We start from the raw sequence: 117,212 nt of genomic DNA, 5'->3' as shown, positions 1-117,212 counted from the left end.
TGACCCTCCATCACCAACTAATTAATCTTTCCCTTAAGAGTGTGTGTGTGTGTGTGTATAGTGTGTGTATAGATGCTCCATTGGAAATTAATGCAGCTCTAATGTGGCAAGAAAATGACCCTCCATCACCAACTAATTAATCTTTCCCTTAAGAGTGTGTGTGTGTGTATAGTGTGTGTATAGAGTAGAGAGAGAGAGAGATAGAGAGAGAGAGAGAGAGAGGAAGGCAGAAAAGTCTTGAAAGAAGGCATTGGATTTCTGTCAGGCGTGCCCTAAAAGCCATTTTCTTAGGAGCTTTTCATGCATTGCATATATATGTATGTAGAATTAAAGATTTTATGCTCCTTAATTAGCCTCCACAAATCTGATATATATGTACATTCATGTGATGGACACTACTCGTGAAAATGATGAGTGTGTTGATATCGAAAATGAAGCATGAAGATATAGATGTGGATCATGTTCCATTACTCTCTTGCTAATCCTCACTTTGATTTTTGATTAATTAGTGGTGGGATACCCACTAGGTACCTTCTTTGAATCTTCTTGATTTATGCACACCACATGCATTTAGAAAATTTCATACTGTAACAGAAACATACAAGTGACTAACGAAAGCATATATATATATATATACACACAGAGAGAGAGAGACGGATATGTAGTTTTAGTCTCCTTAACTTTCGTCCTTCTTAGGGCGGAACGGGCTTTTAATTTGGTCGCATTCATATAATTTGCTTAATTCACCCACCAAAAACCCTAGAAAAACCCTAAAAACATATTATATGCCTTTCTAGCTTGTAGATAGGTAGAGCACTTGGTACTTTTCTTGACTTATTTGTTACAACTTACAAGTCTATGAACAAGTGGTGGGACAAAAGCCAGTTACAATTGCACATGGGAGGATCACAATTGATGGATTTCAATTTTTCTTGACTAACTGAACTAAAAAGTGAGTACGAATTGAAATTGAGAAATACCATATTGTGGACACCGAAAATGGCATCACAACATTTTCTTCTTCTTGTGGAAACATTTCAACCTACCTAGGCCTACTTAACTAATTACAACTATATATATGTATGTATATAATTAATTACAACTATATGTGTATATATATAGCTAGGTTAATGAAATTTAAATCTCATTTATCATTGGTCCTCAAGATAATTATAATTGTATATGTATACGTATAGTAAAGGATAAATATGCAAAATGCAACTTTTTTTTTGACTTAATAATGTAGTGCCTTCCACTTTATTCCACTGAATATCGAGTATCTAAGTTGGTGATTATTTATTTAACGTGTAAATAATTACTTCATTTGAAAGTACTTTATTCCACTGAATATCGAGTATCTAAGTTGGTGATTATTTATTTAACGTGTAAATAATTACTTCATTTAAAAGTACTTGGAATGGTTAAAGACTAGGGTTATTTATTATCTCTGATACTACTTATGTACTTTTCTGTATTATATTCAAGAAAATAATCATAAAAAATACTCGATCTGTTTTAAGTTTATTGTTCCCGTTTTCTTTTTTGGACGTGCCTAAAAGCAAGATTCTGCTTGTATAGAGTTTAGAATTTTCTTAAAAATATATTATTAGTAACAAGAACTTTATTTTAGTTGTGGGTGATTATTTATTGGAAGGTATAGTTGCAGTAATAATAAACTCATTTTATGTTAAAAGAAAGAAGCAAAAGTTAGAAATGTTGACAATATACATAATGAGGAATGGAAAGAAACGGCAGTAGTCCTTAACGGCTAGTAAGTCTATGCATGTGCAGGCAAAAGTCGGAGCGAGGGACAGAAAGGACATTTGATTGGAGTGGAATGTAAAATGAATAGGGAACATGCATCATAACAAACAATTATTCTCGTGTTTCTCAAACAATAATTGAAGTGAAAATATGTTTACTATATATATTTATTTGACACTATAATTAATATAGAATACAATCTTATTATATTAACTAATTGAAATATTTTCTTATTAATATATATTTTCCACTAAAAATATAAAGAAACAAATACATATTTTTCATTGAAAATGAAAACATAAACAGACCGACTTTTTTCACCATTCATAGACCAATGTTTTTTTTTAATGAATAACCTAAAATTGCAATTTTTCCTCATTTTAAAAAGAATACATGACTACAAAATGGATTTGTCAGCAACAAGTATCTAATTTAATTTTTCAGAATTCATATTGGGAACTTTTAAATATTTTAGTTTGTAGATAATTAATAGAAGAAAAGGAATTAACAGTATGAACACACAAATAAAAGATGTAAAACCCAAAAATTGGGCTACCTATACACACCAGAAAGATACTTTAATTTAATGGATACTTTGCAACAAAGACAAGTGTTAGGCAGAGTAAAAACTCTTTAATTTGCATAGTGAAAAAGTTGTGGTTTACACTTAACATCTCTCTTTTTAGTTTTTCTTTTTTAATTATTTTGAGGTGGTAATTAAATAATAATTATATCAACATCTCAATAAATTGAACAATACATCAATTTCAATCAATACATCTACACAAATAAGAACTACACATTTTCTAAAATAAAGCATTAGCATTCCACTCGTTTTCAAATATAATAAAACGATATATAAATGCTTTAAATTTGGAGGGTTTATTGTTATTGTAAAACAAAAAAATTAAGCGTATAATTAATAGTTATGTTAATTGTCAAACAGATGGATCAAATGGTGAGACATAATAGTACATTTGCCAACTTCCCATGTCGACGTAATTGACAATACAATCAATATGAGAACTCCAAAAGTATAAAAATGAGAGGAACATTAATGATCTTGCAACTTGCATATTACAATTTCTTGTAAAAAAAAATGAAGTTTTGTCTGATGAGAATCTTATTAGCATATCCAAGTAAAGGTGCATAGTGAAAGCAATTGGTTCTTATCTTCAACTTGCAAATTAGGGGAAAAAATAGATGTGAAGTAAGTGGGGGTCAGGAAAACTTTTGTTCGGATTAAATTTGATCAAATCAAACTAATCACAAAACAGGTGTGCCTGCTATTGGTCACTTTTCCTGAACTATTCATCAATACACAATAAATATATTGCATTTGCTATATAATTAATTCAAATTTAACAGAATTAGGTTTGGGCTAGTGTTTTCGTAGAAGTTAGAAGAAATAATAAGTGATCATGGACGAGACAAGCTAACAAAATTACTATTTATTTTATAACACTTGTAGCAAGCAATGAGGCTAACTACCTACCTCTTTGGGGAGTAATACTGGTAAGTGATCCCTACACTGTTATTGCATAACGTGTAATTGCACGTAATTTTTTTATTTTTTGAAAATTTACATCCAGTACATTTGAAATTTATTTTCGTGCAATAAATAAATTTTTTTATTAGTCAAAATTCACCCCATTTGTTAATACCAGCAAAATTATTTCTAGTTGACTTATTACTGACTTATTACAAGTCAAATAAATATATTTTGATCAAATTATCTTTATACATTTTCACACATTAATACATGTGAAGACCGCTGCGTAATTAGCCCTGCTAATAATGTTTGGTGGGATTGATGCTGTCTTATTTATTGGTGTAGCAGGTGAATCTGGTAATTGATCTTGTTTCTTTTCCAAATATGAGTGGTGCTTCTTCACATGACATCTTTAGATCAAATAATACTTCACTCTTTAATCGCTGCCAAATTTCTTGGCTCCTATCAACCTCAGTCTAGACAAAAATGGATAGAGAGGGTGAACTATAATATATGTGTATATATATTAATTTCTTGCACAACAAATCTATTATTACGGTACATTGCTTACGTTGTCGATAAATAATTTGAAACCATATAAGATCATACAATCTTGGTTTTATATTTATACCATCACCAACTCCTTACGTTTTGAACTTGCAAAAAGCATAAGTTGTTGCAATATTTACATTTTTTTGTTCTTTAGATTTGCTATCTGCCAATTTTTCCGGATCTCTAACATGATATCGCAAAGAAAACGAGATCAAATACGAATCAAACTACGGAAAATAATAAGAAGTGGCTCTATGATATTGTGGTTGTACCTTTCTAATATAATAAAATGTATCTCTTGCAAGTACAGAAATCTTCTTACCATCACTACATGGATATCATACGTACACCCAACCTAACCACAATATACAAGCAATAATACAACATCGTACTATAACACAAGACATGTCATAAGATGCGTTATACTCATTCTACATTGTTGGTTCATTTGCATTGTTAAGCAAAAAAAAGAAAGAAAGAATGAAATTTAATGTTGATAAATGTAGCAAATTCCCAAGTTTCGACTACGACCCTATGGTTTAAAACTATTATAAGGTTGATCATGATACATACATCAGTATTTATGTATCTATATATACGTGGAAGCAATACATATATACATTGAATATATACTTGTGATGCGACGCGCGGAACTTCAAGTACATGTCTGTCTTAGCACAGGCCTATCTTCAAGTACATTGCGTTTTGAATATCAGCTTACACATGTGGGAAGTAAGTCTAGCACATCAGCAGCACACATGCTGAGGTATTTTATTACATATGTAGCTTTATGAGACCATGCATAGTATTGGACAGTATGGTATAGGGTGAATCATGTGTAGTACCCAAGTATGTACAACCTACGTATTTATGTAATGGAAGAGTAGTGTAGTTGCTGACAGGCTAAGGTGGCAATAATTCTAGGAAGTGATGTAGCATGAAGCCTTGTGATGCTGGGATCAAAGACTCCAACGACAGGAGGAACTGATAGGTAACTTTTTCAGTGTCTCCTACAATGTCAGACAGTCTTCTAACACATCCACTACTTTCCCATTTTATTTTGTGCCAATGCCACCCTGTTCAAATACCCCAGGCCCCTACATAAACACACTGCCATCTAAACCCAATAAAGAAAAATGAAAAACAAAAAGAATTCCTTGTCCCGACAACACGTAAATGTGAAACAGAGACATCCCTGTCAAGATAATGTAAATCTCGTGGTTTCTGTGTCGTTGTCCAAGAAACCATGGTGAGTGTTGTGATGACTTCTTGAGAGAGACCTGTGACGGGAGAGAGATCTAGAAACGTAAGATAATATCATCGTCCCATAGTAAGTAAATGTTAGTTTTGATGTCTCCTGTCATAGTTTGGTGCCGAACTTCCATATCTTGGGAATAACTATAAGATCAGTCTTTATGTGCATGGTCATGGACCCTGAAAAATATCGTCCACCGACAAGAATCAAGTACCGATCAAATGGAATCAATGTCATAATTCAAGCAGGACGACAGTGTACAAGTTCGCTTCCAAGAGAGAAGCAAATAAGCAAACACGAAATTATGCAGTCGGACGTAGTATGTGTCGTCCAGTATTTCTGTCTATCATCAAGATGCAAAGAATCGAGATGCTGGAGAAATATGCAGTTCCCGTTTCAGTTAAAGTAGAATGACAACACAAATCACGGGTCCAAATTATATATGACGCGAACGGGAGTTTGATGCAAATTGATCAGTAAAATGTTGATAAAAAATGCTCTCCAACACAATCTACAGAATCTTTTCTGCCTTTTAAGTTACTTTTCAAGAAAAGGCAACAGAAAGAACAAATATTAGGCAGGTTAGGTTGGCCAAACTTACATTGGCAAAAGAAGCTAAGGCCCAAAGAGGAAACTGACTTTCTGCTTCACATATGACTCTGTAACAAAGTGGCATCCAGTAGGGGCCGCCCGAAGTTTCCACTCTCCTACAGAAACTAAAATGCTTTTCCATAGAATCTGACTGCGCATGTGCACACGATTTCCATTTTTCTTTCTTTCCCCCCTTTTCTTCTTTGTTCTTCTTGTTTGGGGGGTGGGGGGTCATCAACTGCAATACAGAAGGTGACATACAGTAATATATGGACAAAATTTCGACAACTCTGATTAAATCCCAAGGAGTCTCTCCTTACAGAATAGCTATCTCACAGAAGTAAATACAGCGGGAATTAACCGGTCATTGACAGATCATTAGCAATTTACAAGGGTGAAGGAAGAAATCAACATAAATCATAGTCCACCACCAGACAAATAGTGCATGCATTACAACATACAGAGTCATCTTGCACAAATAATGAAGTCATAAATTTCCCGAAATGTGAAAAATCTGGTGACTGGTCCAGGTGTACTAATATATTTGCCGAGAATAGCCCAAGAAAAAGTAATGTAATCAATAAGACAGTGACCAAAAATGAAAAGTTTTGTTGTGACCGTGGGAAGAAGAAAGATGAGTAAATCTTCTTTTCCTTGTATAAATATCTCCACTCAGAAACTAAAGGGTGGCCTAAGAAGAATCCTCAAACACCTATTGCAAACAAAGCACCATCATGTGCAGTTTCAAGCATCTCTTGACGGCCTATAATCCATCCTTCCCTTTAAATTCTCTTCCACATCATGCACTTCAGCCTATTCTCCACCACTCCATTTAGTAGATTCACAGAGAAAAAGAAGCCCACATAAAAAGAAAAACCTTTCGACATTGCCCTTTCAAATCTCGGAAAGTTGTAAGAAATGTTCTATGCAGAATCTCATAGCTTCTTCAAACCAAGAACCATAGCTCTGCTTGTATTAGTTCTCTTACTTAGTTCTATGATCGACAGAAAGCAACTTTCTTCTAACCACCCTTTTGTCACCCCTCACACCATTCAATCAATTGTTCACTCATCCATAGCCAATATGACATTTGATGGGCACTTATGTTTTAACGACGTTCAATATGCAGCAAAGGACTTCGGCAACAGATACCATCTAATGCCATCGGCAGTTTTACACCCAAAATCAGTTTCTGATATTTCATCCATCATAAAATATATTTTTGATTTGGGTCTAAGTTCAGAGCTTACAGTTGCTGCCAGAGGCCATGGGCACTCCCTAGAAGGCCAAGCACAGGCATACCAAGGTGTTGTTATCAGTATGGAATCACTTCGAGTGCCAAAAATGAGCTTCCACACTGGAAGAGACCCCTATGTTGATGTGTCAGCTGGAGAACTTTGGATAAATATTCTGCATGAGAGTCTTAAAAAGGGACTGGCGCCAAAATCATGGACTGATTATCTTCATCTCACAGTTGGGGGCACTTTATCAAATGCAGGAATCAGCGGGCAAGCTTTCCAACATGGACCCCAGATCAACAACGTCTACCAACTAGAAGTTGTCACAGGTTAGTTATGGCCACACATGCATATCAAATGTTCTTTTAGATGATAGGTAGTGCCTGAGGAGATCATTAGATAGGAAGGCAAAGATAATTTGGACTGTTTGGTATGCTGCTTAGGATTCAGAATTGTGGATTGAAATACCGATCCTTACTTATTCAAGAATAAGTATTTGTCAAGAAATGGAGTTCTACAATGAGTTGCGTCAGAACGGAATTATTTTAGCAACTGCAGCCTGCTATATTGGCAAGAATAGTTTCCCAACAATTGAATTCCTTACAAGAATCAGAAGGCAGAATGGACTAATCTTAATTATTCCGTGCAGGCAGAGGAGAAGTGGCAACTTGTTCAGAGGAGCAGAACACTGATCTCTTTCATGCTGTGCTTGGAGGACTAGGACAGTTTGGTATCATCACGCAGGCTAGAATTGCGCTACAACCTGCCCCTAAAATGGTGACTACATTTACAATAAATTACCTGGACATAAGAATTTCTGCACAGGAATCATCTCCTAATCTTTGTCTTTATACAGGTTAAATGGATAAGAGCACTTTATTCAGACTTCTCCATATTCACTAAAGACCAGGAGCTTCTAATATCTTCTAAAAATGCATTTGATTATGTAGAAGGGTTTGTCATTATAAATAGAACTGGTTTGCTAAACAATTGGAGATCATCTTTCAATCCCAAAGACCCAGTTCAAGCAAACCAGTTCACTTCTGATGGTAAGATTCTGTTTTGCCTTGAAGTTGCGAAGTACTATAATCCCGAAGAGTCGGAGTGTATTGATCAGGTAAGATTTTTTAATCCATTGTTTACTTCAAATACTCAAAATTTATTAGAAGGTACTTATTCTTCACCTCCTATACTTGGCATGCAGGAGATTGAAACCCTGTTATCAGCATTGAATTACATCAGGTCCACTCTCTTCCAGTCAGAAGTTTCTTATGTGGATTTTCTGGACAGAGTACATGTCTCTGAAATAAAACTCCGGGAGAAGGGTTTGTGGGAGGTGCCACACCCATGGTTAAATCTTCTTATTCCAAGAAGCAGCATACATGAGTTTGCCCAAGAAGTTTTTGGAAATATTCTGAAAGATACCAGCAATGGTCCTGTCCTGATCTATCCAGTCAACAAGTCGAGGTATTAGCTCTCAGATGAATCAATCGCTAAACATGGTTTGACTATTCTGATTCAGTATCCAATTCCAACTCATTCTTGTGTCACAGGTGGATAAACTCAACATCCTTGATTACACCTCAGGAGGATGTTTTTTACCTGGTCGCCTTCCTATCTTCAGCGGTACCATCTTCCACCGGAAAAGATGGCCTGGAACATATTTTAACACAAAACAAGAAAATTCTACACTTTTGTGGAAGGCCCCATCTCGGTATCAAACAGTATTTGCCCCATTATAGCACTCCTGAAGAGTGGAAAGCTCATTTTGGTACTCACTGGGAAGTTTTCTACAGGAGAAAGTTGGCTTATGACCCACTGGCAATCCTAACTCCCGGACAAAGAATATTCCGGAGGGAAAAAGCCTTTGGGCTATAGTTTCCAAGAAGTTGAAAATTACTTAATATTAGGGCTCTAAGAAGACAGAAGAAGCCACTTAAATGTATATACTGCTAGAAATTTTGTACTACCTGTTTCAGATGCAGATCGACATGCGCTTGCCTACTTTAAGAATCTTACCATTGAAAGTATGGAGAATAATGTATTTTAATTGCTACATCAACTTCTAATCTCAGATATAAAGAGAAAATTATGCTTTTAGGGCTTTTAAAATCTTACTATCAGAAGTACAGAGAATCCTTGAAAACTTAAGTCTTACATTCACATCGACAATACAGTACCAAAGACATCAGATATCAACATCAAGCTAATGCCGGAAATGCAGCAAGTCACTTGTTGCATTTACAAGTGCGCACAAAACTTGATGGCATAGAATGATTATTTGGGAGTAACTATGTCCAAAGGAAATCATTCAAAACTCTAGTACAGTAGTCACAAATACAACCATGAGGAACAGGACTTCAAATCTTAGGGAGAGAAATACCAGAAGAAACCAAGTCACTTTTGTAACCGCAATCACTCACTTTGCTTCACTATTCCAGCCAAGGCCAGGCCGATTGATTTCTTCGTCTAAACCTTCATATTCTCGAGCATCACGAAGATAGGCCTCAAAATCAGTAAAATCACTAGCAACTGGAAGGAAACTACTTATATTATCTGTAGCCCCAAAGCCTCCAGCCCGTATCATTTCATCCGAAGTAACAGAAGTTTCCATATTTACTGCTTCAAAGGCATCATGCTCCTCAGCATTGTCAATGTCTTTAACATGAACTTTGCCAACTTCCTGAATGTCTTTTGAAGGATCAGATTTTCCTCCAGCAATTTTATCTACTGCATCTTCATATCCCTGAACTCTTCGAAGGTGGTCCTCAAAATCTGTGAAATCACTTGCAACTGGGAGGAAACTACTGATGCTGTCAGAAGTTCCAAACCCTCCAGCCTGCATAACATCGTCGGCAGTAACAGAAGCTTCCATATTTACTTCTCCAGAAGCATCCCTAGGTGCAGAAGCCTCATGCTTTCTGAACATGTCAATGTTTTGGATGCCTGGAGAAGGATGAAGTTGTTCTTGTAGGTTTTCAGTCATGGCCACCTCTGAAACATCATCACGCCCATGATTTGAGGTGATGCCACTCTTATCTGTATTGGAGGATTAAATAATGAAGAGAACTGCAAGATGAAATCCATCACAAAAGACAACGAGATACCTTGCGCATCTTCATTCAAGCCAAACTCCATGAGTGATTGCTCTCTTTTGCATTTGCTGATAGCAACCCCTTTCTCAATCTACAATGAAAAGGCTATCAAAGCTAAACTCAGAACTAGGTAATTATGACAGCCAAAAATATGAGGTTGTATTAGCAATATACTCTTTAATCCCTTAAGCTATAATGTTTTCAGTTCAAGACTCAGGTCGTTTTTCAAAATTGCATCTCAATAGTATGAACCAACAGAAGTTGGCAGTTCTTCAATCATAAATAACTCAGGCTAAAAATGCATCGCCCAATTCCATTGCTGAAGCACACCCATCCTTGAGACCCCAGTATAATATTTTCTTTGTCCACAGTTTACCATTAAGCTTATACAATCAGATTTACACTTAGCAACAGAACTCTTTAATGATGAGCAATGATTTATCATCAGGAGCACCACTCAGAGCAAACAAGCAAGCACAAACACACTATAACTAGCATACTTAGGGATAAGAAGTCATTGTACAAACAGAAGTAGAAAATGCAAATAACATCAACTACATTCCCCTTGAATATGTCTTGCATCCCAACCGTCGAGGTGATAGTACTGCTCCTGCAATCTCTCTCGTGCAGTAAAAAACTAACTCAACTGGCTATTTATCCAAACACGGATTTTAAACTCTCTTTCTTTATTGGAAGCCCCATCCAATTTCAAACTAAATTCCCTTGAAAGAACTCTACCTCAAAAACCAACCATCAAAGTGGCAGGCCCAAGACCATATAAACCACACCTCAACCTCAACCTCAACCTCAACCTCATCACATCAATATGAATCCAGGTCCCATATCTCGCATTTAGAATCATAACACAAACCACGCAGTGTCAACACCACTCCACTCCCCACCCCCTACACATAACTCAAAACTAACAAAAGATATTCCATTAAAACAATCTTCTGGCCCAGGAAAACACACTCCATTCACATCAAGAATCACAAAAATAAGCAAATTAAAGAAAATGACAACTTCTCCAACGATAAAAACCAACGGCGGAAAAAGTACACACTGCAAAGACACATAAATTAGCTACCATAACCAGTAAATATTACCTTTTCGAATGAAAAAGAAAGCTACCCCACTTCCCAGTAAAGCCGCAGACTTCTTGATAACTCAGTAAAATTCTCGATACCAAGCTCCCGAGAGTTGTCTGGTCTATGAATTCTTTAGAGACAACTGCTAGCGTGTTAGACACGTGGCTCGCGTTTGTGCGATGCCACCGACGTTTGATTTTCAAGTTATGATCAATTCTTGATTTCTTTGTTGTCTCATAAAAGAGTACTGACTGCTAAGATATTTGGAGTGGTCTATTTGGGGCCTGTTTGGTTTCTATTTAAAATTTTTAATGTTTGCATGAGAATAAACTTTATTGGCAAATTATATTTTTGGTCCCTGCAAACAGCCACTTCTTCATTTTTCGGTCCTTAATATTTACGTGTCATAATTTTGAAATATTTATAAATTTGGTCATACCATAAATTAGGGAATAAATTTGTAAAAAATTATAAATATTAAAAATAAAAATCATGACACGTGAATATTAGGAATCAAAAGTGAATAAGTGGCTATATAAGAACAAAAAATGTAACTTATCCTTACGACAATACATTTCCTTTGTTATTTTTCATTAATATTATTTATAAATATTTTCAAGATAAATCATTATTTGATAATTAATTATATAAAAACTATTATACAAGAAATTATTGTGACCTTGAGAAAAAAATAAATTTTTAATTTAATTTTTAAAAAATTATGATATAAAATTTAAACTCTTGAATCTAAATTTAAATTTTTGCAATCAACTTTTAATATCTCGAATAAAAACAAACAAATATCATAAAAATGCATAAAATTATTTATGACCTATAATTTTAATTAGAGCAATATGAGTATATATAAGGACCAAAAATATACTTTTACTCGGAACAAGATTTATGATTCCACATGAATAAATATAACAAGAAGGGATAATTACACTTCTTTATATTGAGATTTGTTGTAATTACACGTAGACTTCATGTGGTTTGAAAAATTACATTTTACATTCATGAGATTTGTTTTCATCTAACAAATAAGTCATTTCGTTGATCAAAATTCACTGAATTTGTTGATATTAAAATAAAAAATGATATTTACTTATGATTGCTTATTATTGATTCGTTATGAGTCAAACAATTTTTCTCAGACTAAAAATACCCTTATAAAAGTGAAAATATACCTCCTCACATGCATTAATGCTTCAAAATGTATGAGGGTAATTTGATTATCAAAATATTTATTTGAACTGCAATAAGTCAATTGAGGGTATGTGTAGATTTTTTTCGACTTTTTTTGTTAATATCATCAAATTCGGTGAATTTGATTAATGAATAGATTTATTTGTTAGATAAAAATAAACCTCAGGATGCCAAATATAATATTTTAAATTAAAAAAATTTATATATAATTATATCAAATTTTAGAAAAGGGGAGTCTAATTATCACTAAAAAGAATTATGAAGGGAGATTAGCAACTTTTCATAGGATGATCGCTCTTGCACAGGTTCTGGTAATAACCAAACAGAGCGCTAACAGGTAATAGCAACGTTCGAATCAATCAATTCAAATATAAACCCCCAAAACCTAAACCCTTTCCCACGCCCCAAAAACTGGAAGGCTGAAAGCCAGGAAATACACGAATTCCAAGCTCAGAGCCTTTTGGCTTTCTTCCCTTCCGTTTCGAGCTAAGTAATCCGAAACCCTTTCTGGTTCTTATGTTTATTTGCCCTAACTGAGAACCCTAATTTCACGAATTCACGTCCTGTCGGAATCTGGGATACAGAATGTCGCCTCCGGTGACTGCTCCACACCCCGCTTTTGAAATCCCTAATCACGATTGCCATTCCACGCAGAATGGGAAGTTTTGCGGAAGTTTTAATTTTTCTGCAGGTTCAACTGATGCGGCTGGATTTGATTACTTGAAATTCGGTGCAGGAAAATCAAATCTTTCAAGTCGGTCCAGGCCGAGGCTAACGAAGATAAGGAGGAAGCAGATGGTGGCTTCTCAAGATGGGAAGTCCATCAAAACTGATTTGGGATTAAATGGGTTAACTGATGCTAGTGAGATTAAGTTAGATGGTAGATTGGGGAATCTGTTTGCGGGTAATAATGAACATTCAGGGTCAAATGGGAGTGCAACGAGTAGAGATTTAAATGGAAATATGGAGCACCTTGGAAATGGATTAAGTTTTGGTGTTGGTACGAATGATTCTTTATCTAGTATGGGCTTGGGAAATGGAAAATCCTTGTTTGGTTATAGCATGAATAGCTCGACAAGTAATTTGCAGTCCAAAGAGGGTGATTTTTGGTTTGCTTCTGATGGATGCCGCTCTAATTTGGATGCACAGAAGGAAGCTGGGAGTTTCGTGTTTGGAGCTTGTAAGGCCTCTACAACAAATTCTGGTCCAAATAAGAGTGGGTTGCCAATGGATGCAAACTTTGGTAGTGGGCAGTTTGCCTTTGGTGTTAATGACAGCAGTGAGTTTGGGTCGAATTCAAATTTGAGGGTGGAAGAGTCCAGAGAGAATTTGTGGCCACCAAAACTTCATGAATACCAGAAATCAGATAATGTTAAATTTGTTTTTGGTTCAGACAAGTATGAATCTGCTTCAAGTGTGAAGTTAGACCAAAAAGATTCGAATCAATCTGGTTTGCATTTTCATGAGTTTGACAAAATTAATGGTAAAAATTTTGTATTTGGTGCTAGTAAGAATGCATCTGCTGCAATTAATACTGATCAACATAAACAAGGCTGTGACAAAAATATGGGCAAGAGTGAATCCGGTAGAGATGTTGGAAACACAGTACCTGATATGAGGGGTAAAGTTAAATTGGACACTTCTGGAGATTTTGAGAAGGGCTTTCATCCTTGCTTCCAGTTCCCATGTAATTGGAGTGATAGCAATAGCCAAAACTTTGTGTTTGGTCCAAATAATAGTCATTTTAAGTTAGGTGTAGATATGGCAAATAACCCCACAGGTAACATCAGGGATATGCCTCGTTTTACAAACAGCAGTAAAGCAAGTGCAGATATTCAGATTCAGTTTCAGAATGCTTGTCTCAATGGTGCTTTTGTTTTTGGTGGATTGAAAGGCAAGGGGGGTTTAAATTCTGGCGGAAGGGCTAATCTTGCTAATGATATGAATCAATTGAACAAAGCGAAGGCTAAAGATTGCAATGATTTTGGACAGGATAACCGTGATACTGGCTCTGATATTAACACTAAATTTCAAAATAGTAGTATTTCAGGTGCCTCTTTTGAGAAAGACCGGGCATTTAGTTTGTCAGATGAGATGAGGAGATTGAACATCCATGGTTCTGAAGTAGATGCAGACAAGACTGCAAATTTATCTAGTAACTTTTCGGTGGATACTAAGAATGTCTTTGTGTTTGGAAGAGACCAGAAATCTAGTTTTATAAAGGAGAATTCTCCAATAAAGATGAGTGAAAAGACTCCAGATCTGAGTCATTTGTCACACAGTTACTCTGAATCAAACATAACCTCTTCATCTTTCTTCTCATCTGTTGGAATAGGCATCCAGCTACAGGATGGTTTCTGTGAGGTACCATCTACGACTAAAGATGAGAAAGGTAGCATCGGCTTTACAGGCAAACTGGCTGGATTAGTCTCATCAGATGCAGGTTATACCACACCAAATGTGACATTTGCCTTTCCAAATTACAACTTATTTCCTGGTGTAGACAAAAAATTGGATAATGCAACTATTAAATCACTGGGGAGCAAAAGATCAAAGAAGAGAAATGGAAAGTTAAGACAGAAAACCATGGTCCAAAAGTTGTTTTGCCAGGATAGTCCCTCTAAAGAAGGCAGTTCCCAGCTGAATCAGAACTCTCCTGGTTGTGGTTCACCCATGGATTTTTCACCTTATCAAGATACTACTGCTGATGCACCAGATGCAGACAATGGAACTGGTTTAAAAGCAGAATTTGCTGCAAATGAGAATGATATTCCGGAGCACTGTGAAAAGGCTCATGATGATAAGAGCCATTCAAATTTATCCCCATTAACTGGACAAGATGGCCTGTCAGCAGTAAGACGTCAATACAAGAAAAAGTACAAGTTGAAAAGTGGTCCCAATCACAGCGTTCGAGACAATAATAATTCTGACAAAGAAAATGCTAAGCTAGACCCAAAAGGAGCTGCCACTCATGAAGTCTGCGAGCATTGGCGAATAAGGTGCACTTCATGAATTCTCCCCATCACCACCCCCACCCCCAACCCCGTTGGGTAGACTAACTTTTACTTCTGATGGGTGGTGCGATCTATTTTTGGATTGTTTTTTTTCCCTCTTTGGTTCTGATGCAGTTTATGATATCCTTCTCATGCACAAGCATTTATTATGATTACTTGCACAATTTTAATTTTGTACAGGGGAAATCAGGCTTATCATGCTGGGAAACTTTCTAAAGCTGAGGAATTTTATTCTATGGGCATCAGTTCTTTCCCACATGTCAGTACTGTGGGATACACCATGAAACCACTTTTACTCTGCTACAGCAACCGTGCTGCAACACGAATGTCACTTGGGAGGATGAGGGAAGCGATAGGAGATTGTACAAAAGCTGCTGAACTAGACCCAAACTTTCTGAAAGTTGCATTAAGGGCTGGAAAGTAAGTACTTTGCCCGTGTTCTCTTTCAACATTATCCCAAAATTATGCAACAAGTATGAAAGCATTACTTGTTGTTTGCTTTAGTGCTCTGTGATGTTATTTGTAATAACAGTCTACTGGATCTACTTTGAAGTCTCTGAAATTTAATAATTTTGCAGTTGTTATCTGGTGTTGGGAGAAGTTGAAGATGCGATTGAATGTTACACTAAATGCTTGAGTTTGGGGATTGGTGTCTGCTTAGATAGGAGAGTTACAATTGAAGCTGCTGATGGCGTGCAAAAGGCAAAGGTGAGATATTATTATCATTTGTTGTTCTTAGCTGTCCCTGTTTTTGTTACTAAATGTATTGTATGATATGACATTCACATGTTATTTGACGATCCGGAATCTTGTTTGTCTGCTAGTAACTTCTATCTATTCCATTGGATGCATTTGTTTATAAGCTAGAAGAATGTCAAGGGCATGTTTTGGTGTATTAAGACTTAACCTCAAGACTTGGTTTATGAAAACATTCATGGATACCTTTTTTAGCCTCGAAACCTCTCTATTCGTATTTCTCTCACCTGAGATGAATTTGAACTTGAAAGAGGTTTTGCTCAATATATTTCTTCCAAGTGAGTTGCTGCTGGTGAAACTAATTGGAACATGATGTCTTTATCCTTATCTTTATTGTCTTGTTGTAACCGTTTAAATCTTTATAGTAGTTTTAAGTATGTGCGGATCTTAGTCCTTCATTTCTTGTTCCATCCTTCGCTTATCTGAACTGCGTATTCTTTTTCTCATCTTTGACTTAGACATCCTATTGTAAATTCTTTTCTATACATAAGTAATTCGTTTTATGCTTTTGTAGTTGTTAGCAGTATATTTCTTTACATGTGATTGACTCCTGCAAGGAAAACCCACATTTGTCCTTTTAAAGTGTGCGACTTAATGTTTACGGATCGACATCAGGCTCCTGGTCATGAGATTTGCAGGTCAATGGAGCTGAATTTCGGTGATCAGATGTCTTCATTGTCGGTTCAAATTGTTAACAGAGTGTTCAATGAATCATGTTACCCCTTAAGTCTGTTTAAGTGTTGAACCAAAAATTTCCTCAATTAAGTTGATGTACCAAGTATTGGGTACTTCTTCTGGACATGTAGCCTTTCCTTGAATATTGTTGTTCTGCTGGTTTCTCTCTACGTGTGTTTGTGCCTGTGATTTTCTTAAAATCTGATCGTTAATTTTGTGGTTGACAGAGAGTTGCTGAGTACATGCATCAGGCTGCCGAACTCTTGCAAGAAGGAACTGAGGATGCTGCAACTGGTGCTCTAGCAAACATTGCAGAGGCATTGTCAATCAGTCGTTACTCAGAGAGATTACTCGAGATGAAAGGACAGGCTCTATGCATTGTATGTGCTAATTAGAGTCTCACCTATTTCACTTTGAATTTGTTGAGTTTGTCATATAACAATCTAATTTCAAAGTAATGAGCTAATGATTTGGTTATATATTGATACAGTTGCGGAGGTATGATGAAGTGATTCAACTTTGTGACCAAACTCTTGATATAGCCAAAAAGAACTTTGGTACTGATAATTTGGATGATTCAAGCTGCAAAAGTTCTCATGTAAAGTTGTGGAGGTGGAGACTGCAGACCAAGTCCCACTATCATATGGGAAAGCTTGACTTGGCTCTTGATTTGATTGAGAAACAAGAAAAATTGCCTATCAGCTCCAAGTAAACCTCATTGGCCATCAAACCAGAGATTATCCTGTTTTTAAATATATCTGAAATGTTAATCACATAGTTTATGATGTTAGGTTCGGAGATGTGACAGAGGAAACCACAATTTCATTAGCTGCCACCATACGTGAACTTTTATTCTTGAAGGTATGTTGATTTTAAGTTTATGTATGAGAAAATTATGATTCATTAATTGTTCCTGTTTCTAATTTAGATTTCTGTATGAATATAGATTCTGATGTCATAGCTATTTAGTTGTACATACAGCCAATAATTTATTTATAGCAAAATACTAGCCTTTTCCTTTCTTAATAATTACAGAAATCAGGAAATGAAGCCTTCAATTCTGGAAGATATACAGAAGCTATAGAGAATTATACAGCTGCTATATCAAAAAGTTTTGAGTCACGGCCTTTTATGGCTATCTGCTTCTGCAACCGTGCTGCTGCATACCAGTCAGTCAGCCAAATTATTGATGCCATTGCAGATTGTAGTCTGGCCATTGCTCTGGATGAAAATTACCAAAAGGTATGCAACAAAATTAATAAAAAAAAGTTATATTACAGATGTTTTATTGCTGATAAAAGGATATTTTAACTTATACTACTCCGGTTTCATTTGCTTGCAGCAATTTGTTAATTCATAGAGCATATAATATTGCTATTTTGTTACCAGGCATTTTTTAATCTTGCAGAAACATCCTTGTGGTATATCCTGTGAGCTGTCCCTTCTTTTCTTTGCATGAAAGTTGTACTCTAGTCTGGTCAAATATAATTATTGATGGCTTAGGTGAAGAAATATGACTATTATGGTTTGAAAGTAAGGTTATATTAACATGGATTGTTCAAGAACAGAGATTATTGATCAAACTTGCCCTTGGTATGGATCGTTTATACACATAACCTGTTGAACCATTGAGTTTTATTAAGTTTTGCCTTAGCAGCTAAATGGTACACTGAATAAGATGTGTCATTTCGCTACATTCTAACATGGTTCATTGAACTGGATCCTTGGGTTTGGAGGTTACTTAAAATATAGAATCTCTTTGGCATGGCCATGGATCACTATACTTGTAAAATGGTTAAGGGCTATGATATTGACTCTGCACACTGCTTTCGGCAGACAAAAATAATTTTTTGTTGGTGCCAAAAATTACCTCAGTGAAATAGCAACTATCTGCATTAGCATGTTTAGCTTTCCATTTCTGTCTCAGTGATGCTGGGTTTCTTTCAAAGATTTTAATATCTTGGGAACTTCAGATAAACTAGAAGCTAGGTGTAGTATTTATTGTACCTCAAGATGGGGAGAACAATATGGACTTTTTCTAAAAGAAAAGCAGCCTTTATAAGCAAGACGAAGTTCTTTCTGAGTTCATTAAAGAAAAGAAGTATAAAAACTACTTAACTGCTTGTATCTTAAGTAATGGGTTCTCATCTTTTCCTGAAACTATGAGCCAAATATTCTAAATAACCACTTCTCATTACCCCCACTTTGCTTTTGTGGATGTCCAGATATTGACAACAAGCTTTACCATTATGGTAATTCATTTGTTGACAAAGTTCTTATCCCTTCTGTTGTATTTATATGTAGGCAATCTCCAGAAGAGCTACTTTACATGAGATGATTAGAGATTATAAACAAGCAGTTTATGATCTTCAGAGAATGATTTCTCTTCTTGAAAGCCAATCACAAACCAATGGTCAAGAATATAACTCCCAGAGTAGATCAGGTGGAGGCAGTGTGAGGGATTTAAGAAAAGCTCGTCGTCGTCTTTCCTTAATTGAAGAGAAGGCTAAAAAGGAAACCCCTCTGGATCTTTACCTCATTTTGTAAGTCCAATCACATATTTGTTTTTAGCACCCGATATCTTTCCAAGATGAAAATTAAGTGCTTGTAAAGCTGACATGTAGGGTGTGGCTGAGAAAGTGTAAGAGTAAGAACTTGCATTAATCTTAACTTTTGACTGGCAGGGGAGTCAAAGCATCTGATGCTGAATCTGAGATTAAGAAGGCATATCGAAAGGCAGCTCTGAGGCATCATCCAGACAAGGTTCTAATAAGGCTTTCCTCAGTTACATTGTCAAATTCTATTGGAAATTCATGTTTTGGATTGTGATACACTTACTTTATGCTGTTGTAGGCTGGTCAGGTCTTGGTAAGGAGTGATATTGGAGATGATGGAGCATTGTGGAAGGAAGTTGGTGAGAAAATCCACAAGGATGCTGACAGGTTATTCAAAATAATTGGCGAGGCATATGCTGTGCTTTCTGATCCCTCCAAGGTATATTCAGGGCATCAGAAGTATAAATGAGCACTACATTCAGTACTAATTTTGTTTTTTCTTCTTTTGCTTACTTCCCTCTCCTAAATGGAAAAAAAATCACCTTAGTTGCATGATATATGGCAATTCTTGAGCTGGGGTTTGGTTGTGCAGGCTAACTAGAAATCCCGCTGATTTGAATAGCTGAAAAGAAGTTAACTACCTGTTTTCTCTCCTTTCTTTTACGGGTGTGAGTGTGTGCTTTTGTGACAAAGGTTTACTATGCCTTTATCATTGGGATATTTTGGTTTCTGTGAAAGTTAAAATTGTGCTCTTGATATGCCCATCAATGGCGCAAAAATACCCAGGATCTGGGAGAGTGGGTTATGATCTCTTACATATGTGCTTTGGTCTGCTTGCAGCGGTCAAAGTATGATACCGAAGAGGAGATGAGGAATATTTTCAGGGACAGCAACAGAAACAGTAATTCTGGACATCCGTCTACTTCTTACAGTTCTCCATATGAAAGAGGAAGTTGGTCCGGAAGACAAGCAGGTTTTAGCACTCCATTTGAAAGAAACAGTAGTAGACGGTACTGGAATGACTCAAGATCTTACAGTAACTTTCACTCACGATGGTAGAAGGCAACTAAAGTTGTCGACAACGAGTTGATACTAGGAAGATGTTTAGGTTGTTCATGCCGGAGGGCAGCCTATCTAGATACAATGAGCAGGAAAGATGGTGCTTCACTGGAAAAATCAAGACACGCAGGAAGTAAGTTTTCTGTATGAAGATATTTGTTTTCTGCTAAAAGGACTTTCCCGATGAGGTTTGGTGCACGGATTAAGGCTGGGCCTAGTGAAGCGCTTGAAAGCCGCTGAAATTTTGTTCTTTTTCTTTTTATTTTTGAACTTGGAGTGTATGATGTAATTGATAATTTTGGTATAGGAAATTGTTTATGTAGATAGATACAAATTTTGGGATAGGTTGTCATCATTCTTTTTGTACAAATAAAGGTCGAATTTTAGCAGCGTCCGTCACGAAATAAGATTTCACTTTGTTGAGTTTTGCTTGTCCAACAAAGAATGGAGAGGAACATCTTGAGAATGAAACATCATACTTATTTTTTATTAAGTCGAGGTTTGTCGCGTGATGGTTTGTATTGATTTGGGTAATATACTACAGTTGCAGCATAGAGTACTACTTCACCTGCCGGTTTACAATGATAAATTATGATTTCTAATGAGATAGAATGATCAATCAGAGGGTGCAAATGTATTATCCAGATCCAGTGGTCAACATACTTCGGAGTTACAATCACAATCATTTAGGTGATTACGTAGTTCCATTGGGTAAATTATATTTTTGATTTTTCAATCTTTTTAAGATGTAATAACTTTGGTCCAATTGTCAAAATTAGAGTTAAAACCAAAGAAGTCGGCGGAGTGAAGACAGAGGGGTCAGCAGAGAAAACAGCAGAGTGAAGATAGAGGGGACGGCAGAGAAAAGAAAAGAGATGGAAAGAACTCAATGATGACTGAGCGCTGAGGATGGAAAATGATTGTTGTGGAGTGGATGGTGGTGCGCCGGCGGAAAAGGGGAGAAGAGAGGGGATCACGGACAAGAAAAAGTCGAGAAGTCATTGACAATAGGCTCTGACATAGAAGTAGTGGGTCGACAAGAACTCGAGAAGTCGTTGACAATGGGCTCTCATATAGTAGTAGTGGGTCTGCACGATACGATCAGACAATGGTGGATTTGGAAGAGCGAGTTGATTGTCCTGTTGAGTGAATAACATGGCCAGGCCGAGCTCTCCACCACAACCGGATTCTCCAAATTTTGTGTTATTTTAAAAGATTATGGACCACGACTGTGCCTCAAAATACATAGGGATTGAAATCAATTTTTGCCTCAAGTATAGGACCAACAATGTAATTTACCCTATTTCCACTTTACATAAATTATTGTGATTGTCCGGAACTAGAAATTCTATGACCTCCGGACAATTACCCAGGAAACATGTATTATCATAGTATTTTACAATCTGCACATAGTTCTCATATTGAGACCACCAACTGATCTAATACTCTATATTCACGTCCCTCCTTAATACCATATCATCAAATTATCATCAAAGAATCTAAGGACTGTTCCCTTTGCATAAAACAATATATTATCAGACCTCAACTGCATATCGAAATTTAATCCAAAATTTGCAAGAATAAAACTGCATCATCAGTGTCAAAAAACAAGCAGCAATATAGCTACATTCCCTATCGAGCAGCCTGCGCTTGGGCGTGTTCTAGAAGCTGGTTCACTAATTTATAAGTGCGACCAGAAAGTGATTTAGTATGGTCAATGAGCTGCTCGTACCTGAGGAGGAGAAATAATTCCTCAGTTAAAAGAAGCATAGACAAACATGCATACAGATAAATGGATAGTTATTTATTTGAATATGACGTATATCACCAAAACTTACACATTAGTTTGATTGGGTTCCATAACAATGGTTCCCATCTTTGAGTCGATCTTAGCTTCAAGCTTTGAGGTCCTTATAAGAGTCACTATCCATCTTTCCGCCTCCTCATAATTCAAATTCAGTTTCTCAGCAAGCACTCTGTCGAATATACACCAAATGGTACAATGTAAATTATATTTCTCAAATGGAAGTGGGACAAACATTCACATATAGGTTTTTATATAAATAGAAGATTATGCAAGTTCTGAAACAAAATTTTTAGAGGATGAAGTTAATGCCTGTAACTCGGATGACAGGCTAAATGCTTCTTATAGAAACAGATGGTAATGAAGGAAAGAGTTGGAAAGGGAGTTAGGGACGGGTGCCTGCATATTTAGCAGGGAGGATGGGAACTCCACCGTGCAGAAAAGGAGAGCAAAACTATTTGGATGACATTAAATAATTGAAGAAACAATCTCAGCTACATACCCCATGTCAATGCGCTGATGAATGCGACAGTAGGTCTCAAAGATGAAAAGGCGAGCATTTTCAAGGAATTCATCTCTTAAAGGTACAGTTGAAAAGTTTCCTTCCTCCACCCTTTTGCCAAGAAATGGATCATTCAGTATAACCTGCATCAAGATAATAAGTTTCACAAAATCAATACACGAGGAACTTAAAGAATGAATCACCTCTGGAACTCCATCTCTTAGAGGTTTAAAACCCAAAGATCAGTCGTATTAACATTCCGTGGCAGTTATAAAACAGCTGCTTGGGCAAACAAACCTTAGAAACCCCTAAGCAAGCCTATATTCTAATGGATATGAAGTATCACTATCTTCATGCCCAAAGATGTGGTATTCCAGATTAGATAGAGGCAAAAGATCTCAAAATGAAATGGCTTCATATGATTCTTAGCCAGGTAGAAAAATATATCTAAACACAAAATCAATCACTGCAGAATTCGGATTTAAATATTTTAGACATCTTAAGATGGCTTTCAGAAAATTCCAACAGCAAGCACTGCAGAATCATACAGGGCTTATTCTCATTTAATGTCGCTGTATATGCAGATATAATTAGAACTAGTGGAACAATCCACTTGAGATTTTGGTATCTGCATTAATACTGAAGAGCCTACACAGAGAAAGCCGAAGAACAAATGTGCAAGACAAAAGTAGTTACATATTCCGAAAACTCATGCAAATTAGGTTATACTTCCGAGAAACTGTATGGAGTAATGGCTTTTAGAGGCAATCCAGATAAGATCCCTACTACGATGCTATATTCAGTAACTTCACGAAAGCAGGAACAGAGCATATCCACTTATAGTATAATTACCGAAGAAATCTCAATAATGTTTAGACAAGATATGCACACAGCACAGTAAAACACAGAGTAGATTATCTCAATGCTGAGGTCCTGGAGAAACACGAGTGAGGACCATCTGGAGTCAGGAAGCTTACTTCTTCACACTCTCTCATCTTTTTCTGAGCCATATCAAAGTCATAGTTGACATATATACATGCCAAAAACTCTGTAATGGGATCTTCATTAGAGTACCGCTCTTGCTGAATCACCTTTATAAATTCCTTAAACTGAGGTCTCCTCCTTTTGTTGACAATGAATGCAGTTGCCAGGTATCGCAAAAGATGGGGAGCATTTGTTTGGATTGCATTCAGATACCTGTATAGATCTCACAGTTTAAGATATGCTAAAAGACACCTTATTCCGCACACTTTGGGGGGTTGGGAGGGGCTCAAACACCATTTCAGTAACTATTCACAAAACTATCATTTGACATAGAAAGTTGAAAAGACGAGACAGAGGAACTAGAAAATCAAGGACTTTATGCCAGAAAGTGATCATACTAAAGAGACAAAATTTACTTGAGGCGAAGCAAAATAATTATTTGCTTCTATGGACCAAATTAATGAAGAAACAGGTAAAAGAATAAATTGATTCCAGACTCATACTTGTCCTGATTAAACAAGTCAATGATCTGTGTTCTTCCATTTTCATGGTTAAAGAAGATGAATAGACTCCAGTGCATTAGCCATATCCTACTCTGGACTTGGTTCAACGGAGAAGAGAAACTCTGCAAGGTATACATCATCGTAAGCTTATCTCACTGCTTTGAACAAGGGAAGAATATAAAGCACTAAATCCCATGTGTGCTTCAAGCAAACCTTAGAGTCAATGATTTCCTTCAAGCGGTTAAGCTCCTCCAATGCAATCTCCCAATTTTGCATCAATATCTCTGCAGCCAGTTTTCCCCATAATGCACTCAAACTCCTGTCACTGTTGGTGCACAAGGCCCTATACTGGTACAAATAATCAGCAGCACCGGAGTAGTTCCCACATTCAAACTGGAATTTGGCATACTGATATAGTGCTTCTATCTGCTGGGGACCAATCTGGACAACATAACTTGAATTTAATCAGTCAACCCTATTTGATAAATGAGATCTCAATCTGGACAACAACATAACATGAGTTAATCCGTTAGACAATCTGACAAGCAAGATCTGGACATAAGCCTTTCACAGCCTATTTAGTTGATTACTTAAACAACCACCTAAGATGTTATTCACCAACCCAACATAAGTGACAGAATAGTGCGATTTTCAAGCCCGATCATATATATAGATGTTGATTCATTTAAAAGGACTAAATTGCAAGTAAATAGCCGTATGAAGTATGACAACCCAAGGACCATCTAATTTAGTTTTCATTGCGTTTATGAATGAATAGTATGTTGCCAAAAGCTGTAACCTTCTAAAAGTAAGATGATCACGAAGTTAACAACATAGACAAAACTCAACCTGATAGCGATCACTAAGCATCTGAAGATTGTACTGTTTGTCAGCCCTCAGTTCCTGAAATGCATTAGGATTGTGCAGAAAGGCAATCAAAGGAGCTGCTCCCTCTTCCAGTGCCTTCAGCCTACCTACCACCTCGGCTCTCCTCTCAACCATCTCTAAAGCATACAGAAACCAGAGAGAGTTTAGAAGAATCCAGTCCAATACAGTTTGGAATAATTCAAGGAAAACCACCATCTGTCACACACACTTCATAAGACATAAAAATCACAAAAAGCAAAAAAGATAACTTCACATCAACAATATTCCCACAAGGCCAGAAAACAACCAATCGTCGTTCACTGATTAACACAAGCAACATATGCAAGAGGAATCAAACCTAATCCTAGGTAAAAAATGAAATATATACATATCTGAAGTAGTATTATTTTAATATGCTGCAGATCTGCAATAAACTAACACATATGAGCATCGATTCTATAACAGAAAACAATAAATTTTAAGTATACAAACAAGCATTTCCTGCTTCCCCGGGATTAAGGTGAACAAATACCCAAGTCAAAGCAGACCTGGGAATAAAACAAATGAAAAAGCACTCAAGTAATCAGGAAAATAACCTAATCCTAGAAACTAATGTGGGTTAGACGAAACAATAAAAATATAAAACACTTCATCTCAAACATTTACATGATGAGTACATTTCTACATTAACAAACACAATTATTAACAGTTTAACACCCCCATAAGCAAAAGTACAAAGAAAACACATAACCAAACTACACTATGTTCAACAAGAAGCTATCTATCCGACCTAGTTTGCAAAAACAAAGCAAACGAAGCATATATAGAGACCACTGCTCCTCAACTACGAAATTTGTCAAGAACCCAAATTCACACAATCACAGTCATATCTATTTGAAAAATAATAACAAAAGCAAGTGGGTTCCATGTAGAATTAGAATTCGTGCTACATGTCCGGCGGGCAATTCTATAGTGATTTGGGTTCAATTTTTTCAAGAAAAGCAGAGACCTCAAATCCTAAGAACCAGAGACTAGAATTTAATTTTTAAGAAAAGGGAACTTTACCTACCAAAAACAGCAAAATCAAACAATGCCATCCCACGTAAACAACCAAGAATGAACTTGAAACCTTACACACTCATCGATCAATACCTCTCTTGTAAGAAAAAGCCCCGGTGAGGCTCAAAATGTAAACTTTAACTACCTCTATCCCACACAGACATAGTTACATACCCTGTGGAACGTCGTCGGAGCGGTACAGGGATTTGTGAATGTCCATTGCATAATCGACCATGTTAGTGTCATTAAGAAGCTCGATTTTCGCCTTCAGAATATCCTCCTCTGGGTACAGACCTCTCTCCTGCAAGAATTCAAGCAGTGGGAACACTAGATGCCGGTCCAGCTGAGGTGCTATCCGCTGCGTCAAGTCGTATTTCGCCGCCATTGCTTCTCCTTCTGTTCCCGGATGAACTAATTTCCGCGGCGGTTCTCGTGGCGGAGGGTGGGTGGAGTGGATCCGCTATGGATGGGGAAGTTTAATGCTTTGGGTTTGGGTATTAGGGCTTTCTAATTGCTTCCTTTAAATTTTGGGAACAATATCAAATGAGCCCAACATTAGTGTAAAGTTTATGGATCAATTGGGCTAATTGGGCTGTAAATGAAAAACGAATTTGATCCATATGGGCCCGTTGGGCCATAAACATTAGGGTTAAGTATGAGTTTTAAATATATAATTTTTCTCTGCTGAAAAAAATATATATATAATTTTTCTTACTTATAATTTTATTTTAAATAAAAATTTATTTTGAATATACTAACCGTTGGTACGACATTTGTGCATGTAATAAATAATTCTTTAAATTTTAAAATATACCATAAATATAAATAAAATATATAAATCAATAAATTATATTTTTCTAAAAAAAAGTAACGTCGTGTCATATTTGTCATAGAAATATAATTATCATATTTTAAAATTAGTATGGTTGTTTCATTAACTGTCATTTGTGAACAAAAAGGCTTCATTTTTTTAATAATAGTATAAATTAAAAAATAGACCATGATAAACTAGTAGACTCTGCTATGTATATATCTATACTATTATAAAGAAAGATGTGTTAGAACACAAAGTAACGATTTTGGCACCGTTACATTAACTTTTTTGTGATCTAAAACTTCAACCGATAAGATAACTAATTTATTCAACTTTTCAATTTTTATATTAACTTAACTGTCTAATTTTATTGTAATATATTTGAAAAAATAAAAAAATTACTTACTATATGCATACAAAAATGAGTTTATAAAAAAATATAAAAATTATTATAATGATCTAATTGAGATTTTATGAGGTTTAATAATTATTTAATCGTTACATTTTACGTATTTACGTGGCTTATTTATAATTGAATTTATTAATGAGTTTTAATTAGGTCATTTGATGTTTTATAACTGGCAAATTCTTACAAGTATGTAAAGGGCCATTAGCTTTCTTTATTTGACACATTGAGAGAGATATCTTTGTATAGATTATGAGTTTAAGAAGCACATTTATAATCCAACAATTATTTGTAGAGTTTAGGCAATACGACTGTGGACTGGTTCCTAGTCTTCTCGTGGTCGTGCACATGGAATGAAACATTGCTGAAAGCTAATGGTCTTTTATTCTGGAGTCCTGGACAGCTGTTGAAACCTATAAGTAGGGAGGCAATCATGACTTTAGGTCAGCGACAAGTATCGTGACTCTCCATCGGTGCAGCTTTTCTAATTTCAAGCTTTATTTATTTATTTTTATCACTTTATATATTGTAAAAATATATTTTATAGATATTTTATATGTAAATTAAATTAAAAAAATATAATACAAACACAAATCACACAATATCTACAACTCCTAACTTAGATAATTGCTTACTCTTTATTTTAATTGTCGAGTCGCTGAAAAAAAAAAAAAAAAAGAATTATCCCCCACATTATAATCATTACGACTTGAAAAATATAATAACTTAATACTATCTAAAATAAACTCGACACAAAACCTTGAGTTTTTATTACAATGAATAAATATTTGCCAATGTTTTATCTATAATCAAAATATTAGCAATAGTTTTTAACTATAGTTAATGTTTCAACCAGAAACAACGACTAATAGCTATTGTCCAATCACAATTAACTAATATTCACAATATATTTTTTTTTTTGTTTTATTGCGTAGAAACTGTATATATTTGGGAAACATTTTCAAATTTGTTGAAAATTTGTGTTTGTTTACCCATGTTTTTGATCTTCAACGATTGATTATTGCATGCAAAGAGCATACCATGTTTTCCACAAAACGTTTATGTCAAACTATTATTATTCCGAAGACAACATTAATTGTAATAATAAATACAATTAAATTAGGACAAATCGCGTTGAGACCTTCTGAGATTAAATTTAAATATACAATCACCATTTATTTTTTTTAAATATAAAATTACAAACACATTTTTTGAATTTATAGTTATAATTATAACTATATCTCCTATTCAAAAGACAAATTATATACTTTCTGAAAAACATTAAACTATTATATGACATTTTATTTAAAGTAGAAAAAGTAACTTGAGATGCATGAATGCCTTAAGGGTAAATTACAATGAGCTCTCTAAGGATTGACGTAGTTACGAATACCCTTTTATTGTTTGAAAATTATCAAATACTCCTCCCCCAATGTTTGATGAGATTATGTAATTTTTGAATGGAGGCTTGGAATTGTCAATTTTGTTCTTGTTGTATTTTTTTTTAAAAAATAAAAAAATACGGACAAAGTGGACGGAAAATTTTGAAAAATTGTAAAAAGTTATCCACTTAGTGCATAAAATTCTTTCAGAAAATAAATAAAATTATAATTTATAGTCCACAAGGGTATTTTAGTTAATTCACTATAAAATAGAACCTAACGAAGTCTAACAAAATGCACTAATTGTGAGACCACCGTCAAACTAAGCAGGGTATATATTGATAATTTTTCAAATAACAAATACGTATTTAAAATTATAATACATCTCAGACGAACTCGTTGCAATATATCTTTTATTTAAAGTAGAAAAAGTGACGTGACGTACATGAATACCTTAAGTTATACAAAATACTAATTGTTATTGGAGTGGTTTTATTCCTTTTCACATTTGATTTAGACATGTTATTGATGATGTATAGTTCCTACGTAAATTTTTTGTCTCTATTTTCTTGTATTTGGAATAATACATAACTTTTTGTAGGAATGTTACATAGTTCCTTTCTAAATTTTTCGTCTCTATTTTCTCGTATTTGGAATAATACATATCTTTTTGTACAAAACATTCCTACAATGTCTTCTCGCGCAATATATATATAGACATGCATGTTAGCATTAATTTGTATCATTCGAACAATATTTCTTTCCTCTCCCGTTAAGGAGCTAGATATAATTTGCATATATCCAGCTTAAAAATTGTAGCATCATTTCACGACCTCCCCTCCCGAGGGAGGATACTAATCATGGGAGTCAAGAACATCAGCTTGACTCTCGTTTTGTTTAGTTGTCTTTTGTTAACATTGCTTCTCATCACTGCGAATGCTGATGAGCTTGGAATAGGTATTATACTTGCAGATGTTTCTCGCTACATAACCAAACTCCTCATTCGTTTTTGCATTGTTATGCACTTATTTTCCTTCATTTTCTCTTGCCGTTCTTGCTGAGAAGCTAGGAGAGTATGTACAGATTTTGAAGTTAGACATTTATAATTTTTTGGCTTTGTGAAGCAATTTTAGAATGTTCGCAAGTTGAGATACATTGGGGAAAAATAAATAAATAAAAGGTTTAAATGCATTTTTCATTCCCTAACTTAGGATATATATCTTTTTAATTTTCGTAATTTCAATCATTTTGAATCACAATTCACCCTTCTTGCTGAGAAAATGCATATGTATCTCATGGGACTTTTGAAAATTGGGGCTATTGTTTGTTGGCTTATTTTTTTCAGTATTTTCGTCCTTTAACCTTTTACTGTAGCATTTGGTCCTGCATATTTTTAATTTTTGTAATTTCAAATTTTTTTTTGTTAGATCATTCACTTTTCTTGCCGGTAGAGGTGAACTTCAGCCAAAAAAAATAAAAAAAACCCCTAAAATTAAAGAGATACAAAATCAAAATACTGCCATAGTTACAAGGCTAAAATACCAAATTGCCCATGTTACGGGAGCAAAATATATTTAACTCAAAACCTAAAAGCGAGTAGGAGATCAGTTTTAATTGTTTTTGATATTTTCTTAAATAATTTTAAGTTAGTTTCCAAATAATTATTATTATTTTCTTTTTTTTTATTAGATATTCTAACTTCAACTTTTTTTAGTTTCTAATACTTTTAGGATACACTTTCCATTTTTGCTTCTTTTCGAAACTTGAACATTCTTTAAATGTACAGCTGGTTTCTTCGAATATTTCCTAAATATACTATATATAAACCAGTCACGCTGTAAGAGTATTGTACTTATCATACATATAATTAGTTCATATTCGACCAACCCCCGAATTCCGTCATAATTTCGCAAATTTGTGAAGTACTATGTTGTCTCTTTTTGTTCTCAGTTGATGAAACTTCATTCTCCTATGTTGTGGGGGGCTAAGGACGGACCTGAAAACTGGGGCAACCTTAATCCAAATTGAAAACTTTGTGGAACTGGAAAAACTCAGTCTCCGATTAATATTTTGGATTGTAAAGTGAAGAATACACAATTACTCGGTGATTTGAATAGAAAATATCATCCAACTAAAGTTCTGCTAAAAAACAATGGACACGATATTGAGGTAATTAAGCTGCCTCGTTGTCATATAAACTCTTTCATTTTTTATTTTATTTTTCATGAAATTAATAATATTTTTTTGCTACTCGATCGGATCAAGCATTTGAAAATGAAAAACGTGTTTACAGAAATATTAAAAAAAAAATATTTCAGCAATATATACATACCAAAAAATTGTGAACACGTTCATGTATAGGTTCTATAAATTATATGAAACTTCGACTGAGGATTTATTTTCTTTCTTTCTTTCCCTGTAGGTGGAATGGGAAAAAGGTGCAGCGGGAGGCATCATAATAAATGGCGATGAGTTTAAATTGCAGCAATGTCACTGGCATATTCCTGCAGAGCATATTGTGGATGGATTTAGGTATATAACTCCTTCTGATATTGCAAATGATCAAATTATTTTCTTATGAAAAAAAATAAATAAAGCAATTTACCTTTTTGTACTTTTTAAAATTCAACAACTTACCTTCCTATGTTTTTTAAAATAAAGCGACTAAGCCTACTTAGACATAGAGGTAAATTGCTTTATTTTAAAAAGTACGGGGAATATGTTGTTATTTTTCTTTCATAGAAAAATAATTTGCTCATTTACAATATCACAGAGAGGAGATAAATTACTATTCACCCAATGTTTTTTTGGATGCATTTGTTTTAGGTATTGCATGTAAGTTTGATTATAGTGTTGGGATGATTTCATCAACCATAACTCATGAATTCTTACTTAAAACTCAAAGGATATATGTATTTATTAAAAAAAAAATAAGCTTATTTTGTCTGAGTTTTTCGTTATTACTTCTCTTAATAACACCCTTTATAAAAACAAGAAAATATGATTTTTTGTTGATCAACACTCATTGAAATTCTTTTGGTAGATTTAATATGGAGTTGCATATCGTCCATGTCAACTCCGGAGGAGATATTGCTGTTGTTGGTATCCTGTACAAGTTAGGACATGGTGATCCTTTTCTTGCAAAGGTGAGCAATTTTGATTTATCGTTGGTTCTAAAAGTCAGGACAATTCCCCCCCCCCCCCCACCAAAAGGAAAGAAACCTTTCCACATTGCTTTATTAATACTGAAAAAAAATAATTTTTCACTATAATTAATTAATATTATGATCAAAAGAAAAAAAAATTATGTTGAATACAGATTAAGTATGCAGCTCCACAACGGCTATTAGTCATTATTTATGCAAGTGATGTCGAAATATTAATTAACTATATAAAAAAATTATGATAAATATTGATTCACCGTGGTAAAAATTTAAATTTTGTATTGATTTTGTTTGATTGTAGTTAGTGTTAATTTACTATGATTTTAAAGTCATGTTCATTTATAATATAGTGAAAAATTGTTATTATTATTATTTTTTTTTATGGTGTAATGATAGTCTAACAATTTCCTCTTGCAGCTTTTACCATATTTGCCGTTTGCTATTCCAGAATGATATCCTCTTAAGAGGGCTATTAATCCATCAAAGATGAAGATTCCAGGCAGAGAATATTATAGATATAATGGTTCTCTAACAACTCCTCCATGCTCAGAAAATGTTACTTGGACAATATTTAAGAAGGTAAGTTAATTTTAGTCGATTTGTAGGAAAAAATTTACCCAAATCAAGTTCTGCGAACCAAATAATCACAGATCAAGATTGTTCACTTTTTTTTGAATTGTACGTCAATCACACGATAAGTGTATTGTGCTTGTCATATAATTAATTCAAATCCAACCAAACCCGATTTAAATTAAAATTTCTCATTTTGTTGTACTTCTACCCACATCATCAATAGTTGTAATCCTTTGAGATGTTGGATTTAAGAGGAAATTAGAAAAAGATAATGTTTCTCTAAATGCATCTAATTAGATATACTCTTTTATGATTCTTAAATAATTACGTATTTTTATTAAAAAATAAAACACAGCTATTTTATTGTTTTTCCTGATACTTAATTATGGTTATCAATTAATTATTCTTTCCAAAAGAATAACATTAACCATTTCTAATTTTGCTCTTTTTTTTTTTAATTTTCTTTTGTAGGCGAAGACAGTCTCATACGAGCAAATACAAGCACTAAAAGAAGTTGTTCATGACGTAAGCGCATAACTGACTATTTCTAATTAAGAAATTTTTTTATTTGGATCAGATTTGGTCGAACCAAACCAATCACAGAGCAATTGTATCACACTTACTATGTGATTGGTCATTTTTCCTTAACTGTACACTAATTACAATGCACTTACCACATAATTGGTTCAAGTTTGGCCGAGTCAGGTCTGGACTAGAATTTTTCTTTTATTAAAAGCTTTGTGGTTTTGGCATTTCACTTACAAGTTGATTTATTCCGTTTTCAGGGGAATACAGGAAATGCAAGGCCAATTCAACCAACAAATGGAAGAACTGTATACACGTTTAAACCAAGACCTTATATCGAGTCTGTTGTATTAGCAGGTACCGAAGGAAGTAAGGACGATTGAAGAAACATAATATTGCCTTATGAAAAAACTTAAATAAGAGGCGATGGTGGTTCTTAGTATTTGCCGTTTCTATATACAATAAACGACGCAACTTGTTCTTTGTATTGTGTAATATGAACCTTTTAAGGTATTACTATGAATAAGTGTAAACATGCATTGCAAGTTCTCATATACATATGTGTTTGTTTAAGTTACCAAAAAGTTAATTATCAATTCATGTGCCTAATACATTTCTATACATATAAATGCAAATTATTTTTTCAATGAGGCCTAGTTCAGTTGGCGAAGTTGAGGTCTCATGATTTTAAAAGTCATGGGTTCGAACCCAGCATGTGCATGGGCTGTTGTCTACTGTATAGTAGGAGTTGCTGTCTACTGTAATAGTAGATCTTGTTGAAAAGAATATGATTATTGTATAGTCGTTGTTAGATGTTGATGTCGAAAAAAGTGCAAGTTCTTTTAGCACCGCCATAAGCAAATACACAAATATCACACACAAACAAAACAATAATTCTCTTAAGGTAGATTACAATGACGTTTCATGAAGTTTGACATGGATACAAAAACTATCTCGTTATTTAAAAAATTATAAATACTCCAATCAAATGAAAAATAATTGTGTAGTCTCTATAGTTTATATAGTAAGATGAAAATTACTAATTTACTCTTACTGATTTTTTAAAAAAAGATATATACAAAGAACAATGAGGGCCGGTAAAGTAATTGATCCATATGGCTTATTAGTCCACAAAAATATTTTAAAAAATTCTAAAAGATATATAGAATTATAATTCATGTCCAAAAGAGCACTTTTGGTCAGTTCACCACAAAAATTAGATGGAAACCGAATAAAAGTTAACGAAATGAACACGTTGTTAACAAATGTTAAAATTAGAACCGGTGTTTGTAATTTTCTAACAATTAATGAGGAGGTATTTATAATTATACCAAATTAAAAAAAAATAGCTATAGCGAACCTTAATTTTTATATTTACGTGCTATAAAGATAATTTTTAATACTCAGAAAAAGTCATAAATAATTATTTAAGTAGAAAGCTGTTGAGTAGGTAAGTAATAAATTTGGAGAAAAATTGTATTCTTGAATAATATGGTAAAATTAAAATAAAAATTAAAAAGCTAGATCGTGGACTCACTAACTAGGTTGGGTAGGAAATAAAAGTATTTCCGGGCCTGCAATCCCTATTATGCTTCTTTTTCTAACATGTATGATGTAATAATTAACTCAATTATTCTTACAATTTTTAATTGAGTACGCAGTTAAGTGTTTCACGCAACTTTAAATGTAATAACTCAATTATTCTTACCTGCAGAATAATTTCCAATTAATTGTTTCCCGAGATACTGCAAGAAAATAAATATAACAAAAATGTTAGTGATAAAAGAGAATAGTACAAAATCAGTTTTCACGATATAGGAAGTGAAGATTTAAAATCGCACTAGATGATCTAAAAGAATGCCATTTTATTTTTATTTTCTTTTCTTGTTTTCATCACATACGTATTTATCAGGATAGGTCGTTCCCAATTTTAGTAAATCCAACTGGCCAGACTTATTTACCCAACTATGATATATAAGGGAAGGCCAATTATTTAAGGGTAAATTATATTTTGTCATTCGAACTATACCAATTTTTATATTTTGGCATCCTTTTTTTTTTTTTTTTAAATATCTACTTACAATCTCAATTTTGTGAAATTTGCAATTTGGCATATATGATCCTTTTTTTAATGATTTTTTTTTTATCGAAAAAACATCACATGTTGTGCATATGTGAAAAATGTCACAACCCGCTTAAATACCACATGTCAACTGCATGTGATGTTCTTCTTACGAAAACCTTGACGAAAAAACAGTTATAAATGACAAAGTGTAAAATTTCATAAAATTAAGATTATAAATTGATACAAAAAAAAGATTTAGATGTCAAAATATAAAAAAAAGATCATAGTTCGGATGATAAGATATAATTAACCCATTATTTAACTCAAAACGTAATAACTCAATTATTATTTCCACTTGATATGGAGTTGGTGCATTGTAAAATGTAATGGTATTTAAATAATTTTACATGAAGTTTCTTGTTTTATCATTATGTTTTTTCAACTTTGAATGGAATTAGGTGGAGAGAATGAGCACTAGCTCTTAAATGTGATGGTTCAAACTTCAATTCTTGCCTATACTAATTAATAATTGTGCATTATTATTGCATCGTATTCACAAGTCAATTCAATATGTGAATAAAAATTTGATTTCGTGTAGTAAAATTGATATTCTAAAACTCAATAATTACAATATTTGGTCCAGTCTCATAGATATCTATTTAAATTTGTAAGTTACATGTTGACTAAATAATGCATTCAAATTTTCAATATTAGTATAAAATTATTAGATTTTATATACCATGCATAAATAAAAGGAAAATGCCCCCATGCAGGATCGAACTACAGACCTTCAGTTTACAAGACTGACGCTCTACCACTGAGCTATAGGGGCTTGTTTGACTGCTAATTTGTAGTAATAATTCCAATAATTATAACGACCACCCCGAAAATTTGAAGTATTTACTAATACCCCCTCATTGTTTGAAAAATTATAAATACCTCCTGATATTTGATAAAATTATATAATCTTTAAATGGAGGTATGAAATTATTGAAATTGCCCTTACTGTATTTTTTTTTATTTTTTAAAAAAATTTAAAAAACTTATAAAATAATTGAACGGGATGAATGAAATTTTTTAAAAATTATAAAAAATTATCCACTTAATTAATAAAAAATATTCTTTTAAAAAATAAATAAACTTATAATTTTTAATCACAACGGTGTTTTGGTCGATTCGCCATAAAAAATTGGATAAAAACCTAACAAATTGAGCTAATTGTTAGACGGTCGTTAAAATCAAGGGGATATTTATAATTTTTCAAACAATGGGAGGTATTCATAATTATGCTACATGAGGGGAGGTAGTTGTAATTTACCCTATTTTTAAATTAATTGTATCTCTGACTAGTAATAGTTTCCTAACAAGAAATACAAATGTGTTTTGGGTTAAATGCAATTCATTTACGTCTATAATATGTGAAATGAGCAAATAAATTTCGGTGAAAAAGAATTAACAAAATTATCCTCCTGTATTTTGAAAAATAAAACAAATTACCTGTATCAATGGTTTACATAGGGGGTAATTTGCTTTATTTTTAAAAACACAGGGGATAATTTGCTATTTTATTGTTTATAGGGAGTTTTTTGTTCACTTATCATATTACAGGGAGTAGATTGCATTTTTTCCAATGATTTTACATGGTCTAATTTTAGATTTATAGTGCGTTTCGCTGAGATTATTTAAAATATCTTATAAGTTCCTGCATTTTATAAGATTTATAATATGCTAAAATATTATTTTAAAAATAAAATTTTGATATGTTTGGATACAATAAGATTAAAAACTTTATAAGTTGTGAGTAAAGGTAATTTTCCATTTAATATCATAGATTAAAATTGAAGTAATTTGCTACTTTCTTTATATAATATATATATATATATATATATATAAGTTGGATTTTTTTTTAATTTTTTCTCAAACGAACGTATAAGCTCATATATACTCTAAAAAACTTACCAAATAATTTTCAATATTGTATAATATACTTTTGAAATCCTATAAATTCATCCAAACACACTCTTAGGTTCGAGTATCGGGGGAAGGGGTGGTGCAAAAAGCAAAAACACGATGAGATATTCCCTATTATTCCAGAACTAATAATAGTTTTTAATTACAAGAAATGTAGTAATAACTTGGGATATTTTTTATGTACGTATATGCATACTTGTGTATGGTTTTATAATATATCAATTACATATATATACATGCATACTGGATAATGAAAATAAATTGTGTAAATTATATCTGGCGTTGTGCATTTTCAATTATGTTTATATATATATATATATATATGTGAAATCGACTTATATTTACACGTCTATGTGTGCGTGCGTCATGCATAAATTCTTTTTGTGTCAGAGCATTTTCACAAATCTATGGAAAGACGACTCTACAATTCACAAACATAAATAATAAAGTAATATTATTATCTAACAAGTTAACACACACACATATATATTCTAATAAGGAATGAAATCTTAAAACTTTACACTTTGTGATTTAAATTGAGTTAATTACATTTTATTACTCGAATTATAGCCGTTTTTATGTTTTGACATCTAATATTTTATTTTTGTCAACTTACCATTTCAACTTTTACAAAATTTTGCATTTTGCCATTTTTGATTGTTTTTTAATCAAGTTTTTTGTCCAAAAAACATCACATGCTAGTGCACATGTGATATTTAATTAAGGGTTATGTGATGTGATATTTTTCACATATACATAACATGTGATGTTTTTCGAATAGAAAAATCAACAAAAGAACGGTCATATACGGCAAACTGTAAATTTCAAAAAGTTGAGATGGTAATTTAACACAAAAAAAAGACTTTCTAAAACAAAGTGTAAAAACATGCATAGTTCGAATAATAAAATATAATTTAATACAAATAATAATATCAAAACTTTTAAATAATATGTATGAACATCTTATTTACTTTAAGATGGTTGAAAAGTTACGGGGCACAAATTAATATTAAATGGAGGAACAAATGTTCTTTTTGCTATAGTAAAAAGTCAATGTATAATTTTTTCCCCCTAGCTACATATATAGTCATATGTCATCTATCTCTGTTCAAATACTTCTTAGAAAACAATCACAAGTATTTAAAATTAATATTTATGATATGTAGAAGATATATAATATACGTTCGTAAACGAAGCACACTTAATGTATATGCATAATTTGAGTTTTTACTATATTTATCTAATTGAATAATTAATCAGCATTGATAAAATAAGTTAACTTTAAATACGTACTAATAAAAAACTATAGATAGATTTAATTACTAAAAAAAAGATCATTATTTATTATAAAAAAAAGTAAATTAAGGGCATTTTAGAAAATTTATATTTTGCCTCGACTTAATAAATAATATAGAAAGATATCAAGAATTTGTGCTTCAGTACGTACACATGCATGTACGTATAGCAAATTTTCAACTTATTTCTTCCTTAGATAATTAATTACTAGGTATAAGTCTTACAACTAGACATTGTTGTCCATATTATCTTGTATTTGGAAATTAGAATACACATCTTTTTATTACACTAGTAGTTGATGCACACAGTCCTCACGACCATATAAGGAAGAAGTATAGTATGAGATTAATAAAAAAAATTGTAAAAAGATATAAACGTACTATAAGATGAGGAAAAAGAAAGAGGTTTGCGAGAATTAATAAATATAGGGTAAGGTGCGAGACAAAAAAGAAAAAGAAAAAAAAATTATAATTGTGAATTTATTAAAAATATAAAAATTTGTGAGTAAGAAAAAAATTATGGAGAAGGTGAGAGGAAAACATAGAGTAGTGGGTTGAGAGAAAGAAAAAAAAAATTATGGAATTATTAAAAATATTGAAATTACTATTATGACCAATCTTTTTAACAAAACAAATGAACTAAAGGGTAAATGTAGGTATTCAAAAGTTTGTACGATAAAAGAATTTTCTTTTATAATATAAAAAAATGGATATATATCGACAGATGATTAATGTCCGTTCGGCTAGAAGGTGAGCTAATGTCCGCGGCTGCCACTAATGTACCCCCCATTTGACTTTAATTAACTATGCATTAAATAAATCCTTTTGTCGCATTATACAATTTCTTAAAATAATAATAAAAAAAAAGTTAAGCACAATAGTAAGTTCAATTAATTTTAGTAATCACACAATTGCAATTTATTTAATTTTCTCAACCCACTACTTTCCGTTTCTTTTTCATAACTTATGCTTTTTCACTCTCAACATTCTCCTTATAAATAAATAAATACAAAATAGAATCGAAATAGTTTCCACCATCATGAATAATCTGGGTAGCTATCTTCTTCCCAAATATATTGCAAATAATTTTAGTATTATGCTCGTATGCGAGTTTTGATTAATAATACCGATATATAGAAACAAATCGAATCTTTTGTATTATTCAGTTCGCGCAAATCAGAATAGTAATATTTTATCGTACAAAAACAGTGGAACCATTGTGAGAAGAAGAATATTAAACTGAACAATTTGATAATCAGATCGCAAAAACAATATTAAGGAAGTACCATCAGTAATTCTGCAAGAGACCCTAAAGAAGATATCGGATTCCAACCAAAAAGAAAAAAATAACATAAGGAACCACAAAATAAAAATAAAAAATAAAAAAAAATCAACTGCTTAAAAAAAAACTTTTTCAATAATTTCTAAAAAGCCACAATCCACAACAGATTATCAAACACTCGCATACTAATCTCAATAATCAAACTAGTTAACTATTCAGCAGGAAAAACACTTTTAAAAAATTAGAAACCGCAACAATCAGAACAGAGATAATTTCAAGAGAAACTAATGGAAAGGGTAAGTACAATTAATGCACAATCACCGAAAAATAAAAAAAAAAGTGAAATTAACACCTATAGTAATCCGATATTAAAATTAAAGCAAACTATGTGTGTCATAAGAAACAGGTAAAATCAATTTGTGACAATGTTTTCGCCTCTGTTCGCTGGCAATATAAATCAATGATCGTTCATATGCATTCTCGGCTACGTCTACTGCTTTTAATGCTTATTGTTAGTATATGAAGCAATATTAAAAGGGTAAATAAGTAAAACATTCTCACAATGTCTTCTTGAGCTATATATATGTACATGCATGTTAGCATTAAGTTGATCATTCAAGACATAAATTTTTCTCCCTCCTTAACGAGTTGGCTATTTGCATATATCCAACTTATATTAATAGCTAGCACGGGACAGTCTTCAGTTCAAGAACAAGGATAGGGATTATGGGCGACAAGAACAATAGCTCGACTCTGGTTTTGTTTGGTTATTTTGTTTTAACATTGCTTTTCATCACTGTGAATGCTAATGATCTTGAAACAGGTATTATACTTGTCGATGTTTCTTAGCATAACGAAACTCCTCGCTCGTTTTCAACTTATTGTGAATTTGTTTTGCTTTCTTTTTTGGTTTTTGTTGAGTAGGAGAGTATCTGCAAACCAAAAGTTATGTGTCGATATTTTTTTTGTTATATGAACTTTTTTTTAGAATATTTGCAAGTTGAGGTTCTGCCTTCATTGAAAAAGTAAATGATCCGTCACACGGCAAAATAATTATTTTGCAAAGTGTTACGAGAAATAAATCACATAACTTATTAATTTTAAAAAATAATATCATTGAAAACATTTAGTATCATAATGAATGTTGAAAAATGCTAAAGTTTCTCAAGTATTATAATGAAATAAAATCATAATAATAATGCAATAGAGTATAAGTAAAAGATTTATAAGTTCGAGTTTACAATGTATTGCTTCTTTTTGTTCACAGAAGATGAAACTTCATTCTCATATGTTGTGGGCGCTACGGACGGACCTCAGAACTGGGGCAATCTTAACCCGAATTGGACACTTTGTGGAACTGGAAAAAGTCAGTCACCAATTAATATCCTTGACTATAAAGTAAAGCTTAACCGTACACTTGGTGATCTGAATATAAATTATCGGCCAGCTGAAGCTCTAATCAGAAACGCAGGGTATGAAATTGAGGTAATTAATCTGCCTTATTGTTATAGACCCTTTTACTTTTCATTTCATTTTAATCTTCTTTTTCCCCTAGGTCAAATGGACAGGAGATGCCGGAGGAGTCATAATAAATGGTGATGAGTTTAAATTGCAGGAAGTCCATTGGCATACTCCTGCCGAACATACTGTGAATGGAATTAGGTAATACAGTCGTTTCTAAATATTTATGGAGTGTATTTGTTTTACGTATTGCATTAAGCTCGATTATAGTTGAGGGGGGGGGATGGTTTCATAAGTATTAAGTGCGGCATAAATTTAGTTATGTGGGATGAAATTATATTATATACTATTGGTGCACTAGACAATAATGAACCAATCACACATGAAGCATAATAAAACTCAAAGGATATATGTATTTTATTAATAAAAAAAATGCAAAGAACCCTTTGTGATATTGCAAATGAGTAACTTATTCCCTTATGAAAAAAAAATTAACAATTTATCCTCTTATGTTTTTTAAAATACAACAATTAGACAAGGAGGTAAATTGCTTCATTCTAAAAAACACAGAGGGTAAATTGCTATTTTTTAAATAGGAGGATAATTTACTAATTTATAATATTATAGGGATAAATTGCATTAAACTCTTTTATTAATTATAGAACATAATAGTCATCTTATACCAGTTTCGTTCCGTAAAATTTGTGTAGAGTATATAGAAATTGGTAGATGATTTCAAAGTAAAACATATACCTATAAGAGTACCATATGTTTTTACATCTTATAGATAACTGTTTAGGATAACATTTTGGTCCTATATTTTTTTCGTATTCCGCAATTTCAAGGACCAAAAATATATTTAATCGTATATTAATTTGTGGAACTTCTATGTGAAGCAACATATATCAAAGTAATAAACTGAACCATTATATATGATTTTTTTTTAATTATGTATAACAATTTTATAGCATTTGATAAAGAAATTTTATCCAAAAAGAGTCTTAATTTGTCTCCATATATATAACTAATACTTTACTATACTCTATCGTACCACGGTATATATATATATATATATATATGCCCTAATTCGTAATTTCATGTAAAAAATGAGTTTTTCACTTCTCTAAATAACTCCATTTATAGAAACAAAAGAACATGACTTCTTGTTGATCAACGCTCACTAAAATTCTTTTGGTAGATTCAATATGGAGTTGCATATTGTTCATGTCAACTCCGGAGGAGATATTGCTGTTGTTGGTATCCTGTATAAGTTAGGACCTGCTGATCCTTTTCTTGCACAAGTGAGCAATTTTGATTTACCACCCTCCCTCAATGCATGTTTTTTGCACTTCGCTTTACGAATGATAGTGTAATAATTTTGTCATATGACTTGCAGTTTTTACCGTATTTGCCGTCGGCTAGTGAAGAAGGATTTCCTCTGGGGATTGTTGATCCATCAAGTGTCAAGATTCCAGGCAGAGAATATTACAGATATAATGGTTCTCTAACGACTCCTCCATGCTCAGAAAACGTTACTTGGACGATATTTAAGAGGGTCAGTTAGTTCTAGTTATTTTGTAGTACTTCTACCAAAATCATCAAATAGTACTAATCCGTTGAGATATATATCGGATTTAAGAGGAAATTAAAAATAAAGACAACGTTTCTCCATGAAAATACATTTACTTTATTTTTTTTCTCTGTGTTTAATTATGGTTATCAATTAGTTTTTTTGAAAAAAATAACAATAACTATTTCTAAATTTTCTTCGTTTCTTATTTTGTTTTGCAGGTGAAGACAGTCTCGATCGAGCAAGTACATGCACTAAAAGATGCTATTGATGATGTAAGCATGTAATTGATTCTTTCTACTGGCAATATTACATCGTCTCACTTACAAAGCTGGTTTACTTGTTTTCAGGAAAACACAGGAAACGCAAGGCCAATTCAACCTCTAAATGGAAGAACTGTATACATCTTTGAACCAAAACCTTATCTTTCGTGATACTAGTTGAAGAAGGAAGAAGATTAAAGAAACATCATAATATTGCTTCATAAAAAACTTATGTGATCTTGTCTGTCCTATATATAATAAAGGCAAAGGCATAACTTGTTCTTCGTACGATGTAGTATGAACCTTTAGATTAGGTATTACTATAAATAAAAGTAAACATGCATTGTAAGTTGGCAACTCGTTTATATATATATATATATATATATATTTACTTAGAAGACGATGAGAATATTATGCGATTAATACGTGTAAATATTTATGGGCTGTAATATAATGATTAATTATTTTCACTTAACTCAAAACGTAATAAAAAGTTTATTATTCTCTTATAACATGGGCTTTATATGCAATAAAATGTAATGATACTTAGATAAATTAAATTTCATAAAACTACTCTTTTAATTTTTTCTTTCAACGTCCAATCGAATTAGGTCGAGAGAATTAGTACTAGCTCTTAAAAGTGATGGTTCAAATTTCAATACTTGCCTATACTAATTAATAATTATGCATTATTTTGTATAGTATTCACAAGTCAACTCAATATGTGAATGAAAATTTGGTTTAGTGTAGTAAGATTGATATTTTAAAACTTGTAATAATTACAATATTTGGTCCAATCTCATAGCTATCTATTTAAATTTGTCTAATAAAATCAATAAGTTACATGTTGACTAAATAATACATTCAAATTTCAAATATTAGTATAAAATTATTAGATTTTACATACCATGTATAAATAAAAAGAAAATGCCCCCATGCAGGAACTACAAACCTTCAATTTATAGGAAAGATATAATTAGGAGCTGGTTGCAAATTTTCGTGAACTATACTCGATTTTTGAAGGTGAATGCATACATATAATAGTAATATTAGATGATGTTTTTAAAATTTATCATAATTATAAATACTTTTATTATTTAAAAAATTATAAATATCTTTCTCATATTAATGGTCACCTAATAAATATTTCCTATAATGGGCCGTCACAAAAAAGCATTTGTAATTTTTTAAACAAGAACATAGTATTTATGATTATGACAAACTTTAAGAAAATCTATGCATTCTATGTTATGTAGTTTTCTTTTTATTTTATTACTTTTTATTAAATGATGAGAAACAATCAATTACACTATTACCTTTTACTATTGAGCACAATAGAGATCTTTATGTATGTCTGTGGATAGAGAAATTGCAAAATTAGTCCTGTAATTCAAGGGAGGTGGCATTATTGGTCCTGTAACTTTAAAATTAGGAATTTTAGTTTTGTAAGTTACAAGCAGCTGGCGATTTTAGTACTCCGCGTGAATCTAGTAGAATCATGGACAATTTTACCCTTTTCCAGTTTTAAAATGAGTCTTTTAGTCTATTTTCAATTGTTTTGCATCTTAAAGCATAATTTTTACACATGCTCGCCTAAAATGGTATCAAAGCCTAGGTTTGTTGAAGAAATATTTGTATATATTACATTTTGATATTATTTATCCACTAATGGATGAGACTCTTCGAGAGAAAATGGAACTGAACTAAAGTTTGAGTTACGATGAAATCAGGGAATATTTCTTGATTCTGAAATACAAAGAAGGGAATTTCTCATGGAAATTCTTGACAAATATTACAGCGGTCCCAAGAGAATTGAGCCAAAACTTCTCATGCCATAAGAAGAACAAGAATGACTGAAGAATTTTGAAGTTCGACAGATACTACCAGGAAACGCGGTGAAGCGTTTACACTCCACTGAAGTCCATAGTAGAATCCCTGCCAAGAGAAGCGGAACGGGTAAATTCCTGCATAATTACAATTTTAAAAATTATGATTAAAGAAACTGATTGGAAATAACTCGAGTCAAATACATTAAGATCTTCCAAGTTCTGATGGAGATATAAAAGACAGTTCAAGACTATGGGCATATGTTAATTCATATACCTATGAAAATAGAAACCTTGAGCCAAAAGGTGGATGAGATCCTTAAGATCCTTCCCGATCTACACAAGTATCTTATAAATTTGAAATTTAGAAATTGCAGATCTAAAGAAAAATCATAGGAAGAACCTTGAGAAGGGGAAGACCATAGAGATTCCAAAGCCGAAGTCTAAAGAAGATCTGATCATCTCATCTATCAGATCTATAAAATAATGAAGGTGACGAGAGCAGATCTATAAGAATTGACAAAGTCCTTTTCCCAACTCGGGATTGTGAATTTAGTCAATATCTAAACCAATGAAATTACTTCAGCATTACCATCGCCGGAGGGAAGTACATGCTCTAATGATATACCACAGGGTCATCCAATGAAGGAAAGTGCAGATTTCCACACCAACCCCAACCCAACGTTCGTGGGAACTAGGCTAAAAGAAAATCTAGGAAGAAATCTTAAAAGAGTGCCTGAAAATACACCTTGGGCGAGAACCATACTCCAGCCCTTACATCCATATGACGTTATACTTAACTTGAATACTATCGATTTCTGAAATACCGAGAAATTGATAGATGAATAGGTTGCAACCATCAAGATAACAACAATTGCATTAGAACTCGACAAGAAAAACTTCATAAAACTTGTGGAGTTGAGCTTGGAGAGATCTGTGAAGATCGGATGGGATAATACCCCAAAAGATACCAAAGCCACCATCCTTACTGAAGATTTGAAAGTCACGATAGCAGACCAGCTAGGAAGGCTTATCAAGATATACTTTATCGGAGATGGTTACTTAGCAGGAAGTAGAGTAGAAGGGCTAAAGAATATGCACAAGCACTCTTCAGCCTTGAACTAAGAAGTATTTGCGTTGTAAATGAATATGATCCAGTTATACAAAGTACATGAAGGACAACAAGACTTAGTTGCAAGAAAAATGTCTTTCTTTAAAGGATATTGCCCTTTGGCCCCGTTAAGTACATTGCTAACGTATTAAAAGGGTATTTGTCTACCTCCTTCTTCTAGAATCAGGACAAAACTAATTGCTTAAGGGGTGGCTGACTGAAAAAGATACAGGGTGTCGCCCAGCAAGGGTTTGACCAATAGAGCGATCCATTCTAGGTACTTCTTGAGCTCTTTGAAGGCTTGCTGACAAGTGCTATCCCATTCGAAATTTTTAGCTTTTCTTAACGTATTGAAAAAGGATAGACTTTTCTGAGCAGACTTAGAAATAAATCGAGTGAGGCCGTTATTCTCTCAGTCAACCATTATACCTCATTGACGTTGGTGGGAGCCTCCATATCAAGAATGGTCTTATCTTTAGAGGACTGGCTTTGGTACCATGCTGGGGCACCATGAACCCCAAGAAACGCCCACCACTTACCCCAAATGCACACTTTCAGGGTTGAACTTTAGTCAGTACTTCCTAAGAACTGCGAAGGTTTCCTCCAAGTCTTTGAAATGCTCACTAACCTCCTTCTTACTAGCATATCATCCACATAAATTTCAACATTTCTTCCTATTTGAGAACGAAATATTTTATCAATTAGTCTTTGTTACGTAGCCCCCCCATGTTTTAGACCAAAAGACATGACCACGTAACAAAAAATTCCGTCGGAAGTGATAAAACATACCTTTTTGTGATCTTCAAGTGCTAACATAACTTGGTGATATCCTTGCAATGCATCCATCATACTCAATAACTCGCATCCTAACGTGGAGTCTATCAATTGATCAATCCAGGGCAAGGGATAAAAATCTTTGGATATGCTTTATTAAGATTTCTGAAGTCCACGCGCATCCTCCATTTCCCTCCACGTACCATTCGGGGAAATGTATTTCCCTTGTGTGCCTAGATGCTAACAATCTATTTACTTTGGCTTGGATGATTTTATCTTTTTAGATACGAAATGTCGTTTCTTCTATTTGACAGGCTTAACATTAAGATCTATATTAAGATGATGAGTGATGACACTTGCATCTATCCCTTCCAAGTATTGGGGTATCCCGATGAATATGTTTATATTTCGTTGGAGGCACCGAAGCACATCCTCCCGAATTTTGTCCTCCATCTTCGATCCAATTCGGGTGATCGTTTTGGGATTCCAGGTATAAATTTGATGGTGAGCAATTCTTCCGCGGGTTGTACATTGATAGGGGCACCCCTCTTTACTTCAAGTTCTTCACCAAGTACTAGGTCTTTTCCTCGCTTCTTTGATGTTCTTTTTCCAACATCTCCTCTAAACTCCGTTTTCTTCCCTTCTTGATAGCTTCCCCACAACATTTATGAGATTGCAAAAGATCCGCTTGTATTTTGCCCACTCCACCTGTCACAGAAAACTTAATCTTCATATGATAAGGGGATGGCTTAAAAAGCATTAAAAGTGGGACGCCCCAAGACGGCGTTGTAAGCCGAAAGTATGTCCGCAACTAACAATTATAGCAAACAAGTCCGAAAAGGTATAACTCCCAAGGTTAATGGGAGTGAGATCATGCCCCTAAGATGTAACACCTCTCCTGTGAATCCAAATAATGACGTGTCCACAGCCTCTAGGGGGATGTTCCCCCATTGCATTTTATCATTTGCTTCCCCAAACAGTATATCCACCAAATTATACGAGTCCATGAAGATATTCCCAACTTCGTAATTAACCAACAAGGCGGTGATAACCAAGGCATCATCGTGAGAAGCCTTCGGCCTAGATCATTCTGCTTGTCCGAACCAGATAAGGGGGTTGTCTTCCAAAATCTTTACATCCAACACCTCCTTCACTGTTAATCCATGCGCTTCTCGAACCTGGGATTTTCTAGCACTCTATGAATATCCTCTTATTGGACCTTTGGCGTTCATCTTTATAACACCCTTTCGTCGGGGATCACTGGTCTTAGGCCCTCCACCCGTCGAGGACTTGGGCACTTGGGTCATAGAATGGGCTTTGAATTTGAATTAGGGTCAACGGGGGGCTCGTGGGTCGTTTTCCTCTCTCTTGGGCTTCGCCCCATTTAGGCTACTTGGGCTTCTTAAGGGAGGTGGGTCAGCTGAGCCCTCTCAGTAAGGTTGGGTTGGATCACTATGAGCCTAAACCCATAATCCTTCATCCTGTGTGGTTTGGGTTGTTGTTTTAATCCACAACTTAGGTTATCCTTCAGTACTATTTATTTCTTTTTATTTTCTTGCAATTGAGATGATACATATAAAACTATTTAATTATGTAACAAATGCATGAATAAATAAAATAATTAATAATTTGAAATCCTTCAACAAAATTACTTTCACATAATTAAAATTTTTAAATATAATTTAAATTATAGTTAAATTAATCTGTACATATTCTATGACAATAATTAACATATTTAATTTTTTTATATTTTTATATTGTTTATATAGTTGTATTAAATTAGCATTTTGATTTTTGAAATATAAAAAATCTAATATTTCTTACCTTTTTTTAATTTAATCTCCTACTAATTATAATCATATTCCAGTATCCTTTAAATTTCAATTTTGACCAACTGCTATTTTATAATTTTTATTTTTTATTATTTAAAATTATGGTAATTGGTTGCTTCATATCTATGGAGAATATTAAAGATTATTTGCCTTAATTTTCAAATTCCACCTATATGATTTTTCAAAGTTTCAGTATTTAATTTTCAAAATTTATGCATTGTTAAATGGTAAATATCAATGCTTAATAAAGAAAAAATATGATGTATTTTCTAACAAAAACATAAGATATTTTAATCTTTTCATATTTTTTAAATTTTAAATTTGATAAATCTTTATTAATGTCTTTTCAGTATGTTAGGTGTATGTTTTATTTATACACAAATATATGTTTATATATATAAACATATAGACAAGATATGAATAAAAGAGCTATTTGCATATATCCAATTTATTAATAGCTAGCACGGTATCGTCTTCACCTCAAGAACAAGGATTGGGATTATGGGCGTCAAGAACAATAGCTCGACTCTCGTTTGGTTCAGTTGTTTTTTCTTAACATTGCCTTTCATCACTGTGAATGCCAATGATCTTGAAACAGGTAATGACTTTTGTTGCTATATGAATTCATTATAAGAAATATAACATTTATTAGGCATGGTTAATAGTAAATAGACGTAGCATATAGTTATTAGCCACAGCCGTAAAAAGGTTGTTGGTCGTAGTTTTTATCAAGGTGGCTAAAACATTATCACAGCTAAAAAGCCATGATAAATGTTTTTATTATGGCTCTTAATTATAACAAATAATTTTTTTATGGTGAAAAATGAGATTTTTTGCATTAATTTTATTTAATCATGGTTGATAATAGTTACTTACTGTGATTTTTAGCCATAGCCATTAATATTGTAATTAATAGTTTGTTTTTTAGAATATTTGCAAGCTGAGTTTTGCCTCCGTTTAAAAAGTAAATAATTTGACTTCGCAAAGTGTTATGAAAAATAAATCGAAAAAATTATTAATCTAAAAATAGTCTAATAACATTTATTATCACGACGTATATTGAAAAATGCTAAAGTTTCTGAAGTATTATAACCATAAAAAAGAAAACATAATGCAATGGAGTAGTGAAAGATTACATTCGAATTTACATTGTATTGTTTCTTTTTGTTCACAGATGACGAAACTTCCTTCTCCTACATTGTGGGGGCTAAGACCGGACCTGAGAATTGGGGCACTCTTAACCCAAATTGGACACTTTGTGGAACTGGAAAAAGTCAGTCACCAGTTAATATCCTTGAAGTGAAGCTTAACCGTTCACTTGGTGATCTGAATAAAAATTATCAGCCAGCCGAAGCTCTACTCAGAAACACAGAGCATAAAATTGAGGTAATTAAATCGATGATCGATCTACCTTATTGTTATAGACCATTTTACTTTTCATTTCGTTTTAAAATAAATTAATTATAACGTTTGGCTATTCAAACTAAGAATTTCAAAATGAATGTTTACGCTAAATTCTCATTGTAATATTTCCGACCAAACCTTGTTAATATTTTTATAAGTTTTAATTATGTGAAATTTCGACTGAGGATGTTTTATTTTTCCTTTTTTCCCTCCTAGGTCAAATGGACAGGAAATGCGGGAGGTATCATAATAAATGGTGATGAGTTTAAATTGCAGCAAAGCCATTGGCATATTCCTGCAGAACATACTGTGAACGGAGTTAGGTATATATATTGGTTGCTAAATATTATGGAACATATTTGGTTTACGTATTCCATTAATGAAAAATTCTAGTTCGAAATCGATTAGGTCAAATTTGAGTCATATGGCAAGTGTAATATACTTATCATATAATTGGTATATAGTTTAAAAAAAGTGACACTTATTTTATGATTGATTTAATTTTGATTCGAGCAAAAATAAGCATTAACTGCTGCATAAATTTAGTTATATGGGATGAAATTATATTACTTTTGGTGCACTAGACGATAATGAACCAATCACTCAAGAAGCGTAATTATTTAAAACTCAAAGGATATTATGTATTTTATTAATTATAGAACATAATAGTCATTTTATACCAGTTTTGTTCCATAAAATTTGTGTAGACTATATAGAAATTGGTAGATGATTTCAAAGTAAAATGTATAAGGTATATCTATAAGTACCATATGTTTCTTAATAATTCATATATTAGTATTGCATACTTCGTCTATAAACTTTCAAATGTTATACAAATGCATATTTATATTTGATCCCACATCTTTTTAATTTTTGTAATTTTAATTTTTTTGTTCCCGGAGTTCACCATTTTGCTCCGAAAAAATGCATATAATCCTCACATAATATTTTAAAATTAGGTTTTTTTTTCTATTGGTCCACTAACACTTTATTATATACGACTGCTTGTTGATCAATGCTCACTGAAACTCTTTTGGTAGATTTGATATGGAGTTGCATATTGTTCATGCCAACTCGGGAGGAGATATTGCTGTTGTTGGTATTTTGTACAAGTTAGGACAGGCTGATCCTTTCCTTGGACAAGTGAGCAATTTTGATTTACCACTATACCCCCAATGTTTTTGCACTTGGCTTTATGAATGATATATAGTCTAACATTTTCGTCATGGCTTGCAGTTTTTACAATATTTGCCATTGGCTACTCGAGAAGGATATCCTTTGGGGAGTGTTGATCCATCAAGTATCAACATTTCAAGCAGAGAATATTACAGATATAATGGTTCTCTGACAACTCCTCCGTGCTCTGAAAATGTTACTTGGACAATATTTAAGACGGTCAGTTAATTATAGTTGTTCTGGAGTACTTCTACCAAAATCCTCAAATGGTACTAATCCCTTAAGATATATTTCGGATTTAAGAGGAAACTAAAACAAAGAACAACGTCTCTCCATGAAAATACATTTGCTTTATTTATTTCCCCCCGTAGTTAGTTACGGTTATCGATTGTTTTTTTCGAAATTATAGCAGTTTCCATTTCTAAATCCTCTCTTACATTCTTATTTTGTTTTGCAGGTGAAAACAGTCTCGATCGAGCAAATAGATACGCTAAAAGATGTTATTCATGATGTAAGCGTGTAATTGAATGTTTCTACTGGCAATATTACATCGTCTCACTGACAAAGCTGATTTACTTATTTTCAGGAGAATACAGGAAACGCAAGGCCAATTCAACCTCTAAATGGAAGAACTGTATACATCTTTGAACCAGAACCTTATCTTCCGTGATGCTAGTTGAAGAAGGAACAACAAACATCATAATATTGCCTCATACAAAATTTATGCAATCCTGTCTTATGTATGTAATAAACTCAAAGCACAACTTCTTCGTACCATGTAATATGAACCTTTAAATTAGGCATTACTATAAATAAAAGTAAACATACGTTGCAAGTTTGCAACTAATTAATATATATGTAATTGTTCATTTTATAAGTTACAAATAATTACTTGTTCATGTGAGTAATGTATTTCTACATACATGAACACAAATTCTTTGGATGCTATCAAAAATAAATATACAAATATCGTACACGATCAAAACTACATTGAAAATTGTATGGTAGAAGCTCGAGGAAGTGGATGGATAGTTAATTAGTTCTGCCCGCATCAATGGTTTGAAGTGCAGATCGTTGAATCATACATATTGATACTAATAATTTTATCTTTATTTTATGACATCATGTCTAACATAAAGATGGAAGTCTTGTATGATCTATTATTCATATTGTAACATGAAAGGGCTTGACGAGTCAAAATTTCATTTAGTTCTACGATAGGAAAGGAAAAGTGAAAGGAGGGTTCGAGTGGAATTTAATTTTTATAAGAGAAATATAATATTTTTTATTTAAATTATCTTGATAAAGATTTCGAAGAAGAAAAATTCAAATATTTCTTCCTATTTGGTACAATTAATAAAAAATAAATTAGAATGGGAGAATTAATTTCAGTATTTGATATCGGCTAATTAAGTAATAAAGTTGATTTTTTTGCTAAAAATGTTTTATTTTTATCCTTAGTTTTTCAACGTATAATTGAATGAAAGAGGTGATGAAGATTTAATTTTGCATGTAATTAGTTCAAGCCTAACTACGAATTTATGACACAATGACAATAATATAGTATATAATTTCTGCTTTTTTTATTTTTTACGAGTAATCTAATAGTTTTAACTTAGTAATTATATATGGACCTGACTTTGAATTTACTAACTCAATTATTCATACCAATGAGTTGAAATGATATCCAATTAATTATTTGCTTCAGATTTATTAATTTGAAATGACTTTTTTAATTTATAATGGTTTTTGTAATAGATAGTCCTATTGCAGTTAAATAGGGCGTACAAACTATTTGTAACAACTTGATATAAAGTTGTTACAATTTGTAACGGTCTTTATACCCACCTTTGTAAGCCATTACAAATCTAGTCACTTGAAAAAAAATTAATTTGGAACTACTTTTGTAACGATTAGGTAGAATATGATTTAATTGTTATTGTAACAGCCTTTGTAACACATTTAGGTATGGTTGTGCTCGATATTCAGATTGCTTTTTGTAATACTCTTTGTGACGATTTTGAATTATATTATATTTATTTTTGTCACTGCTTTTGGAACGGCCAAGTTCGAAATTGATAATTATTTTTGGCACAGTCTTTGTAATGACCTAACTATTTTATCTGTTCTTGGAGTATTACAAAAGCCGCTACAAATGCAGTTACAAAAAATTGTTAGTTATTTAAATACATTTTAATATATTTTATTTAATTTTATGTAATATCTTTTAATATTTATTTTATTTAACTTTATTTAATATATTTTAATATTTATTTTTCTAAAATTAAATAAATGAATTTATATAAAAAAACACATAATATAACAAAATAATAATGATGTAATTAAAAAAATAAAAATATTGTTTTAAAATTTTTATTCTTAAAAAATATAAAAAAAATCCTAATCTAAATTACTATCCCCTACGGCCGAATGTCGCATCGCCGTCAGGTGCCAAGGGACTCAGGCTCTAGATGATCGGACCAGTTGGGATCGATGCTTCTGATGTACCGGTTGAGGGCCAACACCCGATCATTTAGGTCGAGGCATTGCAACTGTGGTGGCGAGGGTGGAGCAGTCGAACGATTGGGCTATGATGGTCCAGCAACCGACTGGTGGGCCTTGGAGCTGAGACCGAATACTCGGCCCCTCTTCTGACTGCCAGCTGCTGACATCCAGACCTGCTGCTCGTTCGGGGCTATGGAGTCTTGAGACAATAATGAAGGTTCTTCATTGTTGTTGTACTGTCTCTGGCGTTCCTCCATCATCCTCAAGAACATCTACTGCAAACATGTTAAATAATTAGATTAAAAGTAATAATTTAAAATTAAAAGAATAAATTATGTCAATTACTTTAATTACTTACCGTGACCTCCTCCGCCCTCAGGCCGCTCCACTATCCGTTCTTTTTTTTTTGTAGACCTTCTCGAACACCTCCATCTGAGTGATGGGGCGTCCGAGTAGTGTCTCCTATTAAAAAATTATTGTAAAAAATAATTAAAAATATAAGAAATTAAATAAAATTACTAATATGCGTTAAAATACTTATCGTCTTCTGTTTGTGCGCCCTAATGGATGACGACCCCTCGTTGTAGATGGTCGCAGCTGCTTCTGAGTTGACCTTATTCTTGGCACACTGTGTCAGAAATTTTGGGCTCAACTAAAACTCCAGGAGCTGGTTGTTGTGCTCAATGTAGTACAAGTATGAATAGTCCATCCTTTTGGTAAATTTTAAGTTTACATCAACAAGGTGATAGCATGGTTGTACCTTCATGTCTCTTATTAGATCGATCCAATGACACTTGAACAGAACAATGTGCAAGTTCGGAATAAGTGGGTATGCCAATTGAATAATATCTTCGATAATTCCGTAGAAGTCATTATCCTCGTTTGTATACGATGAACTTTTGACACACACCTCATTCATGGTTGACTTACCGGCGTTGTAACATTCCATGTGAAAGTTGAACCCTTTCTCAAAATAGCAAGGGACCGACGTTACTTCTGCACTTGGATTTCAATAATGTCACTTCAGGAGTTCATTGTCAGTATAGTTCAACTCCGGATGTACCTACACGTTCATATATTAATCAAATATTTTAAATTTGGACACAACATACTTGTAAAAATTCAAAAAAAAATTTATATCAACTTACACGTCATTTGAACCAATTCTTAAACTCAGTCGATACAAGTCGATCAATAATTGGGTTAGCCGAATGGTGGTGCTGGTACAATCATTCAAGTATGATCTGTAAGTTCACACAAAAAAAAAAATTCAATGGATAAATGTAAAAATGGATGTAGTTTGAATAGCAAAATATAAAAATAGATATAGTTTGGATGGCAAAATATAATTTATCCTTTCGTAAATTCCAATGATACTTTGATAAAATTTCATAAAATTACTCTTAATTTTTCTTTCAACATTTAATGAATAGGTCGAGATAAACAGTACCAGCCCTTAAATGTGATGGTTCAAACTTCAATCCTTGCCAATACTAATTAATAAGTGATTATTATGTATCGTATTCGCAAGTCAACCCAATATGTGAACCAAAATTCGATTCAGTCTAGTAATTAAAGTTGATATTTAAAAACCTAATAATTACGATATTTAGTCTAATCTCATATATATCCTTTAATTTTGCTTAATAAAATCAATAAATTACATGTTAACTAAATAATACATTCAAATTTTCAATATAAGCATAAAATTATTACATTTCATATACCATGTAAATATAAAAGGAAAATGCCCCCATGCAGGATCGAACTACAGACCTTCAGTTTACAAGACTGACGCTCTACCACTGAGCTATAGGGGCTAGATCGATAGTCAAAAGTTGTATAATTAAAATTGACGTTATGCCCAGCAACAAAAATACATTTACAAGGTATAACTTAAGGTTCTAATTATAGAAAAGAAACAATAATAATAATGAGGAGCTGGTTGCAAATTTTTGTGAATTTTAGTCGATTTTTGGTGGTGCTATGTTAATGCTATGAATGCATATATATAGAAAAAGAAAGTAGCCAGTAATACTTTGGGGCTGGCTGCTAGCTTTTGTGAACTTTAATCTATTTCTATAGGTGTTCTATTAATGAGTTTTGTAATTATGTAAAAAAAAAAATTAGAATAATTTGTATAAATAGATGATCAGAAATATCAATATAGTGATCGTTTTATAATAAGTTCTCTCTCCTTTTTAGTCCATCCATTAATGTCGCCTACTTCCTTTCTTATGACTTATTAGTCTATTTTATTGGAGTTTGGCACCTCATTAATAAAGGAGCTTTTCTGAGGTTTGTACCCCTTGCTGTTTCAAAAAAATTATAAATATTCTCTTGAAATTAACGATTTTCTAACAAATATCCGTACATGGGCTATCATAAAAGAATATTTGCAATTTTTCAAACAAATTTATAATTATGGCAGACCTCATAAGAGTCAATTGTGATTTACACTGAATTCATCTGTGAATGATTTTATTATGCATTCTATGTTAGGTAGGTTTTTCTTTTCTTTTTATTTTGTAACTTTTTGTTCAATGATGAGAAACAATTAGTTATATGATTACCTTTTACTGTTGCACACAACAGAGATATTTTATTTATACAAGTCTATGGATTTATGTATATTTATCATTTAATTATAAATTTATCTATATATGAACAATTATTTCATCATTTATTATGATACCACTAAAAAAATTATAGTAAATAAAATTATGGGTAAAATACACTTTGGCCGTTCAACTATTATTGAGGTAAAATTCACCCCTCCCCCCCCCAACAAAATTATCAGATGTAACACTTACTCCTCTAAAACTATATATTTAAACAAAATTGTTCTTAATTATATGTATATTTTGTAGTACAAAGTATTTTCTTCAGAAGTAATCAGAATTGCAATAAAATAAAATATAATTGGTAAATTAAATTTTCAAATTGTAGACTAAAGTGTAAGTAAAAAATTATGTAAAAAAATAGTATTAACAAGATTATATAACTTTTGCATTTTTATTTTTTCAATAGATATGTAATATAATGTCATATTCTCAATTAATTCAATTATTTTTAAAATTTGGACATGTGATTTTTTCTGGAGTAGTTGGATATTATATTACATTAATTACATATATACTTATATATAACAGGGCGATATTTAACTTTGACTACTTTATTTTGAATTAATTTGATTTTGAGTATTTTAAGATTTTTTAATTAGTGAGGAATATGATTGGTCATTAATCAAATTCTCATATATAATTCTTCAGTTAATCTTGATTAGGAAATATACATATATTAAAATTCATTGACTCTTAATTAAAAGTCATATATACTATTAATTGTATATATATATATATACACTTAAATTTTGCCATAAGATTGGTAAAAATTCAATAAAATTATTAATATTGCCATAATTGATGCAGCACTTTTATAGCATATTATTTAATTTGGTACTTTAATTTATTTAATTATCCCTATCATTACCATATATATACTTTTATTCCCTGGCCATAGAAAGGTAAACAAAAATTAAAAAATACAAATATTGTTCTTGAATTAGTGTATCAATAATAATTTTAAATTATTTTTTCTTTTGTTAAAATGTGATATTTTAAATTAAGAAAAACTACAAATATTTTTGTGATATTACAAATAAACAAATTATTCTTTCGTAAAAAAAATATTGATTTACTTTGCTGTATAGACCACAATAAGAACACTTGAGACGAAATTAGCACTTTTATTCATGTCTTGTGGCCCGAATCTTTGTTCTTGCGCGTGATTCTTTCTCTCTGTAAACCTTTCTTGAAATATATATATAGGTCTGCATGTGTCTGTTTCCTAAAACAAGTGCTGGCAGCTATTTCTCCGAGGTAGTCTATAGCCTGTAGCACTCTCTTCTTGTAGAAAGTAAGAAGCGACCGGCGGAAGGCTGCGCCGCCACCTCACGCGGACCCCCTCACGGCGGCATTTGGTGTTGGAACGATCATGGGCTGCATTCCCTGTCATTCTCCGTTCATCGTATGGCTCCTCTTCTGCTCCCTTTTCATCACCCTGAATGCTCATGAAAATGAAGTGGGTAAGATTGCATATTAATCTCTCTCTCTCTCTCTCTCTCTCTCTCTCTCTCTCTCTCTCTCTCTCTCTCTCTCTCTCTCTCTCAAGCTTGGTTTCTTTCCTGAGAAACTTCAATTTCAGTGTGTGTGAAATTGATGGGAGGATGAGTTTAACTGGATCAGATTTTGCTTGTGATGAGAGTTAGGAGGGATCAATGCAATAAATTTGATCCTTTCTTGTCATAAAAATCGGAATTAGTGTAATAAATCTTGATCAATCAATCAAGTCACTTGTAATGAATGCTGTATATGATCATCTAAAATCGTAGTGAAGAAGTTCATTAATGTGTGTGACTGTGTGCGCCTGTGCGGGTATTAATCTTTCATAATTTCACCTGTATATATTACTGGCATATAAGCCTCGAACAACACACCTTTACATGTGCACGATACGATTCCCCAAAATCATAATATATATTTCTATAATGTAAGAAAAACCTTGTATGATTCTCGTCATTTGTTATGTTTGAGTGACTCATAAACTTCATTAACTAATCTGCACATAAAAAGCATCATGTCGATGGATGCGTCTCCATTCAGTAATATAGTATGTCATTTTTTACGACAAAATCGTGCATAAAAAGGTTTCTTAGATGTATAAAGTGACGGACGATGTTTCCTTTTCTGTTTTTGGACTTCATATTCTACTCGGTAATAAGTTTAAGTATAATATTGTACTTTTTCAGCTTTATATTACAGAACTCTTGCCTCAGTTTTCTCTTTTACAAAAGTCCCAGCATCTCTTTTTGAATCTTGATTTGAGATCTTGCAAGCCATGTGCAAAATAATATGTAGGAGTTAAACGGGCATTGCACTTGTTATGATTCCGGTCAGGAGAAGCCTACTTTTGTTTTGAACTAATGAGTCGTAAAATTCAAGTAATTAGTTCACAACAACATAGACAAAACATGTGCGACGTCGAGTTTAACTACTAACATAGACATAACATAACATGTGCAACAGTGTTAGTGTTTCGTTGTTTGCAACTAGAGCTGCTGTTTATCTGCTCAGAGCTCCCTTTTATGTTAAATAATTGGTTAAACTATTCTTTTTTTTTTTTAAAGAACAGTTAAAAGATGTGTTATCTTGATCCCATCTCAGGAGAACTATGCATGCGTTCATTACATTAAGATCATGTTATTGCATCATGAGGAGATACTTTTACTATAAACATAATGTTATATGTGAATAATTTGAAGCAGATGCATGTTTGTGTCTGTCACATGCTGTCTTTTTATTTCCTCTGATATCTCTCCAATCCTAAGAAAGAAAAAAGATGAAAATTTTCAGTTCTTGATAGTTTTAGACCTCATTGTTGTGTTGTGGTGTAATAACAGAGAATGAATCTCCATTTACCTATGATTGGAACTCTGATAGAGGACCGGGAAATTGGGGGAACCTCAACCGGAAGTGGAAAGCCTGTGGATTTGGAAAACTTCAGTCACCAATTGATCTTAATGATGATAGAGTTTCGATCGTGCATACGTTGGGGAACTTGAAAAGAACCTACGAACCAGCTCCCGCTGTAATAAAAAACAGGGGACATGACATAATGGTGAGCTTACTCGAACATGTTGTCTCCCTTGTGAATGTGTTTTTGTTCCAAAGATTGTCACTTTACCTGCTAGCTAGAAGCTTGTTTCGATTTTCATTCTTTTTGTGAGAAGTAGGAAGCATTGTGTCTTGTGGCATGCAATGTAGTAATATCCTTTGAGGATTTCTATCAGGTAGCATGGGAAGGAGATGCAGGAGGCGTTGTAATAAATGGGACCGAGTTCAAGTTACAACAGTGCCACTGGCATACTCCTTCTGAACACACTGTGGATGGGAAAAGGTTGCTGAAAGTGTTTTCTCCACTGTATATATGTAGAGGACAACCTTTTTTCATCAGAAAAGAGGGTTGCTGTTTAATGAAAGGTCACTCATGTTTTCTTTGCAGGTTCAAGATGGAGATTCATATGGTTCATAAGAACTCTCGCGGTCAGATTTCTGTCGTTGGCATCCTGTACAAATTGGGACGTCCAGACCCGTTTCTTGCAAAGGTGAGCGGTCTGGTTCGGTTCTTGATGTTGTCTTAACATTTTCTTCACCAAATGAGACTAATAATCTTCATGACTCTGCAAAACTCCAGATATTGTACTGACACTTTAGGATGTTTTCCCTCGTACAGCTTCTAAAGCAAGTACAGCTTCTAAAGCACGTCAAAACAGTTGGTCATGAAGGAAAGTACGTGGGGTTTGTTGACCCATGGGGTATCAAATTCGGAAGTAGAAAGTATTTCAGATACATCGGTTCTCTAACAGTCCCACCATGCACAGAAGGTGTTCTCTGGACAATACTAAAGAAGGTGAGTTCGTTCTTTGTGGGTTCATAAAGACTTAGCAACTTGGCCTCGAACCTTTCTGTCTGAATTTGAGGCTTTAAGAAGTTCCAAATGCGTTGTTTTGCAGGTTAGGACAGTCTCAATAGAGCAAATAAGAGCACTAAGGGATGCTGTTCACGATGTAAGTGTATTACCAAGTGCCAGATCTCTTTTAGTAAATTGTGGGTTCTTCTTATATTCTTATTCCATTGCAGGGATTTGAGGAAAATGCGAGGCCAATTCAGCAATCAGACGATATAACAGTGTATATGTATCGTCCCAAGACTTGATAAAAGTTAGGCTACAGAGCTCAGGTACAGAAGTGAAAAGAGAAGGGATGAAAAAGCATGCTGCTGCTGTTTTCTGAGAATCTTGTTACTGTATGTTGTTTGATTTCAGTACTTCAGAATAATACAGTTGAGCATTGCTTGTGCTTTAAATCATGTTTGCTGTAACCCAAATCCAGGGCAATTAAGAGGGAAGCTATTCAGGTTGAACGACGTATAAAAGAGAAAAGCATAATTGATAAAAACCCGCAAAGGAAGTAGCAAATTATAGTGCAAAATGAACAAAGATTACAATAAGAAAATCAACTGCATAAACAGGGGAAGGATTCATAAGCAGAAGTCCCAAGCCAGAAAAAAGATTACAGTGCAAGAAGAGCAAAGGGATGTTACAAGGAGAAAATCAACTACATTGCACTAAGCGATGAGGAAAGGCAAAACGGTTAGCATGAAGGATTCGTAAGTGAAAGTTGCCGAGCCAGAGAATGCAGTATCCTTCTCCTTGAATTTCTCAGTCAGTCCCTGCACAACACCATTCGTCATTAGAACTGGTCTTCTCAGAACAAAATTAAGCCAAACTTAAGTACCCAACAGGAGTTTAATGAGCGATAAAAGGGAAAGGAAAACGTTACAGATGGCCTACCTTAACAGTGAGACAGCACCTGTGCAAGGAAAAGATAAGCAGGCATATATATTAGTCAAATTAAATATGTACAAGGAGAAGAATGGAGAATATAATGAATATAAACAATCATCAACATGGAACATACTCTATGAAATTGTCGTATTCAATAGCCTTGTTTTTCCCGCCACTTTTATCAAACTTGGAAACAAGCAAATCCAGGATCGCAGGCGATACTGAAAATCCAAGACTAAGGAGAGCGTCTCTCAATTCTGATGCATCAATCTTGCCACTTCTGTCCCTATCAAACCTCTCAAATATCGCCTAGATTAAAAAGAAATTAAACAGATAAGATGCAAAAGGAGAAGACATCATCTTAATGGACGTAAAAAAGTGCCAAAAGAATTTATAACTGACCCTCCAGCTCTGAAGACTGTAAAAGACTTGAGTAAATTCCTTTGGACCTGTTAGAAGATATAGCAGCAAATGAACAATCTTGATCTATGAAAGGACTAGTCACGAGGGTGTTAATACAAGTTCGCATACATCGCATCCTGTCAGACACTCTTATCAAATCCTTTGTTTTTCTTTACTTAATTGGAAAAGGATAATCTTTTCATCGACAAAATAATAGAAATAGAGCTATATTGTTTTCACAATGAAAGAGTTAAGAGACTCCTCAAGCCTTTTCGAACCAACACCGCAGTGGAAAGTTCACAACTGGGGAGCGTTTTGAATTATCAATCTCTTGGTACTGCCCCAGTAAACCACATGTTTAAGAAATTTTATGTGGGACTACCTACAGTCTTTCACACCAAATGGTATTTCTTTTATCCCACCCATTTTAAAATCACATTTAAATTCTTCAAAACCACCAGAAAGGTCAAAAGCAGGTGGAATCTTGATAATATGGACAACATTACATCATAGTATCAGAAAGTCTTTGACTTTCTCCACTATTGCCTCTGTCAGTCCAAATATTTAATGAAATATCGTGCTGTGTGATGCATAAATGACCAAGTCTAGTGTTCCTTCTTCTACGAAATTATCGGATAGACCGGGTTGGTCCTGGCGCTTTATTTCATGACATCATACTTTGATATTGTTACATAGGCCGACATGCGACTCTTGGAAGATAAGAGGTAGTAAGCACAAATCTTTAGAACTACTATGTATTTGCCGGAGCACGCATTTAACAACCAAATTCCCAGAATTCATAAAATTTTAAACCTCCGCTACACTGACAGAGTAAACTAGACACCACGAATATGCTTTGAGATAAGAATTTGCGCATAAATTAACCCAAAAAAGTTAAAAAAGACAATTAGCATTCCCATTTGTACCAAATTTCTGCTAGCATAAACACTCAGAACAGAAGAAAAAAGAGTAGAATTGCACAAACGCATACCGATCTTTCTCACGTTACTGTTGGTGAAAAGATACATAAGCAGATGAACAGTCCTCAGCCCAAAGCTCTGGTTATACGACGACAGCGCTCGCTGAAGCTCCTTATCATCAATAAACCCGCTCCCATCCTGATCAGCCACCTGGAAGCACGCGATCACGTTGGGATCAGTGCCAGGTGGAAACGCGGAGGGCACGAGCGACGCAAAGGGGCTCCCGTACGGCGCGGACGGCGGCGGCGCAGGGTAGCTACCGTAAGACTGCGGCCCACCGGGGGGGGCTGAGGGAGCCGAATAAGGAGCGGAAACCGGTGCGTAAGGTGAGGATTGGTTGGGGGGATGTGAACCCGGAGGCGGAGCACCGTAGGGGGCGGAGGGGTAGGATTGGGACGACGGCGGCGGAGCGCCGTAGGAGTAGCCGGAGGGGTTGTGGTGGGGGTAGTTGGACATGTTGAGAGACTCTTGGGAAACTGTAAAGACTGGGGAGATATTGATCATTTTGAAAGGGAAATAGTGCTTTTCTTATAGCGGTGGGGGTTTCGTATTTGGGCCTTGGATTCTCCGGTATTTCCATTTTGCCACTCTTGCTTTTCTATCCACTTTTTCCCTATTAAACGCACATTTATGGGATATAATTATCCCAATATTTACTGAAAATAGTGAAAATGATTTATTTAACTCCTTGAGGATTTAAAATGGGTAATTAAAATAATACAAAAAATTATCCATTTTTTAGAAAAACAATATTGAAAATTAAATGTAACGCCATTATAGATTTTCAAGTATAATTACAATATTTAGCCATCTAAATGCCGTAAAATCGCATTTTTTTTTTTCGAGTTGATGTATAAATTACTTAAAACAACTTTTTGAATTCTTTCGGTATAGCTTTAGCCATATTGTATCAAAATGATACTGCCCCTTAATATATAGTAAGATAAGTCAAAAATATCTAAATATATTCATTTCTCGTCAATAAAAATTCTTTATCCGTATATTCAGTCCTTTAACAAATCTGACTATCTTTGTCTTATTTTTGTCTTGAATTGCAACAAATTACTATAAACCCCGCCTATGGATTAGTCGACATTTTGGATAGATTACCAACGAAAGCTCCTATTTTTATATTTGTCGTCCCTTATTTTAATTCTGAATCTCAAAATAATTTCTTCGACTTATTTTTCACATCATTTATTAGGTATTATTTAGACATATTTTATGAATTTATTAAATATATAATCTTTTATAATTAGTGTTGGGTGGAAACGGTAATTTGGATTAAGTCAAGGGTTAAATTGGTAAATCAGACAAAAAGATCTCGGACCCGTAATCGACGATTACGCGTCTGATAAATAAAACCCACGTGGCCGATCTGTACATTTGTAGAGGTCAATGCAAATTTGGTGTTGACTTTTAAGTTCAAGTCAATGTTATTTGTATTTAAATAAAAATTACAAATTCCATTTGAATACTCTCAATTTGGGCACTTGAGCCTTTTTTTATTTATATTTGGGCAACACTTTATTCTCTTTTAATGTAATTATTATTAATAAAACATTGCAAATGGGATAATGGGGATTACATATATTAGAATTCAATTACAAGATCCATATCTTCGAAATTAAGTTTCATTTTCATATATTCCTTTGTTTCAAAATTATATTTCATTTTTTTACATTCCTCAATTCAAAATTAAGTTTCGTTTTTGTACATTCCATAATTTGGGTTAGTAGATCGGATTTTAATTTGAAGAAAAATTATCAACCTTGTAAAAATAGTCCTCGTCCTGAATTAAGGATGACGACGGGCTGAGTTTCAAAATTTTGAATATGTTTTACTTACATAAACATTAAACTGTTTTGAATGATTTATATTATTATTTTAATTTATAAAAATATTAAGTTTATGTATTATATATAAGTATAAGTAAATTATACATATCTTTTATATATGTACAAATATATTTTATATAAGTTTATATAAAGCATATATATATATATATATATATATAATAAACGCGTCGGGTCTGGAGCAGTTAAAATACGGACTCAGGCCCCACCCCAAACCTTTCCAAGACTTCAAAATCTACCCTAATCCGGGTTCGGATTTGGGTCCAGACTGGCCTAACTCAAACTCTCGTATATGGAAAGTTGGCATAAGTTCGATTTCCAATTCAAGGGAATTAAAGAATAAATTCTTGATAATGTTATAGCAAGAGAGCATTTACCTACAATTATTTTATTTTAGTTTAAGCATTGATTTTTGATAATTTTGAGCAAAAAGCTGATAAGTGCTTAGAAGTAATTTTGAACAACACCGTATATGGAGTCATCACCATGGTAAAACCAGAACAGAGATGTCTTAAAAACAAGTGTGGAGCACCAGAACACAGTCACAAGTAATCTTCATGCAATATACAAATTCTAGGACACTTGGTAGAGATACGGACACCGTCTTTTTTTGTTTTTTCCAAAAATTACGCAGGGAGAGACGATCATATTATAGGTTAAGGGCCTGAGCGTGGTGGCGGATATGATCATCTATGAAAGTAGCAATGAAATAGTAGGAGTGGTCGTAACCAGGCTGCATTCGCAGCAGTAGAGGAACATTAGCCTTCTGACACGCCTCCGCAAACTTGTGTGGTTGGAGTTGTTCCTTCAAGAATTTGTCATCGTCTCCCTGCACAAAATGGCATATAAGACTAGCAGTTAAGAGCTCTGTCTACACAGATAATCCAAACGAACACTTGGTCCGGTGATGCACGCTTTCACCAAGAAAATGTTTTTTCAACATATGTCGATGATAAGAATGAACTCTTACCAACTATAATATCTTTCGACAAACTTGCATATTGATAGCACTATTTCTTGTGCTGAGAAAAAAATCTCACTTTATTCCACTAAAACACAAGTTTTTCCACTATCCTCTTAAGGAAAAATTCTCCTATTTTGTGTCTGGTCCATCTTCAACCAACATATCAATTTTCGGATCGTTTCGCAGTAATTTCAAGCTGATGATAAAACAATTGAAGTGATTGAATTAGGAATTTTACCTGATCGATTAGGATAGTTGCGGAAACGTTATTGAACTTGGATATGAGACATGTGGCATCGTATTCCTGCATATTGATAATAATACATCATAAAAGATTTAGCTAAAGCATTTATGATGATGTAATTACAAACAAGTCGTACCTCCCAGGAAGTTTTATTTTCTCCCAAGTAGTTTGTGAAAGCTTTCTGGCCCCAAGGACAATTTACAGGATTCACAATAGGTGAAAAAGCCGACACCGACTGAAAATAAGCAATGGGGAACATCAAAAACCAATCAATCCAGGTGAGAAAAACACAATGACGGAGCTACAGAATGATAATTAGTACTTAAGCAATGATCAATCAAGATGTAAACTTTTTACTGTACCCCAGCTACCGCACAAGGAAAGGAAAAGTGTCATCGTCTAACAATATCAGTTAATGCAGTATAAAAGCAGAATAACTGTGCTTTTTTTTTTTTTTTTCTGCTTTTTGCCCGTAAAAGAGAGTTATCAGAGTATAAAACGTTCTATTTTCCAGCCACATCAGTAAAAGATTAGTAAATGAATCAAAAAGGGAAATGTTAAACTTGATTACCTTGTATTTGTCCAGATTCTTTAGGTAAATAGTAAGCGCACCATGTCCGCCCATTGAATGGCCAAATATAGATGCCCGGGCTGTATCGAGCTGTGGAAAGTTCTCCCGAAGAAGTGCTGGCAATTCCTTGACGATATAGTCATACATCTGCCAGTTCTTCCACTTCTCTTGTGTTGCATTGAGATAAAACCCAGCACCTGCAAAGAAATAAATAAATAAAATATATTGCAGTTCTTGATATTATGTGTCGACTGGGATCTTGGAAAACTGCGACCAAATCAAGGCTTCTTGAAGATTATATAGCAAAATAAACCATTTGATTATCTGTTCACAAGACTGGCAGAATAATTCTTATTTCTCCAGTAGCATCACTGTAAAGAGTTCGAAGATGTGCCAAGAAAGAGTTAGCATGTTCTCCATTTGCACTGAACTCTAAGTTAAAGTGAATGAAAATCAAATCGTCACAAAATAATTTGCAGTATTTTTAAAAGAAAGAAACTCGCTTCCAGAAAGTAATCCTGAAAAAAACTCTCATCCATGTTATAGTACACCAGATTATGACATTTGATGCCTATGTGCTTTTGTTTTATTTATGAATATCATATGTAAAACGAGAATGATAAAAGTGAAGTGACGAATCCAATGAAGGCATGAAGGCTCGGAAATAGAGTATAAGAAAATAACTCTCTAGGTGATACATGTCCTCTATCATCTTACTGTCATCAGTCACAAGTACAATTCTAGAATGAAACAAATAGGTAGCAGATAATTCAAATGTCAATGTCATAATGTTATGCACAAAAAGTTGGTTTTGAGAGCGAAGCAAAAATTATGGGATTAGTAGTAAGTAAAAGTGATGCGAGGCTGAATGTGTACAATCGTGGAACTACATTCCATGAAGTGTTAGATTTAGAGCCTACATTACATGTATTTGTCAAGTGATTGAGTCAGCCAAAAAGCAATTGTATGTAAATCTTTAGAGACATACCTACGCCAAAGTCCCAGCTGTCTGACTCTCCTTCGACATTCAAGCCTCCTGCAATTAAAGACACATGATTTGCTACTAGAACCGCAAAAAGTTTTAGCTATATTATCAGGAAGAATGTATTTTATGACATAACGTATCAAGATTTTTAGCATAAAATAGGTAGACCAAAACTTGAATAAGTTGAAGAAGAGATAAAAACAATAGGGGGGCTTAAATTTTGAACTCGAAACCAAACCTCTACATTTAATAACTTACTGTAAGTAGATGATTTTACCTCCAAAATGCTGTAAGAACAGATCATCCTTACTCACCCAAGAGTTTTCAAACATATAAATCGAACAAGCAAAATAGCAGTGAATCAGATATTGTTGCCAGGGGGATTGTTTCCTAAGTACATAATATATTAATGCTATTATTATCTAAACAAACAGAGCAAGATGAAATTGAGTTAAACTAATAAAATCAGTCAGCTAAAATTAAAAGATTGTTATGTATACAAAATTCAACAGTTCGAAAGCACTGGGGTCTTTCAATTCCACTTGAAGCCATCATCTTGAATTTGTTTGATTGACAATCCTAATTTAATTGCTTAAGTGATGGATGAATAACCCCTAAAATATTAATATACACTCACAAGCAATACCAAATCCATAAATCAAGGTATATTACATATTTGTCGCAAGGAAATAATAAAAATCAGATCAATGGGTATACACACATAGTTAACATTACCGAATAAAAAGTTTCGGGCAAGAAAACTCACTTGGAGAAGTATCAGGGGCAATCAGAGCAACACCCTCAGCTGAAGCAACTCGCTGAGCACCGGATTTGACTATAAAATTCTCATCCGTGCATGTAAGGCCAGAAAGCCAGTAAATTACCTATAAATGATTAAAGAAAGCAATCAGCATGGTAAAATATGAGGTCACAATTCCTAGAGAGACGCTACTCGCCTTTCAGGACTATGTCAGCAGCTTGAGAACTAATCATACCAATTAAAATTAAGAAAATGTAAACTTTGAAAAATCCAAATGACTCAAATACTTCAAAGAAAAAAACCATTCAACGATTATTCATAACAAACACATTATGGATGAAGCTAACACATATTTACTAATCAACTTTGAAATACACCCCATAAGCAAATACAAGAATACTTTTTAACATAAAAGTCATTAATCCCGAAGACTTTTAAAGATTATTACTGCTACAAAATGCAAGAAATCAAGAAACTGATATGACTACTCAAAATCTAAGAGAGCCCAGAAACAAATGTCAAGACACTACTACTCAAAATCAAGACTCGAGAACCCAGAAACCCAGCAATAAACACACTCATACAACAACAAGATCCAGCAATTGTAAGTAAACATCAACTAAAAACTCAATCTTCAGGCATATCAACCTAAAATCAGGAACTTTTGAAGAAAATTGAGAAATCGGCATCATAAAGGGAAAAAAAAAAAGCATCCCGAGGACGTACAGGGAATTTGTGGGAAGCGGGAGAAGAAGGAGGGAAGTAGATGTAGAAGGTCATTGCGCAACCCAGCGTTTGACTGTAGTGTTTGTATCTCCTGTTGAATCCACCGAACATCTTAGCGCTGCTGATTTCCGTTGGTTTGTTGCTGGACTCCATGTCTGCACACACACTAGAAACCTCTACTTTCCAGTGTGAACTTTCAGCAGGAGCTTACATATATATACATGTAGCGAATGTGTGGATGATGTCGTGATGGTCTAGAAAACAGAGACAAAATGGCTCAAGGCCCAAATCTGCTATTTGGGCCTCGAGATATATTTTTTACTTTTGAGGAATTCTTTTTATAATAAATGGATAATTACACTCTCCTCCCCTAATATTTAAGTATAATTATATATAAATTTTTTATAATTTAAAAAATTATATTTAGTATCTTTAAAATTTGTTCCTATATTAGATCCCTCCGTTAATAAAAACTCATTGAATTTATTGATATTAACACAAAAAAATATAAAAATTGACATTTACCCTCAATTAACTCATTACCGACTTATTTGCAGGTCAAATAATTTTTTTAGATTAAAGTACTCTTATAATAGTAAGGATATAGCTCCTCACTATATTAACACTTGAAAATGTATGAGTGTAATTTGGTCACAAAAGAATTTATTTGACCTGTAATAAATCAATAATGAGTCAATCGGAGCTAAACATAATTTTTTTTCAATTACTTGGTTATTACAGCAAATTCAGTGAGTCTTGACTAATGGAAGACTTATTTATTACACGAAAGCAAATTTAATAGGTGATAAATGTAATTTCCCAAACTATAGATAGTTTATGTATAATTACACCAAATTTCAAGAAAGGGGAGATGATTATCCCTATAATATATATATATATATGTATGATTTGTGTATAAACATTATTAATTAGATTTCGCAATGAGATTAATATTTTCTTTGAAAATTTTATAACTTGTTTTGACAAAATTAATGTCTTTTAAGGGCCATTACGCAGTTTAGTTTCACGTAGGGCTGTTCTTTCAATTAAACGAATCCAGCCAAAAATTTGGTTTAATCAAAATTTTGATACGTGAAAATGGTATATCGAATATTGAACAAAAAGAATATAATGTTAATTTGTCAGTTATACATTATTTATTAATCAATAATTATAATAAATTAAATACGTATTAATCATAGAATTATTATCTTTTATTACAAATATAGAAATTAAAATATTTACTATTTACATGTCATGTTTTTTATTATATTTATAATGTATACTCTGATATATATATATTTTTTAAGTTGATTAATCGGCATAAAAAAAATAAAATTAAATCGAATAAATTCAAATTAAAACAATACTACCAGTAGAAGAGCATGCCCTCAGGGCAAGAATCAATGTCCATACATCTGGGCTTCAACTTTCAGGATACAACATCAAATTATGCCTGTTACCACCAGCATTTTCACCAACAACTATGTGTATATGTAGACTCAGCTGTATAAAATCCCAGTATACGAGGATTTTCCCGTTTGCTGTACCTATATCCTTCATCTAGTCGATCATTTATCCTTATTCTTGTAATGGGGATTGAGTCAAGGTTGGCCAAGAAGTGAAGGCCTGTAGAAGGCATGAGTTTGTGCAATCTCGATACGATCACGTGGATCATTCAGGTTTTCGTCTCTCAGCGCCTGGAGAATTGCCTCTGCTCCTTGTTCCCTGCGGTTGGTAAGACAAGCAGTCATGTGTACGTGTCCTGATGCTAGTTGGAATAGACAATTACATATGTACCTCTTGTACTTTTGATGTTCTTAATGTTGAAACATTATGGAGGATTTTTACCTTGTAATGAGAATTTTGTACAATATCTTTAGGATGGGGCAGAGCTCCACTGGGGCAACTGGCTTGTTTGCTTCCGGGTGCAGTACGTTTAAACTGGGCTGGCTTAGGAGTTCGTAAAATGCTTCTATAGCAGAAACACCCTGGAAATTTTCAAGAAGACATCGGTTATTATAGTCGTCATCTGGAGACACATAAATGATGAATCTCTCTTATGTATTCACGAGACCAAACAGTTCTTCATCTGAAGAAACTAGAGAAAAGGACATTAGTATTTGGAATTCTACTGAAATCCGTGATTTTACCACAAAAATCCTACAAGTAACTCGAGAATTTAATTATGTATTTGGAGCTGAAAAGCTAGTTTGAGTTATATTTTAGTATTAAGACAATGTTTGAGTTATATTTTATGATTAAGAAGATATAGACCTGAATAGTCCCTTTGCCGCTGATGCTATCACCCATATCCAGGCTCAGTTGTCCCTTGGCTATCATCTGGCCGTACCATGCGTTACGACCTTTGAGCAAGGTTACATATGTGTCAGCAAGCAAAGGCCCGGCAAGCTTCTCCGGTTCTTCAGTCAACAAATGAGTAATGAATATCATCTCGGATGTACAGTGTGCAAAATATACTGATTTGCCGGTGGCACTTTCATTAGTCAGAGCTGCCACCATACCTGAACAAAAGGTCGGAGGCATTATCAGAAATCATAACTTAAAAGTGATTCAATGTAAACATGTTATAGTGCTTAAAAATACAGCTGATCCGTGCACTAGTTCGTAAGTTTCAACTACTCATCCCGGAAGACTAAAAGAAATTTCAAGGCGGAAAATAATCAGCAACACTAGTAAAGACAAAAGTTGAATAATGAGATGGAGTCGAACATTACCGGCTCCAATGGCATAGACATTTTTCAAGCCTCCCATAACTTCATGTGTAACAAGGTCACTGTTGTCCCATACAATGAAGTGAGGCTGCCTTAAGAACTTTGCAAGAGGCAATCTCCATTTTTCAGCTCCACATATACGGGCATTAGCATATTCCTTGTTGTAAATCTCTGAAGCAATATTTGGTCCACCAAGATAGAGAATGTTCTCCATTGGCACTCCAGCTGTAAGGCAGATGTCGAATAGTTAATGGAAATGAAAAAAGGAAAACACGAAATTTTTCAGATTATGGTAAATTTTTTTAAAACCTGCAAAGTAATAGAGAGGTGGAAAGAATGAAAATATTCGATAGCAAGATGACGTGACAAATCCTAACTTTTTGGATATGGTAAAGGAAAATTCAAATGTATCACACTACCATTCCGTTAAGGTTAAAAATGCGGGTTAGAGAGATAGGATACGACACATAAGTTTTCAGAATATGAATGTAGAAATACACATGACGCCAGTAATAGCATAATGATAGACAATACGTAATACACTTACTTGCTTGATTAATCATTTGTGTAGGAGTAATTATACGAGGAGACGGGTCCAGTTCAGCCTCTATACCCTTGGCCAAAGATATTATGATTGGCACGGTGATTCTCTCCTTCCAATACTTACTGATCTCTTCAAACACTTCACGGGTTTCAGTTGAAGGCAATCCATTAATAACAATATCAGCGTCCCAAATAGCCTCCTGCAAGTTAGTCACGACTTTCATTGGGCAAAGTGGCGTATCGATCATGTTTAGACAGAACCCATCTTTCAAAATCTCGTCTGCATAAAGCGTCCGATCACCTAATCGTGCCTCAACATATTTTAGATACGCACATCTCCGGATCAATCTCCTCAAAACATCTTCCCTCGAGTTGATTACCTCAAACAAATGTTCTGCCGTACACCTGTCGACCGCTCTGCCCGGCCGTCTCCATATCCTAATCTGAACCTTGTCTCGAAATTGGCCATAGCTGTCTTGAAGCAAAGCCGCAAATACGCTACCCCATGCACCTGCTCCCACACCAACAATCTTCAAAAGATCACCATCGGATTTTCCTAAAAACCTTCGAAGTTCATCGAGCTTCTCTTCCAGCCCATTCTGGTTCTGTATAACCCCATTTGAGTATGAGTTGTTGCTCGCAACCTCAATGCTGCCAACCATCTTTCCCAAGCAAAATCAAGATTCAATAATCAACAAAACTATGCCGCAATAAAATCCAGAAATGAAACTTTGAAAGAAGCAACTTCTGACCAACTGTCAACTCTAAATTTCAACACCAAAAAGAAAGAATCAAGAAAAGCAAGTTACTGAAACAGCTTGCTTCTGCTTTAACTTCAACTTCCAAACACTCCACCTAATTATATAGACTCAGAGTTGCAGATTCTTGATTGACTTTTTGCCCATTTGCTCTCTGGATCTGGCAACAACTGCTAATTCACTAATGACCTCAAAAAATTCGGGGTTCCCCGACAGGCTGGGTGATCACAGAGAAAGCAGAATCTTTACAAGTGAAATCTTCACCTAAATCTGAACTAATTTAAACTCATATTTTCAAACCCTCCAATTCAATAATTTTCTTCATCCCCACAACAAGTATACAACAGGCAAAGCACAATCAGATAATGATTTGATCACTTGCAAGATTTTATTTCATACCAACCATCACTTTATATATATACACAGAAAACACTCCACAATTAAATAAACCCAAAAAATAAGGAAAACATTGTAGTCTCCGCCAGAGTTTGTTCATCTACCAAGCAGAAAACAAAGAAAAGAATTCCGAAAAAGCACCAACCCTTTTTTTCTTGTCGATTACTGCAAAGAATGAGTCAAAAATTCCAACACCCCTTCAAAGATTTCTCCCCAGCATTTTCTCTGTATCAAATAAAAAGCATGATTAAGTTGCATGCAATTTGAAGCCTTCACAGTTATTGCGTTTCCGGGTCGCAACCTTTTCTGACCCTCTCCTCTGCAAGAAATGTGTATACATATATGTATTTATATACTAGTGAGAGAAAGCTAGAGAGAGATGGCATTGATGGAAACAGTTGGATTGGGGAAGGTGCCAAGCTATGGCATTTAAGGTTTCGGGATGGAACCAACTTCTCAAACGGTCATTAATTTAGAGGGTGGAACAGTGATGCTGTTATGAACTCATTAAATTAAACTGATTGTTATAAACAATTCCTTATCAACTTCGTTCATAAAATTGAAAATGTAAAATTATTTTTTTCAAAGACTCAAATTTCAATTTTTTTTAAGCTATTTTTCTGTTTTCTTGAAAGATGCAGGCAAATATACGAGTAATCTCTATGATTTTCAGAGCTTTTGATCGGTATGTCTGATTTTGTTTTGTTAGGAATATTTATACTCTGCTTTTTAAAGATTTGGTGTAATTATATATAAATTTTCATATGATTTGAAAATTATAACTGACATCCCTATGGTTTGCTTCCGTCTAACAAAAAAGAAAAAAACAAATAAGTTCGTTCTTAAGCCAAAATTCACTAAATTTGCTAATACTAACAAAAAGATCAAATAAAATTTTATATTTACTACCGATTAACTTATTATTGATTTATTGAAGGTCAAATTCATGTTTTTATGATCAAATTATTCTCATACGTCTTCACACGCTAATGCATGTGAGGGGGTATATCTTCATTGTTATAAAGACAGTTTAGTTAGAAAAAAATTATTTGACCTGCAATGTAATAAATCAATTGAAGACAAATATCAGTTTTCATTCAATTTTTTATTTATTTATATCAGCATACTTAATAAAATTTTTACTAACAAACGGACCTATTTGTTAGAAAAAAAACAAACCTCAGAAATATTAGATGTAATTTTTCAAATCATAAAAAGTTTACGTGTAATAAACCCTATATTTTATCGCATATTTTGAAAAATGAGAGTATAATTATCCCATATTTTTATTAATATAAGATAAATAAAAATAATTAATAATTAATTGAACCCTATATTTTATAGAAATATTATTTCAGATAGCAAAAATTGAAAACAAAAACAACCCACCATGAGTTTTGCCACGGCCAATGCATGATTCAAACATTCAACAAATCCACCTCGAATTTGAATCAATTATATAATAAGTGTAATATATTTATTGTATAATTGATGTACCGTTCAAAAAAATAGACCAATCACATAATAAATATAATACACTACAAAAAAATTTCATAATAATATGGAAGGACGTATTAGGGTGGAAGTTTGGCGAGGTATGGTGGTTTAAGGAAGTTAAAGTCGGAGGGGCTAGTTATAGCTGTCCGCTCCGTTCTGTATCCAGTACAAATCAAATTTCTAATTCAATCGATTTTCGATCGATTAACTAAAAATTGCATACTTCTAATAAGTGTTCCATATATTGGGACGTATTGTTTCCTTATAAATGCAAAGATTCAATGAATTTATGAATATCAATTACGTATTCATAGCTCTTTTTCTATTTGTATGCAGCATTAATGTATCTATACACAATAGCTTTTTAAATATTATATAGATAGATCGGGATCAATAAATACAATTGAAGTAGGCTGTGTTTGAATTTGTATCTTTGTATTTTTCGAGACAAGATAAAACACACTCAATGTTTGTTTTTGTGTTTTTACACCTTATCTGCGTGTTTTTCTTTTTTTTCAACTTTCTATATATATAATATATATATATATACATAATATAAAGCAGACATAATTTGACAATAAACAGTAATTTTTGTCTCCCGAAAATACAAGATTAAACATAAAATATTTATATATATATAAATATATATGATTTGACAATGAACAGTGATTTTTGTCTATCAAATCCCAACATCAAACATAAAACAAAACAGTCAAATTATAAGTCCAAACACAATGTAAAAGTTGTTGAAATAATTCTTTTGGGGTGAATAACAATTTATTTTTTGTAATATTGTAAATGAGCAATTACATAAATATGTATATATAAGGATAATTGCACCGTTGTCTTATGAGGTTGGATATAATTACACATAAATTCTTCATGATTTGAAAAATTATATTTAATACTCCTAAATTTACTTTTATCTAAGAAATACATTTATTCGATAATTAAAATTTATTGAATTTATTGATATTAAAATTAAAAAAAAATGAATTAAAAATAATATTTACTCTCAATTGAGTTATTACTGAGTTAGACAAATATTTTCTCACTAAAATATCTTTATAAAGGTGGAGATATAACTCCTCACTTCAATTAATGTGTAAAGATGTATAAGGGTAGTTTTGTTATAAAAGAATTTGTTTTACCTGTCATAAGTCAATTCGGAGTAAATATGAATTTTTATCCACTTTCTTTTTTGTTAATATCAGCAAATTCAGTAAACTTTAACTTGCGGAGAGATTTATGTATTAGATAGAAGCAAACTAAATTACTAAAGGGCTAAAACGTAAAAGTAGCAACTGGAAAATCTGAGAAGTCGCAGAACATATTCAGGTGCCGCTATTCGTCGAACGACGATTTCAGTTCGTATCAGCCCCCAGTCCAGTCGTGCGTGTGTGTGTCTGTATACGTCTGCGCAGTTGAATTTGGAAGTGGGAAAGCGAAAATGGCAGCAGAATCAAACAATCTCGAAGAAATATTGAGACCCTTTTACCAGAGAGCTTCAGAAGCGGAGGTCTTCTTATCTCAGACTCGCTACAGTTTTTGATTTTTGGTTCTCTTTTCGATTTTCTCTGTGTTGTGTTTGCGTGTTGGATTCCTTGAGGCTTTTTCTTGATTCAACCCTATTTTTGATGTATTAGTTGTATGCTTAATTACCAACATTAGTTTGTCCGATTCTCGTACTAGTACAAGCATGTAATGTTCCTCGTTTGGAATCAAGAATGATGGTCAAGATTGTACTTTTCTAGATAAGCTGCATTGGAGTTATGCTTTCAGGTCCTGAAATCCAAGATTCTTTTCATATTGCCACATTTAGGACAATCTAGAGTGATGATTGTAGTCCCTAGTAGGAGTTCTTGCGGGGTTTATAATCTAAATGAGGAAACCTTTTGCATTTTCTGTCTGCATAACTATATTTTTGTTAGTCTGTATGCATTGGGACAATTTTATACAAATGAATGCAAATGCAATGCGTCTCTATGTTCGACTGGGACCAGGGGAACTTGAATTAGATATAGTAGTATTGAAGAAACTGAGGATACATCCAAAGGTAATCCCCCTTGCAAATTCGTATATTGTGCTATATGGCCGTAAAAGCGTAGGTGAAGTATTTGAGGCAGTAATAGTGGAATTCCACGATCTTACTAATTCTGATAGCAATGAGATGGTATTTTAAAATGACGTCCATTATCTAATTCTCTCTTCTAGAATGTAAGCTCTAAGAAAGTATCATAGAAGATCAACCTGGTAGTTTGGAGTCTCTGGAAATTGGAAGTATAAAGTGATGACATCATTCATTTGGCTGGTTCTAATTCTTGGTTGATTCCAGTTTCTAAAAATGAAGTTTTGTTTAGCTGGTTTATACTGACATATACTTCTGGAGTTCTATTTGTATTCATGGACTTGGCTTGTTATAACTTATATGTCGTCCATTGCCTTATATTTATCTCCTAGCTCTCTTGTAATGAATATGTGAGGTCAAACAATGATAAAAGGTATAGTGAAAACATCTAAGAGAAACCAAAAGATTTGGTTGGCTTTCTTCGGGTGTAGGCTCTACAATCTATTCATTCGTTCATATAGTTATTTCGTCATTGACTGTTGGAGTGTGGTCAAGTGGAAACCATTGAACACAATGACAAATTTTGGTAGAAGTCATATCTTGTTGTACCAAATTTAATTATTGAATACTTTTGTTTGGTGCGAAGGACCGCTTAGCAAGACTTGAAGCTTCCCTGGCAGGAAAAAAAGGTATGTCGAAATCCTATCTTATATGCAGAAGTAAAGCTAGAATGAAAGGTACTCAAATTCTTGTATCCTGTGGAAATGGTGCTCTTCAGAGTCTGGAAATGAGGAACTGCTTAAGTTGGCTGATGAACTCCAGTCAAGGTTAGAAACTGCAAAAGCGGAGCAAGTTGCAGAAAGAGAAAAGGTATTCGTGCTACCTTAATTTTTAGAGTAGTGTCAGAATTAGAATTTACAGGTCTTATTGTCTATATGTTAGGCTATGAAGGAGGTGCAATACCTTACTGCCGAAAATGCAAAGCTACAATATCGGATAATCCATCTTGTTCGAGCGTTAAAGGAGGCTGATAGCAAGTTAGCTGCGAAGAGGTATGGTACTTGGCAACTTATCTACTGCTTCTCTAGGTCTTAAATTTCTATGCAATAGTATACTGATTGTTTGGCGTAAAGTCAGGATTGAGCATGAATATTAAAATTTACAGAAAGGAAAAGGAAGAAATGGTAGAAATGACTAAATAAATGAAAGTCCCTCCTTTCTCACTGAAGAAATTTATGTTCTAAAAGCATTAAGTTCAGCTTCTGATCTTGCCTCGGTTCATATTTACGTGGTATCTTCCAGAAAAAGTGCAACAGCTCTCTTTTTCTGCAAGAAAGGTTTGTGTTTCCTTGGCAGTCTGCTCATTGGGGCCATTCTTTAGCTGGAAAGAAATTTGTTCAATTGAAAAACAGAGGAAAAAAAAAGTGAAGTTTTCAGCAGAATGCCTTGACAACTAGTTGATGCTATGATCGTACGGATTATCCTTTTCGTTTAGATTCAATTGGTTGAGTATAATTGAGGTTTTCAATATATGCTGGGCCAACAACATCACTTTAAGCTTGATCATGTCTGTACGACTCTTCTAGACATTTAATGATTTATTGTTTAAAATTGTCATTAAATTAGTTCCCTCTTCACCTATCGCTGATCGTTCTTATTTCTCTTTAGTGTGCTACCTTTGTTATCTACTCTAAACTCGACAATAATCATATTCTGCTTGCTTGATGCAGTGATCTAATCCTCTACCCTTGACAGCAGCGGTGTTTGATACCAATTCTCATTTAACGATTCTCAGAGCTAGACGGCAACTATTATTTCTGCTTACTTCACTCTGCAAAACCTTTTTCAACTTGCTTTACCTCTCATGGTTGTCAAGTTTCTCAATAGATCAATTTGAATATCCGTTATCAGTGCAGTGCATTCTGTTTAAACCATTGTTGATTGTAAAGTAATGCTCTAGCTTACATGCAGAGAGAAATTGTCTTTCCCACTGCTTCCCGATTTTTCAGTCCCAGCATTGTCTTGCATCGTTATAATCTGTAAAAGCATACATTGAGCAGAATCATGCATTGCTTCTAGCCATTGTCAGAAACTGGACAAGTAAGCTGATGCTTTTGTGTTGATTGCTGATTTGGTCTTGTTTCTGAGGAGTGATAGACAGTTGAATTTGTCGAGACAGAAATTGCACATTCATCAAAATCGGCACTTGTGCATAGGGGTGGCAACGAGTCGAGTTCGACCATTTTTTTCGGGCTCGAGTTAGTATTCTAAGCTCGAGCTCAAGCTCAAGCTGATTTTTTGCTTTTGTTTTTTATTATATTATATTAAATTATGGGAATCACTTATTTTTTACATAAAATTATAAGTAATAAAATAGATTGTATAATGCATACCATAATTGATTTTGACATTATAAATTAAAACTTTATAATCATTTTTTTAAAATTAATGATCTTATAATCAATTATACAAATTGAATTTTAATAAATTTAGAGATAATTCAAAATGTTCTAACATGACATATATTACACGTAAGATGATGTGAGCAGATGTTGTCTATTATTTTATTTTTTGTTACAATTTCTTGCAGTGATCGTCACGGCCTCACTATTGTCCTTTGGTAGATCTTAATTATATGTCACATGTCTAATAATAAATAAATAAATAAAATGGGCTCTTCTTTATTAATATTTTAATCCTTTTGCTCACTTTCTCGAATTCATTTGTTAATTCAGTAAGATGAATATCAATTTGAGAAGAATATCATAATACAAAATTCTACTAAAAAACACATAGTGTGATTGGTACTACCTAAATTTTTGTTAAACGAGAATTTGATGAGTTGATCATAGTTTTGTTGTACGAGTTATTGTTCGTTTTAATTTTATATTAGTCTCGTAATTTTGTTCTAAAGAGACATATCATTACGGAGACGAGACATTAAAATATATAAGACATCCAAACTTCTTATCGACCAACGTGATCAAGTAGCAAGTTTCTTTTGACTTGATTTGTTTTACTCATTAGTTGGATCGAATAATTTTGTACACTTAATTTATTCTTGAGTGTATAATTTATGTTTTTTAAATCATTTTTCATGATTTCTTTTTAATTATTAAAGTTTATGTATTGAAATATGCTGAAGCCTTAAAATGACATATTATCAAAATAAACATACAAATTGAATCATTTTATATTAATAATTTACCGAATTTGCATATTATCCTCTTGATGAGGTGAATTGCCAAATGAGTATTTTTTTTGGAATTTTTATAATATTTTAAATATTCACATATTATATATTCGAAATCATATCACAAAATTGATTCATTTTACACTATACTTCATCTTTAGAATTTTTTGGGTTTTATGTTAATATTTTTCAAATCTATATGAGATATTACCAAAATCAGAATACAAATAATATATTTTAGATTCTATTTTGTTGTAACTTTTCTTGATTTATGAACTGCAAAAGAAAATATTTTTGGATTTTAATAATATTTCATTCCCTCATATTACATATATTGACAAAATCAAATAAGTTGTTCTTCCAATCCAATGAATTTGCCAAGAAACATTTGTAAGATTTTTTTATGTTCTGTCCCAAAAGTAAAAGTTTTATTTCGTTAAACTATTTTTTTTATTATTTTCAAGAAATAGCAACAAATACAAAAAAATAAATATGGATTGTTATTACCCCTTTAATCTCTCACCCACACACACTACACACAGCACACTTTTCTCTCTCTTACCAACAGAAATTCCCGAGCTCACACAAACACCCCGAACGTTGATCATACCATGAAAATAGTTGTGTAATAACAGAACCAGAGAGAAGACATTACAAACATTCTTGCATATCGCGCACACACACCAAAGAGAGAGAAAGAAAAACAAAAATGTCCAAATGAAATGTAAACACTCCTCCCAACAAGAAGGAATCCAAATCCAAAAATCCCATAAAAAAACACAGTAACAATAATGTCTTCATCTGCATCAAAAAAGCATGCGGTCTTCATAACCTGTCTCATAATCCTCTGGTACTCGACCAACATCGGCGTCCTCCTCCTCAACAAATTCTTGCTCTCCAACTATGGCTTTGCCTTCCCCATCTTCCTCACAATGTGCCATATGTCAGCCTGTGCTGTCCTCAGCTACATCTCCATCATGTTCTTGAAGATTGTCCCAATCCAGAGGATCAAATCCAGGTCCCAGTTCTTGAGAATAGCCACACTTAGCATGGTTTTCTGTGGGTCTGTGGTGGGCGGCAATATTTCTCTCAAGTATCTGCCGGTTTCGTTCAATCAGGCTGTGGGTGCAACCACGCCTTTCTTCACGGCCTTGTTTGCTTATTTGATGACCCGTAAGAGGGAGGCGTGGGCTACTTATACTTGTCTTGTGCCCGTGGTTGCTGGGGTTGTCATTGCAAGTGGGGTATGGTGTCGTCCTCTTCAAATCTTGATTTGCTTCTCTTCTCTTGTGATTTGTTGGAAAGATTTCATTTTTGTGTGTGTTCTTGGGATTAATGGATGTGATTTGTTGGAAAGATTTCATTTTTATGTGGGAATTTGTGTGTGTTCTTGGGATTAATGGATTTGATTTGATTGGCTTGTTGGAAAGATTTCATTTTTATGTGTGAATTTGTGCTGTGTTCTTGGGTTAATGGATGTGATTTGATTGGCCTGTTAGTGTAATGTTTTTAGTGGGATTGGTGTGACAAAGATCTAATCTTTAATTGGAATGAGCAGAGTGAGTTAATTGCTTGGTTTTAATGTATCCAACTAGATTTTGCGTTCTTTCTAACAATATTTGATTTTTCTTTCTGGGCTTTCCAATTCTTTCATTGTTATTGTGGAGTCAGTGGCCATTTTTCCGACATGAAGGTCAGATCTAAAGTCTTGTTGAATCTGGGAGTTTCTGATTTCATTTTATAAGTTTTTATTTATTTGCTCATTGAATTGATCATGTTGGTTGTGTTTCACTCTGCAAGATATGAAATTTGTGAAAAAAAATACATGCAAAATCAGATGTACGGGATCAATTATGCTCGCCAAGTAACGCAAATAGTTTCTTAGATGTTTGTCATTTCCTTTGATATCAACCACAGACTTCCAAAGTTCTTGTCCGTGCTTTTTCCGATCAATTTCCCATGTATCCTATTAGCCCTTTTGTCCACCTGCACTAAATGGCCAAAATATTCCATGAATTTGAGAGAGACATCGTTCACGTATTATATTTTCAGTAACTTCTGATGAAACTCATCACTTGTTGCTTTCTGGTTCTAAGATTATGTCGGGTTTCTGATTGCTTACAGGGTGAGCCAAGCTTCCATTTGTATGGATTTATCATGTGTATAGGTGCAACTGCAGCTAGAGCTTTTAAATCCGTTCTTCAGGGGGTCCTCCTTTCTAATGAAGGGTAAGGATTTACTAATAGCTGCACTTTCCCTGTGTCCAAAACATCCTCTGTACATGTTTTTCATCACCGGATAAGCATCCTCCATTATTTTGTCTGGTTCTCCAGTTTTCTCTAGTTAAACAAAATTGCTTGTTCTTGGCAGTAAAAAGCCGAGACATTGAACCACTTCATGGTTTCTCTTCTTTTATCATATATGAGAATGCCGAAGGAAAAGCAATTTTTTGAACTAGCTAGCTTTTTCTAGGGATATTTTGTACCCCATCCCTGATTTGCCTGGTTGTCATTATGGGATCCTATGCTGATCAAAAAATGTTTTTTCTTTGGCTGAATTTCCACTCTGCAACCTGGGCTTCTATGTTTAGCTTATAATTTGCATTGATGGTGATTTCTGAGTGGAAAAAGTTATGGTCTTTCCTGGAAACTAAGAATGAAAGGCTTCATTTGTTGTTCACCATCAACTTATACAAACATACACTACACTCCTCATTGCAGGGAAAAGTTAAACTCCATGAATTTGATGCTTTATATGGCCCCGATTGCCATTCTTGTTTTGCTACCCGCTGCAATTGTAATGGAGCCCAACGTTTTTGATTTCGTCGTTTCACTTGGACTGGAACATAAATTCATGTGGGTTCTTCTGTTGGTTAATTCGACAATGGCTTATGGAGCAAACTTGTGCAATTTCTTGGTTACTAAGCATACAAGTGCTCTAACACTGCAGGTCCTCTCTCTCTCTCTCTCTCTCTCCCCTCCCTACACTCTCTATGTTTGATATCAGCAAAAGTAGTGTTGCTTATGTTGCATGAAGAACAACTACATCGGAACTGGAATGGTCAAGAATAGTTATCTGATTCTTGTCCTTGCAAGTAACATAGAAGTAATGCATGCAAAACAAAGATCTAAGTATTAGACAAGTGAATTACTAATCATGGATCGAGGAAGAAAGAAACAGAATCTTGATTTTTGGCTACGTGCGTTCAGAGACAGCAAAAGTAAACTAGTATTCCTCTGAACCTTTTGCCCTTTCCCTTTCCTGATTCTTGTCAGGTATTAGGCAATGCTAAAGGAGCTGTGGCTGTTGTCATCTCAATACTCATTTTCCGAAACCCTGTAACCTTCATCGGCATTGCTGGTTACACCATGACTGTCATGGGGGTGGCTGCTTATGGAGAATCCAAGAGGAGATACAACTGAGCTTTCATGGTGCTACTTTTTCACGGGGATGGGGGGGGGGTGAAAACCTGAGGGATCGGATATGGATATTCATCTGAGAGTGGTTTCTTTACTGAGTTCAGTCAGGAGCGTAGGTAATTTTGTCAAATGATGTTGTATTACACGTTCAAGAAGGAAATCAGAGGCCTGTTGAGGTTGTTCTCACATGTTTTGTACTTTTTACACCTGCGTGAATTGCAAACTGCAGGAAATATAGATAGCATAGCAGTGCTCGCACGTTGTTGTGCAACGTTAAGTCAGTTAAAGAGATGAATGAGTGTGGTTTTACATCAAGCAATAAACCTTATTTCCCTATCAGATCTCAGTATGTCCAGTGACCAAGTTTAGGATTAGTCTGTTGAATTGCTTAAAAGTCTTAGTAACAGTTTAATCATACTTAGTTAACTCTTTCGTTTTTTCCATGAAGATGAGAAGGAAAATCATTGGCAGAAAAGAAAGTAAATGATCAACATAGTTTAGGTTCATTCTTTCATATATAATTGAGGAACTACTGACAGAACATTTTCCCAACCAAGTAATCTTGTCTAAGGTGGTTTTCATTGCCAACTTCTAAGAAGCATGTAACGCAACTAGAGAAACAGAAAGGTTCTTTTAACAAAGAGAATGCAATAGAACGTGTAGATTTACAACGGTTAATTGCCAAAACAAAACCTAAACAAATGTCCACCGTAAAAATGGTAGGGCTCGAAGCCTACATGTCTTGGGGTCGGAAACCTTCTAGCCATGACTTGCTTTTGAGCATCAAGAATGTAAGGTTTTTTCTCTGTAGTCTTGGTGTTGATGTAGAATTACTCATCAGTTGGAATATCAGGACATTATGACTGCAAGATTTTTGAACTTTGGTCTATATGATTCATACCAAAAGTGGGAAAATTCATGGAAAGAATCAAGGAGGAGAAGAGTTGAATTGTACAAACACCAATATGTCTTCATTCCTCCTGTCTCTTTCGACTTTTTGTTCCTTTGTTCACAAATTTTCCTTTTGCTCCGATCTTCTTGATTATATGAATACATTAGAAACGACTCCACATCCACAAAGATCCAGTATACCACTATGAAAAGTAATTCTAAGTCAGCACCAAGACTATACAAAACAAACCTAGTCATGGCCAGAGTTAGAAGGTTGTCTGAACCCACATCACCGGCTTCAGCTACCTTGAACTGTGTTTGCTTTCTACATTTATTTTTTCACAATCTGTTCATTTGTTCTTCCCTTAATGAAACACCAAGAAAGTAACTGCAGAAAACAGAGGAAGAAGAGAAATAATAACAGTCTCTGTGATGATCAAGCACTAGAAGGCCAAAAATGAAACTCAAATTTACCACCCCAAATGTATATACTCTTGGCTGCTGCTCCAACTGTGTGGTTCTGCTATTCCTTTATGCGAGATCTGGACCACTTGGGAGTGGGTCGTAACCCTCGTGCTGTTTTGCAGTGGCAGGCTTTGTGTCAACAGGAATGCACTTCAAGACAACCGCTATAGGCATGCCTACTGCACCAATTAAAATGCTGAATAACCATAGCTGCCAGCTTAACGGAACGGTGCTTGCAAAAGTTCCCAGGAATTCAACTATAATCACTTGGAATACTACGGTGGATACGATGATTCCTGTGAATATCCAGTTTCCAAACATCCCTCGGAAGATGTTTATCTTCTCAATGTCACGGCTGTTTATTTCGTTAAAGACCTGGTATGAGGCAAGAAGTGAAAGAAAGTTGGAAAACGTTTATGTTCAGTAATTCAATTATTTCTTGCTCTGGTATAATCATGGATAGGTCAGTTATAGTTCACCAATAGCTATATTATTGTATAGGTCGAAAGTTTCCTGCTAACAAAACCTTTACATCTCGAGTAGATTAAATCAAGAAACATTTACCTGACAAAAGACAAAGGTGTTGAATATGAAAGTATTGACTACTGCAGTGGCATTGGAACCTCGAAGTCCCAATATTTGCTTCCCAACAAAATTGAGGACTAGCAGAACAGCCAACTGATAAATGCTTTGACCAATGATATTCCTCCACATGGTCCTGGTAATGAAACTTTCAGTTCTCCCGACAGGAGGCCTCTGCATCAGGCCATCATGTGGTGGTTCAGTGGCCAGTGCAAGTGCACCTAAAGTATCCATGATTAGGTTCACCCAAAGCAGCTGCACCGCCGTAAGGGGAGCAGATCCTAGAAGGACCAGCAGAGAAACCAATTTAATTTGGTAAATAAAATGAGCATTAAGTGGAAAATTAAGAAAAGAAAAGATAGCTGTATGGACAAACTTACCTGAGGCGCAAGCAGATATAAAATTGATCATCAGAGCAACAATGTTAACAGTCAACTGAAATTGCACAAATTTCTGAATATTGATGTACACAGAACGTCCCCATTTTGCAACGTTTACAATTGTTGCGAAATTGTCATCCAGCACAATCACATCAGCACTTTCTTTTGCAACCTGAAAATATATGGGACATCAGAAATTATCTGGATGCTAAGAAAATTTTTGATGATGTAAACACCACAGAAGTGCTAATACTTTAAAGTTGAGTTGGCCCCAAGAGAAAACTTGAGCAAGACTTTCTAAGTATGTATCTTAAAGCCAGATGTTATGATTAGAAGGCACGAGGCATCTCAAGTCCTTCAAATAACTAGTACTTTAACAATAAAAATGTTATGTTTGATGATATATGAACAATCCCATTGAAAAAGTGTCATGCCATGAAATAAGACTTAACGTCAAAGGTGGGGGTAGAATGAATAAGTTCAGAATTAATTGAAAATAAAAAAATTATAAGATGTTGATTTGAGAATTTCACACCACACAGAAAGAAAAAGAAAGAAAGCACCGTTGCAGTATGAGAATTTCGTAGCAAAAACTAGTTGCACAATGAGGAGCATAGAGACAAACCTCTGTTCCTGCAATGCCCATAGCAAGTCCAATGTCTGCCTCGTGCAAAGCAGGAGCATCATTCGTACCATCACCAGTAACTGCAACAACTTCTTTAAGCACGCTCCTCGCAGTCTTTACCAGAACATGCTTGTCTGTCGGCGATGACCGCGCCATTACCTAAACTCAAGATTTAAAAACATCAGATTACAATATATGTATAGATATAGATATAATATAAATATATACAAATATGTAACCATTCCACAGGAATACATGGATATGTTTGTAATCCACCTTAAGTCTCGGTATTAGTTGGCTCATCTCATAAGAAGTCTTCTGTCGGAAATCTGGACCTTCTATAGCAAGATCACCATCTGTAAGTATGCCGCATTCTCTAGCAATTGCTTTAGCTGTATTAATATTATCTCCAGTGACCATGCGCACAGTTATTCCAGCTGCTAAACAAGTTTTTACCGCTTCCTTTACCCCAGGGCGAACAGGATCCTTGATACCCACTACTGCAATTAGTGTATATCCACAGTCAGGGATACTATTCTCGTGAGAACCATCATCAATGTCCTTAAAAGCTAAGCAGAGAGTACGTAGAGCTTCACAGGCAAACCCATTGATGACATCCATGACATTACTTACTTGTTCTTCTGACAAAGGAACCGACTCCCCGTTGGCATTAATTACCCTGTCACACATTTTTAATATGATCTCAGATGCACCTTTGCAGAAAGCTCGGTTCTTGCCTTCTGGAAGAGCCACAAGCACAGACATCTTTTTTTTTTCAGAATTGAAAGGTTCAACTTTCAACAACTTGCAGATCCCGCGTACCTCCTGAAAATCACCACCTAGTAACAATCCGTATTCTAATATCGCTGATTCTGTTGGTGTGCCCAAAATGGATATCTTTCCATCTTTATTCTTGACTACCTCAGAACCCGTGTTAGTAAATATTGCTTGCGAGAGAACTGTTACTACATGTTCTGATACTTCGGTATCTAATGTATCCCTGCCTCCATTGGTATCTACCTCTTTCGCTTTTCCACAAATCCATATTTTAGACACTACCATGTGGTTTGTGGTCAGTGTACCTGTTTTATCAGTGCAAATGCAAGTTGCAGAACCCATTGTCTCACAGGCAGAGAGATGTCTCACCAATGCCTTGTCATTCATTAGTTTCTTCATGGCAAATGCAAGGCTCAGTGTTACGGCCAGAGGCAGTCCTTCGGGAACTGCAACAACAATTATAGTCACTGCAGTAGCAAAGTAATTCAAAAGCTTCAGTGCATCACTGGAAGACCATTTGGTAAATGCATGTTGACGTCCTTTCTCAACCAAAAACCTGATAGTCAAGACTAGAAAAGTCAGAACAGCAAAGGCGAGTCCAATTTTACCAATAATTGTGGCAACACCATTAAGCTTGACCTGCAGTGGGGTCTCATCTTCTCCACCCTCGCTCAGAGTTTCCATCAACTTTCCCCATTCAGTTCTCATACCAACTGTAGTCACCAACATTTTACCTGACCCATCTTGAACTTTACTTCCTGCTAAAAGAAATGGTCTTTTTTCATATATGTTTATTGGCACACTTTCACCAGTCAAACTTGATTGATCAATCAACAAGTTGTACCCTGATATATATATACCATCTGCTGGAACCTGATCTCCAATGCTTAGATGTACAATATCTCCAACAACCAAGTCATATATAGAGACTTTTTGACGAATTCCATCTCTAATGACCTGGACAAAAATCTTTTTCTTCTCCTTGTCCAACTCCTTGAACTGTAATGATTGCTTGTAATCACTGACTGCAGTAACCATGACCACCAGAAATATGCTAAGTATAATTCCTAACCCATCATACATGCCCTTTGGCCACCCCTCAGTGGCAAGTCCCACTCCAATTGACACCACAGCGCAAACAATAAGTATGATAAGTGTCAAGTCGTGCAAAGCTTCCCACACAAATGTCCAAAAACTTTTAGGAGGTTTCTCAGTGTAGCGGTTGGGACCAAATATATTTTGTCTAGTGGCCACATCGCTTGAAGTCACGCCTTTATCTACTGAAACGTTCAATCTATCAGCAAGCCCTTCAACTCCTTTGAGTTTTCTTAACGTTTTAATGTCATAAGAAGCAACAATAGATGCAAGTTTATCGGGGTGAATCTGAAACCCTGCAAGTCTAGCTTCTTCCTGGAGCCCATTTTGAATAACTGTTTCTGTATCATCTTCCAAGGGTTCATTTGAGTAATCCGAGGGCAGCTTTTTACCATGTCCACCTAGTGTAAGAGGAAACATAAGTAATGTGCCGGAAATAAGAGCAAGAGTTTGGATAAAAAGCAAGTCCTGAAATCTAAAACTAAGATATAGCAGCATGAGTAGAAATATACCGTCGATTAACCTGAGTGCTGCTGTGTAAGCCACAAAGCAAACACGTATATTAGCCTGGTAAAGAAATAAAGAAATGAAATATTATTAGAAGAGCATATTATACACAACTGAAACAAACGTAAAATTCTGAAATCATGATAAGCACTTGAATATTATTACAGTCTGTTGCTGCCAACTCCCTACTGGATTTTAAATTTCGGTTTGTTTCTTAAAGTCACCAATGTGTGAGTACTCAAATACGATTACAGTTACTGGCCTTCCTATCCTTTTTTTCGTTTTCTTATCAATATCATAATGTTTGGACACTTGAATATTATTGCAGTTAGTTGCTGAGAACAAATCCCTGCAGAATTTCACTTACTCTTTATATCTTTGTTAATACCATAATATTTGCTTAGTGCATCCTATCCTATATATTAAGAGAACCTTCAGCCCCTACTAAGCACTTCTTATTTTATTCAATAAACATGTAATGGTCAATTGCAAACCCCTTTATGATTTTAATGGTTTTTTCAAGTATTGAATTTTTCGCGGACTTACACTTGGCATACAAGCAATATCAGGTGAAATAATGGTTCAGATATCAACTTTTTGCAGTTTGAATAACTATTTTACTACTTGGAAGGCTGTGCAAGTGATGGAAAAGATAATAACCTATTACTCAACAAAGAATTGACTGGAAGAAGAGGCTATTCACAAAAATGGTGACCAACACACAGGCTTGTATGTGCCAATCAAGATCGTGTTACAAAGAATAATGATAATTCCCAGAATTGCTACGAAATATATTTAATATTTTCTTGGCCTGTACCATAAACCACTTTATCATTACATATAGGTAGCTTATCCATGCTGGTAACAAAGACTACCTACATGTGATGACACATATAAGGCCGAACAGATAAGGAAAAATATTCAAAAGGCCAAATACAGACAACATAAGTTGAGGCTATATCAGACGGTGTCAAAGGGAAAGGAATCCAATTTTGTTCCGTGGTACCACAACATATATTTTACATTTGTCCGAAGTCATGTCAATGTCACATAGAAGTTTCAAGGAAATTTCCTTGGTTGTCTTAATTCGGAGCTACAAGTCAAGATAAGTGTCAGGTATTTACTCATTAAGGTGACCCATTCGTTGATTAACAATAATAATTCTTAAACTTGCAACTTTTCATGGCCCAGAGGATCAGGGACAGAAGTAGAGATGACGATATAAATTGTCATTGTAATGTCAGGTGACAGCTAAGATCACCGGAATAGCTGGGTCAAAAATTTCAAAGAAGCCTTGAATCAACAGAAGAAAATATAAATGTATTATTTACAAGTTCTAATAGACAACTCCCTTTCAACTTCTAGATGAATCACTATGGTTTCTATTACAATAAAGTATAAACAAGAGAAATTTATATAAAAAGGAAAGGAGAAAAAGGTACGTCTGTAATAGCGGAAATAAGGCAATTATTTTAACTTTTAACTAAGTGTTGAATTTCAAACAAAATGTTTTTCTTTGAATAATAGTTGAAAAAATTGCTATTTGAACAAAAGACATAGCACAAGCTATCTCTAAACAATCGGCGACGAGAAACAATTATAAATTACATCTTTACATGACACAAACTCCAAAGGAACCCATCTCAAGATTGATCTGGGGTTGTGGAAAGGGGACACCTCGGGAACAAAGATTACCTTTTTATTAAGATAACTTTTACTTTTTCGTTATTAGATAAATTAATGACTTTTCATAAGATATTCCACGTGAATGCAGCGGTAAGACCACATCACGGACGACAATCAAATATTCACCTACAATTAAGAAGGCAGCAAAGAGGGAGGAAACAAAACATGTCCATTCCATGGTGTACTTCAGAAGATCCTAGCCCTAGTGGAATAATATATATATATATATATATCTTTATATATACATTTAGATGGCATGCTAACTAGAAGAAATATAATTTCCACGTTGACCCATCTCGCATCCAACGGCAATCAGTGGGCTGGTGTTAAATAAATTGACAGATTGATTATGGCATTGGATGCATCATACCCTTCCATGTGCCGATGCCCAGCTACCCACCTTGAGAGAAAGGTTTATTGGAAACCCTCGGGCCCACACAACCGCAGAAAATTTATTTCTATGTAGCCCTTAGTGTAGAATCTCATTCTATTCAAAAAAGATAATTGACTACCGTGCTCATGGGTGGAAAATCCGAAAAGTAAAGGACCCAATAGCTAAGTCTCCTGTAATCGTATACTTCTAAGAACAGACAGATAAAAGCATAGTTAAGGAAGAATTTACAATGTCAATGAAAAAACTTTACATTACAGTATAGGATCAATTCAGGTACCTTTTCTAATATTAATTTTCTTTTTTGTTATGTCCCCAAGTCCTAGACTGTCATTTTAAACAAAATAACTTTGTGCAAAACTCTCACTTCAACTAGCTAATTAAAAATATTTTCATGAAAATATTTATCAAAAGCGCATATAACTTCCACCATATTTCTGTTAGTCGACAAGATGGGCCTGGGTCGATAAATATTATGTGTATCTTTCAACAGTATGGAAAGATTATGGTTAGCCCTTCAATAGTCAAATGCGCGTCCAACCGTAACTGTTGAAAATCAAGGGGAGCGTGACACAACGTCCCTAGCTTCTTTCCATTTTTTAGATGTCACCATATACCAATATCCAAATTCCGAGTATACCCCTCGTAATAAGCACTAACTATAAGTAAGCCCTTTCGATTATCACTAAACCAAGACTGAAACTCAGCTAATCCTTCTCGAGGAGAAAAGGACAAGGAGTAAACTACTAAGGCTTTACTTTATGAAGAAAACACACTACCACAAAAATAATTATAAAACTTCTTATCCTAAAACTAGCACCCGATGCGATTATGAACTTTTGGTTTACAGAACTTTCTTCCTCAGCATGTTCCTCAGAATACCTAGGAACAGAAATTTGTTGAAAAGAAAAAAAAAAAGACATATAATCCGCTTTTGGATCCAGGAAAATTGGAGATGTTCGCAAGGAAATCCTAAAATAAAATTAATAATAATAAAGAAAAATGAGGGAGATAAAATAGAACTAGATCAGTAAAAAATCCCATAAACCATTCTACCGGCGAGTTTTACGACCTCCGATATTCATCTTTTCAGGATAATAAAATGAAGAAATAGAGGGAGAAAAGTAGGAGTAATACTCTGAGTCTTCGCATCTGTTCCTTTGCTTCGGACCGCTTCTCAAGCACGGCCGCGTAGCGGAACCTTCTCCGGCGATTCTTCACCAGTTTCCCGACGGCATCGCGCCACCTCTTCAGCGCCTCCTCCGACCGCCCCTTGAGTGGCAAATCGAACTCCGGCGGGATGAACTTCTCCATTACAGATTCCTCCCACTCTCTCCGCCTCAGTACTACTGCGAGTCACTGCCCACGCACAGCAGATAAGGGTACGATCAAAGCGTATCTATACTATGTATACGTACCGTATACACACACAACACACAGTACTGGACTGGGGAGAGAGCAAATAGGATTATATTAAATCGCTATATATGAATGGTCACACTCTCCCACTCTACACGCACAAAGGCAAACGCGGTATAACTGGATTCTCCCTTTTGCCCTCACCCTTTTTCCAAATTATACTTCCCCCATGCATTTTCCTTATTTCAATTTTACTCCCCAATTCTTTTTTCATGGAAGAGGCAAGTATCCGGTCTTCCAAGATCCCCCCCCCCCCCCTCACGAGAATAATATTTATAAATATATTGAATTTATTTAAAATTTATAATTTTATAGATGAAATTATATTTTAACGTAATAATACTAATTTCTTAGGTATTTATATATAATAATTTTGATTCTTCTAGAAAATCATATTGATTAATTAAAAAGACAGAAATTTAATTAAAATTTGCGATTAGATCAGGACGGGGATGGGGCGGGTTCGAGTCCAACTAGATACAATCGAGTTGAAATCTAATTTGAATCCACGTTGGACGACTTGCAAAAATTAAATAGCACAGATCCCGAATCCACGAAATTCGCATTTAACTCACGCACGGGTTTTTGAATTGATTGGTCCGATCGAAAACCGATCATGTATCTAAATTGGTTCATGCTGTACAATCCACTATAATCAAAATTGGTGTGGATCAATCAAAATCGGCCAGTGGGGTAATCGATCAAATCCCAATTTTGACTTTTTATATGAATATATTATAGATCGACAATAATTGATTTCTAATTCTAAATTTAGTGAAAATTAAATTTAATTCCTAAATATATTAGTAGAACTTTTAATTATAAAAAAAAAAGGAGAAAATTACATGACACGAAATATTAATAATATATACTTTATTTCCCCTCTCATATCGTCCGGCCCCCACCCTTATTAGCCTGTAAGTCACTCACCATGTCAACTAACAATTCACCAACTTAGTTGTATCATTATTAATCTAATAACTCCAGAAAGAAAAGAAAAAAAAAAAAAAAAAGGTTGGTAGAAAGCAAAATTTGGCAGTTTTGATATGAGCATGCTTAACAATTAATTTAATTTTATTATGTTGGGTCCTTTTTAATAACTCATAATTATGTGCAAGCCAACTTAGATTAGAGTACCATGTGACCTATTTTTATATAAATTATTTCTAGACTTTTTTATTTTTATATTTTTTATTTTCACTGATTGTGTCGTCCCACATTAGTGATCAAACTATCCCGTCAGAGACGAAAGCTGAATAGTTAGACCCATCTCAACAAGTACGATTATTAGGTTTAGAACCCTTACTTATTGGTAAGAAGTCGTCTAAGGATCCAACTCATTTACCACTGTATCAACAATTTGTTTGTAAGTTTTTCCTACACTTCACAACAACCACTAGACATTCACCGTGCAATGCATGCAGTTATTGATAGACAGAAGAATCATGGTATGCACTTCTGTGTACTAGCTAAAGCGTTACGTCTGTCTGGTGGAGATCATATTCACTCTGGTACCGTAGTAGGTAAACTTGAAGGAGAAAGAGACATCATTTTGGGCTTTGTTGATTTACTGCGTGATGATTTTGTTGAAAAAGATCGAAGTCGCGGTATTTATTTCACTCAATATTGGGTTAATTAATTAAAGGTAAAATTAGACCGCCTTCCTTGATGTTTGGTGTAATTATACATAAACTCTCTATAGTTTGAAAATTATATTTAGCACCCTTGACGTTTGTTTTCATCCAATAAATAGATCACCCCGTTAGTAAGATTTATTGAATTTGCTGATATTAGCAAAAGAAAATGAATAAAAACTCATATTTACTCCCGACTGATTTATTACTAACTTATGCATAACAAATAAATCTATTTTTTTTTATATCAAATTACATTTATATATTTTCACACGTGCTAATGCATGTGAGGGGGTATATCATCAACTGTATAAGGATAATTTGACAAGAAAATATTTGTTTGACATGCAATAAGCTAGTAGTAAGTTAGTAAGGGGTAAATATAGATTTTCATTCATTTTTTTTGTGATATTCACAAATACCGTAAAAAATTTAACTAACGGAGAGATCTATCTATTGGACGGAAACAAATATTATAGGTATTACATATAATTTATCAAATTACAGAGATTTACGTATAATCATACCAAATACTAAGAAAGAATGGTATAATTATCCCTTAATTAAAAGTAAGAAATTAAAGGAATGATGCAAAACATAGTAAATTGGACATCTAAAAAATAACATAAAATTGGGAGAAGGAAACTTCCTCTTTTTCTTTCTGTTTTTAATGTCGACTACGTCACTTATATGAATTAAATTAAAAATTCTTGAATCGTACGAAGTTAGATCTTTAACTAATTGTACATTGATGAATTAGATCCATTTAGCCAAATGTTCCATATATATAATAGTAATGTTCACATGCAGTCGAAGGGAAAAAAAATTGTAAATAAAAATATTATTTTTAGCTGATTTTAAATAAAAAAATTGATAAGAACTTAAGTTATTGTAAATATTCACTTTTAATATATCAAGAAATAATTATCTATACTGTTAATTTAAATGGGTGGGACATTAATCTTTATTTTTTCACCAATTTCTCTTAAAGATTGATTTTGTATCAATATTTTTTTTTAAAATTCATGCGTAATTAAGATTAATTCATTTTATCTTCTCGCCATTTTATTTAATTAAACTAATATAATAAAAATTTGAGTTATGCATACGAATCGAATATACTTCTATTACTAATATGTATGTGTGTGTTATCGAGCCTCGTTGGTTGATTTTTTTTTTATTTTTTTTTATAGACTTATAAATTAAATTAAAATTTGCATGAATTTAAATACCGTTATAATAAAAAAATTAATATAAATTGATATTTCATCTCGTACTTTAGTCCACATATACATGGCATGATTCGTATCACTTAAATTTATATATATTTTTAAAAAATTATAGACATAGTAATAATAATATTATTATTATTTTATATATAATTAAAAAAAGGATTGAGCTTTATACGCCATTTGTCACGGCCGCCGGAGCGCCGGCGGATGTGATGGATCCCATGCTACTTTCCCTTATTTGCATGTGGCCACCAATGTGGTAATGAAATTCTCTATCTAATTTCCTCCTCCAAAAGTCAAAGGTTTTTACTTGATATATATAACACAAAAATCTTGAATGGTATAGTTGGAAAAAGTGAAGATCATAAATAATTTTGTATTATTATTTTTAAAAATAATAAGAGAAAGTTAATAATTTATTATTATTATTTTAGATAAAATAAAAGTGAAAACCGTACCTTTGGTTTTAACATATGGAATTTTGTATGTTTCGAGAGTCGAAGATATCTCAAAAAAATAGAATAAAAATGATAATTCAAAATTATTTTATTTGGTCGATGAAAATAAATTCTTCACAAAAAGTCAATTATTTGAAATTTCTGTTGAAACGTGATAATGATCAATCTCACTTATGATATAATATGTAAGGGACTTAATGCAATTTATTTTCCTGTGATATTGTACATGCGTAAATTATTCCTCTATAAAAAAAATAGCAATTTATCTTCTTGTATTTTTTAAACTGAAGTAATTGAACTCCTTAGACAGTGAAGTAAAAATTGGTTTATGTAAAAAAATATAGGGTCGTAAATTAATGTATTTTGAAAAATATAAAGGGTTAAATCATAATTTTTCATAGGGAATTAATTTGTTCATTTACAATGTCATAGGGAATGCTCACACTTTTGCCCAAATAACAAAGTTCCGACTTTTTGGCTTCTTTTGTAAAAAGATTTTTTTAATCATAAATCTAATTTAAAAGTTAAAAAGTCTCAAAATATTTAATCCCAAGATTTGGTCTTATTTAATTAAATAAAAAGAGGGATAAATACATTTTTGGTCCTCAAATATAGTCACTAATTCGATTATGATTTTTAAATAAATAAATATTATAATTTTGGTCCTCAAACCTTTTTTGGCACTTTTGGTCCTTTCATTAACTTTTTCGTTAAACTTAATAAAAAATTTCATTTAAAGTGGAAAAAAAATGTTATTTTTCTCTCATTTTGTGGTGTTTTTCAAGTTGTAATACAACGCTGTCTATTTTTCTTAATTTTCTCAAACTTCAAAAGAAAATAAATCAAAAAGTATAAATTTAAGCAACGAATTTTCTAAAATTTATTGACAATTTTTCTATTATTAATAATTTTTTGTTAAGATTATTTAGAAAATTTGTTGCTTAAATTTATTTTTATTTGTTTGTTCTCTTTTAAAATAAGAAGAAAAATAGAAAAAATTGGTGCATCAGATTACAACTTTAAAAATATCACAAAATGGGAGAAAAATAATCATAATGTTTGGTTTCAATTTTGCTTCATCTTCGAGATAGGCCAAAATATGGACAATATTTGTCTTGATGTGTTTTGAAAGTTTTGATGGTGTTTTTGAGATATTTTGAAACAATGCCTCTTTTGGTTTTTGTCAAAATAAGTCTACACTAATTATAGGCCCTACAAATAAAAAAATTATATACATACTCATACATATATATAAATATGTATAAAAGAAACATGATTTGATAATGAACAGTAGTTTTTGTCTCCTACTAAACAACATCAAACATATCATATTTATTTTATATTATCTCCAAAAATAAATCCAAACATACGCACTATCTCTAACACATACTTATTTATCTTTATTTTTCTCTCTCTATCTCCATAAAACACATAAAAACAAGTTAAAAATGAAACCAAATATAGTGAATATTTTTTCCACTTTAAGTGAAACTTCCGTTAAATTTAACGAAAAAATTAATAAAATGATCAAAAGTGCCAAAGAATTAAAATTTGAGGACCAAAATTACAACTTTAAATTATTTAAGAACCAAAATAGTATTGATATTATATTTGAGGACCAAAAACACATTTATCCCATAAAAAGATATAGAATTTTTTGGTCCACAAACTCACCCCCCTTTTTCATATATATATATTCGTATTCCTTTTGGATCTATGACTTCCCACTTAGTAAAGGAAATAACCCGTGAATTATTGATATTTTATTAAAAGTACAGTTATTTTATTTAAAAAAAAAAGTTATAATATTTAAAAAATTAATTTAATAATATATTAGGAAAAAATGATGGCAATCGTGCCTCCCATCAACCCTTTATATTTATTTACCAAATGGGCAACTTTGTTGAATGTATATGTCTCCCACTATCTATGATTTAATTATTAATGATATTTTACTACCAACGTCCATCATCTTTTTTCTTTTATTAAAAAAAAAAATTCAAGATTCGGACAAGATTTGATAAAAATTAAAGGGAGGGAAAGGTGGATCATAATGATGTCTCGATCTAATAGTTGAGGCTAGAATTAAAGTGTCGTGAACAAGTTCGAGATTATAAATTCGAATCTCATTGAATGGGTGGGGATTTGTTTCACGTTATGTGAATTATTTTAATTTATTTATAATTGCATTGATGTATTGATTGAATCGAGATTCATTGTAATTTATTATTTATTGTTAAAAAGACAAGAAAGCACTAATTTTTTATTTTTACATTTATAAATATGATAATATAAAATTGCGTGAACGTGGGATCAAAAAGGTTTATTTTCCCAAAATGTGGACTCAAAGAGAAATTAGGAATTTTTTCCCCGTTGTATTTAGAAAAAAAAGAAAATGTATTTTTGGCTAAATTTTGAAAAAGGAACTAAAGAGTGGATTTTGGAATGTATTATTATAGAATGGCCCCAACTTTATTGGAAAATACCCAAATAGGCCAAAAATCCGCGTTGAATGCAATTCTTGGTCCATGGACTAATCTACGGATAGAATAGTCATACATCACCCTGGTTCAGATGGACCAATAGTATAGAAACCCCAATTCCTTAATGCTGGGTAAGATATTTTTATTAAGGACTCGTTTGGTTCACTAATGAGACGAAAGGGGAAGTGAAAGGGAAGTGTGAGTGAAAAGGAAGGAGGAAGAAAAAAAATAATATTTTTTCTAATCAAACACCAAACTGTTTCTTATACATCTATTTTTATTTTCACTTTTTTTAAGCATTCACTTTTAATCACAATCAAACAAACCCTAAATTTACGTAGCAAGTTGTAATTTTATCCAACTGTATTGATTTGAGCGTTGGGAGATCTACAGTGACGAAGCTAGCAACTTGCTTTAGCCATATTAAAATTTAATTAATTAGTTTGATAATTAAATAAACATATTAAGTTCATAAAAAGTTTTAAATTACTATAATAATTGTTGCAAGTTAAATACGTACAATGACATAAGTATAATTAATTATTATAACTATTACTCTCACAATGATGGGTGAGTTGAATTTTACACGTAACAAGTTTATTTATCTATTTCTTGAAAATTAAAACTTACATTCATATAACCTTCATTTCTTTTCCTTTCTTTCTTTTTTTTTTTTTTTAAATCATGATCAATTTTAGGTCTAGGAGTGGATGTTGGTTTATGTTTAGGGATAAGTATACTCCCATTTCTTGAGATTCGGTGTAATTATACGTAATTTTTTTTAATTTAGAAAATTACATCTAACACTTTTGAAATTTACTTCCATATAACAAATAAGTCCATCTATTGGTCAAAATTCACTAAATTTGTTGATACTAACAAAAAAAAAATGAATGAAAATGATATTTACCATCGATTGTCTTATTGCAAGTCAAATAAATTTTTTTGGAATAAACTACCCTCATAACGGTGAAGATATACCTCCTTATATGTATTAACGCATGAAGACGAATGAGGATAATTTGATCATAAAAAGATTTATTTAACTTGCAATAAGTTAGTAATAAGTCAATCGAGGGTATATATATATAGTTATTTTTATTTTTTTATTAATATTAATAATTTCAGGTGAATTTTAATTAATAAAGGAATTTATTTGTTAGATAGAAGTAAATTTCAGATGTGTTAGGTATAATTTCTTAAAATTGAAATAAATTTACATGTAATTTATCAAATCTTAGGGAAAAAAATTGTAATTATCCCTTATGTTTATAATAGTTTCAATTTATTACGTTACGATTCATACATTAATGTAATATTATCGGTTCTGAATTACTTCATTGTGGACTATAACAAAATTGATCAAAAAGGTATAAGGAAAATAACATCTAAGAAATGCAAAATAAGACACCTTAATATTACAAGATAATTACACCTACATCCCTAACCCACGATCTATTTATATAAAATATTTATGCCTCTTGACATGCCAACATCATTTATACAAGCCATCTAATTTTTTTTTAAATTATACATACACTTCCCAAAAACGTCAACAATATTAAACAAACTATGCTTGTCTTTTGACTATCAGAGATGGTTTCTATGGTTATACAAAATTTAAGAATTATTTGTGTAAATAGACCATGAATGAGTAGTATAAATATACCTGTCCTCAATATTAATATATCCACTTCTCACTTGGACAAAAGTTTAATAATAAATGTAAAAGTGACTTCCAAGCTGCTCCTGCCTCCAACTTCACGACAACTTACAGCATCCATTTGTTCACGAGTTTTATATGTAAGAGTTCACCTACCTACAACTTATGATTATCCATTGTTTTGGCAACATTAAAGCATCCCCAATTAGGAATCAAGTAATCAAATTATAACCAGACAAGGGTTTCATTGTGATTTCACATTCATTATTGAAAGAAATTTGAAATGGTTTCCAAAAATGGATGCAAGAAGTTGTTTTTTTTTTTTTTTTTTTTACAATTTGAGTTAATCATTTTTATAAAACAAGGACAAATACAAGGTAGTAGCTAGAGATCATTGTTCGAGTCTCAGTTGGATCCGTTGGGTAGGATGAATTAGATCCAACGGGGGAGAAGGAGGGGGAGAGTTGGTAACTTAAGTCGGTAATGAATTAAAGTCCAAAGAACGAACAACCAACCAAGGCGTCCTCAACTGATTCATTTCATAGCCAAAAGTTTTTTGCGGAAAGATCTCCCAGTGGATATTTCCTATAACATTCACGCCTAAGAATGTGGAAGTTAAGTAGACGTCCAAAGCCAGAATTTAGTCACAACTTTACTTACTTCATCAATGGGAAGGCGAGAGAACCAGATGGAATTTTGGAAGTTAAGTGTTGGCGCTGCAGTTGTGTACATTACTGGTTTTCTACCATTGTATCCTTTAGCTTTTGCAGCCAGCTCATGTATTGACCTTGCTCCTTCTTATGTAGGTGTAGGAGGAGGGAATTGGTGAACTTCTCCTCGATTCCTCTGGCCGCTAGGTATTGCCTCAGCTCATGCTGCAAAGCAGGGTCCAAATCACTGCAGAAGGATGAGACTGAGAAATTAAGACGAACCACAGAGAGTTAACAAGATGCGGATAACCATGTGGAAATGGTAAATGAAAAAAATTAGCAGTTGCTTTGAAGTTATATGTTCATCATTAGTTTCAGAAGACTAAAAAATTGGAGACATGGAGCTTGTCTCTCGTTTTTACAGACATTCTAAAAAGATTATCATATTTAGACATAAATGCCTCGGTTCTTTAATTCAGTTTTGCAAGATTGAGAGGAATACAAGTTCATATAAGCAAATATTAGTCATGGAGATCATCAGTACTAAGAGGGGTTGAACTTGGAAAAGCAAAAGCACATAAAATCCAACAGTTCTGCTGGTACTTGCAATCCTTTTCCACGTCCACAGTGGACAAGACACAAACTTTGAGGAAACTTATAGAGACTTTGAAAGACAAGCTCAGCTGAGCAGAGAAAGAAAAGAAAATGTTGTTTTGGCAGATATAGATGTGATTACAAATATTTCCTCCAAAATTTGGGTATGAAAAAAAGAATAAACCTAATTACCATGAACTTAGATGATATAAATATTTGGATTCTAATCTCAACCAGAATTCATTAAAACAAAAAAAGAACAGAAGTCCATTAAACCTTTAACTTCGAGGAATTTAAGCAGAACTGAGACCCTGTACATGAAATTCAGGACTTCATAATGATGGAAAATGGTGCGTACCACACACCAGGTAAAGATATATACATCAAAACATCAATTTTGTTTCACATATTAGCTGGTGTATACTGAGTCTGGCAAGTCCTAGTGGTTCTTCAACTTCCAGAGAGCGTTTACATATCAACATAGAGAAAGCACCATTAATTGAATTTCCAACAGAAAATACCTGAATAAGGGGCCTCTATAAATTGAAGAATCAACGGGTGATGATGATGCGATGTAATGCGCATTCTGAATATCGAACTCAGGTTCACTACCTCCTCTGTTAGATGCCACACAATCAAACTTCAAAATAGAGCTCAAACCAGGCTTCTTTATGCATATTTTCAGAAGAGCTTCCCCCGGCAACCTGCCATCTCCCTGGAAGGTGTCACGACTCAACAAAGCTGAAACCGCCACTTCTTCCCCTGATGAACATTTTTTCCGCAAAACAACATCTTGAGACTGAGGAGAATCCCATTCCAAAACAAAATCCCCAAATGAACCAACTTTATCATCCTACATCCATATTAACCTATTGATATTCAAAAACCAACAGAGATCCTCTGTAAAACATGACGACTCTTAATAGTTTTCTGCAACAGAAACAACCTAGATATGCATTTAAAACGGATACCATCGGTTATGAATCCTACGCAGGCATAAAATTTGTTCTAAATGTACATATGTCATCAAATGGACGTCCTTCTCTTCAACATTCGTTTCTTGTTTCGACTTTGCCTCACTTGTACAAAAGGTTTTCAATTAATGTCAATGAATTACTGATTTTCACAGCTTAATCCAATGTGTTGGGCTTTCCCAAACACAAAGGCAACAAAGATCAAACTTCTTACACATACACAGTTCTTGCATACTGGGTAGAAACATTAAATTGAATTTTGGCATTACCATTTGTCCTTCCATGGCAACACTTGCTCAACTATTTCAAAGCTTCAGAAGGAGCATAAACCACACAGAGCCATTTTCTCATTTCTCAAACATCAAACTTTTACACAGCAAACATCAATGCCACAAGCATGGATAATTGGCATTTTGCACCCTAGAATTATAGAGGTTTTGCACATTGCAAACTTAAATTACAAAGTAGCATATTTCACCCTTCAATTAAATAGTTATTGGCACTAGGCACCCTCCACTTGTTACCAGCGACTTTTCTTGTCGGAAAATTATGTCAGCGTGAATACAACTAATTGACAAAAAAATCCTTTATATTCAAGAAAGCGGAACCTTTTACTTCCAGAGCAAATACACGCCAAGAAACGAATGATTCACAAAGCGAAAGGGCCTCGATTGACCAATTCGAACACCGGAAACTAAGTACATGCCTGCTTCGGACGCAAAAATTGAAAAATGAGGGAGGAAAATCGACCTGGTAGCGCATAGAGGAGAGTTCATGTCTGAGCTCAGAATCCAAGATTTTCAACAAATCCAGGTCTTCAATGGCCTTACGAGCTCTGCGCAATACTTGTGTCACTCTCGGCATAGTTCTTACTGGCTGCTGCTGCTGCTATTGATTTCAGTCGAATTCGGGTCGTTTTTGCGATTCCAGAGTTCCAATCAAGAAGCCCAAGCGCATGAAGTGCTGTAGATGCCATCAATTTGGGCCCTCATTAATTTTTGGGTAAAATACATAAAATTCCCCTATTTTTTATAAATTTACAAAATAACCCCAAAAATATTACGAAAATAATCCTAAGCACCAATCTATATTTTACTAACACATGAATAAAATCCCCTTTCCATACAAATTATAAATTTAAAAACAAATTACACCTTGACCTTTTATTTCTAAAATTATGAGTAAAGCGCAAGTACAAATATCCTCAAATCTAATACATCCAATGATTTTTATTATTTATAAAAGTCCAACAGTCATAAAAAATAAATAGCAAGTAAGGCATAACGGACCATTTATCAGAAAAGTTAACGTTGTTAGACTTTATCAACAGAAGGAACATGCAATATTTTAGAAATCACGATGTGGGACTTGGACTATCTTCTTAATTAAACTTTGGGAATTATTTAAGAATTATTACCATACTTACTTCTTTTTAGTTATATGTGGACTTAAATATGATATTTAAAACGTATTATTTACTTTGTAGAATACAATTCGTAACATATGCAAGTCACATGAAATTTTCTAGTCAAATTGGTTGATAAAAGGACTAAAATTGCAAATATTTTAATATGACAAAACTAAATTTCGAAATTAATTCGTGCAAAACAAAAAATGTCACCCTCTAATTTATAAGACAAAAAGTACAATTTTATCCTTTCTTTTTTAACTCAAAGTTTTGGGCTTGACAAGGGACACGACCTCTATTTGGAAAAGATATGAGGCTCCCTAGTTGAAAAGATTACAAGATGACTCAACTAAGAGGGTGTTTGGCTAAGTTTTTCTAAAACATCTTATAAAACTAAAACATCTCATAAGTTCCTGTATTTTATAAGATGTTTTAGGATCTTATAAGATGTTGGATCTTATTTTAAAAATAAGCTCCTAAAGTGTTTGGATAAAATAGAATATTAAAACTTATATGATGTGTAAACATCTTATAAGATGTTAGAATGTTCGGCATAATAAGATTTTTAATTGGTAAAATAACTAAAATGAACACGTATACCATTAGAATCAAGTAAATTGTTATTTCTTGACATATTTCGTTTTAAACATTTTTAAAACACTTTTATAAGTAGTACATATTAGTTTAATTTCAAATAAATATTTAATTGATAATCTTTTTACAATAACAAAAAAATAAAAAAACTATTACCTAAACTTTTAAATAAAAATAATATATGTGTAAATTCATACTAGTCAAATATTAATATAAATATATAATTGATATTTGTTTATGCAATGATTATTTCTAGTCGTATAATTTATAATATTTTGAATTATTTTTTTTTTAGTAAATATAATATCAATATCAATCTTATTTTAATTTAACTATAATAAATTATTATTAAATAATAATATATTTTCTCTTTTTTGAATATTGGAAAAATTAAATAGCAAAAAAGATTAAATGAGAGAGAGAGAGAGTGTGTGTCTAAGTGGATGGTGGGGATATTTTAGTCTTTGATATATTAATTTTATATAATTTATAAGATTTTATAAAAAAAAGTTCTTATAAGTTCTTTAAAAAAAATATGACGCAAACAGTTTTATTGAACTTATAAGCTTTCAAATATCTTATAAAATGTTTTGAGGAGTTTATAATTTTAGCCAAACACCCTCTAAATGACGTATGAAGTACCCTTGCTAAAAAAAATCAAGGTGTCCTAGTTGGAAAGAAATACGACCACAAAGTGGGAAGGGAAGCAAGCTAGGTACGGAGAGTTTAAGGAAAAGTCCCGTCAAGCATAACTTGGAGTGGAAAACACCATCTGTCAAGTGGAACTAAAAGACAATATCTCCACAGATCCGTAAAATATTTCCTATGAGAACAAGTACCAAAGAAAATCTCCTTAAAGATATTTTACAAGGTTCACCAAATATGGCCTATAAATAGCCTATCAAGCAGTGGAGACACAACCGCTCATATAAATTTGCGATGGATATTTTTGGAACACTTTTATTAGTTTTCTGGAGGAATTCCAAAATATTGGCAGGGAAATGAAATTCAAAATCCCATAAAATCAAAAGCTGACACAATTTCGGATAGGATTTATGATGGGCGTCCAAATGTTACGAAAATATTGTCGTAATTTTCCTTTAAAAAACAAGCCTTACTTTTCGGACTATTACATCTCTATATCTATTAAACAGATTTGTCTGAAACTTGAAGATGTCTAAAATGTTAGAAGTTGGGCAAAGAATTTCTTTTGGTTCAATTAAAAAAATGTTATTTTCTTTTTACCACAATAATTGCGAGTATCGCTTTTCATATTATAAAATACAAAAATACATCTTTCTAATCCCAAGTTAACGGTAGAGGCCATGTGCCTCGTGGCCATTAGCAATTGTTAACTCTTATTGATTTTGAGTGATTTTAACTTCAAAAGCCCTGTTAAATAGTATAAAAAAATATTGTTTTGGTACCATTAAGTGAAAAAAAATATATTTTGACTTAATGTTGCCACAAACTATAAGAATTCTTTCCCCGTTTTACAAAAATAAAAAATGTTAGAAAAATTTTATTTTAATATGTATAATAAATATATAGTTCTAAAATAATAATTATTTTTATTTTAAATAATTTCTAGAATCTATTTTACTATTTTATAAATTAAATTATTATTTGGTCTAAAAATATATTAATATTTGAGCACAAACTATAAAAAGTAAAATTTACTTTTTGAATAAAAGTATTAGATGTTTTATTTATTAAATAATAAATTAATTTTTAAATTATAATTATTTACATTTGAGATAAATTGTAGAAATAAAATTAAAATTTATTTCTTACTTTTTTCGTTCAAAGTTTATTAAAATATTTTTATAATAAGTAATAATTTAATTTTAAAAATAATTAAAACATGTCTCTATAACTTTGTCTTCTATAACTTGCTTTGAACCACGTCAAAGCCACATAAATGTGCGTACATTTGGATATGATATAGGCACTATGATTAAAACCACTTTCTGCCTAAATTAACCATCACATTATATTTTGACTTTAGTAAACCCACTTGAGCCTTTTGGACTTGTTTTCTTGATGTAAGCCATTATATATAAATTCATTGCGTCATCATTTAACCCCTTGATTTTCACCCTTTCAAGAATTATTAGAGTATCAAGGGAAGTGAATTTATATTCAAAAGAACGGTTCTCAAAGTGAGGGTTTGAACATTATAGTTTTTGTGCTCTAAAGAATATATCTCAAAATGAGTGTGGGGTTTCAATTTTGTAGTCTTACACTATATGGGAACTAACATTGTTACCTTGTCTATGCTATTACAAAAATAAAAGAGAGAGAGAGAGAGAGAGAGAGAGAGAGAAAGAAAAGAACAAAAGAAAAATTGAAAAAATTAAAGAAAGCAATCTTCTTGCTACTAAAAAGAAAAAATAAAAAGGAAAGAAAAGAGTAAAATCTCTCCAAAAGAAATCGCAAGGTATAGTTCAAAAAATTGTCAAAAGAATTTGGGGAATGGAATGGCTAAATGAGTAACTTTTGAGAGTTTTGATCCACTGTTCACTCGATTCTTTGTTGCTTCAATTGATTTTTTTGAACTTAACCTCATTATCCTTAAATTTTTACCCCCAAACTAAATCTCCATTACAGCTAAAATCAAAAGATCTTTTGATCCATGTGTGTGCATATTTTACGGTGATGGAGAAGTGGTATATAAGTAAGCTTATAGTGAAATACTGTTATAGTAAGTACCGAGGGAAACACTCAAGCCATATACACTTGAGATAATAGAAAACGGTGAGAAAGAGTCCACTAGTTTTGTACACTTGATTTTGATGATGGTCATTGTGTAAAAACTTGTTGAAAGTATGTTGAGTTATCTTTTTCATGAAATGAGTCATTTGCTTTGTACACGGTTACAATTTACCTTGAGTATGTTCGATTATGGAGAGGGTTTTGAGTGCGTAACTGACTTTTGATTTTGCTTGAAAACTAGCAAAAGATTAAGTGTGAGGGTATCTAATAAGTATACAATTTATCATATTTTGATGATGATTATACCTTCTTTTTGAGCTAAAATACTCCTAATCACATGGATTTATTGTAATTCCAACTCAAAAGATTTGATGAGGAGTAAAGATGGCAAATTTGAGCTAAAAACAACATTTGAAAGCATTTAAGGAAAGGAGTAAATTGTGACAAATTTACTGATCCAACTAGACGCGCCCATGCTTACTGCTGCAGTCAATTATGAAGAAAAAGGAAATACGCGATTTATGCTGAAGAAAAGGGGGTGATTGCTCTATGGGTTTAGAAAGAATCCTTTAGGATATTTGGCTGATGCAAAGGAAATATTTGTTAACTTTTTAGAGCTAATTATGTACCTAACCATCTTCTATGTCTAGATTCGTAGGATGCTTATAGTATAAATAGGAGGACATCTCAACTCCATGAGACATCCATTATTCTATCCACTTTTCTATTTTTTGAATTCTCTTCAGTTCTAATACATTACCTAATTGTTAATGGAATTCTACTTCTTTTTAGTGTGTTCTTCTATTACCATGTTAGGCTAATTTTCTTATTTTTTGGTGGTTAAGGTTAAGGCGATTGCTTGATGCTTAAATATTGTGAGATCTAATTTATGCTTACTACTCTCGTTAAAATAGGTATTCATGTTATTTTTTGCACTTTTATTACAAACATCTAATTTATGAATAATGTGGTCACTTGTTCATTATCAAGAAAGTTTGCTTTGCTAATTGAACTTTGCAGATCCGTGTAATTGTTTGTTTAGTTCAATAATTAGTAGTAACATGACATGATTAATTATGTCACAGTAGTTAATTATGTTATGGTGAATACATGATCTAATTTAAATGAATTCTCGTAGAAATTGTTTGTTAGAATCAGACCTTTCTAATTCTTAATGATATTGGTGGATTAAATCTTATGAACGTTTTCAAAGTTGTTCATTAATTAGGAATTTAGTCAACGGTCGTACCTTGATTGACGAAAATGTGAAGTTGTTAGGTCATACCAATGATCATAACTAATTTATTTATTTAAGGGTGCTATATTTGCATCAATGATCAGCCAACGGAATCAAGCGTGAACCGATCTTAATCGAAAAAGTATTCTCTTAGATTTATCTCTTTTAATTTCATTATCTCTCTAATTTAATTTAGTTTTTATTCTCTTCAGAAGCAAACCCACCCACCCACCCACCCCCACTATTTTTTTATTTTTGAAGGAATTTACTTGAAACTAATCCCAGAAAAATTAACCCCACCCCACTTCTACAAAAGTATCTATAGAAATTATTTTTTATGATCTTGGCACCCATCATAAATCTTTTTAATATATAAGTTTACGATAATTAACTACGTAACCAGACATATTAATTTTAAAAAATAAAATAAAAGGATATCAAAGTTAAAATATAAATGGCATATATATGCAATATTGTATTATTAATATCTGAAAGATTCAAACTGAAGTAATTTAAAATGCGCCAAAAAAGAATTAAATATATCAATAAAGTATGTTATAAGATAAAAAATACCAACAATCTAAAATTACAGATTTAATTATATAATTTTGCCTGAAATAAATTAATCCATCAAATACAATAAAGTGATCACATCTATTTTATTTTTTTTTAAAAAAAATTAAACGTACAAGAAGTATATATTAGATGTACGTAGAAAACAAAACGACATAAAAATCCAATCCAAATATTTAGCCGGAACAACAATAATTTTCATCGGGTAATATGGGCAATGAAGCTCTGTATTTCCGGGCAACCAGCTTCATCCATGGATACTTTAATGGCGGCGCTTAACTCCTCCGCCCTTTTTCTAATCTCGTCGCCCTCTTTCGACGCCATCAACCTCTCCACGACGTTCTTAATCACCGACGCTGTGACCAGCTCCTTCCTCTGCGCCCACTCCCTCACAACCAGGCCTGTTTTCAGAACTCTTGTCAAGAATAGAGCATTAAGTGGCTGGTCAGAATGCATCGGCCAGGCTGCTACAGGCACGCCAGTCCAAAGGCTCTCGAAACACGAATTCCAGCCGCAGTGAGTCATAAATCCTCCTGTCGATTTATGAGCCAGAATTTGCAGCTGTGGAGCCCAATCTCTCACCACCATTCCATTTTCTTGCACTCTTTCTTCAAACCCTTCTGGCAGCTCAATCTTTCTCTCTTCTCCGGCAAAAATATCAGCTTTATCGGCATCTCTCAGCACCAATATGAACTTCTGCTTGCTTTGTTCCAGGCCTAGAGCGATCTCCCCGGCTTCTTCATTTGAAAACGAAGTTGTGGTTCCGAAAGAAACGTATATCACTGATCCCGGTGCTTGTTTGTCTAGCCACTCCAGGCATTTATGCCGGGGTTTTCCCTCGTTATTTGCATTTAAATCTACCTGTAGTGTTGGTCTAATAGCCCATTGCGGCTTAGTACTCCCACTGATCTCCTCCCTGGACAGTAGATCAATATAAGCACCATCTATCAATCTGCAGGTATTATGGATATCTCCATCTCTCTCTTTAAAAATACTAGAAACGATGAATTTGATAACTCCCTCAGGCATAAATTCGCTGATAGGAGGCGGGTCTTTGAGCGGTCCCTCTACTTGGATCGGTTTCCCCATCGCTTCCCACAGTACGAAGAAGAGATTAAAACCCGACACGCAGTTGAATGCATAAGACTCCACATTCTGGACTGAGACAGCGTCCCGAACCACCTCGAACATCATCCTGTCGTAAATGATGACAACTCTTCTTGTTTTCAGGGACAGCTCTTCTACAAGGCCGAGAACAGGTTCCCGTAAGTTGGCATAGGCCTGGACGGCTGGATACATGTGAACGGGTAGTTTGTCGAACGAGCTTGGATCAGGATCCACGGCGGCGATGGGAGGAGTTGGAAGATCATGGAATTGGATTCCTGAATTAGGTTTTAGGCCGTTGGACCGGAGTTTGACCTGGCGGTTGTGGGTGGCGGAGCCAACAAAGTGAACCTGAAGGCCGTAGGAAGCTATCAGGCCGGCCAGCTGAAGAAGCTGGTTGAGATGGCTTTGACCCGGAAGAGGCACCATTACCACGGCAACTTGATCACCAGATTCCATATCTCTTCACTTGGATGATTTTAGCAGATAGATCGTTATCCTGAATAGAGGGAACTATCTCTGCTACTGTTGTTGATGTAATAATTATGCATGTTTTTATGTCTAGGTACAGACTTTATCTTGTTCCTCAGATTCTTGATAAAATCGATCAACAAATAAATAAATAGTCTAGAAGAAATGGTCATCTTTGTTCGGCCCGTAATGGATCCATTTTCAAGGTCTTAAATTTGCTGCTTTGTTCTTTGGATTTGTGTTGCTGTCGTTAGTTATTTCTCGTAAGATGATTTGGACTGATATTTGCTGTCAGTATGCAGCGTAGGCAGGATTCGAAACAGCAAATAAGAGTGATGGGCCAATGGGTCTAGCCCATTACTACTCCTTCACTTACACTCAATTCGTTGAGTTCCCAAGGCCCGTCTAAACTTTTGCTCGCTGCAGTTGAATTGGGTCAAAGCCCGAACTCCCCATTAACCTTTTATATTACAAATGATCGGGCGACAAAATCGTTAAAGAAGACTAAGTCAGTTCCTAACAAAATCCTTCAATACTTAAATCAGAACCAAAAAGCTCATCAAGAACAACAAAAGCAGGAACGACACTCATTGATTATCGCCAAGCTTTCTACTTTTGTAGTTACACGATTTATTTTATTCAACGCACCTCTTCTCTCATACTAAGTCTCGATCGTTTAAAACCTAATTAATTCCTATAACGACTCGTACTATCAATTTTATGACAAACAGATACGTCCGTCGAAACTCTGTTTGATTCCCTCAATTGTCGATGTTAATTTATTTACTTTTAATTAATTCCCCCCGCCCCCCTTCCCCCCCCAAAAAAAAAAGAAAAAAAAGATAGAAGTTGGCATGTGTTTTATGGTGCCTATATGCTTAGTAGATAGTATGATCTAGTGGGCTATGTAGAGATCAAGAACCACAACTTCAACCAAAATCATTCACAAATTTGAATTTTTTGTTTTCATCTTAAACATGATATATATATATATATATATATGTGGTGTTCAATTGTTTGTTGTGGTAACATCCTAGCTATGTTATAGTTGTGTTGAAATACTATATAGGATTTGACAATTTACAATATAAGTTAAGATAGTAATTATTAATTAGAAGTAAAATCAACATATATACATAATTTTGACTTTAAAATAAATAAACGTTGAATGTAGCCGTATGATCATGTTTAAAATGCTTTTTATGTGGCAACCGACGTATATGACTTTTTCGCTAGTCCTATCAACGCTACATCTTTATGATTATTTATTAAGCAATTAAATTACATCAAGCCCTTTAATATATGATATAATTATGTAATTTTTGGACGGTAAAATAGAAATGTCAATTTTACCTTACTGATTTTTTTTTATATAAAATAAAAATATTATTAAAAAAATAAAAAGAACAAGAAATCTCTTGGACAAAGTAAATTAAATCAAAATTCAAGCTAAAAAAATTAAAATTTAAAACACCACAAACGGTTGAAGTTTGAATATTTTGTTGCTTTTAAATGGAAGCAACAACCATTGTCTTTATATAATTCTGTTTTTTTAAAAAAAAAACAACCCCAAAAAATTATTGGAGATGATTTAGTGGCAAGAAGCACATGAAGGAGAGAGAAGAAAAATTATATTGACATTCTTGTCTTTGATTTGAGCTTTATTTTTTTAAAAAATAATAATATTAAGTTGATCGATTTTGACTGATAAATTAGATTGTTCACACCGAGTTTGATAGCAACGGGATGAAATTTCAGACCGATTTCCAGTTAGATCGATCAAGTCGGACGATCCAGTCTAAATTTCAAACTTGGATTCGCACTCCCCAATCATGATATCAAAAAATAATTTACTACGTACTTTCTTTAACAAAAACTAAACTACATATAACTAATAAATATTAGGGTAAAATACACTTTGCCCCCCTAAACTATTCTTAATGTAACACTTACCCCCTAAACTACCAAATGTAACCTCATGTAGTTAAATTTTTAGACAATCTTGCCCTTGTATTATATATATAGTTCAAAGAATTTCTTTTTCTAATAATTTTGTATTTTAAGTTTAATTAAAATTTTCTCAATTGGAAAAAGCATCTTTTAATTATAATGAAGTAATAGAAAATTAGTAAATTAAATAGTTTGAATGTTATTGTATTTTACAGACTCAAAGTTAAGTAATAAATGAGTATAAAAAATACACAAAATATTTTCATAAAAAGATTTTATTAATTTTGTAATAAAATTAAGTTATTAACTATTTATTCTTTTATATAAAAATGAATACTTAAATGGTTTTTTTATATATATTTTCTTTAAAAAATATGATAAAATATTTAAATGGTTTTTTTATATATTTTCTTCAAAAAATATGATAAAATATTTATATTGATTCATTTTTTTCTAAAAATATTTAACTTTTGGTTAAGCATGTATATACTTGTCAATTTCTTTGAAAAGACATATACGAGTTGTTGATTATATATAATATATTTGTTGTGTATCTACTATATATATTAATTTATACTCCACATGTAATTTAAATTCTTTCCTTATTAAAAAAATTAATTAAAAAAATACTTTGGTGATGATTTAATATGAAAAATACTAAAATGTATATTAAAAATAATATAATTATTCAAAGCATGAGGGGCATTTTTGTCCAACTAAGAGAATAAGCTCTACATTTGTTAATTTAGGGGTAAGTGTTATATTAAGGATAGTTAAAGGGGCAAAGCATATTTTACCCTAAATATTATAACAAATTCACACAAAAAATAAAAAACAAAGAGATATATACTAAAATGTTTAGCGCAATTTAAATCCATAACATTATATATAATTATTTATGAGTTTTATTACAGCCTTAATTATTAAATCAAACATCTCATCGGTATCTTGTCCAACCTCCTAAATGCATAGAACATCGAAAACATGTCGTTTATAATATTATTTTGTACAATGTTGGACATCAAAAGATGTCGAATATAATATTTTTTGTCCCCCAAAAATTAAAAATAAAAAAAAATATAGTAACAAACACGCTTAACAATCATGATAAATTAATATTATTAATCACGATTAGACAAAATTAAAATAAAAAATTTAAATATTTATCATGATTAATTAATATTTTTCATGATTTTTAGCCGTAGCCAATATATTTGCAACAATTTTGGTCATGGCTAATGTTTTGAAAACAACGGCCAATGGCCGTTGTCAAAATCGTGGTTGATTTGTATTTTCTACTATCTTTTTTTTTCTTTTGCTATAATAATTACGTGTGTTGTGTCCAAATATTTTGAGATTTTTTGAATCTGAAAGCTGGTGTCACCGTATCTGTGTGCATGCATCATTAGATGTGGACACTCAATTATCTATGGAGTGAAACCGCAAACTGAGCCAAATATATAGTGTAAGTATTATGAATTGATTGGGCCCAGAAACATGAGAAATAGGAAAAAGAAAAAGCAGTGGAATGTATAGAAACAGGAGGGAGTTTGGTCTTATTAATGTATATATGCAAGTTGATGTGCTGGCCATACGTTGGCTGATTTGTGCTTCCGAGATATGTGGGGGCACCTGTCTAAAAAGAGGCAAACTTTGATTCCAAGAATAGCCACATACCAAAAAGGTTGTAATAAATGTACAGTACTGATCAGGACTTGGGAGTCCCAACGCCCCAATTATGTCATACGAATGATCATCATTTTTTCGTGTGGGAAATTCATATATAAAATACCATCAAAATAAAAAGAAAAAAATATATAATTTTGATCTTGTAAGTAAAGGAATGTAATTTTGTCCCACAATTTGGAAAATTAAATGAATTTGGTTTTGTAATTCGATTCCGTAATTTATTTTAGTCCTATAAGTATATGTGTGACATTTTCGGCCTTGTTGGACTCAATTTTGGCAATTTGAAGATAATTTTGGTTGAAAATTCCTAAATTAACGTATCACATACACAACATATGTAATTCTCCGATAAGATTGGTCGGAATTGACCATAATTCATAAATTTTGAAAAATTATAGAATCAAACTATAAAAATAGATTCATACAAGGCGAAAAAAATCACCCTAATACTTATAGGATGAAAATTACAAATTTTCCCGTATAGAAATATATGATGATGTCTTATGACTTATAATTTTGAAATTTAGGGAGAATAATTGGTGGGGAATTTTACTTAATATAATACCGTTTGGTGTTTTGTTTGAAAAAAACAATTGGTCGGGGAGTTTGTTTGTTTGTTTGTTTTTTTAATTTTTATGTTTTTTGATGCACTGTTGACTTGGAGGTCAATCAAAGGAAATAATAATACTAATGTTGATTGGGGTGTGGAATGATATATATATATATATATATATATATATCACTTTTTATTTGGTCCCACCAATTGGGATGAAGAGTTCCGTTCTGTATTGTTAATCGGGAAAAGTTGTGGGCATGTCGACAGATATTTATGTTTGTATCTAGTTAAGATTGCTAAATTGCGGCACAAAATTTCATTCCATGACAAACATGTGTTCCTATTTATAATGATTTTGGGATTTCGTTTCAAAATTAGGACAAAAATTAATATATCGATACGTTCTTTTTTATGTTAAATTTACTATAAAGATCATCTATGCTTTATAAAATTACAAATACGTCCATAAAATTATAATTGTAATTACAAGTACATTCCATATTTAATATCAGAATTTACACCAACATCACTTGATGTACATAATCACACCACACCTCATTAGGGAGTGTTTGTATAATTGAATTTAATTTTAAAAAGTATCGATGTAAAAATAAAATTATTCTAATATATATATGCATCTAAAGTAATTGATCCGTACAAATAGGAGCACCTGATGTTTATGTTTAGACGCATCTCTTTAGAACTGATCGAAGTTAATTTTGAGTTTTGTGAGAATTTTTGTGTCTGATTAAATCAAATATAGTATTGTAATGATTATAGGATGGAAGGTTGTTCTAAATTGGACATTGAATCACATAATGGCTGGAAGACGTTTATTATAAACGTAAATAAAGTGAATTTGAGATGGAGCAATCTGGTAACATGGCTCTGGCTCAGAAATCTCGGACAAAACCTGCAACTTGCGTTGGAAAGGCGGCCATTTTCTTTCAACTACTTGGAACGAATTAATAATCTCAAGTCATGATCAAACGTTGTATGGGGTTCGACAAAGTCAAGGAATTTCATGTTTGCTTCAATTATAACTTTCTTATCCTTAACCAAGACCATATTCTTTGTTGCCTTTCATTTTAAGCCATTCTTGTATTACCATTAAATTCATACAACTTGCATATATATATATATATGTATATATTGGATTCAGAAAGATTTAATTATTGAGACGGAATTCAAGAATTACCATAAATTGTTTAAAAATAAAAGGAAAATATAAAGAGCTTCCACAAAACAAATGGAGTGAAAGATTACCAAACAACACACGTCAGAATATATTATATTAATATTTCATGATTATAGCTATTCATACAAATTTATCAATTTTTTCAGATAACTTAGATACATACGAGAAAAGTTCCAATCCAAATTGGATTTAGCCTGACTTGAACCAATTATATGACAAGTGCATTATATTTGCCACATAATTGATATACAATTAAAAAAGATAACTAATTATATTGTAAGTATAACACACTTATTTTGTAATTGATTTTACATAGCTGAATAGGTCAGAATTACGAACAAAACTACCTAGTAATATGTGTAATGAAAGAATCCAACTCCAAGTGCGTCACTCCACCTTTCGCCACTGCCTTCCTGACTGAACCACTCAACTCCGCGGCTCTCTTCCTCATCTCCGCCCCTTCCTCCGACGTCATCAGCCTCGCCACAGCGCTCTCCACGGCCGAAGATTTCACCAACTCATCCCGACGAGCCCAATCCTTCACAGCTAAGCCGATTTTCAACACTTTGGTTATCAAAATGGTGTTTCTTGGTTGGTCGGAGTGCATCGGCCAGGCCGCAATGGGAACGCCCATGGAGATACTCTCCATGCACGAATTCCAACCGCAGTGGCTCATAAACCCACCTGTTGCAGAGTGCCCCAAAATCTCCAACTGCGGAGCCCAATCTCTCACAACCATTCCCCTCTTTTTCACCCTCTCTTCGAACCCTTTTGGCAATTCAACTCTTTTAATTTCCCGGCCGAAAAAGTTCGCCCCGTCAGCATCTCTCAGAACCCATACAAACTTCTGCTGACTTTTCTCCAGGCCCGTCGCCAGCTCCTGGAGTTGTTTATCTGACAATGTTGTTGTTGTCCCGAAAGAGACAAGGATCACTGAGTTGGGGCCCTGTCTGTCAAGCCATTTTAAGCATCTGTGACGGGAATCTGAATTGGATGATGGTTTCTTCCTTTCGACTGATTCTGCCCCCACCGGATTGAACGGCCCGAGAGCCCATTGTTTCTTGTTTCCACTGATTTCAGGCTTTGCTAATAGCTCAAGGAACGGACTTTCCACCACCCTGCATGTGTTGTAAATCCTGCCAGAATTCAGTTTCATGTACTGATGCTGATTTCCGACGAATTTCACGAACTCGGGACTGAAACACCCTTCCAGGGACGGCAAATTTTCCAGGATTTCTTTGTCAATGGCGAAAGGCCTCCCTGTTTTTTCCCACAAGAAGAAGAAAATCGTGTACGCCGACACACTGTGAAAAGTGTAGGACTCAGCATTAGGAAATTTGACAAAATCTTGCACCACTGATCCCATCAAAGAGTCGTAAATGACGACAACTCGACGGTTTATGGCACAAAGATAGCGCAAAAGCTCCGCGACAGGCTGTCGCAGGGCCGATGAGGCGTCGAATAGTGGCTGGGGACGTGAAGGGAAAGAAGATTGAAAAGAAAGTGATGGGAACTGATCATGGAAAAAGATGTTGGATATCGACAGGGGGTTCCAGCCGTGGATCCGCCGCCGAGCCTGGCGGTTGTGGGCCGCGGTACCTACGTAGTGGACCGCCACATCGTGGGCGGAGATGAGGCGGGAGAGGTGGAGGAGCTGGTTGAGATGGCCGTGAAGAGGGAAGGGCACCATGAGCACCACCACATCTTCTGGTCGTAGGCCATTGGAAGCCATTGCATTCGCTTTTTGCAATCTAGCTACCTGCAGAGTGTTCCAATTGATTTGTTTGGCACCAAACGTCGGATTATTGCCAGCTTTATAGTGTGCTGCACATAACTTTTGTAATTAATTATTGAAAGTGAAGTTTTATGGATTTTACCAACTTTAGAGACTTGCGTATGAGGATTGAATTTTCATTTGGAAATCACACTGTATCCTCTACTCCATTTAATATATTCATGCCTCTCCATATAAAATATTTTTTTTTATGTAAAATAAAGAGTAAATTACAATCAGTTTTTCCCTTAATATTTGATGAAATTATGTAATCATTGGATAAAGGTATGGAGTTGTCAACTTTGCCTTTACTGTATTTTTTTCTTTTAAGAAAATAAGACGAGATGGATGTAAAATTTTTGAAAAGTTATGAAAAAAATTATCCACTTAATCCATAAAAAATATTTTAAAAAATAAATAAAATTATAACTCATAATCTACAAGGATATTATTGTTAGTTCATAATAACAAAAAT

The 117,212-nt window shown here is 33.4% G+C and overlaps 16 protein-coding genes, 1 long non-coding RNA gene, 2 other non-coding genes and 1 pseudogene across 25 annotated transcripts; 8 read left to right on the top strand and 12 right to left on the bottom strand.

The window, feature by feature from the left end:
• Nucleotides 1-4,541: 4,541 nt before the first annotated feature.
• LOC110011880 (uncharacterized) lies at nt 4,542-6,202 on the bottom strand. Its single transcript, XR_002286985.2, has 2 exons — nt 5,665-6,202; nt 4,542-5,242 (listed from the first exon to the last, which is right to left on the bottom strand). It is a non-coding gene; the product is annotated as an uncharacterized LOC110011880 (long non-coding RNA).
• A 147-nt stretch (nt 6,203-6,349) lies between these two features.
• Nucleotides 6,350-8,954, top strand: CKX1 (cytokinin oxidase/dehydrogenase 1). The gene is made up of 5 exons (XM_011077061.3): nt 6,350-7,221; nt 7,542-7,669; nt 7,749-8,009; nt 8,097-8,359; nt 8,446-8,954. Exons 1-5 carry the CDS (start codon nt 6,573-6,575, stop codon nt 8,768-8,770), a joined length of 1,626 nt encoding a protein of 541 aa, XP_011075363.1. The 5' UTR covers nt 6,350-6,572; the 3' UTR covers nt 8,771-8,954.
• Nucleotides 8,955-8,970: 16 nt separating this feature from the next.
• LOC105159855 (uncharacterized) lies at nt 8,971-11,322 on the bottom strand. Of its 2 annotated transcripts, none has more exons than XM_011077060.3 (3): nt 11,094-11,322; nt 10,000-10,092; nt 8,971-9,931 (listed from the first exon to the last, which is right to left on the bottom strand). In XM_011077060.3, the coding sequence occupies exons 2-3, from the start codon at nt 10,028-10,030 to the stop codon at nt 9,312-9,314; spliced, it is 651 nt and encodes a 216-aa protein (XP_011075362.1). In that variant the 5' UTR covers nt 10,031-10,092; nt 11,094-11,322; the 3' UTR covers nt 8,971-9,311. The 2 variants fall into 2 exon arrangements, with proteins under 2 accessions (XP_011075362.1, XP_011075361.1); XM_011077059.3 differs by having other exon boundaries at nt 10,000-10,078.
• A 1,296-nt stretch (nt 11,323-12,618) lies between these two features.
• Nucleotides 12,619-20,763, top strand: TPR15 (Heat shock protein DnaJ with tetratricopeptide repeat-containing protein). The gene is made up of 11 exons (XM_011077058.3): nt 12,619-15,280; nt 15,476-15,715; nt 15,874-16,003; nt 16,954-17,106; nt 17,217-17,434; nt 17,518-17,587; nt 17,762-17,968; nt 19,031-19,269; nt 19,411-19,489; nt 19,580-19,720; nt 20,122-20,763. Exons 1-11 carry the CDS (start codon nt 12,867-12,869, stop codon nt 20,338-20,340), a joined length of 4,110 nt encoding a protein of 1,369 aa, XP_011075360.2. The 5' UTR covers nt 12,619-12,866; the 3' UTR covers nt 20,341-20,763.
• A 1,091-nt stretch (nt 20,764-21,854) lies between these two features.
• On the bottom strand, nt 21,855-26,559 carry LOC105159853 (eukaryotic translation initiation factor 3 subunit E). Its single transcript, XM_011077057.3, has 8 exons — nt 26,234-26,559; nt 24,983-25,137; nt 24,347-24,574; nt 24,134-24,255; nt 23,624-23,843; nt 22,647-22,789; nt 22,179-22,316; nt 21,855-22,072 (listed from the first exon to the last, which is right to left on the bottom strand). The coding sequence occupies exons 1-8, from the start codon at nt 26,442-26,444 to the stop codon at nt 21,973-21,975; spliced, it is 1,317 nt and encodes a 438-aa protein (XP_011075359.1). The 5' UTR covers nt 26,445-26,559; the 3' UTR covers nt 21,855-21,972.
• Nucleotides 26,560-29,521: 2,962 nt separating this feature from the next.
• Nucleotides 29,522-33,389, top strand: LOC105160045 (alpha carbonic anhydrase 7-like; annotated as a pseudogene).
• Nucleotides 33,390-35,748: 2,359 nt separating this feature from the next.
• TRNAT-UGU (transfer RNA threonine (anticodon UGU)) lies at nt 35,749-35,820 on the bottom strand. Its single transcript has one exon. It is a non-coding gene; the product is annotated as a tRNA-Thr (tRNA).
• A 4,340-nt stretch (nt 35,821-40,160) lies between these two features.
• On the top strand, nt 40,161-43,221 carry LOC105159852 (alpha carbonic anhydrase 4). The gene is made up of 7 exons (XM_011077056.3): nt 40,161-40,359; nt 40,804-41,021; nt 41,092-41,198; nt 42,196-42,298; nt 42,394-42,552; nt 42,789-42,842; nt 42,918-43,221. Exons 1-7 carry the CDS (start codon nt 40,263-40,265, stop codon nt 42,999-43,001), a joined length of 822 nt encoding a protein of 273 aa, XP_011075358.1. The 5' UTR covers nt 40,161-40,262; the 3' UTR covers nt 43,002-43,221.
• Nucleotides 43,222-46,832: 3,611 nt separating this feature from the next.
• Nucleotides 46,833-51,623, top strand: LOC105160044 (alpha carbonic anhydrase 7-like). Its single transcript, XM_088879623.1, has 7 exons — nt 46,833-47,045; nt 49,505-49,759; nt 49,994-50,100; nt 50,818-50,920; nt 51,014-51,172; nt 51,411-51,464; nt 51,540-51,623. Exons 1-7 carry the CDS (start codon nt 46,833-46,835, stop codon nt 51,621-51,623), a joined length of 975 nt encoding a protein of 324 aa, XP_088735749.1.
• Nucleotides 51,624-55,206: 3,583 nt separating this feature from the next.
• TRNAT-UGU (transfer RNA threonine (anticodon UGU)) lies at nt 55,207-55,278 on the bottom strand. The gene has a single exon. It is a non-coding gene; the product is annotated as a tRNA-Thr (tRNA).
• Nucleotides 55,279-57,197: 1,919 nt separating this feature from the next.
• Nucleotides 57,198-60,444, top strand: LOC105159851 (alpha carbonic anhydrase 4). Of its 2 annotated transcripts, none has more exons than XM_011077055.3 (7): nt 57,198-57,545; nt 58,920-59,137; nt 59,310-59,416; nt 59,522-59,624; nt 59,753-59,929; nt 60,033-60,086; nt 60,160-60,444. In XM_011077055.3, the coding sequence occupies exons 1-7, from the start codon at nt 57,455-57,457 to the stop codon at nt 60,232-60,234; spliced, it is 825 nt and encodes a 274-aa protein (XP_011075357.1). In that variant the 5' UTR covers nt 57,198-57,454; the 3' UTR covers nt 60,235-60,444. The 2 variants fall into 2 exon arrangements, with proteins under 2 accessions (XP_011075357.1, XP_088736072.1); XM_088879946.1 differs by lacking the exon at nt 57,198-57,545 and adding an exon at nt 57,987-58,233.
• A 75-nt stretch (nt 60,445-60,519) lies between these two features.
• Nucleotides 60,520-62,759, bottom strand: LOC105159850 (calcium-binding protein CBP). Its single transcript, XM_011077054.3, has 5 exons — nt 62,259-62,759; nt 61,268-61,314; nt 60,999-61,174; nt 60,872-60,890; nt 60,520-60,750 (listed from the first exon to the last, which is right to left on the bottom strand). The coding sequence occupies exons 1-5, from the start codon at nt 62,749-62,751 to the stop codon at nt 60,646-60,648; spliced, it is 840 nt and encodes a 279-aa protein (XP_011075356.1). The 5' UTR covers nt 62,752-62,759; the 3' UTR covers nt 60,520-60,645.
• A 1,817-nt stretch (nt 62,760-64,576) lies between these two features.
• SFGH (S-formylglutathione hydrolase) lies at nt 64,577-68,561 on the bottom strand. The gene is made up of 7 exons (XM_011077053.3): nt 68,354-68,561; nt 67,634-67,751; nt 66,871-66,918; nt 65,883-66,079; nt 65,448-65,546; nt 65,306-65,371; nt 64,577-64,932 (listed from the first exon to the last, which is right to left on the bottom strand). The coding sequence occupies exons 1-7, from the start codon at nt 68,504-68,506 to the stop codon at nt 64,753-64,755; spliced, it is 861 nt and encodes a 286-aa protein (XP_011075355.1). The 5' UTR covers nt 68,507-68,561; the 3' UTR covers nt 64,577-64,752.
• Nucleotides 68,562-69,705: 1,144 nt separating this feature from the next.
• GPDHC1 (6-phosphogluconate dehydrogenase family protein) lies at nt 69,706-73,250 on the bottom strand. Of its 2 annotated transcripts, XM_011077051.3 has the most exons (6): nt 72,931-73,249; nt 71,636-72,293; nt 71,092-71,313; nt 70,631-70,878; nt 70,205-70,344; nt 69,706-70,081 (listed from the first exon to the last, which is right to left on the bottom strand). In XM_011077051.3, the coding sequence occupies exons 2-6, from the start codon at nt 72,291-72,293 to the stop codon at nt 69,958-69,960; spliced, it is 1,392 nt and encodes a 463-aa protein (XP_011075353.1). In that variant the 5' UTR covers nt 72,931-73,249; the 3' UTR covers nt 69,706-69,957. The 2 variants fall into 2 exon arrangements, with proteins under 2 accessions (XP_011075353.1, XP_020549261.1); XM_020693602.2 differs by having other exon boundaries at nt 71,636-73,250.
• A 2,370-nt stretch (nt 73,251-75,620) lies between these two features.
• Nucleotides 75,621-78,473, top strand: LOC105159847 (threonine-tRNA ligase 2). The gene is made up of 5 exons (XM_011077050.3): nt 75,621-75,801; nt 76,997-77,039; nt 77,129-77,220; nt 77,293-77,402; nt 78,081-78,473. The coding sequence occupies exons 1-5, from the start codon at nt 75,733-75,735 to the stop codon at nt 78,100-78,102; spliced, it is 336 nt and encodes a 111-aa protein (XP_011075352.1). The 5' UTR covers nt 75,621-75,732; the 3' UTR covers nt 78,103-78,473.
• A 1,602-nt stretch (nt 78,474-80,075) lies between these two features.
• LOC105159846 (UDP-URONIC ACID TRANSPORTER 1) lies at nt 80,076-83,301 on the top strand. Its single transcript, XM_011077049.3, has 4 exons — nt 80,076-80,787; nt 81,668-81,771; nt 82,264-82,492; nt 82,819-83,301. Exons 1-4 carry the CDS (start codon nt 80,335-80,337, stop codon nt 82,963-82,965), a joined length of 933 nt encoding a protein of 310 aa, XP_011075351.1. The 5' UTR covers nt 80,076-80,334; the 3' UTR covers nt 82,966-83,301.
• Nucleotides 83,302-83,574: 273 nt separating this feature from the next.
• Nucleotides 83,575-91,855, bottom strand: LOC105159845 (calcium-transporting ATPase 4, plasma membrane-type). Of its 2 annotated transcripts, XR_847633.3 has the most exons (8): nt 91,499-91,855; nt 88,290-88,344; nt 86,182-88,178; nt 85,906-86,064; nt 85,281-85,452; nt 84,883-85,181; nt 84,328-84,693; nt 83,575-84,241 (listed from the first exon to the last, which is right to left on the bottom strand). XR_847633.3 is itself a non-coding variant. In XM_011077048.3 (7 exons), exons 1-7 carry the CDS (start codon nt 91,673-91,675, stop codon nt 84,385-84,387), a joined length of 3,168 nt encoding a protein of 1,055 aa, XP_011075350.1. In that variant the 5' UTR covers nt 91,676-91,854; the 3' UTR covers nt 83,575-84,384. The 2 variants fall into 2 exon arrangements, 1 of the variants encoding a protein (XP_011075350.1); XM_011077048.3 differs by having other exon boundaries at nt 83,575-84,693; nt 91,499-91,854.
• A 7,863-nt stretch (nt 91,856-99,718) lies between these two features.
• Nucleotides 99,719-102,579, bottom strand: LOC105159844 (Mitochondrial glycoprotein family protein). 3 transcript variants are annotated; one of them, XM_020693142.2, is made up of 3 exons: nt 102,219-102,461; nt 101,016-101,293; nt 99,719-100,147 (listed from the first exon to the last, which is right to left on the bottom strand). In XM_020693142.2, exons 1-3 carry the CDS (start codon nt 102,330-102,332, stop codon nt 99,982-99,984), a joined length of 558 nt encoding a protein of 185 aa, XP_020548801.1. In that variant the 5' UTR covers nt 102,333-102,461; the 3' UTR covers nt 99,719-99,981. The 3 variants fall into 3 exon arrangements, with proteins under 3 accessions (XP_020548801.1, XP_011075349.1, XP_088735539.1); XM_011077047.3 differs by having other exon boundaries at nt 101,016-101,347; nt 102,219-102,458; XM_088879413.1 differs by having other exon boundaries at nt 100,027-100,163; nt 101,016-101,347; nt 102,219-102,579.
• Nucleotides 102,580-108,057: 5,478 nt separating this feature from the next.
• On the bottom strand, nt 108,058-109,763 carry LOC105159843 (zeatin O-glucosyltransferase-like). The gene has a single exon (XM_011077046.3). It carries the CDS (start codon nt 109,556-109,558, stop codon nt 108,194-108,196), a length of 1,365 nt encoding a protein of 454 aa, XP_011075348.1. The 5' UTR covers nt 109,559-109,763; the 3' UTR covers nt 108,058-108,193.
• Nucleotides 109,764-115,027: 5,264 nt separating this feature from the next.
• Nucleotides 115,028-116,785, bottom strand: LOC105159842 (zeatin O-glucosyltransferase). Its single transcript, XM_011077044.3, has one exon. The coding sequence runs from the start codon at nt 116,693-116,695 to the stop codon at nt 115,307-115,309; it is 1,389 nt and encodes a 462-aa protein (XP_011075346.1). The 5' UTR covers nt 116,696-116,785; the 3' UTR covers nt 115,028-115,306.
• Between the last annotated feature and the right edge of the window lie 427 nt (nt 116,786-117,212).

This window comes from Sesamum indicum, linkage group LG4, assembly GCF_026168435.1.
Source record: "Sesamum indicum cultivar Baizhima isolate 11 linkage group LG4, ASM2616843v1, whole genome shotgun sequence".
In the NCBI taxonomy this organism is placed as follows: Eukaryota; Viridiplantae; Streptophyta; class Magnoliopsida; order Lamiales; family Pedaliaceae; genus Sesamum; species Sesamum indicum.
This window is presented reverse-complemented; position numbering and strand designations above follow the sequence as displayed.

What these genes read in the sequence shown, in the direction of transcription:
- LOC105159851 (XM_011077055.3), top strand. Translation starts at nt 57,455, where the DNA reads ATGGGCTGCATTCCCTGTCATTCTCCGTTCATCGTATGGCTCCTCTTC. An exon ending in ACAGGGGACATGACATAATG is followed by an intron (nt 59,138 to 59,309) that starts GTGAGCTTACTC and finishes GATTTCTATCAG; the next exon opens with GTAGCATGGGAAGGAGATGC. An exon ending in TCTGGACAATACTAAAGAAG is followed by an intron (nt 59,930 to 60,032) that starts GTGAGTTCGTTC and finishes GTTGTTTTGCAG; the next exon opens with GTTAGGACAGTCTCAATAGA.
- LOC105159852 (XM_011077056.3), top strand. Translation starts at nt 40,263, where the DNA reads ATGGGCGACAAGAACAATAGCTCGACTCTGGTTTTGTTTGGTTATTTT. An exon ending in CTGATCCTTTTCTTGCACAA is followed by an intron (nt 42,299 to 42,393) that starts GTGAGCAATTTT and finishes TATGACTTGCAG; the next exon opens with TTTTTACCGTATTTGCCGTC. An exon ending in CTTGGACGATATTTAAGAGG is followed by an intron (nt 42,553 to 42,788) that starts GTCAGTTAGTTC and finishes TTTGTTTTGCAG; the next exon opens with GTGAAGACAGTCTCGATCGA.
- LOC105159844 (XM_011077047.3), bottom strand. Translation starts at nt 102,332, where the DNA reads ATGCCGAGAGTGACACAAGTATTGCGCAGAGCTCGTAAGGCCATTGAA. An exon ending in TCTCCTCTATGCGCTACCAG is followed by an intron (nt 101,348 to 102,218) that starts GTCGATTTTCCT and finishes ATATGGATGTAG; the next exon opens with GATGATAAAGTTGGTTCATT. An exon ending in TATAGAGGCCCCTTATTCAG is followed by an intron (nt 100,148 to 101,015) that starts GTATTTTCTGTT and finishes ATCCTTCTGCAG; the next exon opens with TGATTTGGACCCTGCTTTGC.
- CKX1 (XM_011077061.3), top strand. Translation starts at nt 6,573, where the DNA reads ATGTTCTATGCAGAATCTCATAGCTTCTTCAAACCAAGAACCATAGCT. An exon ending in TACAACCTGCCCCTAAAATG is followed by an intron (nt 7,670 to 7,748) that starts GTGACTACATTT and finishes GTCTTTATACAG; the next exon opens with GTTAAATGGATAAGAGCACT. An exon ending in TATCCAGTCAACAAGTCGAG is followed by an intron (nt 8,360 to 8,445) that starts GTATTAGCTCTC and finishes CTTGTGTCACAG; the next exon opens with GTGGATAAACTCAACATCCT.
- LOC105159853 (XM_011077057.3), bottom strand. Translation starts at nt 26,444, where the DNA reads ATGGCGGCGAAATACGACTTGACGCAGCGGATAGCACCTCAGCTGGAC. An exon ending in CTCCGACGACGTTCCACAGG is followed by an intron (nt 25,138 to 26,233) that starts GTATGTAACTAT and finishes TGTATGCTTTAG; the next exon opens with AGATGGTTGAGAGGAGAGCC. An exon ending in GACTTGTTTAATCAGGACAA is followed by an intron (nt 23,844 to 24,133) that starts GTATGAGTCTGG and finishes AGATCTATACAG; the next exon opens with GTATCTGAATGCAATCCAAA.
- LOC105159846 (XM_011077049.3), top strand. Translation starts at nt 80,335, where the DNA reads ATGTCTTCATCTGCATCAAAAAAGCATGCGGTCTTCATAACCTGTCTC. An exon ending in GGGTTGTCATTGCAAGTGGG is followed by an intron (nt 80,788 to 81,667) that starts GTATGGTGTCGT and finishes GATTGCTTACAG; the next exon opens with GGTGAGCCAAGCTTCCATTT. An exon ending in CAAGTGCTCTAACACTGCAG is followed by an intron (nt 82,493 to 82,818) that starts GTCCTCTCTCTC and finishes GATTCTTGTCAG; the next exon opens with GTATTAGGCAATGCTAAAGG.
- TPR15 (XM_011077058.3), top strand. Translation starts at nt 12,867, where the DNA reads ATGTCGCCTCCGGTGACTGCTCCACACCCCGCTTTTGAAATCCCTAAT. An exon ending in AAATTGCCTATCAGCTCCAA is followed by an intron (nt 17,435 to 17,517) that starts GTAAACCTCATT and finishes TTATGATGTTAG; the next exon opens with GTTCGGAGATGTGACAGAGG. An exon ending in TGCTTTCTGATCCCTCCAAG is followed by an intron (nt 19,721 to 20,121) that starts GTATATTCAGGG and finishes GTCTGCTTGCAG; the next exon opens with CGGTCAAAGTATGATACCGA.
- LOC105159845 (XM_011077048.3), bottom strand. Translation starts at nt 91,675, where the DNA reads ATGGAGAAGTTCATCCCGCCGGAGTTCGATTTGCCACTCAAGGGGCGG. An exon ending in TATATCTGCTTGCGCCTCAG is followed by an intron (nt 85,182 to 85,280) that starts GTAAGTTTGTCC and finishes TGGTCCTTCTAG; the next exon opens with GATCTGCTCCCCTTACGGCG. An exon ending in ACACCTTTGTCTTTTGTCAG is followed by an intron (nt 84,694 to 84,882) that starts GTAAATGTTTCT and finishes GCCTCATACCAG; the next exon opens with GTCTTTAACGAAATAAACAG.
- LOC105159842 (XM_011077044.3), bottom strand. Translation starts at nt 116,695, where the DNA reads ATGGCTTCCAATGGCCTACGACCAGAAGATGTGGTGGTGCTCATGGTG.
- GPDHC1 (XM_020693602.2), bottom strand. Translation starts at nt 72,293, where the DNA reads ATGGTTGGCAGCATTGAGGTTGCGAGCAACAACTCATACTCAAATGGG. An exon ending in TGTCTATGCCATTGGAGCCG is followed by an intron (nt 70,879 to 71,091) that starts GTAATGTTCGAC and finishes CCTTTTGTTCAG; the next exon opens with GTATGGTGGCAGCTCTGACT. An exon ending in TACAAAATTCTCATTACAAG is followed by an intron (nt 70,082 to 70,204) that starts GTAAAAATCCTC and finishes TACCAACCGCAG; the next exon opens with GGAACAAGGAGCAGAGGCAA.
- LOC105159850 (XM_011077054.3), bottom strand. Translation starts at nt 62,751, where the DNA reads ATGATCAATATCTCCCCAGTCTTTACAGTTTCCCAAGAGTCTCTCAAC. An exon ending in CAGTAACGTGAGAAAGATCG is followed by an intron (nt 61,315 to 62,258) that starts GTATGCGTTTGT and finishes ATCTTCTAACAG; the next exon opens with GTCCAAAGGAATTTACTCAA. An exon ending in ACAGTCTTCAGAGCTGGAGG is followed by an intron (nt 61,175 to 61,267) that starts GTCAGTTATAAA and finishes TTTTTAATCTAG; the next exon opens with GCGATATTTGAGAGGTTTGA.
- SFGH (XM_011077053.3), bottom strand. Translation starts at nt 68,506, where the DNA reads ATGGAGTCCAGCAACAAACCAACGGAAATCAGCAGCGCTAAGATGTTC. An exon ending in CAGCTGGGACTTTGGCGTAG is followed by an intron (nt 66,080 to 66,870) that starts GTATGTCTCTAA and finishes ATTTCTTTGCAG; the next exon opens with GTGCTGGGTTTTATCTCAAT. An exon ending in AAAATAAAACTTCCTGGGAG is followed by an intron (nt 65,372 to 65,447) that starts GTACGACTTGTT and finishes ATCAATATGCAG; the next exon opens with GAATACGATGCCACATGTCT.
- LOC105159843 (XM_011077046.3), bottom strand. Translation starts at nt 109,558, where the DNA reads ATGGAATCTGGTGATCAAGTTGCCGTGGTAATGGTGCCTCTTCCGGGT.
- LOC105159855 (XM_011077060.3), bottom strand. Translation starts at nt 10,030, where the DNA reads ATGGAGTTTGGCTTGAATGAAGATGCGCAAG. An exon ending in CTTGAATGAAGATGCGCAAG is followed by an intron (nt 9,932 to 9,999) that starts GTATCTCGTTGT and finishes CCTCCAATACAG; the next exon opens with ATAAGAGTGGCATCACCTCA.
- LOC105160044 (XM_088879623.1), top strand. Translation starts at nt 46,833, where the DNA reads ATGTCGTTTCTTCTATTTGACAGGCTTAACATTAAGATCTATATTAAG. An exon ending in ACACAGAGCATAAAATTGAG is followed by an intron (nt 49,760 to 49,993) that starts GTAATTAAATCG and finishes TTTCCCTCCTAG; the next exon opens with GTCAAATGGACAGGAAATGC. An exon ending in CTGATCCTTTCCTTGGACAA is followed by an intron (nt 50,921 to 51,013) that starts GTGAGCAATTTT and finishes CATGGCTTGCAG; the next exon opens with TTTTTACAATATTTGCCATT.
- LOC105159847 (XM_011077050.3), top strand. Translation starts at nt 75,733, where the DNA reads ATGGCAGCAGAATCAAACAATCTCGAAGAAATATTGAGACCCTTTTAC. An exon ending in AGAGAGCTTCAGAAGCGGAG is followed by an intron (nt 75,802 to 76,996) that starts GTCTTCTTATCT and finishes TTTGGTGCGAAG; the next exon opens with GACCGCTTAGCAAGACTTGA. An exon ending in AGCAAGTTAGCTGCGAAGAG is followed by an intron (nt 77,403 to 78,080) that starts GTATGGTACTTG and finishes TGCTTGATGCAG; the next exon opens with TGATCTAATCCTCTACCCTT.